Genomic DNA, 144,179 nt, shown 5'->3' on the forward strand with positions numbered 1-144,179 from the left:
CCATTTTGAGAACTGTTGGTGGGAGGGCCAACCTACCTGGGGGACGCAACAATGGTCGTGCCTCTGACACTGAGTCTGGCCCTGTGGATCAGAAGGGTAGGGAACTGAAGGGGATGGTAGCTGGGGGGATATATAGGTGATTCTGTGGATGTGAAAATGAAACACAGATGGAAGTTTGTCTTCCATGTGCCAGGGACGTGATGATCCTAAACACATCCACAATATCCTGAAAAGGGAGGGTGAGCAGCCAGAAGTCTTGGCACATATTGGTATCAATGACACAGGAGGATAAAGGGAGGAGGTCCTGAAAACAGAACACAGATACTTAGGAAGGAAGCTGAGAAGCAGGACCTCAAGGGTAATAATCTCAGGGTTATTGCCTCTGTGACGCGACTGAGGATAGGAATAGAATCAGGTGGCAGATAAATGCACGGCTGAAGAGTTGGAGAAGCAGGCAGGGATTCAGATTTCTGCATCATTGGGACCCCTTCTGGGGCAGGTGTGCCTGTACAAAAAGGATAGTCTGCACTTGAATCAGAGGGAGAACAATATTCTTGTGGGCAGGTTTGCTAAAGCTGTTGAGAGTAGTTTAAACTAATCTGGCAGGGGGATGGGAACCAGTACGATAGAGCTGAGGATGAGCCAGCAGGTTTACAAGTAGATGATGGGTGTAACGTGAATGTAAGGAAGGACAAGCCAATGACTGGGTACAGCTGCAGAGAGAGTTAAATTGTACCACAGGGGCAAAATTCAAAAGGGCAAAGAATGTAGGACTGAAGATGCTGTATTTATATGCACATGGAATAAGGTGGATGAACTCGTGGTGCAATTAGAGATCGGTTGGTATGACGTTGTGGGCATCACTGAGTCGTGGCTGAAAAAAGAGCTTAATATCAAAGGATATACTTTGTATTGAAAGGACAGGCAGGAATGCATAGGTGGAATTACATCTTTACGAAGAGGTGAGATAGGGTCAGAAAATGTTGAATCTTTGTGGTTGGAGTTAAGAAACTGCAAGGGTGAAATAAAACTTTGTAGAAATCATAAAAAGGCCTCCAGATAGTAGCCAAGATGTGGGGTTGAGATTGAAAAGGAAACTGGAAAAGGCATGTAATAAAGGTAATGGCACAATTGTAATGGGGACTTTAATATGCAAGGGGATTGGGAAAATCCCCACTGGGAAATGTTGGATTGCGAGAGAGAGAATTTGTTGAATGCCTATCAGATGGCTTTTTAGAGCAGCTTGTGCTTGAGCTACTCGGGGAAAGGCTGTCTTAGATTGGGTGTTGTCAAATAATCCAGATCTTATTAGAGAGCTTAATGTAAAGGAACCTTTAGGAGGCAGTAGTCATGATGTGATTGAATTCATACTGAAATTTGAGGGAGAGAAGCATGAGTCACATGTATCAGTATTGCAATCGAATGAAGGGACCTACAGAGACATGAGAGAGGCACGTGCCCAGGTGGATTGGAGGGTGATACTGGTGGAGATGACAGCACAGCAGAGGTGGCTGAAGTTTCTGGAAATAGTTCACAAGGCGCAGGTTAGTTATGTCCCACAGAAGAAGTTGTTCTCAAATGGCAGGGGTAGGTAACCGTGGCTGACAAGGGAAGTTAAGGACTTCATAAAAGCCAAGGTAAGGGCATATAAGGTAGCAAAAGTGAGTGGGAAGTTGAATGATTGGGGAGCTTTTAAAATCGAAAAAAAGGCAACTAAAAAGCTATAAGAAGGGAAAAGATGAAATATGAGGGCAGACTTCCCAATAATATAAAGAAGTATACTAAAAGTTTTTCAGTTATATAAAGAGTAAAAGGGAGGTGAGAATTGATATTGGATCACTGGAAAATGATGCCAGTGAGGTAGTAATGGGGGTCAAAGAAATGGCAGATGAATTTAATGCAACACACACAAAATACTGGAGGAACTCAGCAGGCCAGGCAGTATCTATGGAAAAAAGTATAGCCGACGTTTCAGACCAAAACCCCTCAGATTTCCAGCATCTGCAGATTTTCTCTTGTTTGTAGGTGAACTTAATGGGAATTTTTCATCAGTGTTCACTATGGAAGACACTAGCAGTGTGTCAGAGGTCCGTGAGTGTCAGGGAGCAGGAGTGAACCCCATTGCTATTGCAAAGGGAAAAGTGCTAGGCAAACTCAGAAGTCTTAAGGTGGATAAGTCACCTGGATCAGATGGACTACATCCCAGTCTTTCAAGGATCTGGCATGGTCCCGGAGGACAGGAAGATTGCAAGTGTCACTGCACTCTTTAAAAATGGAAGAAGACAAGAGAAAGGAAATTATAGGCCATTTAGCCTAACCTCAGTGGTTGGGAAAGTGTTGAAGTCTATTATTAAGGATAATGTTTTGGGTACTTGAAGACCAATGATAAAATAAGTCAAAGTCAGCATGGTTTTTGTAAAAGAAAATCTTTCCTGACAAATTTGTTAGAGTTCTTTCAGGAAGTAACAAGCAGGGTGGGCAAAGGAGAGGCAGTGGATGTCATTTACTTAGATTCTCAGAAGGCATTTGAGAAGTGGCCACACATGAGGCTGCTTAACAAGATGATAACATGAGGAATTCTGCAGATGGTGGAAATTCAAGCAACACACATCAAAGTTGCTGGTGAACGCAGCAGGCCAGGCAGCATCTCTAGGAAGAGGTACAGTTGATGTTTCGGGCCGAGACCCATAAGACAAAGGAGCAGAAGTCGGCCATTCTGCCCATCGAGTCTGCTCCGCCATTTTATCATGAGCTGATCCATTCTCCCATTTAATCCCACTCCCCTGCCTTCTCACCATAACCTTTGATGCCCTGGCTACTCAGATACCTATCAATCTCTGCCTTTAATACGCCTAATGACTTGGCCTCCACTGCTGCCCGTGGCAACAAATTCCATAGATTCACCACCCTCTGACTAAAAAAATTTCTTCGCATTTCTGTTCTGAATGGGCGCCCTTCAATGCTTAAGTCATGCCCTCTTGTACTAGACTCCCCCATCATGGGAAACAACTTTGCCACATCGACTCTGTCCATGCCTTTCAACATTCGAAATGTTTCTATAAGGTCTCCCCTCATTCTTCTAAACTCCAAGGAATATAGTCCAAGAGCGGACAAACATTCCTCATATGTTAACCCTCTCATTCCCGGAATCATTCCAGTGAATCTTCTCTGTACCCTCTCCAACGTCAGCACATCCTTTCTTAGATAAGAAGACCAAAACTGCCCACAGTACTCCAAGGGAGGTCTCACCAGCACCTTATAGAGCCTCAACATCACATCCCCGCTCCTATACTCTATTCCTCTAAAATGAATGCCAACATTGCATTTGCCTTCTTCACTACCGACTCAACCTGGAGGTTAACCTTAAGGGTATCCTGTACGAGGACTTCCAAGTCCCGTTGCATCTCCGAACTTTGAATTCTTTCCCCATTTAAGTAATAGTCTGCCCGTTTATTTTTTCTGCCAAAGTGCATAACTGTACACTTTCCATCATTGTACTTCCTTTACCACTTCTTCCAATCTATCCAAGTCTCTCTGCAGACTCTCCGTTTCCTCAGCACTACCACCTATCTTCGTATCGTCAGCAAACTTAGCCACAAAGCCACCTATTCCATAATCCAAATCGTTGATGTACAATGTAAAAAGAAGCGGACCCAACATGGACCCCTGTGGAACACCACTGGTAACCAGCAGCCAACCAGAATAGGATCCCTTTATTCCCACTCTCTGTTTCCTGCCAATCAGCCAACGCTCTATCCACGTAATTCTGTAAAGCCTGTAATTCCATGGGCTCTTATCTTGTTTAGCAGCCTCATGTGTGGCACCTTGTCAAAGGCCTTCTGAAAATCCAAATATACAACATCCACTGCATCTCCCTTGTCTAGCCTCCTGGTAATTTCCTCAAAAAATTGTAATAGGTTTGTCAAGCAGAATTTTCCTTTAAGGAATCCATGCTGAGTTCTGCCTATCTTGTCATATGCCTCCAGGTACTCTGTAACCTCATCATTGACAATCGACTCCAACAACTTCCCAACCACTGATGTCAAGCTAACAGGTCTATAATTTCCTTTTTGCTTCCTTGCCCCCTTCTTAAATAGCGGAGTGACATTTGCAATCTTCCAGTCCTCCAGAACCATGCCAGAATCTATCGACTTTTGAAAGATCATCGCTAATGCCTCCGCAACCTCCACAGCTACTTCCTTCAGAACACAAGGGTGCATTCCATCTGGTCCGGGAGATTTACCTACCTTTAGACTATTCAGCTTCTGAGTACTTTCTCTGTCGTAATTGTGACTGCGCACACTTCTCTTCCCTGCCACCCTTGAGTGGCCGGTATACTGCTGATGTCTTCCTCAGTGAAGACTGATGCAAAATACTCATTCAGATCTTTTCAAATCTCTTACTAGCTCTTCTTTCAGTTAGTTCTGACGAAGGGTCTCGGCCCGAAACGTCGACTGTACCCCTTCCTAGAGATGATGCCTGGCCTGCTGCATTCACTAGCAACTTTGAGGTGTGTTGCTTTAACAAGATTTCCTACGGTGGGGGTATCCAGAACTAGAAGGCACAGTCTCAAAGTTGGGGGGGGGCGACCTTTTAAAGCATAGGTAAGGAAGAATTTTTTTAGCTGGAGAGTAGTGAATATGTGGAATTCTCTGCCATTGAGGCCAAGACTATGGTGGAAGTTGATCGTTTCCTGATTGGTCAGAACATCAAACGACATGGCAAGAAGACAGGTGGATGAGGTTGAGTGGGACAGGTATGATGGAATGGTGGAGCAGACTCGATGGGCTGAATGGCCTAATTCTGCTCCTATGTCTTTTAGTCTTCTGGTCTAATTATTGAAAAGACTGCACACAAAGAGTGACAAATAACCAATGTGTAAAAAAACACAAACTGCAAATACCAGAAAAAATGCTTAGAGCATGAGTTGTCATTCTGTGAACATGTGTATACGGAGCTTTGAAATCAGAGTCTCCCTTTTTGTAAATGAGTTTCCAGCCAAGGCTGACGAGCCTCATCTGTCTGAAACACACACACACACACACACACACACATGCACGCGGAATGCACTACCTGGTATGTTGGTCGAGGCATAACAATGTGGACCCAAGGGCTTGTTCCTGCATTGTACTTCCAGCAAATAGCATTCCATTCTATTTCCAGCATCTCTTGTGTTTAAGCTTTGATCACTCATTACTCTGTACTTCCCCCTCTTTACAGTCACCAGAAAACACACATGCTTGTCAGTAGCATAAGGTCCTCGAGGTTTCTTTCTTGTCAATCACCTGCTGAGTTATTGTAAATGCGGATGGAGATTTGAAATATTATTACTTTGAAGGGTGTTTCCACCTGGCTTGAAGTCAATGTATAACTACATGAGAACAAGGTGTGTCTTGCAATGTGCAGTATTAACACAATCTATTGTACAAGTGGAGCAATTAATCAGTCGTCTGGTTTGACAGGTTTACTTAATAAATGTCTGGAAGTCAGTAATGGCCCTAGACAAAATACAGCTGAAAACAAAACACGTGGAACTGCGACTCTGCCATTGATTCCTTCCGTATTTGTACAAGCAATCTTCTCAGGTGTGCTGAGTAAAATAGTGCACTGCATTTCCATGAAACTCGGGTTAATCTCCTTTTCGGCTGCTCTCGCTGTCAGTGCTCATCACAGCTCAGTTCGCTCCCATCATCGTGATATATGTGAACAAAGTATTTCATTGCCCTTCGACGTTCATTCGTTACGTCCCATGTCATATGACACAGGCAACCATGGCCTTTCCAGGACCATGATTGTTCTTGGCAAATTTTTCTACAGAGACGGTTTGCCATTGCCTTCTTCTGAGCAGTGTCTTTTCAAGATGAGTGACCCCAGCCATTATCAGTACTTTTCAGAGATTGTCTGCCTGGTGTCAGTGGTCGCATAACCAGGACTTGTGATATGCATCAGCTGTTCATACGACCATCACCACCTGCTCCCATGGCTTTACATGACCCTGACTGGGGGGCTAAGCAGGTGCTACTCCTTGCCCAAGGGTGACCTGCAGGCTAGCGGAGAGAAGGCGCACCTTACACCTCCTATATCTTCACCGCGACACCCATACATGTATGTGAGAATGAAGCAAACTACGTGTGAAATATACAGGAGATAAAGATTAAAGATGAACGTGATGTGTCACATATGTATTGAAACATCAAACCATACAGTGAAATGCGTCATTTGCGGCAATGGCCAACACCGTCTGAGGATGTTCTGGGGGCAACCTGCTCCTGTTGCCACACTTCCGGCACCAATATTGCATGCTGACAATTTACTAACCCTAACCCAATCTTTGGAATGTGGGAGAAAACTGGAGATAACTTGCTCTTTCTTTCTGCCAAGTTAAACGACTTGGTCTACAAAATCCAATGCGAGGACTGCAGCAAATATTACATCAGCCCAACCGGCAGAAAACTATCCACAAGGATGCCTGAACATCAGCTGGCTGTAAACCAGCCTGACCAGCTCTCCCTAGTCTCTACTCGTGAAGATCGAGAGAGGCACAAGTTTGACTGGGCATCGGTGAAAGTCATGGTGCAAGCAAGTAAGTGGGATGCGAGGGAATTCCTAGAAGTGTGGTTTTCCGTGAACGATTCTGTAAAGAGACATGTAGGCCCTGATCTTGTTTCCAGCATGTGGGAAAAATTCCAGACCACAACACGTGAAGTTCGCCACGGAACCAACCAGCAAACATGAGGAAATCTGCAGATGCCGGAAATTCAAGCAACACACACAAAATGCTGGTGGGAAGCACAGTCGACATTTCAGGCCGAGACCTTTGTCCTGACGAAGGGTCTCGGCCTGAAACGTCGACTGTGCTTCTTCCTATGGATGCTGCCTGGCCTGCTGCGTTCCACCAGCATTTTGTGTGTGTTGCGTAACCAACCAGCAAAGAGACTTTCTCCCCACATCACAATTCCGAAATGGCGACCAATCAGCTGATTGGTAAGTGTATACAGGCCAGGCCCTCAGAGGACACATGACAATCAACAGTGCACCGATGATATCTCCTTGCACGGTGATGAAACACTTGCAAGCAAATTGTCAAATTCGGAGAACAACTTACCTTAACCACAGTTTGGTTTCTCTATTGCCTTTGTTCAACCATCATCCTGTAACTCAAAACTAACCTGTTTTTTTTCATTTTCCTGTTCAGATGAAAGTTCTCTGACCTGAAACCAGAACTATATTTTCCTTTCCACGATGTTGCTTGATGCCCGGAACATTTTCTGTTTCTTTTTCAAATTTCCAGCATATGCAATTTTTTTTGATTTTTCACCTCCCGTGATACAGTCAGGCAGCTCCAACTTCTGACATCTGTGGCAGCAGGCGCAATTCGCAAACATACCCTCACCAGTCTCTGCAGGAACCAACAGAATCAGAGAGTTATCCTTGATCACAGGACATAGTCTTGTGTAGTCAGTATTGTTAGGAGTGTATGAATTAGGATCTACATTCACAGATCCCTCAAGGTTGCTGCAAGGTTGTTAGGTGGTATGATTTGTTGGCCTTCATTAGTCAGGAGACTGAGTTCAAGAGCTGTGTGGTGGAGGTGGATTCAATTGTAATATTTAAGAGAAGTTTGGATAGGGACTTGGATGAGAAGAGTATGGTGAGCTATGGCCCTGGGGTCCTGATGGATGAGACTAAGCAAAGGATCTCAGGTTGGGATGAACTAGATGGGCTGAAGGGCATGTCTCTGTTCTCTATGACTCTATGAATTCAAAACTATGAATAGAAACATGTTATTCCATTATCACTGCCTTTTTGTGTGCTGGGAGGGGTGGTTATTGACCTTTTTTATGCCATGCACCAATACCATTAAGCAAGAGGTCCTTGGAGCCCATGTTGGGAACCCCTGTTTTAGAGCCCTTCAATGGTACTAAATCATCCAAGGTTTAGACAATAGACAATAGACAATAAGTGCAGGAGTAGGCCATTCAGCCCTTCAAACCAGCACCTCCATTCACTGTGATCATGGTGGATCATCCACAATCAATATCCAGTTCCTGCCTTATCCCCATAACCTTTGATTCCGCTATCTTTAAGAGCTCTATCCATCTCTTTCTTGAAAGCATCCAGAGACTTGGCCTCCACAGCCTTCTGGGGCAGAGCATTCCATCTATCCACCACCCTCTCTCTCTCTGGGTGAAAAAGTTCTTCCTGATAGTTTAGTTGCTATGGAGACCCTGCCACAACTCACGAGAGCTCCAGGCTCCAAAGGCCAAATCAGATGTGTGAGGGGTTTGATAACCATCAAACTTTGTGACTGCTTGAGTTAAGTATGTGGTTGGGGAATGTGTGGGATGCTTTTATAGACAGCAGCCTGTGTCCAGTCAATCCAGTCATTTATATGCTAGTAGCAAAATAAAATTTCTGTTTTACTCTGCATCATTATCATCATCATCATTATGTGCCGTGTCGTATGATGTGGGCGATCATTGTCCTGACCATGATTGTTCTTGGCAAATTTTTTTACAGAAGTGCTTTGCCATTGCCTTTTTCTGGGCAGTGCCTGTACAAGACTGGTGACCCCGCAGCCATTATCAATACTCTTCAGAGATTGTCTGTCTGGCGTCAGTGGTCACATAACCAGGTCTTGTGATATGCACCGGCTGTTCATATGACCATCCACCACCTGCTCCCATGGCTTCACCTGACCCTGACTGGGGGCTAAGCAGGTGCTACACCTTGGCCAAGGGTGACCTATTGGCTAGTGGAGGGAAGAAGCGCCTTTACACCTTCTTTGGTAGAGGCATATCTCCACCCTGCTACCCATTGTTCTGTATACATGGAATATTTGCACTGTGGCCACTTTATTAGGTACAGCTGTACACCTGCTCATTAATGCAAATATTTAATCAGCCAATCATGTGACAGCAACTTAATACATAAAGAAAGCATATATAGTCAACAGATTCAGTTGTTGTTCAGACCAAATGTCAGATTGGGGAAGAAATGTGTTCTCAGTGACTTTGACCGTGGAATGATTGTTGGTGCCAGATGGGGTGGTTTGAGTATCACAGAAACTGCTGGGATTTTTGTGCACAACAGCTTCTAGAGTTTATAGATAATAGTGTGAAAAACAAAAAAATCCAGTGAGTGGAAGTTCTGTGTGCAAAAATGCCTTGTTAAAGAGAGGTCAGAGGAGGTTGGCCAAATTGGTTCAAGCTGACACGAAGGTGACAGTAATTCAAATAGCCACATATTAAGTGGTGTGCAGAAGGGAATCTCTGAACGCACAACACATTGAATCTTGAGGTGGAGGGGCTAAAGCAGCAGAAGACCACACTGGGTTCCACCTCTGTACTCAACAGCATGGCCAACAAGTGTGTATATTCCTTTAATGTAGTTATGGATGATTGTGGGCAAGATGAGGGAGCACATACTAGTCCTCACAGAGGGATCAGAAGTGGAGAGAGTATCAGATGAGCTTAACACCTTTCATGCTTGCTTTGAAAGGGTGAATAAAACCACATCTATGTGAATCCCTGCAGCATCTGGGGACCCTGTGAACTCTGTCTCACAGGTCAATGTCAGAGCACCTTTCAAGAGGGTGAACCCATGCAAAAATGTCAGCCCTGATGGTGTACCAGGCCGGGCTCTGAATACCGGTGCCAACCAACTGGCGGGAAAGCTCAAGGACATCTTCAATCTCTCACTGCTGCAGCCGGAGGTTCCCAGCTGCTTCAAAAGGGTGAAGGAGAGGGTGATCATTTCATATGGGAAATTGAGGAGATGATAGATAGGAGTGACAGGGAGGTGGTCATCCCTGAACTGCACGGGGCAGGGACCTGCATGACCATCAGGAGAGGGAAAGGAAATGGGCAGACAGTGGCCACTCCCCTCAACAATAAGTATACCGCTTTGGATACTGTTGTGTACTTGGCATCGACCTATCGGGAGGGGGGATCGACCTTCCAAGAGGGAGGTGCTGCACCGACCGGGTCTCTGGCACTGACACTGGCGCCGTGGCTCAGAAAGGAAGCGGGGAGTAAAGGACAGCAGTAGCAATAGTGGATTGTATTGTAAGAGGAGTAGACACAAGATTCTGTGGATATAATAGAGCCTCTCCAATGGGATGTTGCCTCCCAGGTGCCAGGGTTAGAGATGTCTCAGATCAGGTTCATGGCATTCTGGGGTGGGATAATGAGCAGGGAGAAGTCTTGGTGTAATTGGCACCAATGACATAGGTAGACAAGGTGAGGAGGTCCTGAAGAGAGATAGAAAGCTGAGAAACAGGACCTCCTGGGTAGTAATCTCTGGATTGCTGCCTGTGCCACGTGCTACTGAGGGTAAGAATAGGGTGATTTGGCAGGTGAATGCGTGGCTGAAGAACTGGTGCAGGGGGCAGGCGTTCAGATTTGTGGATCATTGGGATCTCTTCTGGGGTAGGTAAGACCTATACAAAAGGGATGGGTTACTCCTGAACCCAACGGGGTCCAATATCCTTGTGGGCAGGTTGGCTAGAGTTGTTTGGGTGGATTTAAACTAATTTGGCAGGGTGATGGGAACTGGGGTGATAATGCTGAAGATGAGGCAGTTGGTTAACAAACAGAGACAGTGTGTAGTAAGACTGCTAGCAAGGAGAGGCTGATGACAGGGCAAAACTGCAGTCAACAGGATGAGTTGCAACAAAAGAGCTGGACAAAATTGAAAAGGGTGAAAACAGGGCTGAAGGTGTCATACTTGAATGCATGTAGTATGTGGTATAAGGTAGATGAACTTGTAGCACAGCTACAGATTGGCATGTATGATGTTGTTGTCATCACTGAATCACAACTGAAAGAAGATTAATGTCTAAGGATACACATTGTATTGAAAGGACAGGCAGGAAGACAGAGAGGGTGGCATTGCTCCGTTGGTAAAAAATGAAATCAAATCATTAGAAAGAGGTGACATAGAGTTAGAAGGTGTTGAATGATTGTTGATAGACTAAGGAACTGTAAGGGTAAAAAGGCCCTGATGGAGAACGATGCTGGACAGGTAGTAATGGGGGACAAGGAAATAGTGGATGAAATGAATAAGTATTTTGTATCAATCTTCACTGCGGAAGACACTTCAGTAAGGTGGAACTTAGGGAGCATGAAATGTGTGAAGTTACCATTTCTAGGGAGATGTTTCTTGGTAAAATGAAAGGTCTGAAGGTAGATAAGTCACCTAGGCCAAATGGTGTTTACCCCAGGATTCTGAAGAGGTGGCTGAAGAGATTGTGGAGGCATTAGTACTGATCTTTCAAGAATTACTCCTCTTCAAGGAGGGAATGAGGCAGAAGAAAGGAAATTATAGGCCAGTTAGTCTGACCTCAGTGGTGGGAAGATGTTGGAGTTGATTGTTAAGGATAAATTAGGCCGTACTCATCATGATTTCCTCAAGGGAAAATCTTGCCTGAGAAATCTGCTGGAATTCTTTGGAGAAATAACAAGCAGGATAGACAAAGGAGAATCGGTTGATGTTGTGACTTGGATTTTCAGAAGGCCTTTGACAAGGCACCGTACATGATCAAGCTATGAGTCCTTGTATTACAGGAAAGATTCTAACATGGATAAAACAGTGACTGATTGACAGGAGGCAAAGAGAGGGAATAAACGGAGCCATTTCTGATTGGCTGCTGCTGACGAGTGGTGTTCACAGGGTTTTGTATTGGGACTGATACTTTTTATGTTATATGCCAATGATCTGGATGATGCAATTGACTCAGTGGGGCAAATACCCTAATTCTCCTTCTATTTCTTATGGTCTTATGGAATACAGAATTGAAGTTGTTCTAGTAGAATGCATGCCTGCATGTATTAGAACACAAGATAGATGGTCTTGTACACAGTTAGAGATTCATGGGCATGATGATGTGGGCATCACTGAGTCTTGACTGAAAGAAAATCATAGTTGGGAGCATAATGTCCAAGGATTCATATTGTATCAAAAGGACAGACAGGTAAGCCAAGGGGGTGGGGTGGCTCTGTTGGTAAAAAATGAAATCAAATCCTTAGAAAGAAGTGGCATAGGGTTGGAAAATGTAGAATCCTTGTGGGCAGAGTCAACAAACTGCAAGGGTAAAAAGACCCTGATGGGAGTTATATGCAGGCCTTCAAACAGAAGCCAGGATGTGGAATACAAGTTAGAATGGGGAATAGAAAATGCTTGTAAAAAAGACTATGCCATGATAGCCATGGGGGTTTTTGATATGCAGATAGTTTGGGAAAATCCAAATGAGACAGGGAAGTTATGGTAGGGTACAGGAGCCGTGGTGTACAAAGGCTGTTGTGAATCTCATCAAGAAGAAAAGAAGAGCTTACGAAAGGTTCAAAAAACAAGCAAATTATAGAGATCTAGAAGATTATAAGGCTGGCAGGAAAGAGTTTAAGAACGAAATTAGGAGAACCAGAAGGGGCCATAAGAAGGACTTGGTGAGCAGGATTAAGGAAAACCCCAAGGCATTCTACAAGTATGTGAACAGCAAGAGGATAAGACGTGAGAGAATAGGACCAATCAAGTGTGACAGTGGAAAAGTGTGTATGGAACCGGAGGAGATAGCAGAGGTACTTAATGAGTACTTTGCTTCAGTATTCACTATGGAAAAGGATCTTGGCGATTGTAGGGATGACTTGAGCATATAGGTATTAAGGAAGAGGACGTGCTGGAGCTTTTGAAAAGCATCAAGCTGGATAAGTCACCGGGACCGGATGAGATGCCGCTGTGGGAGGTGAGGGAGGAGATTGCTGAGCCTCTGGCAATGATCTTTGCATCATCAATGGGGACGGGAGAGGTTCTGGAGGATTGGAGGGTTGCGGATGTTGTTTCATTATTCAAGAAAGGGAGTAGGGATAGCCCAGGAAATTATAGACCAGCGAGTCTTACTTCAGTTGTTGGTAAGTTGATAGAAAAGATCCTGAGAGGCAGGATTTATGAACATTTGGAGAGACATAATATGATTAGGAATAGTCAACATGGCTTTGTGAAAGGCAGGTCATGCCTAACGAGCCTGATTGAATTTTTTGAGGATGTGACTAAACACATTGATGAAGGTAGAGCAGTAGAGGTAGTGTATATGGATTTCAGCAAAGCATTTGACAAGGTACTCCATGCAGGGCTTATTGAGAAAGTAAGGAGGTATGGGATCCAAGGGGACATTGCTTTGTGGATCCAGAACTGGCTTGCCCACAGAAGGCAAAAAGTGGTTGTAGATGGGTCATATTCTGCACGGAGGTCAGTCACCAGTGGTGTGCCTCAGGGATCCATTCTGGGACCCCTGCTCTTCGTGATTTTTATAAATGACCTGGATGAAGAAGTGGAGGGAAGGGTTAGTGAAGTTGCTGATGACACAAAGGTTGGAGGTGTTGTGGATAGTGTCAGAGGGCTGTCAGAGGTTACAGCGGGACATTCATAGGATGCAAAACTGGGCTGAGAAGTGGCAGATGGAGTTCAACCCAGATAAGTGTGTGGTTTGGTAGGTCAAATATGATGGTAGAATATAGTATTAATGATTAGACTCTTGGCAGTGTGGAGGATCAGAGGGATCTTGGGGTCCGAGTCCATAGGACACTCAAAGCTGCTGCGCAGGTTGACTCTGTGGTTAAGAAAGCAAACAGTGCATTGGCCTTCATCAATCGTGGGATTAAGTTTAAGAGCCAAGCAGTAATGTTGCAGCTATATAGGACACGGGTCAGACCCCACTTGGAGTACTGTGCTCAGTTCTGGAAGGATGTGGAAACCATAGAAAGGGTGAAGAGGAGATTTACAAGGATGTTGCTTGGATTGGGGAGCATGCCTTATGAGAATAGGTTGAGTGAACTTGGCCTTTTTCCATTGGAGCGACAAAGGATGAGAGGTGACCTGATAGAGGTGTATAAGATGATGAGAGGCATTGATTGCGTGGATAGTCAGAGGCTTTTCCCCAGGGCTGAAATGGCTAGCATGAGAGGGCAGAGGTTTAAGGTGCTTGGAAGCAGGTACAGAGGAGATGTCAGGGGTAAGTTTTTTACGCAGAGAGTGGTGAGTGTGTGGAATGGGCTGCCGACGACAGAAATGGAGGCGGATACAATAGGGTCTTTTAAGAGACCCCTGGACAGGTGCATGGAGCTCAGAAAAATAGAGTGCTACAGGTAACCCCAGGTAATTTCTAAGGTAAGCACGTGTTCAGCACAGCTTTGTGGGCCGAAGGGCCTGTATTGTGCTGTAGGGTTTCTATGTTTCTATGTTTCTAAAATCAGGTTGGTGTTGGATCCTAAGAGACAGAATTTGTAGAATGCCTAGGAGATGGCTTTTTAGAGCAACTCATGGTTGAGCCCATGAGGGGATCAGCTATTCTGCATTGGGTGCTGTGTAATCAACCAGATTTGATTGGGGAGCTTAATGTAAAGGAACCTTTCGGGGCCAGTGATCATAATATGATAGAATTCACCCTGCAATTTGAGAGGGATATCTAAAGTCTAATATGTCAGCATTACAATGGAGGAAAGGGAACTACAGAGGCATGAGAGAGGACCTGGCCAACATTGATTACAAAGGGACACAAGAACAGATGATGGCAGAATAGCAATGGCTGGAGTTTCTGGGAGAAATTTAGAGGGTGCAGAATAGACACATCCCAATAAAGAATCATTCTAAAGGCAAGATGACACATCTGTGGCTGACCAGTCAAAAACAACATAAAAACAAAAGAGGGAGCAATTAATACAGCAAAAATGAGTGGAAAGTTAGAGGATTGCGAAGCTTTTAAAAACCAACAGAAGGCAACTAAAAAGCCATAAGGTGAGAGAACATGAATTTCCAGCCCTGCTGAAGGGTCTCGGCCTGAAACATCGACTGTATTCTTTTCCATAGATGTTGCCTGGCCTGCTGAGCTCTTCCAGCATTTTGTGTGTGTTGCATTTGCAGATTTTCTCTTATATATGAAGGTAAGGTAGCCAATAATATGAAAGAGGATATCAAAAGTTTTTCCTGATATATAAAGAGTGAAAGAGAGTTGAGTGTAGGTATTGGACTGCTGGAAAATGATGCTGGAGAGGTAGTACTGGGGGACAAGGACATGGTGGATGAACTAAATAGGTATGTTGCGTCCATGGAAGACCCCAGCAGCGTGCTGGAGGTTTAAGATTGTCAGGGGGTAGGAATGAATGTAATTGCTGTTACTAGGTAGAAGGTGCTTAGGAAGCTGGGCGGCAGTGTTAGCTGTGAGGAGGATGCTAAGAGGATGCAGGGTGACTTGGATAGGTTGGGTGAGTGGGCAAATTCGTGGCAGATTCAATTTAATGTGGATAATTGTGAAGTTATCCACTTTGGTGGCAAAAACAGGAAAACAGATTATTATCTGAATGGTGGCCGATTAGGAAAAGGGGAGGTGCAACGAGACCTGGGTGTCATTATACACCAGTCATTGAAAGTGGGCATGCAGGTACAGCAGGCGGTGAAAAAGGCGAATGGTATGCTGGCATTTATAGCGAGAGGATTCGAGTACAGGAGCAGGGAGGTACTACTGCAGTTGTACAAGGCCTTGGTGAGACCACACCTGGAGTATTGTGTGCAGTTTTGGTCCCCTAATCAGAGGAAAGACATCCTTGCCATAGAGAGAGTACAAAGAAGGTTCACCAGATTGATTCCTGGGATGGCAGGACTTTCATATGATGAAAGACTGGATCGGCTAGGCTTATACTCGTTGGAATTTAGAAGATTGAGGGGGGATCTGATTGAAACGTATAAAATCCTAAAGGGATTGGACAGGTTAGATGCAGGAAGATTGCTCCCGATGTTGGGGAAGTCCAGAACGAGGGGTCGCAGTTTGAGGATAAAGGGGAAGCCTTTTAGGACCGAGATTAGGAAAAACTTCTTCACACAGAGAGTGGTGAATCTGTGGAATTCTCTGCCACAGGAAACAGTTGAGGCCAGTTCATTAGCTATATTTAAGAGGGAGTTAGATATGGCCCTTGTGGCTAAAGGGATCAAGGGGTATGGAAGGAAGGCTGGTACAGGGTTCTGAGTTGGATGATCAGCCATGATCATACTGAATGGCGGTGCAGGCTCGAAGGGCCGAATGGCCTACTCCTGCACCTATTTTCTACGCTTCTATGTTTCTATGAAGCTGAAAGGTCTGAACATAGATAAGTCACCTGGATCAGATGAACTACACCCCAGGGTTTTGAAAGGGGTAGCTGAAGAGATAGTGAAGCATTAATTATGATCTTTCAAGAATCATTAGATTCTGGCACGTTTCCAGAAGACTGTTTCCAAATGTAACTCCACTTTTCAAGTGAGAGAGGCAGAAGCAACAAAATTAAGGTAGCCGGACTTCAATGGTTGGGAAGATGTTGAAGTCGATTGTTAAGGAGGTCTCATGGTACTTGAGGAACATGCTAAAAGTTCAAAGTTCAAAGTACATTATTATACAACCCTGAGATTCGTCTCCTTAAGGCAGCCACAAAACAAAGAAGCCCAAAGAAAACATCAAAAAAGACTGTCAAACAGCCAAAGTGCGGAGAAAAAAAAGCAAACATGTAAACAATAAATGCAAGCTAATACTGTCTTGAAATGAAGTCCACAGAGAATCCATCCTCAGACTCTTAGTTCAGCGCAGAATGGTGTAACGAACTGAACTATCCCTTGCCTTGGGCGCTGTCACTCTGACCTTTTCAATCTGGCTCAGCACTTAAATCGTCCAAACATCAGGTTCAGTCACTTCGATGTGCTCAGAGGCCTGGATACCGCTACCTTTATTTGGCCTGCAACCAACCTTTCTGATTTGGCCTAGCACTTAAACTGGTCAAACCTCGGGTCTTCCTCACCTTCGACAATGGGCCTGCTGCCTAACCTCAGCTGGGTTCCGGCACATCAAACTGCCTCTGTCCAAAGGGAAGTTACAGACCATCGCCTGCAAGGGTTGCTTACCAGGAAAAGAGTGATGAACAGAGTATTTAGTTGTTTTGTTTGTTTCATTGGCCACCAGCCAGAAGTCGCTGTGATTCACCAGCGACATCTTAAGCCGGAAAATAGGCGAAAGTCAGCATGGTTTCCTGAAGGGAAAATCTTGCCTGACAAATCTTGAGGAAATAACAAGCAGGATAAACAAAGGTAGGTGTTGTGTATTTGGATTTCAGGAAGCTTTTGACAAGGAGCCACACATGAGGCTGCTTAGCAAGTTAAGAGCCCATGGTATTACAGGAAATATACTAGCATGGATAGATGATTGGCTGATTGATAGGAGGCAAAGAGTGTGAATAAATGGAGCCTTTTCTGGTTGGGTACCGGTGACTAGTGATACCCCACAAGGGATGGAGTTGGCACTGGTTCTTTTTACGTTACATTCCAATGATTTGTACTCCACCTTTTTTTCTCCAGTCCTGATGAAGGGTCCAGGCACGAGATGTTAACTGTGCTCTTTTCCATCGATGCTGTTTGGCCTGCTGAGCTCCTCCAGCATTTTGTGTCTGTTGCTTGGATGAATGAATTGTTGGCTTTGACCAAGTTTGGTGATGATACGAAGGTAGGGAGAGGGGCAATTAGAGTTAAGGAAGCAGGAAGGCTGCAGAAGAACTGAGACAGATTAGAAGAATGGTTCAATGGTTCAATTTAATATCAGAGAATGTATACAGTATACAACTTGACATCCTTACTCTTCACAGACATCCACGAAACAGAAGGAAAAAAAACCCAAAGAATGAATGACAGGAAACGTTAGAACCCCAAAGCCCCCCCTCCCCTTCCCAAACACAAGCAGCAGCAAAAGTATCAAACCCCCCCGCTCCAGAAAAAGCATCACCCATTACCCAGCATGCACCATGCAAGCAATAACAAAACCCCCAGAGACCAGAGTTCATCAAAAACTGTTGTCCATCCCAACACTTTGGCTTCTCAAACTTTCTCTCACTAACAAGAGAGAAAGAAAGATATCGCTCCTGTAACAGATGAGAGGGAAGGCAGTCGCCACAGTAGGTCTACAGCAGATGCAATCTCACTGGCTCTTCACTGGACAATAGTAACATTTACGCCAGGTTGGCGTCTATTGACATCAGCTGAGCACTCATTCAACATAATCATACTCTCAGTTCTAACCAACAAGCTCCAAATCCTGGCGGGAGGACAAGATGGTGGCGCGACGCAGTGCGCGCAGCTTCTCCGGTGAAATGATACCGTATTTGTTAAATAGGGGCTGCGCACAATCCTGATTTGATGGAGATGGATGTGAGAAGCACGGAGGAACATCTGGAGAAACTTCTGAAATGCCCGGTTTGCTGCCGCTGCTACTGTGCGATCGAGAATCTCCCAAGGGGAAGGCCCCAAATCCTCGGCTTTGCCTGTTGCTGGTGGCTGGGGCCGAGGTCGAAGCGATCGGCAGAGATGGTGCTTGGTGCTCGGTGTTGGAGGGCTGGTCGGAGGCTCAAAGTTTTCGGACGACTCAGAGTCGGACTGTGGTCGGGTGCTTCCAGGATGCTGCATTGGCAAGTTTGTGGCGCTGGAAGCTCATGGCAGGGAGAGTTTTCTTCCTTCTCCCATCTGCATGAGATGTTGGGACTTTCGAGAGACTTTGAGACTTTTTTTTACTGTGCCCATGGCCTGTAATTCATCAAGTTATGGTATTGCTCGCACTGTTGTAACTATATGTTATAATTGTGTGGTTTTTGTCAGTTTTTTGGCCTATCTTGTGTTTCTGTGATATCACACTGGAGGAACATTGTATCATTTCTTAATGTATGCATTACTAAATGACAATAAAAGAGGACTGCATGTCCTCATAATCTAATCTAAACCTGGGTCTCTCTATATCCCTCTGCAACTGGATCCTTGACTTCCTCATTGGGAGACCTCAGTCTGTGCGGATTGGAAATATCATCTCCTCTTCGCTGACAATCAGCACTGCCACACCTCAAAGATGCACACTTAGCCTACTGCTCTGATCTTTTTACACCCACATTGTCTGGCTAGGCACAACTCAAATACCACCTGCAAATTTGCCAATGACACAACTATTGTTCTCAGAATTTCAGATGGTGATGAGGAGGCATATTGGAGCCAGATAAATCAGCTGGTTGAGTGGTGCCACGTCAACAGCCTTGCCTCAGTGTCAGACAGACCAAGGAATTGATGGTGGACTTCTGGAAGGGTAAGCCAAGGGAACACACAATAGTCCTCACTGAGGGATCAGAAGTGGAAAGAGTGAGCAGTTTCAAGCTTCTAGATGTCAACGTCTCTGAGGACCCCAGCATATTGATATAATTATAAAGAAATTACAAAGAAAGCACAACAGCAGCTGCATTTCATTAGAGTTTGAGGAGAATTAGTATGTCACCAAAGACACTCGCAACTACAGATGTACTGTGGAGAGCATTCCAACTGGTTGCAGAGGGGCCACTGCACAGGATTGGATAAAACTGCAGAAAGTTGTAAACTCAATCAGCTCCATCATGGACACGAGGCTTCCCAGGATTCAGGATCCCTTCAAAAAGTGATGCCTTAAAAAGTTGGTATCCATCATTAAGGACCCCATCACCCAGGACATGCCCTCTTCTCATTGCTACCATCAGAAAGGAGGTACAGGAGCCTTTATACATGCAGTCAATTTCAGGAACAGCTTCTTTTCCTCTGCTATCAGATTATCTGAATGGACAACGAACACATGAACACTGCCACAGTATATTTTTCTCTCTTCGTTGGCACTACTTATTCAATTAATTTTTATAATATATACTTCTCATTGTAGTTTATAGTTTTAGTATGTATTGCAATGCCATAAAACAACAAATTTCACAACGTGTGTCAGTGAGATTAAACCTGATTCTGACTCCAGCACGTTAAGTGCAGTTATGAAGAAAGCATGGCAACACCTCTACTTTATTAGAAGCTTTTGAAAATTTGGCATGCCGCTTAAAACTGGGTGCCATGGTTACGAGGCGGTTAGCGCGACACTATTACTGCACGGTGCATCTGGAGTTCAGAGTTAAATTCTGACGCTGTTCCTTAAGGAGTCTCTCTACATCCTCCCCATGGAATGCAAAGGGATTCTCCAGGTCCTCTGGTTTCCTCCCACAGTCCAAAGATGTAGTGGGTAGGTTAATTGTAAATTGTCCCCTGATTAGTTTAGGGCTATTTGGGTTTGTAGCGGGTTGCAAGGCTGAAAGGGCCAGAAGGGTAACTCCACAAAATAAAATGAAAGAAATGAAAAACGTTGACAAACTTCTATAGATGTGTGATGGAGTGTATATTGACTGTTTTTACCATAGCCTGGTATGGAAACACTGATGCCCTTGTACAGGAAAGCCTACAAAAGTACTGGATGTGGTCCAGTCCATCACGGGTAAAGCCCTCCCCACCACGGGGCACATCTACATGAAAGTATCATGTAGACTGTAGCCGTCACAGGAAAGCGTCAGGGACCCCCACCATCCAGACCAAGCTCTCTTCTCACTGTTACCATCATGAAAGAGGTACAGGAGCCTCAGGACTCAAACCAGCAGGTTCAGGAACAGTTATTACCTCTCAACCATCAAGCTCCTGAGTTAATATCCAGAGAAGATAACCTCACTCACATTCTCTCACCCTATCACTGAACTGGAATCACTTTCAGGAACTCTTCATCTCATAATCTTCATATTTATTGCCTATTTATTTATTATTATCATTATTATTTCTTTTTTTCCCTCTTTTTTATTTGCAGAGTGTGCTGTTTTTTATTTGCACGTTGGTCGTTATCCATTTTGTTGGGTACGGTCTTTCATTGATTCTATTGCATTTCTTGTATTTACTGTGAATGCCTGCAAAAAAATGAATCTTAGGGTTGTACATGGTGATATATATAATAAAATTACTTTGAACTTTGAAGAGTTGATGTAAATCCTATCCTCCTGCGACACTGGAACCTTCCCAGCTTGCTTGTTGCTCAGATCAGTCCACAGGTGATGCCAGAGGGTGGTGGTGTGGAGAAAAGTCTCCACCAAGGGAAGGGAGGTGTAAGGCACTCCTTTCCTCCACAAGCCTGCCAGTCTCACTTGGTCAAGGTGTAGCGCCTGCTTAGCCTTCTGATCCGGGTCAGATGAAACCATGGGAGCAGGTGGTGGATGGTCGTACGAGTAGCTGATGCATATCACAACTCCTGGTTATGCGACCACTGACGTCAGGCAGACAACCTCTGAAGAGTATTGATCATGGTTGGGGTCACCCATCTTGTAAAGACACTGCCCAGAAGAAGGCAATGGCAAATCACTTCTGTAGAACAATTTGCCAAGAACAATTGTGGTCATGGAAAGCCGATGATCGCCAATGTCATATGACACAACACATTTAGGACAGAGTTGAGGAGGAACTTTTTCTCCCAGAGAGTTGTGGAGGTGTGGAATGCTTCAGAAGGCAGTGGAGGCCAATTCTCTGGATGCTTTCAAAAAGGAGCTAGATAGGTATCTTATGGATAGGGGAGTCAAGGGTTATGGGGACAAGGCAGGAACCGGGTATTGATAGTAGACGATTAGCCATGATCTCAGAATGGCGGTGCAGGCTCGAAGGGCCGAATGGTCCACTTCTGCACCTATTGTCTATTGTCTATTACGAATATATGATGATGCTATTTCTTCTACGCTTCACTCTGTCCTGACCCACTGGGACAATGGTCCCTCACACACCAGAATGCTGTTCATGGACTCCATACCAATATCTAATATGATCATCCCTCAGAAGCTGGTGGGCAAACTGTCTTCATTGTGTCTCAACTCCTCTCTCTGTAACTGGATCCTGGACTTCTTGAAAGGCCAAGATCAGTCCGTGCTGGCAGGAACATCTCTAGCTTCGTCACGCTGAGTGCTGGTGCCCTTCAGGGCTGTGTGCTCAGTCCGCTGTTGTTCATGCTGCTGTTGCATGACTGCATTGCTGGATCCAGTACAAGCCGAACCATCAGGTTCTCTGCTGACACAAGGGTGGCTGGCCTCATCGCCAACAACGATGACACTGTGTATAAAAAGGACGTAGAACAGCTGGGTAGGACTGTGTGAATACAACAACTTGAGTGTCAAAGTGAATAAGACCAAAGAGATGATTGTGGACTTTAGGAAGATGCAGGCTGACCACTCCTCACCACACATAAGTGGCTCCTCTAGGAGACAGTTAGAAGCACCAAGTTTCTGGGACTGCACATAACTGATGATCTCATGTGGTCCTTCTTTGGTCGAGAAAGCATACCAGCACCTCCTGAGGTGATTGAGGTGAGCGAGGCACCCCACCACTCCCAATCTACCAACTTTTACAGGAGCACCGCCAGCGCCAAGGGTATCCTGACCAGCTGCACCACCATCTGCTATGAAAATTGTAAGGCATCACAAGACCTTAAAAAGCATTGTGAGGACTGCTGAGAGGATAATAAGAGTCTCTCTTCCACCCATCAGAGATATTTACCCAGTGCGCTGCATACGCAGGGCCCTTAGCATTGTTAATGTTCTCTCTCGTCCATCCAACAATCCCTTTGAACCCCTACCATCAGGCAGGAGGTACCATAGCATTAGGACAAGAACTGTTCGGGTGGGAAACTGCTTCTTCCCCAGGTCGTAGGATGACTGAACTCCCTGCCACCACCCAGATCTCCTCACATATAAAGCGGCAATAGCTTTATGCTGTTTGCTTCTTAACTTGTCTCATAAATGCACCTTATTATGTGTCAATTTATTTGTGGTGATATTACCTTCTGTGTTGTGTGTGTGAGTTGTGTTGTGCACCTTGGTCCAGAGGAACATTATTTTGTTTGGATGTTGAATGACAATAAACTGCACTTGAACTTGAGTGCAATGTGATTGTGTGTGGACTGACCGAATAACAAATTAGAGCGTAGAGCATAGAAAACCACAGCACAGTACAGGCTCTTTGTCTCACGATGTTGTGCCGGCCTTTTAACCAATTCTAAGATCAATCTAACCCTTCCCTCCTGCAGAGCCCTCCATTTTTCTATCATCCATGTGCACATCTTAAGAATTTCTTCAATGTCTCTAAGGTATCTGCCTGTGTGACCACCCCTAGTAGGACATTCCACACACTTACCATTCTTTGTGTAAAAAAGCCTACCTCTGACATCCCACTATGCTTTCCACCTGTTATTGATAACGTGGCCAAGTGGTTAAGGCGTTCGTCTAGTGATCTGAAGGTCGCTAGTTCGAACCTCAGCTGTGGCAGCGTGTTTGTGTCCTTGAGCAAGGCACTTAATCGCACATTGATCTAGTTTGTGCGAGGAGTGGCGCCCCACACAGACTTCCAATCTGCGCCCTATAAGGCATAAAATGCCCGACGCAGGCCTCTCATGGTCTGAGTCAACGTTCTCTCCTCCCTCCCCCCTCCCCTCCCATTGTAAAATTATGCCCCTCAGGCACTCAGAGCACAGTACGTCCATTCTAGGTACTAGTCCAGTAAATCTGTTCCCAACTGACTCCAACACATTAACGAGGAGGCCCTCTGTTCATCAGGGTCAGTCGTGAATGTTACATCCGAGCTGTCTACATGATACTCAAGCCAGGGCTGTATGTTACAGAGAGCAAGCTGTTGCCCAAGCAGCAAGGCAGCAGAGGTTTGAGGTCAGAGTTTTCCTTCTCCTAGATGAGCTACCGACCACAGCTGATGACCCCCATCTGCCCGAAGCGATTGGTTTGAAGGCACCAGTAATCCACCTTTGCCCCTTCTTTTGTCAGTAGAGACAGTTCTGCCAGGCTTAGCCACACGTGAAGGCCAGGATTTGGACTTGATTGTCAAAGACTGTTTGAGGTGCACACCACTGGGTGCACTTGATAGGTAGCGGGAGCTTATCCCCACTGCCACCCCTGGCTATGACAACCGTTAGGAACCAACACATTAACGTCCTTCCTTAAATAAGAATGCCAGTACTCTAGGTGATGGTGTAAATGTGGGCTCTCCAATGTCCTATCTAGCTGAAACATAGCCTTTTTTGGTGGAGTTTCCATAGCAATAAACTATAATATTCTTCTAGCTATTTTTAATTTTAGAGATACAGCATGGTGTCAGGCCCTTCTGGCCCAATGAGCCCACACTCCCAATTACCCCATGTGACCAATTAACCCACTAACTTATCCCTCTGTAGAACGTGGGAGGAGGAAGCCCACACGTTCACAGGGAGAATGTGCCATCTCCTTGTTGACAGCAACGGAACTGAAGCTGGGCCACTGGTGCTGTAATGGCAGTGTTGCCCCTCTTTTTGATGCAGGTTTGCTCTACCTGCATACTTGCCTATTGTGAAGCATTCACTGTCACATCCAGATCCCTCTTGTATCTTTTGCCTATTGCCGGGGCCAGGGTCGAAGCGCTCGGCAGAGATGGTGCTCGGTGCTTGGTGTTGGAGGCTGCTCGGAGGTTCGAAGTTTTCGGACGGACCCAAGAGTTGGCTGTGGTCGGGTGCTTCCAGGGTGCTGCATCGGCAAGTTTGCGGCACTGGAAGCTCATGGCAGGAAGAGTATTTTTTCTTCCTTCTACCGTCTGCGTGAGATGATGGGGCTTTCGAGAGACGTTGAGACTTTTTTTTACTGTGCCCGTGGTCTGTTCTTCATCAAATTATGGTATTGCTTTGCACTGTTGTAACTATATGTTATAATTATGTGGTTTTTGTCAGTTTTTTGGTCGGTTTCTCTTGTGTTTCTATGATATCATTCTGGAGGAACATTGTATTATTTCTTAAAGCATGCATTACTAAATAACAATAAAAGAGGACTGCATGTCCTCATAATCTAATCTAATCTCCAAGTGCTCACCATTTGGAGAGCTCACCATTTTTCTTGACGAAGTGGATGTTTTCACTTTTTTTCCATGTGATACTCCATGTCAGATCTTTGTCCATTCACTTAACCCTCAGTCCATAATTCACAGTCAGAGAACCAAAGTCTAAAGCTCACAGGATCATGTCTAAAGAGGACTGGTAAAATTAAACCAATTACTACAAAAGCCTTCACCCACCACATGTTTATCAGTTTACAACCATCTAAGGTTTTATCTGAGAAAGAACAAGGAGCCCCATGGTAGCGTAGTGCTTAGTGTGTTGGTATCACAGTTCACGACCTCAGAGTTCACAGTTCAATTATAAGAAGTTTGTATGTCATTTCTGTGAACGTGTGGGTTTCCTCTGGGTGCTCTGGTTTCCTCCCACATTCCAAAGACTTACTGGCTAGTAGGCTAATTGTCCTGTGATTAAGCTGGTGTTAAGTAGCTCCACACTGTATCTCTAACTAAAATAAGTAAATAACAATGCAGTACTATTTTAGGCACCCACACCCACGCTCTATGTATGTGCCAAAGATGCCTGCACAGTACTGTATGTTGGTTAAAATAGGAAACTGGTTGGGAAACAGAAATAAGAGCTTTAGCTTTGTATTAACTCAGTAGTATTAAGTGTTATTTGGTAACTGGAAAGACATGGTATACAGTATTGTGCAGAAGGAGCCTCAGCTTCCTGTCAGATTGTCGGCAGGTGGTAAGAGTGGGCTTCCTCACCTCTGTCCCTCAACACAGGAGCCCCTCAGGGCTGTATGCTAAGCCCCCTCCTTTACTCTCTGTATACCCATGACTATGTTGCTACCCACAGCTCCGATCTGCTAATTAAATTTGCTGACGATACTATGTTGATTGGCCTTATCTCAAAATAATAACGAGGCAGCCTACAGAGAAGAAATCATCACCCTGACTTCTTCTCTGTAGGGGTCAAGAAAACAACCTCTTCCTCAATGTTGCCAAAACAAAGGAGCTGGTTGTGGACTACAAGAGGAATGGAGACAGGCTAGCTCCTATTGGCAACCATGGATCTGGGGTTGAGAGGGTGAACAGCTTTAAGTTCCTCGGCATCCACATCACTGAGGATCTCACGTGGTCTGTACATACTGGTTGTGTGGTGAAAAAAGCACAACAGCACCTCTTTCACCTCAGAGGGGTGAAGAAGTTTGGCATGTGCTCTGATATTCTAACGACTTTCTACAGGGGCACAATTGAGAGCATCCTGACTGGCTGCATCACTGCCTGGTATGGGAACTGTACTTCCCTCAATCGCAGGACTCTGCAGGGAGTGGTGCGGACAGCCCAGCACATCTGTAGATGTGAACTGCCCGCTATTCAGGACATGTAAAGAGACAGGTGTGTAAAAAGGGCCTCAAGGATCTGAGTCACCCCAATCACAAACTGTTCCAGCTGCTACCATCTGGGAAACGGTACCGCAGCATAAAAGCCAGGACCAACAGGCTCCAGAACAATTTCTTCCACCAGGCCATCAGACTGATTAATTCATGTTGATACAATTGTATGTTTTTCTATGCTATATTGTCTGTCCTGTCGTATATACTATTTATTACAAATTAATATAAATTGCACATTGCACATTTCGATGGAGACGTAACGTAAAGATTTTTACTTCTCATGTATGTGAAGGATGTAAGAAATAAAGTCAATTCTATTCAATTCAATTCAAAAAGGCAACATCCATTATTAAGGACCCCTACCACCCAGGACATACCCTCTTCTCATTATTACCATCAGGAAGGAGGTACAGAAGCCTGGAGGCACACACCTATTGATTCAGGAACAGCTTCTTCCTCTCTGCCATCTGATTTCTGAAAGGACATTGAATCCATGAACACTACCTCACTACTTTTTATTTCTGTTTTTTTTGCACTATTTACTTAATTTAACTGCACTATATACAATGAAAATTATTATTACTATTAGGACAGTGAAAAACCTGGATAGTATAGCATCATGCCACAAGATGTAATGGCAGTAAATATTTCTTGAGCCAAATTAATGTTGAAGTTAATGTAAGAGTCTCTCTAAAGGTAAACAAATTATTTGACACATTCTTCTAATTAGATAATTCTTGTGCAAGGATGCCATAACCAACAAAGGTCCTAATTTGAGTTGAGTTTTATTAAACCATAACTTGCAATACATACAAAGTAATTTACAATTTATATGTTGAAGTTTTAGTTCCTGAGGTATTTAAATACTCATAACCTTGAAGAAGTAAAATTAAAAGTAAATCAATATCAGTAGATCATTTGATTCACAAGGGTGGTATGGAACAGTTGAAATATCCATATATATATATGGATATAATTTCTGAGTTGCTATTTTGGTCAGAATATTACACATTTGTTCTAATTTGTCCAGTATGAAGACAATTATTAATAATTGTACAAACTTATTGTATAAGAATATACATCAGACTTAAATTTACAAAATGAAAAGACTTTAATATTTGTATAGGTATAAAAATATTTAGACACGAACATATAAAAATCTTTCTTTATATAATTCACATACAAAATACCTAACATATTAACATAAAAGTAAAAGTTGATACTTAGGCAGGTGTCATAAATTGTGCGTGTTTTTAGTATCTGTCTACCATGGATAATGCTTTTTTTTGTTCCTCTCTACACCTCGTGGCACATCAGATGGCAACTTTACTGTTTCTTTAGCATTTGTCTGTTTTTTATGAGGCTGAGTTGTTTGATACACATCCCAGCACAGATGGAAAAGGTGCAGGGAGCCGGCCAGATTCGAACCCAGGACTGCTTGCCTCAAAGTCTGGTGCGGATGCCACTACACCACCAGCTGGCTAATGCCGGCTAATTACCGTGGATAATGTACTCTTGCATTATATGACCATAAGACATAGGAGCAGAATTAGGCCATTGGCCCATCGAGTCTACTCTGCACTGGTAATGAACGAAACATTTAGAATACAAGACTGAGAATTTTCTCTCACTGAACTATAATTAACAAGAGAGAAGTTGTTAGGTTAATTGGGGCTTCTCGGAGTGATGATGACCTTGTTCAAAGTGTTTGCTCTGTAAGATTTGCTTACAGAATGAGTTTGTTTTGACAGAGAAGTAAAGATTGAGAATCAGAAATGATTCACTTTATGCTGCTCCTAAGGTAACAAATGGCATACTAATGAGGTAAGGGAAGTTTCTAAGAGTGACATGATATTCTGTCACAAGTTACGGGTGATGGAAACCATGGTTTACTTTTTTCCCTGCCTGAGTAAAATGGAAAATATTTTACCTCTTGAGTTGCTACAACAATGGAAAATATTAAAGAGATAAAGAAATTAATTTTATTTGTCAAGTGTACATCAAAACATATTTTGAAATATGTCATTTGCATCAAATCAAATTAACGAGGATTGCGTCGGGTCACCTGCAAGTGTCCAAGAATCATGGAAAAGAACAGCGCAGAAGAAGACCCTTCAGCCCATCTAGTCCATGCTGAACCATCTAAACTGCCCACTCTCATCGACCTGCACTGGGACCATAGCCCTCTGTACCCCTACTGCCCATGTACCTATCCAAACTTTCCCTAAACCTTGAAATCGAGCTCACATTCACCACCTGAGCTGGCAGCTCGTTCAATCCCCTCACAACCTCTCTGAGTGAAGAAGTTTCCCTTCAAGTTCCCCTTAAGTTTTTCATCTTTCACACTCAACCCATGACCTCTGGTTGTAGTCCCACCCAACCTCAGTGGAAAAGGCCTGCTTGCATTTACCCTACCTATACTCCTCTTAATTTTGTATACCTCTACCAAATCTCCTCTCAATCTTCTATGTTCCAAGTGTCGCCACGCTTCTGACACCAGCGTAACATGCCCACGACTAATTAACCTTAACTTGTATGTAGACACCAGGAAACTTGCAGATGCTGGAAATTCAAGCAACACACACGAAAAATGTTGGTGAACACAGCAGGCCAAGCAGCATCTATAGGAAGAGGTACAGTCGACTTTCAGTCAGTCCTGACAAAGGGCCCCGGCCCGAAACGTCGACTGTACCCCTTCCTATAGATGTTGCCTGGCCTGCTGCGTTCACCAGCATTTTTTGTGTGTGTTGCTTGTGTTAACCTGTATGTGTTTGGTATGTGGGAGGAAACAGGAGCACCCAGAGGAAACCCATGTGGTCATGGAGAGAATGTGCAAACTCTTTACAGACAGCAGCAGGAATTGAACCCCAATCTTACAGCTGGTGTCATATTAGTGTTACACTATCTTCTGGCCCCAGTCTGCCCAGCTTTACCTACTATATTGTAATAGAGGTGTACAGACTCAGGGGGCTGGTCCAGCTTGCTGTTCTGCGCGGTTTACACATTTCTGCACTGAACTAAGGCTGTGGTCTGCAGCTAACTGGCCATAACTCACTTTCATGAACTTTAAGCAACACACATCAAAGTTGCTGGTGAACGCATTAGGCCAGGCAGCATCTCTAGGAAGAGGTACAGTCGACGTTTCCGGCCGAGACCCTTCGTCATGAACTTTAGTTCTGAATGCTATTTGCTTACTTCCATTGTTTGCACGATTTGTATCTTTTTCTGCACAATTGGGGTATATGATGGCCTCTTTTTTTAATGGTTTCTACTGGGTTCCATTGCATTTTGGTTGCCGGTAATGAGATGAATCTCAAGTTCGTATATAGTATACACACACTGATAATAAATATACTTTGAACTTTGAACTTTTGGAAATAGAAGGAAATGAATGTGTTTTTGTCCTACCGCTAAGGTCCAATTCATTGTTCCCAAAAGGCGAGGCACAGAAGTAATAAAGTGCATTTGCAGTGGTCAAAAGGGAAATGACCACAATATAATCCCCACTTCTAGATGAGTAGCCCTCAATACAAAGTGAGTATTTTGAGAAGAAATTCATTTCATCATTTAAACATTTATATACTGGAAAATCTCTTTCTTAGAATCCAGTTTCTTCCATTGTTATCTTTGAAAGAAATAGTACTTATTTTTGAATTTACTATTAGGTTTTGTGAGCTGTTATTTTTGAGGGACAAAGGGGGATGAAAGGTAGGTGAAGATTTTGAGGAAATCTTATTGTTTGAAATATTTTTTGCAGTTTTCACGGAGTAGTCGTAGAGGTTTTTCAAGAATGAACTCCTGGTGTTATTTTCTTTCTTAAACAAAATAATGTAACACTTGGGGAAAAATTGGCAGCACAATATCCCATAGGTTGAAGATAGAATCGTAACCACTTCCACTGCTGGGAGAAACTGACCTTTAGTGGTGACATAGACGGGTACAAAAGTGATCCATGAAATGAAGTATATTAACATGCTGAATGTAATAAACTTGGCCTCATTATAATTTTCTGGTAGTTTTCTACCTTTAAAGGCAAATATAAAGCAAATCAGTGCCAGAAATGCTATGTACCCCAACATAACTGCAAATGCTACATTAGAACCCTCGTTACATTCCAACAAAATTTCTGTGGGGTGTCTGTTAACATCCCAGTGAACCAGTGGACCATTAAAAATTAACCACATTGCACAAATAATAACCTGAAGTCCTGTACAGAAACTTACAATGAGCCATGGATTGTAGAGATTTTTCAAATAATTTTGATTGGCCGGGTTAAAGTTAAATGCTATTAGTATTGCAAGTGACTTTGTCAGAGCGCATGAAACAGAGAGAGTGAAACTGATGCCAAATAAACACTGCCTGATTTTGCAGATGACATTGTTGGGTCTTCCAAGATAAAAGCAAACACTTGCAAAACTGAGCATCAAAGAGAAAAGCATTATGAACGATAGGTGACCGCCATTGGACCTAACAGCTGGCGTGTCAATATTCTTGATGAAGATAACAGCTATTACAAAGATTAAAACTATTCCCAGCGCTGAAAATACCAGCAATACTATAGAAAATGCATTCCTCCACTCAAGAAATACAATGGATTTTTTGTTACACGAGGCACTTCCCGATGGAGCCCACTCATCTTCTTGGCATTGAAAGCACTCCTGTGCATCTGAAATGAAGGTTAAAAAAAAAGATACAATTTAATATATTAAATTATTTGGTTATATATACCTATAGTGCAGGGGTTCCCAACCTGGGGTCTATGGACCCCTCGGTTAATGGTAGGGGTCCATGGTATAAAAAAGGTTGAGAACCCCTGTTTTAGTGGGAAAAAATATCAATACAGCCCATCCAAAAGATTTACTGATGAATGAACACATGCCATGCCACAGTAACGTAGCTATTACTGAGACACTATTACAGCTCGGGCCATTCCGGAGGTCAGAGTTCAATTCTGGCACCGTCTGTGAGGTGTTTGTACGTTCTCCCCTTGAACCATGTGAGTTTCCTCTGGGTGCTCTGGTGTCCTCCCACGGTCCAAAGGTGTACCAGTTAGGAGGTTAATTGTCCTGTGTTGAGGTTAGGGTTAAACAGGTGGATTGCTGGATGGTGCAGCTTGTTGGGCCAAAGCTGTCTGTCTAAATACGTAAGTAAGAGATTCTGCAGATGCCAGGAATCTAGGATAACACACATAGACAAAATCATGGAGGAACTCAGCAGATCAGGCACCAGTTTCATCAGGGTCACAGCCCAAAACATTGACCGATATTCCCCCTCATGGAGGCTGTCTGACCTGCAGAGTCCTCCAGCATTTTATGTGTGGTATTGATGAATGAACTTGCCAAGTGAACAACTGAGTAACTCATTATTGATAAAGATAGCAATTAGAAAGTCAGCACGTAGTGGCCATTTTATTATGGACACCTGTACATTAATGCAAATATCTAATCAGCAAATCACGTGGCAGCAATGCATAAAAGCATACAGCCATGGTCAAGAGGTTCAGTTGTTGTTCAGACAACAACTTCCCCATCAGAATGGGGAAGAAGTGTGATCTAAGTGACTTTGAACATGTAATGATTGTTGGTGCCAGATGGGGTGGTTTGAATATCTCAGATTTGCTGACCTCCCAGGATTTTCACACACAACAGCGTCAAGAGTTCACAGAGAATGGTGTGCACCATTTTGTTAGTTAGGAATTGGCTATAAATCAATTGATTCCACTGCATTCCTTATTAAAAAGGGAGTTATTCAAAAATATTGCTACTATGCTTGGATTTTTGTACTTTGGAATCCAATTAAAGAGACTAGGAGAGAGGAGGTTAGTTCACAACAGGGGGATGGGAACCAGTGCAGAGAGACAGAGGGGTGTAAAATGAGGGTAGAAGCAAAAAGTAGTAAGGTGAAAAGTAAAAGTGGCAGGCCGACAAATCCAGGGCAAAAATCAAAAAGGGCCACTTTTCAACATAATTGTATAAGGGCTCAGAGTGTTGTAAAAGCGAGCCTGAAGGCTTTGTGTGTCAATGCAAGAAGCATTCGTAACAAGGTGGATGAATTAAAAGTGCAAATTGTTATTAATGAATATGATGTAGTTGGGATCACAGAGACATGGCTCCAGGGTGACCAAGGATGGGAGCTCAACATTCAGGGATATTCAATATTCAGGAGGGACAGATATGAAAGAAAAGGAGGTGGGGTAGCATTGCTGGTTAGAGAGGAGATTAATGCAATAGAAAGGAAGGATATTAGCCGGGAAGATGTGGAATCGATATGGGTAGAGCTGCATAACACTAAGGGGCAGAAAATGCTGGTGGGAGTTGTGTACAGGCCACCTAACAGTAGTAGTGAGGTTGGGGATGGTATTAAACAGGAAATTAGAAATGCGTGCAATAAAGGAACAGCAGTTATAATGGGTGACTTCAATCTACATATAGACTGGGTGAACCAAATTGGTAAGGGTGCTGAGGAAGAGGATTTCTTGGAATGTATGCGGGATGGTTTTTTGAACCAACATGTCGAGGAACCAACTAGAGAGCAGGCTATTCTGGACTGGGTATTGAGCAATGAGGAAGGGTTAATTAGCAATCTTGTCGTGAGAGGCCCCTTGGGTAAGAGTGACCATAATATGGTGGAATTCTTCATTAAGATGGAGAGTGACATAGTTAATTCAGAAACAAAGGTTCTGAACTTAAAGAAGAGTAACTTTGAAGGTATGAGACGTGAATTAGCTAAGATAGACTGGCAAATGACACTAAAAGGGTTGGCGGTGGATATGCAATGGCAAGCATTTAAAGATCGCATGGATGAACTACAACAATTGTTCATCCCAGTTTGGCAAAAGAATAAATCAGGGAAGGTAGTGCACCCGTGGCTGACAAGGGAAATTAGGGATAGTATCAATTCCAAAGAAGAAGCATACAAATTAGCCAGAAAAAGTGGCTCACCTGAGGACTGGGAGAAATTCAGAGTCCAGCAGATGAGGACAAAGGGCTTAATTAGGAAGGGGAAAAAAGATTATGAGAGAAAACTGGCAGGGAACATAAAAACTGACTGTAAAAGCTTTTATAGATATGTAAAAAGGAAAAGACTGGTAAAGACAAATGTAGGTCCCCTACAGACAGAAACAGGTGAATTGATTATGGGGAGCAAGGACATGGCAGACCAATTGAATAATTACTTTGGTTCTGTCTTCACTAAGGAGGACACAAATAATCTTCCAGAAATAGTAGGGGACAGAGGGTCCAGTGAGATGGAGGAACTGAGGGAAATAAATGTTAGTAGGGAAGTGGTGTTAGGTAAATTGAAGGGATTGAAGGCAGATAAATCCCTAGGGCCAGATGGTCTGCATCCCAGAGTGCTTAAGGAAGTAGCCCAAGAAATAGTGGATGCATTAGTGATAATTTTTCAAAACTCGTTAGATTCTGGACTAGTTCCTGAGGATTGGAGGGTGGCTAATGTAACCCCACTTTTTAAAAAAGGAGAGAGAGAGAAACTGGGGAATTATAGACCTGTTAGCCTAACATCGGTGGTGGGGAAAATGCTAGAGTCAGTTATCAAAAATGTGATAACAGAACATTTGGAAAGCGGTGAAACTCATCGGACAAAGTCAGCATGGATTTGTGAAAGGAAAATCATGTCTGACGAATCTCATAGAATTTTTTGAGGATGTAACTAGTAGAGTGGATAGGGGAGAACCAGTGGATGTGGTATATTTGGATTTTCAAAAGGCTTTTGACAAAGTCCCACACAGGAGATTAGTGTGCAAACTTAAAGCACACGGTATTGGGGGTAAGGTATTGATGTGGATAGAGAATTGGTTGGCAGACAGGAAGCAAAGATTGGGAATAAACGGGACCTTTTCAGAATGGCAGGCAGTGACTAGTGGGGTACCGCAAGGCTCAGTGCTGGGACCCCAGATGTTTACAATATATATTAATGACTTAGATGAGGGAATTAAATGCAGCATCTCCAAGATTGCGGATGACACGATGCTGGGCGGCAGTGTTAGCTGTGAGGAGGATGCTAAGAGGATGCAGGGTGACTTGGATAGGTTAGGTGAGTGGGCAAATTCATGGCAGATGCAATTTAATGTGGATAAATGTGAAGTTATCCACTTTGGTGGCAAAAACAGGAAAACAGATTATTATTTGAATGGTGGCCGATTAGGAAAAGGGGAGGTGCAACGAGACCTGGATGTCATTATACACCAGTCATTGAAAGTGGGCATGCAGGTACAGCAGGCGGTGAAAAAGGTGAATGGTATGCTGGCATTTATAGCGAGAGGATTCGAGTACAGGAGCAGGGAGGTGCTACTGCAGTTGTACAAGGCCTTGGTGAGACCATACCTGGAGTATTGTGTGCAGTTTTGGTCCCCTAATCTGAGGAAAGACATCCTTGCCATAGAGGGAGTACAAAGAAGGTTCACCAGATTGATTCCTGGGATGGCAGGACTTTCATATGATGAAAGACTGGATCGACTAGGCTTATACTCATTGGAATTTAAAAGATTGAGGGGGGATCTTATTGAAACATATAAAATCCTAAAGGGATTGGACAGACTAGATGCAGGAAGATTGTTCCCGATGTTGGGGAAGTCCAGAACGAGGGGTCAGAGTTTGTGGATAAAAGGGAAGCCTTTTAGGACCGAGATGAGGAAAAACTTCTTCACACAGAGAGTGGTGAATCTGTGGAATTTTCTGCCACAGGAAACAGTTGAGGCCAGTTCATTTGCTATATTTAAGGGGGAGTTAGATATGGCCCTTGTGGATAAAGGGATCAGGGGGTATGAAGGGAAGGCTGGTACAGGGTTCTGAGTTGGATGATCAGCCATTATCATACTGAATGGTGGTGCAGGCTCGAAGGGCTGAATGGCCTACTCCTGCACCTATTTTCTATGTTTCTATGTTTACAAATATGAGAGGTAAGTATTTCAAAGGGATCTGGGAGGTAGGTTTTTAATATTCAGAGAGTATTTGATATATAGAGCGCATTGCAAGGGAATGTGGCGGAATCAGATTCAACAGTTAGGCTTAAGAAAGTTTTAGACAGAGACTTAAATCGGCAAGGCTCAGAGCAGGGGGTGCCAACCCTTTGTTATGCCAAGGACCAATGTCATCAAGCAAGGGGTTCGTGGACTTCAGGTTGGGAATCCTTGGTGTAGAGGAATATCGCCTTAGAGCATCAGAGGGGAGACCCGATAGAGGTGTTTAAGATGATGAAAGAAATAGAAGGAGTAGACTGCCAGAATCTTTTCTCCAGAGGAGAAATATCAGGCATCAAAGGAAATACTTTTAAGTTGGGGAGGTAGGTTTAAAGGTAACAAGAGGTGCTTTATGCAGAGAGCGGGAATGGGTCACTGGGGTAGCAGTAGAATCAGCCAGTTTGGTGAAGTTAAAGTGGCTTTTGGATAGGCACATAAATATGAAGGGAATGATTAGAATATGGATGATAGACAGGGTAAGGACATTTCATATAAATTGATATCAAGATTGGCACAGCAACTTGGGACAAATGGCACAGTCCCAGTGTGGGCAAATGGGATTATATATTTTATTTTATTTAACAATACATACAATGTGGAACAGAGCCTTCCAGCCCAGTGAGCTGAGCCTCCCATCAACCCACTTATTTAACACTAGCCTAATCATGGGACAATTTACAATGGCCAATTAACTTACTAAACGTCATGTCTTGGACTGTGGGAGGAATCCAGGGGAAACCCATGCGGCCATGGGGAGAAGGTACAAACATTTTACAGGTGGCTCTGGAATTGAACTTTGAACTCCGACCCCCTGAGCTGTAACAGCCTCGTGCTAACAGCAACGCTAGCACGATGCCTCTGATTAGTGTAGGTGGGCTGTGTGAGGTGGGCCAAAGGCCTCATTTCTGTACTGTACCATTTTGCTATTCTATGGTAAAGAGTGCGGCTATACAAATGGACAACACAGACAAATAATTTACAGGTAATTTTGTATGTTCCTTACCAGTTGTATTGGAGTATGTATTGTCACTGCAGTTTTTACAGTTGTAACAGCACGTGTGTTGGCTTTCAGAAGACAGTCTTAGCTGCCCAGGCTGGCAGGGGCTCGAACATATTGATTTCACATTCTTTAAAACAAAAATTGAAACATCTGTTTAGAAATTTCAAAAAATATGTTCTCTATCTGTTCCAACAACTAGGGGTGATATGTTCTCAGGGTAATATATACTAGTAATATAAAACAAAGAAAAGCATTGCGAAGAAGGCACACCATCAACTCTAATTTAATTAGGGTTTTGAGGAGTTTGGTATGTCACCAAAGACTCTGGCAAATTTCTACAGATGTATTGTGACTGGGTGGGGGGCAATGCACAGGGTCGAAATAAGCTGCCGAAAGTTGTAAATTCAGCCAGCTCCATCCTGGGCACTAGTCTCCCCAGCACTGAGGACATCTTCGAAAGGCAATGTGTCAAAATCAGGGCAAAAACCATCCAGGATGTTCTCTCTTCTTATTACTGCCATCAGAGAGGAGGTACAGGAGCCTGAAGACACATACTCAACATATTAGGAAATGCTTCTTCCCCTCTGCTTTCAGATTCCTGAATGGACAATAAAGCCATGAACATTTCCTTACTATTTTTGGCCTTTTTCTGCACTACGTATATATCGAGTGATGGATAGAGATAGAGATACACACTGTATATGTATGTATAGATATTTCAGATTCAGAATCAGATTTAGTATCACCGGCACATGTTGTGAAATTTGATGTTTGCAGCAGCAATACATTGCAAGACATAATAAAAAGTACTATAAATTACAATAAAATTATGTAACTAGTGCAAAGAGAAAGCAAAAAAGAGAAAAGACGCGAGGTAGTGATCATGTTGTGGTTCATTATTCAGTCAGCTGGAGGGGAAAAAGATCCTCCTAATATGTTGAGTGTGGGTCTTCAGGCTCCAGTGTCTCCTCCCTGATAGTAGCAATGGGAAGAGGGCACGTCCTGCGTGACGGGTTCCTTACTGATGGATGCCGCCTTTTGAAGATGTCCTGGATGCTGGGGAGGGCAGTGGAATCACTTCAGAGTTAAAATGAGTGATGTTATCCACGCCAGTTCAGGTGCTTGGTAACTTGCTTTTATCAAAGAAATCATATACAAGTTCAGGATCACATCTTTTCGATCAAAATTACCATGATATTCTTCGCATTATTTATGTACATCAAAGTTCAAAGTACATTTATCATCAGAGCAAATGACTGTGAAATTTGGTGTGTGATTTGTATTTAGTTCCACTTTCTGATATCTTTCAGGAAGAATATTAGAGAAGGGGAGACTCGTATAGACCATACCCTGCTCTGGCATTCAATAAGATCAAACCTGGTCTTTTACCACAGCTCTAATCCCAAGGGAACCTTAATAGCTAAAGATCTATCAATCACTGTCTTCAATATAGTGTGAACTGAGCAGGCTTCTGCAGCTCTCCTGGGCAGAGAATTCCAAACGTTCAACACCATCTGGAGAAGAAATTTCCATTCGTTTCATAGAGACATAGAAACATAGAAAATAGGTGCAGGAGTAGGCCATTCGGCCCTTCGAGCCTGTGCTGCCATTCATTATGATCATGGCTGATCATCCAACTCAGAACCCTGCACCAGCCTTCCCTCCATACCCCCTGACCCCCGTAGCCACAAGGACCATATCTAACTCCCTCTTAAATATAGCCAATGAACTGGCCTCAACTGTTTCCTGTGGCAGAGAATTCCACAGATTCACCACTCTCTGTGTGAAGAAGTTTTTCCTAATCTCGGTCCTAAAAGGCTTCCCCTCTATCCTCAAACTGTGACCCCTCGTTCTGGACTTCCCCAACATCAGGAACAATCTTCCTGCATCTAGCCTGTCCAATCCCTTTAGGATCTTATACGTTTCAATCAGATCCCCCCTCAATCTTCTAAATTCCAACGAGTATAAGCCCGGTTCATCCAGTCTTTCTTCATATAAAAGTCCTGCCATCCCAGGAATCAATCTGGTGAACCTTCTCTGTACTCCCTCTATGGCAAGGATGTCTTTCCTCAGATTAGGGGACCAAAACTGCACACAATACTCCAGGTGTGGTCTCCAGGTTTCGGTCCTGAATGGCTTCATTTGAGACTTTGAGCCCAGCCAGTGGAAACCAAGACTCAGAAAATTAATTTTTACCTAATTTATGAAAAAAATTGACTGCCACACCCGAATTAAATTATAAAACTGGTTTACACACACACACACACACACACACAGCATCTATATATAATAATCAAACTTCTCCATGTTACCATGCTTGAAAGATTCAAGGAAATTAAAATCACTGCAAGTTTCCCTCGAAAATACTGCTGAGTTGTGGTGGTTCATGGCATCTAGCAAATTGCATTAAAAATGCACAATCTACCCGAAGGTCCAACCCAACAGTTTCATGTCATAGATGTCTAGATTATGTCTGATTCGTTAAAATGTTGGGAGCATACAAATATGGATAGGAAGCAACAGTTCAGGAATTGGCCCTCTGAGATTTCTCCAGCATGTAATAGGATCATGGCTGATCTGGTTCTAACCAAAATTCAATTTCCCTTCCAACCCCAAGTAATCTTTCATCCCGTGCATACCAAGCATATACACTCATTGGCCACAATATTTGGTACTTCCTGTACCTATTAAAGTGTCCACCAAGTGTATGTTCATGGTCTTCTGCTGCTGTAGCCCATCCACTTCAAGGTTCAACGTGTTGTGCATTCAGAAGTGCTCTTCCGCACACAACTGTTGTAATGCAAGTTTATTTGAGTTACTGTCACCTTCCTGTTAGTTTGAACCAGTCTGGCCATTCTCCTCCGACCTCTTGAATTAACAAGAGCTGATACTCACTAGACTTTTATTTTTGTTTCTCGCACCCATTCCCTGTAAACTCTAGAGACTGTTGTGTGTGAAAATCCCAGGAGATCAGCAGTTTCTGAAATACTCAGATCACCCCATCTGGCACCCACTATTATTCCACAGTCAAAATCATTTAGATCACATTTCTTCCCCATTTTGATGTTTGGTCTATATATGACAACTGAACATCCTGACAATATCTGTATGTTTTTATGCAATGAGTTGCTGCCACATGATTGGCTGAATTGAAAGATAAAGATGCCCAGCCAGTGGCCACCTTATTAGGTACACCTGTACACTTGTTCATTCTCCCTTTCCACTGCCCTCTAGGGAAGCTCAAGGAACTGATGTTTGGTAGCTAACTTTTCAAAAGAATTCCAAATAGATTTGTCAAACAGTTTCTATTCATGAAACTGTGCTTTCTCTAACTATTGTAATTTTCTGACTTTTGTCAAGAAGCAAAGAGCCTATGGTCTCCTGATCCCCGTTATTTGTGACAGAAAATGCAAAGGGAGATGGATTAAAGAGACCATTCATTAGAGAGTAAAGAAGATCGAAATTATTTCAGTTAATGTTTTCAGAAGAGGGTATGGTGTACAATAAAATCTAATGTTAGGAAGATAAATTATAAGACAATGGGATTATAAATTTTAGGTACAGAATTAGGCCATTCGGCCCATTGAGTCTGATCCACCATTCAATCATGGCTGATCAGCTGTGCATCTGGTATCATCTACATTTCTAGGATATGAGATTCAAAGTTGGATGGAAGATTAAATGAGGGAGTGTCAGGAGATTAAGGCCTTTGCTGATGTCAAGGTCATCAAGGTAGAGAGAAGGAAATGGATAAGGAATTTATTCATGGGAAAATATATAGTAGTGGATATCATGCTAAAGGCAAGTTTAAGGGTTAAGAGATCATAAGATAAGATATGGGAACAGAATTAGGCCATTTGTCCCATTGAGTCTGCTCCACCATTCCATCATTAGAAACATAGAAACACAGAAAACATACAGCACAATACAGGCCCTTTGGCCCACAAAGCTGTGCCGAACATGTCCTTATCTTAGAAATTACCTAGGCTTGACCCACAGCCCCCTATTTTTCTAAGCTCCATGTACCTATCCAGGAGTCTCTTAAAAGACCCTATCGTTTCCGCCTCCACCGCCACTGCTGGCAGCCCATTCCACACACTCACCGCTCTCTGTGTAAAAAACTTACCCCTGACATCACCTCTGTACCTACTTCCAAGTACCTTAAAACTATGCCCTTTCGAGCTAGCCATTTCAGCCCTGGGAAAAAGCCCCTGACTATCCACATGATCAGTGCCTCTCATTATCTTGTACGCCTCTATCAGGTCACCTCTCATCCTCTGCAACACTACCTCTTGTCTCTTAAACTCAATCCCAAGACTGATGAAGGCCAATGTACCGTATGCCTTCTTAACCATAGAGACAACCTGCACAGTAGCTTTGAGTGTCCTATGGACTCGGACCCCAAGATCCCTCTGATCCTCCACACTGCCAAGAGTCTTGCCATTAGTGCTATATTCTGCCGTTATATTTGGCCTACCAAAATGAACCACCTCACACTTATCTGGGTTGAACTCCATCTGCCACTTCTCAACCCAGTTCTGCATCCTATCAATGTCTCGCTGAAACCTCTGACAGCCCTCTACACTATCCACAACACCCCCAACCTTTGTGTAATCAGCAAATTTACTAACCCATCCCTCCACTTCCTCATCCAGGTCATTTATAAAAATCACAAAGGCACACCACTGGTCACCGACCTCCATGCAGAATATGACCCGTCTACAACCACCCTTTGCCTTCTGTGGGCAAACAAGTTCTGGATCCACAAAGCAATGTCCCCTTGGACCCCATGCCTCCTTACTTTCTCAATAAGCCTTGCACGGGGTACCTCATCAAATGCTTTGCTGAAATCCATATACACTACATCTACTGCTCTACCTTCATCAATGTGTTTAGTCACATCCTCAGAAAATTCAATCAGGCTCGTAAAGCATGACCTGCCTTCGACAAAGCCATGCTGACGATTGCTAATCATAGTATGCCTCTCCAAATGTTCATAAATTCTGCCTCTCAGGATCTTCTCCATCAACTTACCAACCACTGAAGTAAGACTTAATGGTCTATAATTTTCTGGGCTATCTTTACTCCCTTTCTTGAATAAGGGAACAGCATCCGCAACCCTCCAATCCTTTGGAACCTCTCCCGTCCTCATTGATGATGCAAAGTTCATCGTCAGAGGCTCAGCAATCTCCTCCCTCGCCTCCCACAGTAGCCTGGGGTACATCCCATCTGGTCCTGGTGACTTCTCCAACTTGATGCTTTCCAAAAGCTCCAGCATATCCTCCTCCTTAATATCTATATGCTCAAGCTTTTCAGTCTGAATCATTGTTGAATCATTTCTCTCTCAGCCCCAGTTTCCTGCCATATCCCTGTATCTCTTCATGTGCTGAATCTATTAACCTCTACCTTAAATATTCTCAATAACCTGGCCTCCACAGCCACTTGTGGCAACAAATTACACAGATTCACCACTCTCTGGCTAAAGAAATTCCTTCTTATCTTCATTCCAAAAGGACACACCTCTATTTTAAGCCTGTGTCCTCTGGTCTTAGACTCTCCCACCATAGGAAATATCCCCTCCACCTCCACTCTATTGAAACCTTCTAATATTCGAAAGCTTTCTAAGATTTTCCCCTTAATTCTTTGGAATTCAAGTGAGTAAATCCCAGAGCCATCAAATGCTCCTCATATGATAAGCCTTTCAATCCTAGAATAATTTTGATATTTTAGAAGCAATTTAGGAAATAAATTTTATTGAGGAGAGCAGAGGAAGAGAATTACTGGTGGTGGATGGTGTCGCAGTAGTCTATGTTGGGTAGGATGTGTCATTTGAATGCCTGTCTCCAGACGGCTGATATGAAGACTCCCTTCCAAGCTTTGCCTTGGAGAGGGATTGCCAGATGCCCAAAAGCTTACTTGAATAAGTGCATCACCCCTTCTGATGCCTGGCGGTCTCAGGCCTATGCTCATCCAGAGTGGAAAAGAAAGGCGTGGAACAGGATTAAGAACTTTGAGGCCATGCATTGGTTGAAATAGAGGCCTCATACTCACAGAAGCAGTGCAAAACTTCATGAACTACATACCAGCCTGTGCCCTCAGTCACCTCCTTCCCCAACTACAGAAGAGCCTCTCCCCATTTTGGCCTCAATCGCCACCTGATAATCTGCAAAATCAGATCAGCAGCAAGTCATCCTCAACCCCACGGGGCTGTCAAACAGCAGAAGGGGTGGAAGACAATAAGAAAGATATTTTTGTTTGGTCAATTAATGGTCATGGGAGATGACAAAATTAAGGAATTTGCCTGAATCAAGATGGCACCAGTGAACTACAGCAACTTTCTGTGGGCCACGTACAAAACTTCTGAAATACCTCTTTTGAATTACTCTCACTGCTATCTGCAGCTTGTAATTTGTCTTTTGTAGACTGGCTGTCCGCCTCGCTGGTGCAGTCTTCCATTGATTCTAATATGGCTATTGGACTTATTGAGTATGCCTGCAAGAAAATGAACCTCAGGATTGTAGATGGTGACACATATGTACTTTGAAAATAAATATACTTGGAACTTTGGGCAGTTTATAGAAAGGGCAATGTTTAGAGAGAACCCGACAGTGATTATGGTGTGGCTGGTCCACAGAGTGTGCAATAGGAATTGAGATATTCTTCCAATCCAAAAACCTTGGAAAACTTCGATGGATGTGTTGAGGAGAGTGTGTTGACTGGCTGTATTATGGTCTGGTATGGGAACACCAATGCCTTTGAATGGAAAATCCTACAAAAGGTAGTGGATTTGGCACAGCACATAATGAGTAAAGCCCTGGCAACTACTGAGCACATCTACATGAAATGCTATTGTAGGAACACAGCATCTATCGAGGATCCTCACCACACAGGCCATGCTGTTTTCTCGCTGCTGCCATGAGGTAGAAGGTGCAAGAACCTCAGGACTCACACAGCCTGGTTCAAGAACAGTTATTACCCGTAACACCATAAGACATAGGAACAGAATTAGGCCATCTGGCCCATTGAGTCTGCTCTGCCATTCAATCATGACTGATCCTTTTTTTTCTCCTCCTCAAGCCCAGTTCCTGGCCTTCTCCCTGTAACCTTCGATGCCATGTCCATTCAAGAACTTATCAATCTCTGCCTTAAATACATCCAATGATCTGGACTCCACAGCTGCACGTGGAAACAATTTCCACAAATTCACCACCCTCCGGCTAAAGAAATTCTTCTGTAAATATGTTTTGAAAGGGCGCCCCTCTATCCTGAGGCTGTGCCCTCTTGTCCTCGACTCTCCCACCACGGGAAACATCCTTTCCACATCTACTCTGTCTAGGCCTTTCAACATTCGAAAGATTTCAATCAGATCCCCACTCATCCTTCAGAATTCCAGTGAGTTCAGACCCAGAGCAATCAAACGTTCCTCGTATGAAAACCCTTTCATTCCTGGATAACCCCTCAACCATCAGGGTCTTGAACAAAAGAGGATAATTACACTCATCTATTGTCAGAATCAGAATCACGTTTAACATCACTGGCATATATCGTGAAATTCGTTAACTTAGCAGCAGCAATTCGATGAAATACATGATAATATGAAAATATAAGTAAGTAAATCAATTGCAGTAAATATATAAATATAAATATATATATATATATATATATATGATAATTAAATTAAAAATAGTGCAAAAACAGTAATAGTAATAAAAATGATGTTCCACAACCAATGATCTCACTTTAAGGACTCTTTTATCTTGTTATTTTGAGCACTCATTATTTATTGCTATTTATTTAGATTTGTATTTGCACGGTTTGTTGATTTCTATGCTCTTGCTCTTTTATTGATCCTATTTACAGTTACTATTCTATGGATTTGCTGAGTATGCCCACAGGAAAAAGAATCTCAGAGCTGTATGTGGAAGCATGCAGGTACTGTAATAATAAATTTTACTTTGAATTTTGAACTTGGTTGACATGTATGTTTGCTTAACAGCTACATGCAGATTAGGTATACATTTGTACCTGTAGTTATGAGAGTATATATTAAAATTGGGTATTATATTAAAAGCGTGTGGCCAAGTGGTTAAGGCATTCGTCTAGTGATTTGAAGGTTGCTAGTTCAAGCCTTGGCTGAGGCATTGTGTTGTGTCCTTGAGCGAGGCACTTAACCACACATTGCTCTGTGACGACATCGGTGCCAAGCTGTATGGGTCCTAATGCCCCTCCCTCGGACAACATCGGTGGCGTGGAGAGCGGAGACTTGCAGCATGGGCAACTGCTGGTCTTCCATACAACCTTGCCTAGGCCTGCGCCCAGGAAACCTTCCAAGGCGCAAATCCATGGTCTCATGAGACTAACGGATGCCTATATAGTATATAATGTATAACTATAATGTATAAACTATAATGTATAAACTATATAAAATTACCTTTAAAAGATTGAACCGTGGATTCTTAATTATAAATTTATTCTTCTGGATATCATACTCTGCAACTGCGTTATTAAATTCCATCTTTCCATTGATTGATTTCCACATGAGGATATCATACCCAGAGATAAAATCTCCCGAAGTATTAAAATAGATTCTATAGCCGTCTTCAGTTATATTCACTTTCTTCAATGTGTCCAGTAGCTGTAGGAAAATTCAAAGCATGCAATGTATATCTTTTGTTAAGGGAATATTGCCTTGGTAATATTGTCTCGTAATAATTGGAATATTGTCTTCACCATTTACACCTCGGACTTCAACTACTGCACAGAGTCTTGTTGTCTTCAGAAGTTTTCTGATGACTCTGCCATAGTTGGATGCATCAGCAAGGGATATGAGGCTGAGTACAGGGCTACAGTAGGAAACTTTGTCACATGATGTGAGCAGAATTATCTGCAGTTCAATGTGAAAAAGACTAAGGAGCTGGTGGTAGACCTGAGGAGAGCTAAGGTACCGGCGACCCCTGTTTCCATCCAGGGGGTCAGTGTGGACATGGTGCAGGATTACAAATACCTGGGGATACAAGTTGACAATAAACTGGACTGGTCAAAGAACACGGAGGCTGTCTACAAGAAGGGTCAGCATTGTCTCTATTTCCTGAGGAGACTGAGGTCCTTTAACATCTGTCGGATGATGCTGAGGATGTTCTATGAGTCTGTGGTGGACAGTGCTATCATGTTTGCTGTTGTGTGCTGGGGCAGCAGGCTGAGGGTAGCAGACACCAACAGAATCAACAAACTCATTCGTAAGGTCAGTGATGCTGTGGGGATGGAACTGGACTCTCTGACGGTGGTGTCTGAAAAGAGGATGCTGGCCAAGTTGCATGCCATCTTGGACAATGTCTCCCATCCACTACATAATGTACTGGGTGGGCACAGGAGTACATTCAGTCAGAGACTCATTCCACTGAGATGCAGCACTGAGTGTCATAGGAAGTCATTCCTGCCTGTGGCCATCAAACTTTACAACTCCTCCCTTGGAGGGTCAGACACCCTGAGCCAATAGGCTGGTCCTGGACTTATTTCCTGGCATAATTTACATATTACTATTTAATTATTTATGGTTTTATTACTATTTAATTATTTATGGTGCAACTGTAACGAAAACCAATTTTCCTCGAGATCAATAAAGTATGACTATGACTATAACATGAATCAACATCAAATTATTGCTCTAATATTGTACAATAGAAGTTATGAAAAAGAAACCCTATATCTAATAAATTGCTGGTCAACATGGTAGTGTAGTTGTTAGTGCATCTCTTTATAGCGCAAGCGACTGGGGATCAATTCCCATCGCTGTCTGTAGGTTCATTCTTGCTTATTTCTGCCAAGTGTCATAGAAAAGTACAGCATGAAACCAGGCTCCTTGGCCCATCTAGTCCATACCATCTCACTTAAACTGCCTACTCCCATTAACCTACACCAGGATCATAGCCCTCCACACACCTACCATCCATGTATCTATCCAAACTTCTCTTAAATGTTGAAATCGAGCTCGCAAGCACCACTTGCACTGGCAGCTCGTTCCACACTCTCGCCACCCTCTGAGTGTCCGACCCAGCCTCAGAGGAAAAAGCCTGCTTACGTTGACCCCATCTATACCCCTCATAATTCTGTATATTCTGTCAAATTTCCTCTCAATCTTCAATGTTCCAAGGAACAAAGTCCTAACCTAGTAATCTTTCTGTAAAACTCAGGTCTTCCAGACCCGGCAACAGCCTTGTAAATTTTCCCCGTACTCTTTCAACCTTATTGACATCTGTCCTGTAGGCAGGTGGCCAAAACTGCACCCAATACTCCAAGTGCTCTGGTTTCCTTGCACATTCTAAGGATGTACAGCTTCGTAGGTGAATTGGTCACAGGGGTGTCATTGGGTGTTGTGGACACTTTGCGCCAGAAGGGCCTGTAACTGTGCTCTAAATTTAAGAAAAAATAATTAAAAATAAACAAAGATTAACAAACAACCACAGTATGAAAGAAATCAAATTGTGCAAATGAAAAAAACACTGAGTTGGAAATAGTCCTTGAGAGTGAATTTGCAGGTTGTAGAATGTGTCAGAATGTTAATGAATGGTAATGCTGGGAAATAATTGTTGACTATGAGACTATACAACATATGAGCAGAGTTAGGCCTTTGGCTCATTGAGTCTGCTCTGTCAATTCATCATGGCTGATCCATTTCCCTCTCAGCCCTAATGTCCTGCCTTCTCCTCGTTTCCTTTTATGCCCTGACTAATTAAAAATATATCAATCTCTGCCTTAAATATACCCAATGATGGCCTCCACAGCTGCTTGTGGAAACAAATTCCATAGATTCACCACTTTCTGGCTAAGGAATTTCCTCCTCATCTCCATTCTAAAAGAATGCTCCTCTATTCTGAGGCTATATCTTAGGCTTCCCCACCATAGAAAACATCCTTTCCACACCCACTCTTTTGAGGCCATTCACCATTCGATAGGTTTCAATGAGGTCACCTCTTATTCTTCCGAATTCCGGTGAGTAGAGGCCCAGAGCCACCAACGCTCTTCATATGACAAGCCTTGCAATCCCAGAATCAATTTTGTGAACCTCCTTTGAACCCTCTCCAATGTTGTAAGTAAATGCTTTGAGAGGCTGGTTAAAGACTACATCTGCAGCATGCTACCACCCGCAATGGACTCCCTGCAATTTGACGACTGATGGAACCGGTCTATGCCATAGGCACAGCACAACACATCATCCTCACTCACCTGGAGAAGAGAGATTCATACCTTAGAATGCCGTTCCTGGACTACAGGTCAGCATTCCACACCATAACTCCCTCCAGACTTGACAGGAAGCTCAGAGACCTCGGCCTGCACCCCACCTTGTGTAGCTGGATCCTAGACTTCCTAACGGATCGCTGACAGGTGGTAAGGATGGGCTCACTCACCTCTGCCCCTCAACACAGGTGCCCCCCCAGGGTTGTATCCTGAGTCCCCTCTTCTACTCCGTTTACACCCACGATTGTGCTGCCACACACAGCTCCAATCTGCTGATCAAATTCACAGATGACATGACTTTGATTGGCCTTATTTCTAGGAGTGATGAGACAGCCTACAGAGGAGTTTGACACCCTGACACAGTGGTGCCAGGATAACAACTGCTCCCTCAATGTCCAAAAAACAAAAGAGCTGGTTGTGGATTACAGGAGGAATAGAGACAGGCTCGTCCCAATCAACATCAAACGGACTGCAACTGAGAGGGTGAGCAGTTTCAAGTTCCTCGGTAGACACAACACCGAAGATCTCACCTGGAGTATACACACTGTCTGTGTGGCAAAAAAAGCACAACAGCGTCTCTGCCACCTCAGGCGACTGAAGAAGTTCGGCATGAGCCCCTACATCCTCAAGACCTTCTACATTGAGAGCATCCTGTCTGGCTGTATCAGCGCCTGGTACAGGACCTACACCAACTTTGAATGCTGGGCATTTCAGAGAGTGGTACAGACAGCCCAGCGCATCTCTGGGTGTGAACTTCTCTCCATTGAGGACATTTACAGCAGCAGTTACAGAAAGAAGGCCTGGAAGACCATCGGGGACACCAGTCACCCCAACCATAAGCTGTTTCAGCTGCTTCCGTCTGGCAAACGGTATTGTGGCATTTAAGCTTGGACCAACAGGCTACGGGACAGCTTCTTACTACAAGCCTTTAGACTTATAAATTCACATGCCTGTACATTGTGGTGGAGTTATAACGCAAAGATTTATATTCCCCCACGTTGTGGGATGGATGTAAGATTTAAATAAATAAATATATAATGTAAATGAGGGGCCAAAATCTGCTCACAATACTCCAGGTGAGTCCTCACCAGTGCCTTATAAAGCCTTAACCTTACATCCTAGTTCTCTCGTAATGAATGCTAGCGTCACATTTACTTAGAAGAGAGGACCAAAGCTCATGGTTTTGTTAAAGGTGATCTCATTTACAATAACAACATTCAAGATTCAAGATTCATTTATTATCAAAGAATGTATAAATTATACAACCTTGAGGTTTGCTTGCTCACAGGTAGCCCCAAAGCAAGAAATCGGAAAGAACCCAATTAGATAGATAGATAGACATACTTTAGTGATCCCGAGGGAAATTGGGTTTCGTTACAGTTGCACCAACCAAGGATAGAGTATAAATGTAGCAATATAAAACCATAAATAATTAAATGATAATATGTAAATTATGCCAGATGGAAATAAGTCCAGGACCAGCCTATTGGCTCAGGGTGTCTGACCCTCCAAGGGAGGAGTTGTAAAGTTTGATGGCCACAGGCAGAAATGACTTCCTATGACGCTCTGTGTTGCATCTCGGTGGAATGAGTCTCTGGCTGAATGTACTCCTGTGCCCACCCAGTACATTATGTAGTGGATTAAAGAATAAAAATAAAAATAAAGGACCAACCCTTGATGCCAATAAAAAAAATAAATTATGCAAACAATTGAAGAGGACAACAGCACTCTGAACCAAAATTGAGTCCTCAGATCCAAATCCCGGAGTAGGCTGAAGGTATTGATTATCAGTTCATCATATTAGCATCATATTAAGTGTCTGCATCAATTATACAATTAGTCTGTGAGAAGCGGTGTTGACCTACAAGACTTACCTCCCAAGGTGCAAAATCTAATGACCGTTGGCAAATCTCTTCATTGCATTGTAGGAGAGTGTGGAGTGCGTGTGCAAGAGCAACCACTGACCACTGTATACTTGAAGTAACACCTGGTTCGATGTTTTTCAGTAGGAAGTCATTTTGCTGGGATTGCAATTTCGTATCATTGGTGACAGCATCATAATTCTGAAATCTCTCATCTGCAATACATGTATCTATATCTTTACTTAGATCATCTTTACAAGAGTTGTAAAGCATGTAATAATTCTTTAAAAAGGAGTTTGGATGTGTCAAACTAAGTGACAAATTTTTCACGTAGTTTTCAAACTTTGAGATATTCCCTTTTTGAAATGCAAATCCCACGATATCCCCAATGTTATGAACTGTTTCCAGGCGAATGATGTTATTGTTACTCGACCAGGTGTCACTGGCAATCCAGACTTTGCTCAGGTTGTGAACACCTAAGATTTCGAATAGCTCGGTGACATGAGACGCTCTAGCAAACATAATGATGACGCTCGCCCGTGTCTTGTTGATGATGGTGTTTGCTACTTCTTTTATCCTGGAAGTCGTTACCTGATCTGACGAGTAAAATGGAATGACCTCACGGAAAGCAATGCATATGCCCAGTCTCTCCGCCTCAGAAATGAAGTCGTCTATCCCTGAACGGCTGTAGTCATCGTCGCTTGCAATCGTTCCCACCCAGTTCCAATCAAAGGTGTGAACCAAATTGGCTATGGCTTTACTCTGAAAGCTGTCACTTGGGATGGTTCTCAGGAATGCAGGGAATCGAGTCTTATCGCTCAGAATTTTAGCCGAAGCCGAGTAGCTGATCTGTAAAAGATTCAGACGGTCAAAAGCAAAGCCTCACTTTGAAGTCCAAGTTTATTTATTTATTGAGATACAGCATGGAATAGGCTCTTTCCAACCCTTCGAACCACACTGTCCAGCAGTCCTCCAATTCACGGGACAATTTACAATGACCAATTTACCCACCAACCAGTAGGTCTTTGGACTGTGCGAGGAAAGTAGAGCACCCAGAGGAAACCCACATGGTCACGTGGAGAACATGCAAACTCCTTATTGGCATCAGTGGGACAGTAAAATGTTGTGCTAACTACTACCCTCCCGTACCACGGTATATCTATATTCCAGATAAAGGAATGTGATTAAATTAAAACCGGCCTCTTACATACCAAGTTAGAATATGTTATATTAGGGAATAAAGAAATGAATAAATAAATAAAGATGTGTCTTTAGCTTCACGGAAGAATAAGAATCGGGTTTATTCTTATTCTCAGTCCGAAAAGAGAACAGTTTATTCCCTCATAGACACTGCTTGGTTGTGGAATTCCTCCAGCATGTTGTGTATGTTGCTCTGGTTATTTTGATAACTTCTAGCGTGTTTGTTTAAAATTGTCTTTTACCCACGACTTTGTGGTATATCTTGTCTTCAACTTAATTGATCGTCTTGTACGGGTGTTAGGTGATGTTCCCTCTAACTTGTAATGACTATGTGCGCAAAAATCTTGAGCTGGGGCAATTTTTTTACCCCGTGATAACAATGTGCAGTACTAAATAATTTCTTCAATAAAAACAGTATAAATAAGCCAGTTCTAAAATCTGCAGACAAATCATTGCAAACGCTACGTTGTCAACACCGTCTGCATCAGAAACTGGAAAAGGCAATGTGATTGTGTACGATCGTGAAATATACTTAACTTGCCAGCGAGGTAGATGGTGATAACCATTCATGTGTAGTTTGAATTGCTTTGTGTGCTACCAGCAAAAGAGTGCACTCACACTCGCACACCTTACAGGGAACGTTGGTACCAGAGTGGAGATACATTTCCACCAAAGGAGGTGTAAAGTGCCCCTTCCTTCCACTGGCCTGCAGGTCACCCATAAGACCATAAGACAAAGGAGCAGAAGTCGGCCATTCGGCCCATCGAGTCTGCTCCGCCATTTTATCATGAGCTGATCCATTCTCCCATTTAGTCCCACTCCCCCACCTTCTCACCATAACCTTTGATGCCCTGGCTACTCAGATACCTATCAATCTCTGCCTTAAATACACCCAATGACTTGGCCTCCACTGCCGCCCGTGTCAACAAATTGCATAGATTCACCGCCCTCTACCCTTGGGCAAGGTGTAGCATCTGCTCAGTACCCCTCCCCCCATCCAGGGTCACATGAAGCCATGGGAGCAGGTGGTGGGTGCCCTGGTTATGCGACCACTGATCCAAGCAGACAGATTGACAATGGCTGGGGTCACCCATCGTGTAAAGACACTGACCTGAAGAAAGCAATAGCAAACCACTTCAGTAGAAAAGTTTACCAAGAGCAGTCTTGGTCATGGAAAGATCAGGATTGTCTCCATCATACAATACGGCACATAATGATGACGATCTGGAATGTGTTGTTTTGCAGCTGCAGCAGCACAGAGAGATAAAATCACTTGTAAAGGCTTCTCTGTAATGTTTCACTGCTGATGTAACGGTTTCTCTGTAGCAGCAATATTTGGGTTATGGCTAGGAGATAACAGGGTTTGGTATGCAGGGATTAGCCAATGAGGAAATGTTGTTCTTTCTTGTACATCTGGGAGCCGGGTTTTCGCAGTTCTTTGTCGAGGAGGGATGAAGAGGGAAGGCACGTGTGGAGAGATCTGGTAGACCACCAGACATAGTGGACATCTGAGGGTCCAAAGGTTGGCGACGTTCGGAGGAGATCGATGGTGGAAGAATGACTACTGAGTGAGCTCCAACTGGGACTTTGACTTTGACTTGGGCCCTTTTTTTATTTCTAACCCTATATTCAGATTAAGGTTCATAAAGTCTATCATTTAATTGCATATGGTGTACTGTCTGACATTTTGTGTTGTGGGTTTGTAACTGGGGGTACATTACACAGCATCCACACAAACGTGTTTACCCAGTTTGGCGGGGTCGAAGGCTGATTCCCCTAGACGAACGCGAGCTGGGAGAGCCTGAGGGTTACACACTAAAGGCATCAAAAATTAAATAATAAAAAAAAGGAGTAATGAGGTAGCGTTCATGGGTTCATGGACTATGGAGAACACTGATAGCAGAAGGGAAGAAGCTCTTGAAAATGGCAATGTACTATATAGCACTCACTCAGTAAAATTCTTAGGCACATATATATATATATATATAGCAGCTAGGGTGCCTCAGGCTTCTATATATATAGTGAGCCACACTGGCTATACGTGCCTAAGACTTTTGCAGTGTGCTTTTGTAATTTCATGTATTGCACCATCCTGCTGATGTAAAAAAAACACAAATTTCGTGGCATATGTGAGTGGTGATGAACCTATTCTGATACGGGTCTCTGTTGAGGACTGAGAGTGGGAAGGGAGCAGGGAGAGGGGACTAAATTATTTATTTTTATTGAGTTGCAGTGTAGAGAATGACCTTCGAACCATGCGCCCAGCAACTCCCCCAATTCCATCCTAGCCTAATCGCGGGACAATTTACAATGGCTAATTCACCTACCAACCGGTACATCTTTGGACTGTGGGGGGGAAAGCGGAGCATCCGGAGAAAACGCACGCGGTCACGGGGATAACGTACAAACTCTTTACAGTCAGCGGCGGGAAATTGAACCTGGGTAGCTGGTACTGTAAACGTTGTGCTACCCTGTACACGACCATGAAAAAGGAAAGGGAGAGGGGAGGAGCGGAAAGCACCAGAGAGGCAGTCTGTAATGATCAATAAAACAATTGCTTTGAATCAAATTACCTTGCCTGGTGTTTCAAGGCTGGGTGTGTCATATGACGTAGAGTACTATGCAAAAGCTTTAGCTACCCTAGCTATATTTTTTAATATATTTGTTTACAATATATATTAATGACTTAGATGAGGGAATTAAATGCAGCATCTCCAAGTTTGCGGATGACACGAAGCTGGGTGGCAGTGTTAGCTGTGAGGAGGATGCTAAGAGGATACAGGGTGACTTGGATAGGTTGGGTGAGTGGGCAAATTCATGGCAGATGCAATTTAATGTGGATAAATGTGAGGTTATCCACTTTGGTGGCAAAAACAGGAAAACAGATTATTATCTGAATGGTGGCCGATTAGGAAAAGGGGAGGTGCAACGAGACCTGGGTGTCATTATACACCAGTCATTGAAAGTGGGCATGCAGCTCCAGCAGGCGGTGAAAAAGGCGAATGGTATGCTGGCATTCATAGCAAGAGGATTCGAGTACAGGAGCAGAGAGGTACTACTGCAGTTGTACAAGGCCTTGGTGAGACCACGCCTGGAGTATTGTGTGCAGTTTTGGTCCCCTAATCTGAGGAAAGACATCCTTGCCATAGAGGGAGTACAAAGAAGGTTCATCAGATTTATTCCTTGGATGGCAGGACTTTCATATGATGAAAGACTGGATCGACTAGGCTTATATTCGTTGGAATTTAGAAGATTGAGGGGGGATCTTATTGAAATGTATAAAATCCTAAAGGGATTGGACAGGCTAGATGCAGGAAGATTGTTCCCAATGTTGGGGAAGTCCAGAACGAGGGGTCACAATTTGTGGATAAAGGGGAAGCCTTTTAGGACCGAGATGAGGAAAAACTTCTTCACACAGAGAGTGGTGAATCTGTGGAATCCTCTGCCACAGGATACGGTTGAGGCCAGTTCATTGGCTATATTTAAGAGGGAGTTAGATATGGCCCTTGTGGCTAAAGGGATCAGGGGGTATGGAGAGAAGGCTGGTACAGGGTTCTGAGTTGGATGATCAGCTATGATCATAGTGAATGGTGGTGCAGGCTCGAAGGGCTGAATGGCCTACTCCTGCACCTATTTTCTATGCTTCTATATATATGTGCCTAAGACTTTTGCACCGTACTGTAGCTCTAGAATTTATTCACCTATTCATTTATCCTCTTTCTAATTTTAATTTTGTTTGATTCTAAACATGCATAATCTAGTAAAATTTGAGCTATGTGCCACTCTGTACCTTACAGATGTAAACAGAACCATCAAAGATTGTAGCAACATACACAAAATACTGGAGGAACTCAAGAGTGTCAGTCGACATCTGTAAAAGGAATAAACAGTCGATGTTTTGGGCCAAGACTCATCAGTGTGACTGGAAAGGAAAGGGGAAGAAGCCGGAATTAAAGGGTGAGAGGACGAGAAGGAGTACAAGCTGGAAGGCGATAGGTAATGCCAACTGGGTGGGGGAAGGAAGGATGAAGTGAGAAGCTGGGAAGTTATAGGAGGAAAAGGTGACCGGCTGAAGAGGATGGAATCTGATGGGAGAGGAGAGTGGACTATGGGACAAAGGGAGGAAGGATGGGCACCAAGGGGAGGGGGTAGGCAGGCGAGGAGAAGAGGTAAGAGGGGAGACAGGGTGGGGAATGGAAGAGGAGGGGTGCGGGAGGGGATCAGCTGTTGTGTTCATTATTGAGGGATAGCGTAGGGCTAGTGCCTGGCCTGCTGAGTTCCTCGAGCATTTTGTGTGAATTGTTTGGATTTCCAGCATCTGCAAATTCTCTCTTGTTTGTGATTTCACCACCCAAATCTGTATCTCTAGCAGGCTTCTACACAGTCCACAACACCACTGATAATGGTTCGTCAAAGGGGGAAATTTTTTTTACCAGAATGAGGAATTGATATTCATGCCATCATGTTGGAAGCTACCCAAATGGAATATAAAGTGCTGCAGGTTGCCAGCCTGCAGGATAATCAACTGACCTCATCCCCCCTTCTCCACCCATTTGGCTTCTCGTATCATCTTCGAGCTTGTATTCCCCACTCTTCCCCCCTTTCCTTTCCAGTCCTGATGAAGGGCCTGGGCCTGAAGTATTGACTGCTTATCACCCTCTAGAAATGCTGCCGGACTTGTTGAGTTCCTCCAGCACTTTGATGTGTTTCTCTGAATTTCCAACAGCAGCAGAATCTCTTGTATTTCATGATCAGCAAGACCATATGAGCTCAGAGCAGGAGCGAAAAATAAATATTTTATAGGTAACTGTAAACTGTCACACTCTGATGATTTCATTACCTGGGGCATAAGGTTTATGTTCAGTAATCGTGCCACTGAAATGCTAACTTCTGACGTAGCAGCTCCTATAACTGCCTTAACTGCTGGCAGGTAATCTGTATAATTGCAGTGAACTTCAACGCAGTTATCGGAATAGTTGGCTTTAGAAAGAAACTGCAGGACTGCCCTCAGTGCCATCGTGGGTTCCGTACAGGTGTCATATATTTGGTATCCCAGTTTGATTCCAGGTAACAGAGTCGAATTGTTTATCATCTCGATGGAGTGGACCATGGCAAGAATTTTTACCAGACCTCGCACGTCAAACCTGAATATCAAGGAGGAAAGTGAAGAGAAATAAAAGTTACTAACTTATGCAGAAGGCATACATTAATAGCAGTATAATCACTGTTCCCTCTGACTGTGCAGGTGCGCAGCCGCACAGTAACTGAAATGCTCCCACGCACGTAGCCTTTGTTGCTGTGCAGCTGGAATTCTCTTTTATATATAATGTCAATATAATTTTGAAATTATGTTAATATAATTTCAAAGCAGGATAGACCAAGGTTGATGTTCTGTAATTGGATTTTCAGAAGGCCTTTGACAAGGTGCCGCACATGAGGCTGCTTGACAAGATTGGAGCCCATGGTATTACAGGAAAGATTCTAGCATAGGTAAAGCAGTGGCTGATTGGCAGGAGGCAAAGAGTGGGAACAAAGGGAGCCTTTTCTGGTTGGCTGCCGATGTCTAGTGGTCTTCTACAGGGTTCTGTGTTGAGACCGCTTCTTTTTATGTTATATGTCAATGATTCAGATAATGGAATTGATGGCTTTGTTACAAAGTTTGCGGATGATATGAAGATAGGTAGAGAGGCAGGTAGTTTTGAGGAAGTAAAGAGGCTACAGAAGGTCTTAGACAGATTAAGAGAATGGGCAAAGAAGTGACAGATGAAATGCAGTGTCAGGAACTGTATGGTCATGCAATTTAGTAAAAGAAATAAAAGGGTAGATTATTTTCTAAATTGAGATAAAGTTCAAAAACCTGAGGTGCAAAGGGACTTGGGAATCTTTGTGCAGGATTCCCTAAAAGTTAATTTGCAAGTTGAGTCTATGGTGAGGAAGGCAAATGAGATGTTAGCATTCATTTCAAGGGGACTAGAATATAAAAGCAAAGGTGTCATGTTGAAACTTTACAAAGCACTGGTGAGGATTCACTTGGAGTATTGTGAGCAGGTTTGGGCCCCTTATAATAGAAAGGATGTGCTGAAACTGGAGAGGTTTCAAAGGAGGTTCATGAAAATGATTCCAGGATTGAATGACTTGTATATGGAAATGTTTGCTAGCTCTGGGCCTGTATTCTCAGAAGAATGAGGGGTGACCTCATTGAAACCTATCAAATGGTGAAAGGCCTTGACAGAGTGGATGTGGAGAGAATGTTTCCTGTGGTGGGAGACTCTAAGACCAGAGGACACAACCTCAGAATAGAGAGACATTCTATGAGATGAGGAGAAATTTCTTTAGCCAAGAAGTGGTGAATCTGTGGAACTTGTTGCCATAGGCAGCATTGTAGGCCAAGTCTTTATGTATACTTAAGGCAGAGTTTGACAGATTCTTGATTGGTCATGGTATGAAGGGATACGGGGAGTACGCAGGAGAATGGGGGTGAGAGGAAATTGGATCAGCCATAATAAAATGGTGGAGCAGACCGAATGGGCCAAATGGTTTATTTCTGCTCCTATACTGCATCTTATGGTCTTAGAAATTTGAAATCTATGTTAATATAATTGCAAAATACCCATTAATTATGTATTAATGAATAAATCCACAAATTTTAAAATAATAAATGTTTACCTTTACTTTGAAACCTTTTATAGCTTCAACATTATATTGTCAGTGTTTCAAGTTACATTACTGTTATAAATTGTAACAATAAACACAGAATGGAAGTTGGTAGTTCATTGTTAATGAACTACTAGCTCGCTGAATGTCAATGCCAACTAGTCAAAACATTTTATTTTTACCATTGTGCCTGTTAGTTGTCTTGACCATCTGAAATTGTATACTTGTCTTCTAAGTTGTGGTTTGTGTTTGTCTGAAGTGCATATTACAAAAAAAATTAAAATGTAAACAACAGGAATTCTGCAGAATCTGGAAATTCAAGCAACACACATCAAAGTTGCTGGTGAACGCAGCAGGCCAGGCAGCATCTCTAGGAAGAGGTACAGTCGACGTTTCAGGCCGAGACCCTTTGTCAGCACACATTAAAATACAATACAGTTTACAGGCTATGTAAAACTTTCATGATAAGAGCAATGGTTGGTCTGTTCAGCTGTAAAACGTAAAGTATCTGTTCAGCTGTAAAACGTTGATTATAATCCTTGTACTGTGGATGACACGGTAGTGTACAATGCCTACAACCTGAATTCAATTCCACCCATGCCTGTAAGGAGTTTGTATGTTCTCCCTGTGATGGGATGGATTTCCTTCCACATTGTAAAGACATACAGGATGGTAAGTTGGGGCTAGATGTATGCCAACACTTACAGCTCCCCCCAGCGCAATTCTTGAACTGTATTGGTCGTTGAAGCAAACGACACCTTTCACTGTATGTTTCAAAGTTCGAAGTTCAAAGTAAATTTATTATCAAAGTAAATATATCACACCAAGTACTACCCTGGGATACATTTTCTTGCGAGCATTCTTAGTAGCATAAAGAAGTGTAATAGAATCAATGGAAAACAACACACAAAGACTGACAAATTGTGAAAATCCAAAAAGAAACAAGTAATAACTATGAGTAGATAAATAACACTAAATTGTTATTAAAGTAGTAAATCAATGACACTACATCAATGTTTTGATGTTCATGTGAAAAATAACTTTTGATCTTTTTGTTATTTCTATTTTTATTCTGATCATGAAAGCTACTTGGCCAGGATGATTATTATTCTGATCAACACAAAGAGCTTCTAATTGTGCATTATCTTAAATTATTTATATTTTTAATGCTTTCTGCCTGTTCTTCTTGTCTTGTTTGTGTTGCGGAAACTGTTAGAGCCTGTGATGTGTAGTTTGGAAGTTCATCGAATGGTCTGTGTGCCTGGAGAACTGCTTCGTGGAGCTCAGAGATGTGGGCCCGAAAAGGACCAAGAACACGGGCTGACTCATGGAAAAGACCAGAGGCGGGACGTGGGGTCATGAACGACTCCATGTCAAAGCAGCGAGGAAGGTTGAAACATTGAGGTGAATGCGGAGGAGATCAGTGATTGCTCACAACAGAGGCCACTGGGTTGGCAGCGTTCTGACTGGTCAGCGATTGCTCCCCAAGGAGCCCACCGAGGTGAATGCGGAGGGGGTCAGCGACCGTACCCAATGCAGGCCAGATGGTCACCGATCGCTCCCCAAGGAGTCCACCGAGGTGTGAGTTTTGAGTCGCGGAAGGACTGTTCAGTGTCCTGAGATTTATGTGATTGGACTGTACTTTATATTGGTCTCCTTCAGCTTTTTGACGTTTTCTTTCTTGTGACCAATTTGCGGGTGGGTGATCTATTCATTCTTGGTATGTGTTGGGGATGGGGGGGGGCGACGGTTTTTCTCATAGTTCTTTTTTGTGAGTGGGGGGTAGGGGATTGTTATTGTCACTTCTTTCTGCGGGGGATGGGTTGGGGACTTGTTGCTATTGTCGCTGTTTTTTTCTTGCGGGGGGGTGGAGGTTTTGATGCTATTTTTGCTGTTTTTTCTGTGGGGGTGGGGTAGTAGGGGATTTTGGGGTTCACGAGTTATGTTTCTTTTTTTGATGTGGGGGCAGAGTTGATGTATTTTCTTTCTGTATCTCATGGCTATCTGGAGAAGACAGATATCAGGGTTGTATTGTACATGCATGCCTTAACAATAAAATGAACCTTCAAACCTTTGTTGAGTGTTCTAGTGGGCGAGTCTAGGATCAGAGAGCCAAGCCTCAGATTACAAGGATATCCGTTTAGAACGGAGATGTGGAGGAATTTCTTTAGTCAAAGTGTGATGGATCTGTGGAATTCTGTGCCACAGACAGCTGTGGAGGCTAAGACATCGGGTATATTTAAAGCTGAGGTTGATAGGTTTTTGATAAGTCGAACGTTCCAGGGAGAAGGCATGAGAACGGGGTTAAGAGGATGGAATGGCAGAGCAGACTCAATGTCGTAATTCTGCTCCTGTGTCTTATGGTTTAATTGTGGATTGACCAAAGATAGTGAATCACTCAGCCCAGTGCCCGCTGTCTTAACTGTGTTGGATCCACTGCTACAAACTACAGGGTGCCTACTAGGCAAGGACAGTGTGGCTGAAGGCTCCAGTGTTCATTGAGTAACCTAGGTGAGCAGAATGAAAACCAGATTAAAGTTAGCATCATTTATCCCATTTACATTGAAACACTGAGCAAAATGCGCTGCTTGCATCAAAAGCCAACGTAGTCTGAGGATGTGCTGGGTGCCTCCTGCAAGTGTCACCATATGCCTGGTGCCAACTTGGCGCTGTGTACAACTTACTAACCTTAAACCGCAGGTCTTTTGGGTTACGAGAGGAAACCAGAGGAGCGGGAGGTCACCCACTTGGGGAGAACAGACATATACCTTACCGACAGTGGCAGGAATTGCACCCTGATCACTGGCGCCGTGAACATTACACTAGCTGTTACTCTACCGGGCTGCCCCACAGGTGATGGGTGGTCGTATGAACAGCCAGTGCATATCACAAGTCCTGGTTATGTGACCACTGACACCAGGCAGACAATCTCTGAAGAGTATTGATAATGGCTGGGGTCACCCGACTTGTAAAGACACTGCCCAGAAGAAGGCAATGGCAAACCACTCCTGTACAGAAATTTTTCAAGGACAATCACAGTCATGGAAAGACCATGATCACCCACTTTATACGACACAGCACATAATGGTGATGACAGCTTTTCGTTGTTTGATTTCAACACTGACCTGCTCTAAGGCATTCTGCATGACCCAGGTGCCTCTGATCAGCTGTTTAGCTACTTAAATGTTAGAGTTATTTTGTTGGCCCATAGCTCTGCCAGGTATTGTTTCTCTCTCAGTCTTTAGTACCTGTCATTGCCAGTATGTGTGACTGGTTCTACTGGTTTGTCAATCTCGTCTCTAATTTAATTCCTGGTTTCACACTCGAGGGCAAACACAGTATATCTCTCATCAACCCCCCTCTCTTGATGTTCTTCCTCCTTTCCATTGTCCCATGGTCCACCGTCCTCTCCTACCTTCTTCAACTCTTTACCTTTTCCACTTATCACCTCTCAGCTTCCAACTTCATTGCCCCCCCCATCCCACCCACCTTTCCCTTCACCTGTCAACTTGCCACGTGTGGTCCTTTCCCTCCCCTTACCTTCTTACTCTGGCTTCCTCATTCTTCCTTTCCTATCCTGATGAAGAGTCTTGGCCTGAAACGTCAACTCTTTATTCCCTTCCACGGATGCTGCCTGACCTGCTGAGTTCCTCCAGCATTTTGTGTGCTGCTAGTCATTTCTTTGCTCCCTCTGGACCTTATGCTGGCTCCAGCTCTTTAGTTCTCAGCCTTATAATCACCGCCCAGATCCAAAAGGTGATCACTAATGAAGATAATCACCTTTCAAAGTAGGATGGCACGATAGCGTAGTGGTTAGCACAATGCTTTACAGAACAGGCAACCCGGGTTCAATTCCCAACGCTGCCTGCAAGGAGTTTGCACGTTCTTCTTGTCAGTGTCAGTTTCCTCCTGGTGCTTCAGTTTTCTCCCACAGTCCAAAGACATAGCGGTTGGGTTGGCAGGTTAATTGGTCATTGTAAATTGTTCTGTGATTAGGCTAGGATTAACCCAGGGGATTGCTGGGTGGCATGGCTCGAAGGGCTTCTTCCATGCTGTTTCTCAATAAATAAAAAGAAATAAATCTTTTCGTCGCAAGCCATCTTCTCTAACCCCTATTGTCTGTATCCTCTGCGTTCAGCTTCAAAAGAAGCGGGACTCGATACAAATGTTACTAACTCTAGCATTGATCAGCCTTGTCCACACCCTCCAATGAACCAGCGTAGACTCACGGAATCACTGAAAAGTGCAGCACTGAAAGTGGCCCTTCGCCCATTTAGACCCTGCTGAACCATTTACACTGCCTGCTCTCATCGACCTGCATCCGGACCATAGCTCTGCGAGCCCCTGCCATCCATGTACCTTTTCTTAAATATTGAAATAGAGTTTGCATGCATCACCTGCACTGGCAGCTCGCTCCACACTCTCATGACCCTCTAAGTGAAGAATGTTCCCCTTAAACTTCACAACTTTCACTCTTAACCTCTAGTTGTTGTCTCACCCAACCTCAGTGGAAGAAGCCTGTTTGCATTTACCCTGTATATATACCCCTCATATGTTGTATACCTCTACTAGATCTCTATCAAAATATGTTCTGACTCCTCACACTCCAGTCTTCCATCTTTCCTTGCCTGAATCACTCAACTTGATTCTCTCTCTGACATGGTACCTAGCAGCCCTTTTCATTAAGACAGCAGGATTAGCATTATTTGTCACATTTATAATAAACACCCATCGATGACCAATGCAGGAGAAGGATGGCATTTTTCCAGTGCCAACATAGCATGCCCACAACTTACTGACCCGTAGGTCTTTGGAAACTGAAGAAAACCCATGCTGTTATGGGGAAACATACAAACAGTGACAGGAATCGTACCCTGGCCGTTGGCACTGTAAAGCATTATGGTACCACGCCACTCCTATGAAAGTCACTGATGACATAGTATGTGGTGACGACAAAGATTATTCAATTCTCTAAACCTTTGATGGGACTAGTTTCTTTCTTCCCCTTCCTGCTGTCAAGTTCCATGAGACCACATTTGGAATATTGTGTTCATTTCTGGTTGTTTCATTGTATTTATTGAGATACAGCACAAAATAGGCTGAGTGATCTAGGGCTTTTCTCTTGGGAGCAAAGGAGACGCGAGGCAACTTGATAAAGGTGTATAATATTATGTGAGGTGTGGGCACGTGTCCAAGTGGTTAAGGCTTTGGACTAGCGACCTGAAGGTCGTGAGTTTGAGCCCCAGTCGAGGCAATGTGTTGCATCCTTGAGCAAGGCACTTAATCACACATTGCTCTGCTGTATGGGTCCTCATGCCCTTCCCTTGGACAACACTGGTGTCGTGGAGAGGGGAGACTTGCAGCTGGTCTTCCATACAACCTGGCCCAGGCCTGCGCCCTGGAGAGTGAAGACTTTCCAGGCGCAGATCCATGGTCTCGCAAGACTAACGGATGCCCAAAGGTAGGGTGGACAACCTGTGCCCTTCTCCCAGGGTGGAAGATGGCAGTGGACACCTTTTTAAGGTGAGTGGAGGAATATTTAGGGGACATATCAGAGGCAGATCTTTTACACAGAGAGTGGTAAGCACATGGAAAGTGCTGTCAGCGTGGTGGCAGAAGCAGATACATTAGGGACATTTAAGAGACTCTTAGATAGGCACATGGATGTAAGAAAAATTGAGGCCTCTTGGGGCGGGGGTTAGATTGATCATGAAGGTTTGTATCAGCTGGCAGTCTCATACCCCAGCAAAATAGGACCAGACTAAGCCTGTCCTGGCAGCAAAGTCAGCTCCGTCAAACTGAACAGATGAGATCTACCGTGAGATTCAATAGGCGGTACTGTCATGCTCCGTGGAGAGCGAAGGTTATGACAAGGTGTCATGGTCATCTACTGCAAACAAGGAAGACCCCAGTCTGTGACACTTGTTCGTACCACTGGACCTGGACTTCTGAGGTTGAGAGTGGAACTGCCCCAGTGCAACGGCTTTTCCACTTTAAAAACTCTCCCACACAGGTTTCCCGTCATCGTCAGACACGATGGACAACCAGCAGGTTTATACAGGTTGGCACAGTATTGTGGGCTGAATACTCTGTTCCGTGCTATGTTCTATATTCCTCCAGACATCCTGATCCTATTTTTGTCTAATCATTGATAATCAGCGAATGCTTTCATTGTCTTTCTCATTTCTCACTGCAAGCTGTAACTATCTTGGAAATGTTTTCCTACTGCCTAGAAGATTCCACACTAAACTCAAAAGGAGATTTCAAGTTTATCTGATATAGGTATCTTCGGGTACCCTCACTATGGAGAGATTATAATCTTCAACGACTACGTTACTTCCCTGTCTAGTCTCTACGGCAAGGTCTAGCTGTTAATATCTAATATCTGAGTAGAGGGGTTTCCCTCCATACCAAGCAGGAGATGTTTCTAGCTAACAAAGTCAATTAGACACAAATTATTTTTTTCTTAAGTGGCTGGTGGTGTAGTGGCATTTGCACCAGACTTCGAGGCGAGTGGACCTGGGTTTGAGTCCAGCCGGCTCCCTGAGCACTTTCCACTCGTGCTGGGTTGAGCATCAAGCTGGCAACTCCACCTCGTAAAAACAGACAAGTGCTAAAGAAAGGGCAAGGTTGTCACCCAAAGAGCCATGAGGCAGGAAGAGGAACAATTTTATTTTTAATTATATATGCTTAGCTTAGACAAATAATCCTGAACACACATTTAAAGAAGATTTTTCAACCTTCATTATTAAAAAAGAGGATTTCTGATTTATAAAGATTTCAGAATTACAAAAGATTTGTAAACTACTGTCACCCGGTCTTCCTATCATTCTCCTTGTCATTCCTAAAAATCTCCAACGCTTTCTAACATTTATGCTGTTGCTACTAGTTGACATTATCTGCATGTGATGGTCTTCAGATACCTTTGCTGGGATAAAGTAATTCACACAGATGACTTAAAGGGTTTTTGAGACAGCGACCTCAGACACTTATGATTAATGCAGTAAGGGCTGATTCTCTGAGTACACAAATATACCAACTATTGATTGATCAACTATACCTGTGACCATGTTTGATGTGCTAAGCAACAACATCAGTCTGGTCTGCAAGCTTCCTTTAACTCAGTCACAACGGCACAAATAACTTAGCCAGTGTTGTCTGGTTTGATGCAGGCCAAATAACATATCCCTGCTATCTTACGTTGATTAGATATTGGCCTACAAAACCTCACTGTTTACTTGTTTGGAACAAGGGGCTGAGAAAGGAATGTTTGTTAAACGTTTAACTTAGTCACAAACAAATCTGACTCTTTGGAAATGTCATGCTGCTGTGCCAGAAAGCTAAGGCTGGCAATAACCATCTTGAGCCCTGGAAAGTGAATATCTATTACAGTTCTCAACACTTCCTTCTGTCTAAGTTGTTGGTCTAGTTCTCAGATATCAGACAAGCAGATATTTCTTGACACTAAATATTGGCAAGACCAGAACCATTACATTCAACCCAGATGACAAACACCACTACCTGTTCATTGGCCTTCTATTTCTCCCAAGGTCATCATCTGGAGCTTAATTAAAATTATTATTAATGGTAAAATTATTTTCCAGCCCTATAGCCAGATGACCACTTTCCACTTTATTGTCAAGATTAAAGTTTATTGGTCAGCTGTACATTGAAACATCCAGTGCAATGCATTATTTGTATTAACAACCAACACACCCAAGGGTGTGCCTCGAGGTAGCCCACAAGTGTGGCTACACATTCTGTCACCAATATAGCATACCAGCAACGCTCGGCAGAATGAGTCAGAGCACAATAAGCAACAAACTACAACAGCATAAGCAAGCCCTGTTCCTCCCCCCCCCCCACTCACGCTCATACACAATCCTTTAACACAAGTCAGGTCTCCAACCACCAGCCTTGGGCCTGTGACACCAGGTCTTGACTTCCCCAGCAGACTCACAGGGATTCACTGCTGAACTTTAGGCCTGTCACCTACAAAGCATGCCTACAATCTCCAATGTACAACAGTGAGTGAGTGAGCAAGTGAGGCCCTCTGTCGGTCTTGGTCAACCATGGATGTTGGATCTAGCTGTCATACGCAAGCCTGGGCAGTACAATTATGGAGATCAAGCTGCTGCCCAAGTAGCAAGCTCCCCCTATCCACACATCTGATGAACCCAAAGGAACGGCAGAGACTGATGGTTTGGCACCGGTAGTGTTACAGGAGTTGCCAGTCAGTGTTGAACTCAATGTAGGACTGCCTTAGGGACTTCAGCTCCGGATCTTTCCTTGGGAGTTACTCCTGAAGCCTTCCCCATGAGTGTGTATAGCCACCAGGCAGTGGAGGTTTGAGATCAGAGTTTTCCTCCTCCTCAGTGAGCTGGCAGCCACGGCTGAAGAGCCCCATCTGCCCGAAATGACTGGTTTTAAGTTGCCAGTAACCTGCCTTTGCCCATTCTGCTGTCAGTAGAAATGGTTCTGCTGGGCTTAGTATCTAAGCCACACGTGAAGACTAGGAGCGGACTTGGTTGTCAGAGGCTATTTGAGATGCACGTCACTGAAAGCATTTAATAGGTAGTGGGAGCTTATTCCCACTACCTGCCCCTGGTTATAACAACCTTAACGAACCACAGAACAATGCAAGCAGCAACAACAAAACCAGAACAAAACGACAGATCAAAAGCAAATCAAACCCCTTTACCACCCCTCACACACACAGATAATTCTCCAATATCAGAAAAACAAACCCCTTTACCACCCCTCACACACACAGACAGGCCTGTAACCCCAGGACAGGACAGGGAAATAATTTCCGAGCCAAGCAGAGCACTTCCATATCATAATGTTCCTATCAAACAGTCTCAGCAAATGAAATAAATTACTCTGATGCACAAAAAAACCCCAAGCACAATGGCCTTAAACATTCTAATGAAGCAAGAAGAAACAATGGATGGGGTTGAGTAGAGCACCAAAAGAACATTTCAGTCATAACATGCCACCTCTGCAAGCTTCCTGAGTCAGAGCTGATACGGGGTGTGCTGGAGGCAATCATAGTAAAAGATGCAGCCTCCAGAATTCAATACAATCACGGCTGCTTATCTCCCTCAGAACTATATTCCCAGATTCTTCTGTCATCTATTCATACCTCTTGTCCTATGAAAAGACCAGAATATAAAAGCCGGGATGTAATGCTGAGGCTTTATAAAGTATTGGTCAGATACACTTGACGTGTTGTGAGCAGTTTTGGACCTTGTAGGTTCTTGGTGAGTAAGGGCTTCAGAAGTTATGGGAGAAGACAGGAGAGTGCAATTGAGAGGGAAAGTAAATCAGCCGTGATTGAATGACAGAGATGAGACTCCGTGGGACTATGTTCTAATCCTGCTCCATTCTCTTTGGTCTTAATGCCTTATGCTCATATTGATCCCGGGTATATTGTCTCAGGTTAATTATTTTCTTCCTCGTTTTCAAAGCCTTCATTCATTACGTTCCGTGTCGTATGACGTGGGTGATCATGGTTTTCCATGACCATGATTGTTCTTGGCAAATTTTTCTACAGAATTGGTCTGCCATTGCCTTCTTCTTGACAGTGTCTTTACAAGACGGGAGACCCCAGTCATTATCAGTATTCTTTAGAGATTGTCTGCCTGGTGTCAGTGGTCGCATAAGCAGGACTTGTGATGTGCACCAGCTGCTCATACAAGCATCCACCACCTGCTCCCGTGGCTTCATGTGACCCCGATCGGGGAGCTACACAGGTGCTACGCCTTGTTCAAGGGTGACCTGCAAGCTAGCAGAGGGAAGGAGCACCTTACACTTCCTCTGGTAGAGACATATCTCCATCCTGCCACCAAGCCGGTATTAATGTCATTCACCCCTCATTCACAAAAGTAAGCCACAGGGTTTCAAAGGAGCATTCTCAACCAAATGTTAATTTAGTACCAAAGAAGACATAACAGGACAGATGATCAATAACTTCATGGAAAAATATGGCTTTATATGGATCTTCAGACTGGAGTGAAATGGTAAATCAGTAATATGGATCTTCAGACTGGAGTGAAATGGTAAATCAGTAATGTTCAGGGTGGGTGGTATTCTGTAGCTGAGCTTCCGGTCAATAAACAATGGAGGTGCCAGTAACGTACTGAAGAAAACTGGGGCGCAGAGGAGCTCAGAGTTCGAAGAACCCACAGAGCTGTGAGATTGGAGATGACCACAGAAATCTATTGAGAAGGGTCCATTGAAGGATTTGAGGACAAACATGAGTATTTTAAAAATTCCCCTCCCCCTCCCCTTCCTTCTATTCCCCTCACTGTCCTCTTAACTTCTTCTTGTCTGCCTATCACCTCCCCCTGGTCTCCTCCTCCTTCTCTCCTCTCCGATCTGATTCTTTTTTCTCCAGCCCTTGACCTTTCCCATCCGCGTTGGCTTCTCCTGTCACCTTCTAGCTGTTCTCCTTCCCCTGTCCCCCTCCTTTTCACTCTGGCGTTTTCTCCGTTCCTTTCCAGTCCTGAGACAGGGTCTCGGCCCGAAACGTGACTCTTTCATGCTGCCTGACCTGTTGCGTTCCTCCAGCATTTTGTGTGTGTGTTGCTTTGGATTTCTAGCATTTGCTGTTTCTCACGTTTCTAAGTATTTTGACAGTAGCAATGACAGAATTAACTTTAAAGATGGTACAGTCAGGAAAAGCACCACATCCAAATCTTTTACGCTTAAGCATCTCTGAAATGGCTTCAAAAGCCACTTCATTTCATCAAACTAACAAACAATAACCTGTAGGCAAAGCTTAGGGATAGTTATCCTTAGCTTTTATACTGCAGGTTTAATATCACTGAAATATGTCATGAACAACAAATTTCATGACGTATGTCAGTAATTTCCCGGACCCAACATATCAATGCAACTGCAAAGAAGGTATGACAGTGGTGGCATTTCATTAGAGTTTGAGGAAATTTGATATGTCACCAAAGACTCTCACAAATTACTACAGGGGTACCGTGGAGAGCATTTTAACTAACTGCATCATCGACTGGTATGGGAGGCCCACTGCACAGGATAGAAATAAGCTGCAGAGAGTTGTAAAATCAGTGGCTCCATCATGAGCACTAGCCTCCGTAGTATCCAGGAGAGCGACGCCTCGAAAAGGTGGACCCCCACCATCCAGGTCATGCCTTGTTCTCACTGTTACCATCAGGAAGGAGGTACAGGGGCCTAAAGGCACACACTCAGCGATTCAGGAACAGCTTCTTCCCCTTCACCATCCAAAATTCTGAATGAACCCATCAACACCACCTCACTATTTTTGTACTACTTATTGAATTTAACTATTTATATACTTACTGTAACTCACGTTTTTTATTCTATTATCTTGTATTACATTGTACTGCTGCTGTGAGGACATCGAATTTCATAACATATGTCGATGATATTAAACCTGATTCTAAATCTCTATGGTAAGTCATGCATAGGCCTGCAGACGCATTACTGAAGGATGTACCTTTGCTGCTAATTAAAAGATTTGGATCAGATCCTGGGAAGGCTGTACCGAAGGAGGTGTAAGGTGCTCCTTCCCTCCGCTGGCCTGCAGGTCACCCTTGGGCAAGGTGTAGCACCTGCTTAGCCCCTCCACCCCGATCAGGGTCATGTGAACCCATGGGAGCGGGCGATGGGTGGTTGTATGAACAGCTGGGGCGTATCTCAGAGTCCTGGTTATATGCCAGGCAGACAATCTCTGAAGAGTATTGACAATGGCCGGTGGGGGTGGGGGGGGGCGGTCACCTGTCTTGTAAAGACACTGCCCAGAAGGAACCAATGGCAGACCAGTTCTGAAGAAAAAATTGCCTACAACAATCATGGCCAAAGACTATGATCATCTATGCCATATGATACGGCTCATAATGATGATGTCATACGGTATGGCACATAATGATGATGAAGAGGATCACAGCTAATATGCTCCCCATGTAACTGTGTCATCAGCGGAAGACTCTAAATATCTATGAGCGTTAAAGGAATCTTTGCAGCTTTGATCTGAATTTTGTAATCTTATGAACTGCCCAATGCATTCCTGGCACCAGCCTACCTCCCATCAAGGAGATATGTACAGAAAGGTGTCAGAAAAGGGGAATTAACATCATGAAGGATCCCAGCTACCCTGCTTATGGACTGTTCGTCCCACTCCCATCAGGGAGGAGGTTACGTGGCATCCATGCCAGGACCACCAGACTCAAAAACAGTTACTTTCCAAAAGTAGTACGACATCTCCACCCACTAAGCAAGCATGCAAGTACAGCAGGCCGTGAAGAAAGCTAATGGCATGCTGGCCTTCATAACAAGGGGAATTGAGTATAAGAGCAGAGAGGTCCTTCTGCAGCTGTACAGGGCCCTGGTGAGACCACACCTGGAGTACTGTGTGCAGTTTTGGTCTCCAAATTTGAGGAAGGACATTCTTGCTATTGAGGGAGTGCAGCGTAGGTTCACAAGGTTAATTCCCGGGATGGCGGGACTGTCATATGTCGAAAGATTGGAGCGACTGGGCTTGTATACTCTGGAATTTAGAAGGCTGAGAGGGGATCTTATTGAAACATATAAGATTATTAAGGGATTGGACACGCTGGTGGCAGGAAGCATGTTCCCGCTGATGGGTGAGTCCAGAACCAGAGGCCACAGTTTAAGAATAAGGGGTAGGCCACTTAGAACAGAGCTGAGGAAAAACTTTTTCCCCCAGAGAGTGGTGGATATATGGAATGCTCTGCCCCAGAAGGCTGTGGAGGCCAAGTCCCTGGATGCTTTCAAAAAAGAGATGGATAGAGCACTTAAAGATAGCAGAATCAAAGGTTATGGGGATAAGGCAGGAAATGGATACTGATTGTGGATGATCAGCCATGATCACAGTGAATGGCAGTGCTGGCTCGAAGGGCCGAATGGCCTACTCCTGCACCTGTTGTCTATTGTCTATAACTCACTCCTCCACACCCCAGACTACCACTACTTTATCAATTCCTGTCAGAGTCACCTTATATACAGGCTCTCCTGTGCCTAGTATCACTTTATGGGCATACAATTAATCTAAGTATATAAGCTGTCTTATGTATTTATATTTATTGTAGTTTTTTTATTATTGTGTGCTTTACCTTATTGCATTTTCTTTTTGTGCTACATCAGATCTGCAGTAACAACTATTTAGAACATAAGAACACAAGAAATAGGAGCAGGAGTAGACCACCCGGCCCATCGAGCCTGCCCCACCATTCGATAAGATCATCGTTCTCTTTCACACATGTGTACTAGAAATGACATTAAACAATCTTGAGCAGCACACACAAAATGCTGGAGGAACTCAGCAGGTCAGGCAACATCTATGGAAAAGAGTAAACAGTTGACGTTTCGGGCCAAGACCCTTAATCCGTGTGAGTTGCTGTGGATTTCCTGCATCTGCAGATTTTCTCATGATTGTTAAACAATCGTGAATTTATTTCTATCATAAAGAGTTGAGTTGAGTTGAGAGTTAAAGGGCAAAAGCTTAGGGGTAACATGAGGGGGAACTTCTTTACTCAGAGAGTGGTAGCTGTGTGGAACGAGCTTCCAGCAGAAGTGGTTGAGGCAGGTTCAATGTTGTCATTTAAAGTTAAATTTGACAGCTACATGGACAGGAAAGGAATGGAGGGTTATGGGCTGAGTGCAGGTCAGTGGGACTAGGTGAGAGTAAGAGTTCGGCACGGACTAGAAGGGCCAAGATGGCCTGTTTCCGTGCTGTAATTGTTATATGGTCATATGGTTATAAAGACAGAATTATTTCCTTGACTTAACGCATTAAATAATCAAAATTTAGTTTGTATTACTAACTCTAAAAGAGATGATAGAATTGAACTAAATTACTTGTGTTACAGAATATACTACCATGGTTAAACAATATCACCTCTTCCCTCTTCACTATAAGAAAAAAAAGTAAGGTAGAAAATAAATTTGTATCACTTGTCTTACTTTATGCCATTTATTAATTCATGAATTACTTTTCAAATTTAAACTGATGGCTTCATATGCCCTACATACTTTAGTTAACCTAAAATGCCTTTGATAATGTTTTAAATCAGTTACTCACTCTTTGCAAGTTTGACCCTCTGGTTTTTTGCTATCCAGTGCATTTGCAGTCTTCACATGCACTGGGAAGAGACCTCCAATCATGATATCACCTGGAGACAAAACATGGTAAGATTCATGCATAGCTTTGCAGGTTCTTGGAGCTTTGTTCAATGAGGCATACACCACAAACAAGGCGAGAATTAGAAGTGCCATTATGGGAAATTTTGCCATTTCCTTTCTAATTGGAGTGGTTAGCTCAGGTAGTGATTACCTATACAGAGTTCACAAGTTCCTGGTATCTCACGGTTACATAGAAAACCACGTCGTAAATATTTAACCACACCTTATTTAAATCTGTTTTAGCTTCTCCTGTTGGTGCAGTAGGTGATTTCCTGGATTGCGGAAACATTATCGGTGTCAATCAAACAAACTCTGTGGATTCGCATTATGCAGGCATTAAATTATGATTTTATATTATGTTTCACTCGGTTATTCTTAAGCTGATAAATAGTCAACATTAAATGAGGAACAAATTCTCCATAAGTGGACAGGACCACAAAGGCATTAAGTGAATCGTGAAGCCATGGAAAAAGCTGCACAGGGTTCTAAACTCAGCCGGTTCCATCAGGTCTTTTTCTTTCCAGTTCCCATCAGATAGTCGTGAGAGTGTGGATTGAGCTGTCGGCACAAGTCGTGAATGCAAGCTCAATCGCAAAATTTAAGAGAAGTTTGGATTGGTAGGAGAATGGAGGGCAATGTTCCTGGTGAAGGTTGATGGGAGTAGGCAGGTTAAATGGCTCAGCATGGACTAGATGGGCCGAAGGGTTTGTTTCTGTGCAGTACTTTTCTATGACTTCCTCGCTGTATGGCACTATCCTCCCCAGCATCAAGGACAACTTCAAAAGGCGATGCCTCAAAAAGGTGGCGTCCACCATTAAGAAATACCCCAAGTCAGGACATGCCCTCTTCTCATTGCCACTATCAAGGAGGAAGTACAAGAACCTAAAGACACACCCTCAACATTTTAGGAATAGGCTCTTCCTCTCCAGCATCAGTTTTCTAAACAGATAATGAATCCATGAGTGCTACCTCACAATTTTTACACTACTTATTCAATTTATATATTACTTATTGTGGTTTATAGTTTTTTATGTATTGCACTGTATTTCTTGGGTGTTTAGCTCCCAATGAAGCACGGGCCATTGATGACCTCCCATCTCCATTGCCCAGAGTCGATGGTCTGGTTGGAGTACATCAATGTTTCTGTAATCCATTTTATCCATTGTACAGAGAATTGGCCTGTACGGCTTCACCAGAGCCCTGTTGGCCAGCCTTACCTGCTTTCACCTCTCACCATGGGGACGTAGAGTTAGACTTTGAGAAGCACTGCTGCTGCAAAAATAAACAACAAATTTCACAACATATGTCAGAGGTAATAAAGCCAATTCTGATTCTGGACTATTGGGGTCTTATTAGCAGAGAAAACTCAACTGGCACTTGCCAATAAGAAGAGGGATGGGTTGGGGAGAAGCTGAGGGTTTGGAGTTGGCACTGAGGCAGATGTGGGGGAAAGTTTGCTGAGAAATCGGGGTTCTCACTTGGATGGGGATGAGGAGTGAGGTAAGTACAGAGTGTGCCATTTTGGGAGGAGGTTATGTGGCTAATGCAATTCTTGGCTACTTTGATAATGTTTAAATGAGATGTTATCACTAGTGGTGAAATATAATACTCAGCAAAACTCAGATTCAGGAGGGGGAAGATGCCAGATTAAAAAGGTGGGGTGAGGGGAAAGAGAGAGTTCATATATCCTGGGAGTGACCCATTGAACCTGTATGATCAACAACCACCTTGGTGAAGGGTCTTGGTCCGAAATGTCAGCTCTTTATTCCTCTGCATGGATGCTGCCTGAACTGCTAAGTTCCTCCAGCGTTTTCTGTGTGTTGTTCTGGATTTCAGCATCTGCAGAATCACCTGTTCCTGATTCACAACCACCCTCACGCGTTACTCCCACACAGACTGCAGGTGGAGTGGATTATCCTCACAGATCTTGGAGCTGGTTTCAACCTCAGAAAACTGGAGTAAAGATCACAAGATGGCAAGAACCAGGAGACATCAGCATCGCTCAGTAACCTGAGGAATTAAATTGATTTATTCTGGCTGGTATTAAAGCACCTTCCATTGTTAGCTTCATTACTCAATAAAGTAAAATCTTACGTTTTATTAACTAAAAAATAAAATGATATTAAATGACTCCAAAGTTAATCTTGTGGGTACCTATTCCATTAGACCTAGGAACAGAATGCGACCTTTCAGACCTTGAAGACTGCTTCGCCATTCCATCATGGCTGATTTATTATCCCTCTCAACCTCATTCTCCTACATTCTCCCTGTAACCTTTGACCCTCTTACTAATCAAGAACCTATCAACCTCCACTTTAAATATACACATTGACTTGGCCTCCACAGCTGTCTGTGGCACAGAATTCTACCGATTCACCACGCTCTGGCTAAAGAAATTCCTCCTCATCTCCATTGTAAATGGACGTCCCACTATCAGAAACATCCTCTGCGTATCCACTCCATCTAGGCCTTTCAAGAAATTCGCACTCGGAGGAGCAAGTAGGCCAACCACCCACTTCAGATGGTGGGTACCCATGGTTTTTTGGTTGGGGCCGTGGACGAGTGGTCAGCGACTTGGGCCGGCTCCCCCAACCGGACTTAGTCTGATGAGGAGGGTGTGAGGACACCCAGCAGGACTAGAAAAAACTAGACCTGACAAAGGGCAGATGAGCTCCTTGTGAGCCAACGGCCATCTTCCGTGGAAGAGATTAAAGCCTCACCACGTATCTACGAATCGTATGCTATGCTCCTCGTTAGAAGAGACATGATGAACTTGGGCGCTGCACCGTGAGCCTGGACCTGCCCAAGGCCTCCGCCTAAGGAAGGGCCGAGCTCAAAGAAGCGGCCACGGCTGGAGGCCGACACGGCCTCGGGCTCGAGTTCGGCGGCAGGCGGTGCCAAGGCGGCCAGCGAGAACAAACTGGAGGAGAGGCTGTACTCGGTGCTGTCGCAAGATCGAAGAAGATGGAAGTGCGTAGCCGCCAACCCCAGATTCGGGACGGCACCCACTGACTCACTGATCTCAGTTTAGATCAGGGTCCACGAACCCTGTGGTTAATGGTAAGGGTCTATGGCATTAAAAGGTTTGGGAACCCCTGGTTTAAATGGTGGGTACCACAGCCTATTTATTTATTTATTTGTTTGTTCGCTTTGCTTGCTTACTTTATTTATTTAGCGATAGAATATGGAACAGGCCCTCCCAGCCCCTCAAGCCAAGCTGCCAATGATCCCGCGATTTAACCGTGGCGTGATCACAGGACAGTTGCCAATGAGTAACTAACCTGCTCACTGGAATGTCTTTGGACAGTGGGAGGAAACCGGAACACCTGGAGGGAACCACACACACTTCACAGGGAGGACATACAAGCTCCTCACAGAAGATCGAACTCCGACGAAGTCCTGAGCTGCAACAGAACCACACACTAACTCCGATGCTACTGTGGCACCCCACGGGCTGGGTCTGTAAAGGAAAATCATTTAAAAATGTGTTATGTGCTCTTTCCTGTTCAGCTCGGGGTACTTACATATGTATTCACAAACAAAGCAGGCAACACAAGTGCTCAAGGATACGAGAAGACATTCTTATTAAAACTAGCAGAAGTGCAATACAGAAGGAAAATCTATCCTCGATAGCAATAAGGATAGCAGGACAAAAATCAAATCAATCTTATCATTCTCTAAATGAACTGATCTGTGAAATGATATTAGACTTTCACTCATCCACTCGCTGACAATGTGATCTAACTCTCTCGCTGTACTGTTCCTTGTCTTAGCATAAGCCACCAGCCGAGACCTAGTCTGGGACAAAATCTCTCTCCTTCCTTTTCGTACCCTTCAAAACCCTTTGCACTGGGACTTCATTATCTCCTCTTCTCCATAGATGCTGCCTGACCTGCTGAGCCCATCCAGAATTTTGTGTGTGTTGCTTCCTGAGAAAAACATGTTTTTCCCATCTTCCACAGCTATGGCTGTAGACTTGTACTTCCCTGACTTTATCCCAACATTCCTGTGGATTGGTTCTTTTGTAATTTCTCAGAACAGTCCTCCTCTGAACTAATGCCATTTTGTCTTACACACTAACATTTTATTTTAGCATATATCAAGGAGTAATCACATTTAACTCTTTCCTTACAGGATCACGGTGTGAGGTTGTATGATCTGAATGAGGCAGTGATGTGGGAATCTAACTGTCGACCGACAAAGACCATTTATCTCTGCTAACTCCCCCCACCCCAACATTTATACATTCGATTTACAAATGGACATTGAACCCATGAACACTACTTTTTTACTTCTGTTATTTTGCATTACGTATTTTAACTTAACTGTTTGATAGACACATGTATACTTAATGTAACTCCGTTTTTTTCTCTATATACTTTTGTGATGTATTTCATTGAACTGCTGCCATAAAGTTAACTAATTTCACGACGTATGCTAATGGTAATAAATCTGATTCTGATCCTGGTTAACTTTTGTCTTGATGCCTTGGGGAATTGACATGATCAAGACTGTTTCATTTTAATTCCCGAATGTAGAAATAGAGCAAGAAAGGAACGAAAATCCTCAATTTTCCACGTACGGCTTCGTCGTCATATTTTACCTTTCACTCACAACTGTAAGCATCTACACATGTCCTGAAATTCACACTTGAAAGCACTCCACAAGGCCAGATGATTTCAGAAGAGGGTGGTTGACTTCCTCAAATCTGGACCATTACAAATCACATCATCTCCCGTCTGGGAAGCCTCCAACCTGACAGCAAGAGCATCGATTTCTCCAACTTCCAGTAATTTCTCCCCCTCCTCCTTCTCCCTTTTTCCATTTTCCATTTTGGCTCCCCTCTTACCCCTTCTCTTCTCACTTGCTTATCACCTCCCTCTGTGCCTTTCTCCTTCCCTTTCTCCTATGGTCCACTCTCCTCTCCAACCAAATTCCTTCTTCTTCAGCCCTTTTCCTCATCCACCTATCTGCTCCCAGCTTCTTACTTCATCTCCTCTCCCCCTACCCACCTTCTTCCTCACCTGGTCTCACCTGCCACCTGCCAGCCTGTACTCCTATCCATCCCCACACCTTCTTCTTCTGACTTCTTCCCCCTTCCTTTCCAGTCCTGATGAAGGGTCTTGGCCCAAAACATCGACTGTCCATTCCCCCTTTAGATGCAGCCTGACCTTCTGAGTTTCTCCAGCATTTTGTGTGTGTTGCTGTGGATTTGGCATCTGTAGTACCTCTTGTGTTTATGTCCTGGCAGAGACATAGAAATTAGAAATCTACAGCACATCACAGGCCCTTCGGCCCACAATGTTGTGCTGACCATGTAACCTACTTTAAAGACAGCCTAGAATTTCCCTAGCGCATAGCCCTCTATTTTTCGAAGCTTCCTGTACCTACCTGAGGCTCTTAAAAGACCCTATTGTATCCGCTTACACCACCATTGCCAGCAGTGCATTCCACGCATCCACCACTCTCTGTGTGAAAAACTTCCCTCTGACATCTCCTCAGTACCTACTACCAAGCATCTGGTTAGCCCCCTGATGTTAGCCATTTCAGCCCTGGGAAAGATCCTCTGACTATCCACATGATCAATGCCCCTCATCATTTTATAATCCTCTATCAGGTCACATCTCATCCTCTGTACCTCCAAGGAGAAAAGGCTAATTTCATTCAACCTATTCTCATAAGATATGCCCGCTAATCCAGGCAACTTCCTTGTAAATCTCCTCTGCACTCTCTCTATAGTATCCACATCCTTCCTGTAGTGAGGCGACCAGAACTGAGCACAGTACTCCATGTGGGGTCTGACCAGAGTCCTATATAGCTGTAACATTATCTCACGGCTCTTGAACTCAATCTTACCGTTGATGAATGCCAACGCACCATACGCCTTCTTAACAACATAGTCAACCTGCGCAGCAGCTTTGAGTGTCCTATCGACATGGACCCCAAGATCCCTCTGATCCTCCACACAGCCAAGAGTCTTATCATTAGTATTCTTTTCTGTCTTCAGATTTGACCTACCAAAATGAACCACTTCACACTTATCTGGGTTGAAGTCCATCTGCCACTTGGGGAATGCCTTGGAGTTTTCCTTAATCCTGCTCACCAAGACCTTCTCACGGCCCCTTCTGGCTCTTCTAATTCCATTCTTAAGCTTCTTTCTAGCAACCTTGTAATTTTCTGGAGCTCTAATGATACCGAGTTTCTTGAACCTTTCATAAGCTTTTCTTTTCTACTTAACTAGATTTTTGACATCCTTTGTACACCATAGTTCTTTTAACCTATTATCCTTTCCCTGTCTCAATGGAACATACCTATGCAGAACTCCACGCAAATGTTCCCTGAACATTTGTCAGATTTCTGCCTGAGAACATCAGCTCCCAATTTATGCTCCAAAGTTCCTGCCTAATAGCATCATATTTCCCCCTGCCCCATTTAAATGTTTTCCCAAATTGTCTGCTCCTATCCCTCTCCAGCGCGATAGTGAAGGAGATAGAGTTATGGTCATTACCTCCAAAATGCTCTCCCACCAAGAGATCTGACATCTGACCAGGTTCATTTCCCAATACCAGATCAAGTACAGCCTCTCCTCTAGTTGGCTTACCTACATATTGTGTCAGGAAACCTTCCTAAACACACCTAACAAACTCCACCCCATCTAAACCCCTTGCTCTAAGGAGATGCCAGTCAATGTTAGGAAAGTTAAAATTATCCATCACAACAACCCTATTGTTATTGCACCGTTCCAGAATCTGCCTCCCTATCTGCTCCTCGATATCCCTGTTACTATTGAGGGTCTATAACAAATAGCCAGTAGAGTTATTGCCCCTTTCCTATTTCTGACATTGTTTCTGCTTGCTCTTGTCCCAGCAAATTTATCTCTACATACTTAGATTCTATGCTTCTCCCCCTGTCCAGTATCTCCCATCAACATCTGGGCCATCCCTTGTGCCTTCTAGTATTTTGACAACTTCTAATTTCCTAATCTTCATTGCCTCATCATTGCCATGGAGGTCCAGTCTTTATGCACCTCCATTCTCTATAATGAAGGGCTTTGGAGCCTCTGTTTCTTTCTAGTATAAAGACCCACCCATATCCCCATCATCAGTACTCTCTTCAGCCTTGTAGAATTTGTTCTTGCCCTTAGCAACTTCACTTTCTATTCTCGCAACTTATAAATGTCAAAGGTATAGCTTTGAACATGTGAATGGGCCTCAGCTTACACCGGACTTTTTGTCAACTATGTGGAACAAAACTTGTTCCAAAGAGATTCTGGTACCACTCCCTAGATCTTTCTCTGTGACATTGACGATTGCATTGACGTGACTTAAGGCACGAGGAGCTCACTGATTTTATCTCCTTCTATCCTGCCTCAAAGTCACTTGAACCATTTCTGACACTTTTCAAAGATCCAAAGATTCAAAGTCCATTTATTATCAGAGTTTGTATATAGTATACACCCTGAGTTTCATCTTCCCACAGGCAGTCACACAACAAAGAAACACCTTGGAACCTGTTCAGAGAAAAACATTGAACGTGCAAAACAAGAACAAATTGTGCAAAATGCCAAAAACAAACAAGCGAAAAACACAGAATATAAAACATCAAACTACAGAGTTTTGGAAACAGTCTAGGGATGTTCAGTTTAGTTCAATTCAGACCAATTTAACGCTGTGTTGTTCGTTGCCTGCAGGCTGCAGAGCCTCAATCAAAATCATGTAGAATAGCAATTAAAAAAGGAATAACCAGAAACCGGAAATACATATGATAAACTGCAGTCCTCGAAAAAGGAGTCGAATCCCCAAACCACACCAGCTTTCTGGGTCTCCCTGTCTACAGCTCAAGAAACAAGCTATCTATTAATACCTAATGTAAACCTATTGACTCCCACAGCTACCTCCTCCCACCTTAAAGGGACACCATCACTTTCTGTCACTTTCTGCACCCCCTGTTCTCAAGATAGGTCTTTCGAACCTGGGACATATGAAATTAAAATTCAAGGTAAATTTACTATCAAAGTATGTGTATGTCACCATATAGTTATCTGGAGATTCATTCTCTTGCTGGTGTTTCATAAAAGACCATAAGACTATTAGACATAGGAGCAGAATTAGGCCATTCAGCCCATCGAGTCTGCTCCACCGTTCATCATGACCGATCCCAGATTCCACTCAACCCCATACATCTGCCTTCTTGCCACATCCTTTGATGCCCTGACCGATCAGGAAACTATCAACTTCCATCTTAAATATACCCATGGACTTGGCTTCCACCACAGTCTGTGGCAGAGCATTCCACAGATTCACTACTCTCTGGCTAAAAAAATCCCCCCTTACCTCTGTGGTAAAAGGTCGCCCCTCAATTTTGAGGCTGTGCCCTCTAGTTCTGGATATCCCCCACCAAAGCAAACATCCCCTCTGCAAAAGGAAGAAAAAAAATACAAGACAATTTTATGAAAAATTACACATCAACAGACAAAGAATGACAACCAATGTGCAAAAGAAGATAAACTGTGCGAATAAAAAGTAATGCTTTTAACAAGAGTTGTAAAGAGTCCTTGAAGTGAGTCTGTAAGTCAAGGAATCAGTTCAGAGTCGTGGTGAATGAAGTTATCTGCATTAATTCAGGACCCTGACAGTTGTGGGGTATTAACTCCATGGGCCTGGTGGTGGGGGACCCAAGTCTTCTGTACCTCCTGTACAGAAGGAGGCCACGGCCCAGATGGTGGGGGTTCCTGATGAACATGCTCTCTCATAACAGAGCTCAACCTAAATGTATTCAATGATGGGGAGGTCTTTGTCTGTGATGGGCCGATTGCATCTAACACTTTCTGTCGCCTTTTCCACTCCTAGGCATTATCGTTCTTTACTTTTATTTATTTATTGAGATACAGTGTGGAATAGGCCCTCCTGACCCTTCGAGCTGTGTTGCCCAGCAACACCCGATTTAATCCGAGCCTAATCACGGGACAACTTACAAAGACCAATTAACCTACCAACCAGTATGTCTTTGGACTGTGGGAGGAAACCGGAGCACCCGGAGGAAACCCATGCGGTCACAGGTAGAACGTACAAACTCCTTACAGGCAGCAGTGGGAATCGAACCCAGGTCATTGGAACTGTAAAGTGTTGTGGTACCAAGCTGCCCTGGAATCGTGTTCCCATACCAGGTTGTTATGTAACCGGTTAGGATATTCTCCATTGTACATCTATGCACTCTCTTTTAAGGAAATGTGGCCTTCTGTTTACAATCTCTGATGGAGTTCTCACCAGCTTCTCTTTCATTTCCTGGGCATCTAGCCTCATCCTGTCTCCCACCAGATAGACAGCTCCCTTTGTCCTCATCATCCTCAATATCCAGCATATCATCCGTTTATCCCACCGCCTATTACATTGTCTCCTCTCCTTCCTTTTATGCTTTACACAGGATCATGCTCTCTCTGACTTCTTGGTACAATCATCACTCCTCAGCCAGTGCTTCCCAGCGCAAGTAGAGAAAGTGCAAAGCTTCTCTAAGTGCCACCTCCCTTGGCATCATCCAGAGATCTAAACATCCTTCCAAGTCAGGCTGGTATTCCTGTGCAGACTTTCCACTGCATTCGGGGTCCAGAGGACGGTGAGTCCAGAGGTAGAAGCCTGAAAATTGAAGACTGAAGGTGAAGGACTGACGGAGTCACAAGGACCCAAGTCACTGGAGTCAGGGGTCTTTGTGCATCCAGAAGTCAAATCCTAAAGGTCAAAACCATGATCGACAAGTCCTGGTGTGAAGTCCAAAGTAGGAGGACGGATGTCTGTGAGACTGGGCGCTCTGTCACAGTGAGTACTGACAATGACTGAACCTGGGTGTGGAAGGACAGCAGGCTTTGTCACAGTGAGGGCTTCTATAACTGGACTCAGATGCGGAGGAACGGTACACAGCCGTGCAGAGATGTAAAGAAGAAGTTAGACATAGGAATTCTAACAGAACATTGGCAGCACGACCAAGCAACTCCAAGAGACAAATCACTCTCCACAAACACAAGGTTTCTGTGACCAGTGCTAAGGAGGAGTCTGTATTAAATAATCACAGAATGCTGAGAACCTGTGTCAGTAAAAATAAACTTGATACGCTTAAACAGAAATCTCAAGGGCTTAATGACTCATTAAGACAACAATTAGGAGATACAGGTGCTTGAGAAGCCTGGAAGGCCAACCTATGGCTCACTCCAGAGACACACAGGGCTTATAGAAACATAGAAACACAGAAAACCTGCAGCACAATACAGGCCCTTTGGCCCACAAAGCTGTGCCGAACGTTCCTGTTCCTAACATCCATGCACAGAGACTCCGTAGACAATCCCTCCATGTCTTCCACCCTTTCTGCAGCCATGACCCTATCTCTGATCAACAGTGCCACGCCCCCACCTCTCTTGCCTCCCTCCCTGTCCTTTCTGAAACATCTAAAGCCTGGCACTCGAAGTAACCATTCCTGCCCCTGAGCCATCCACGTCTCTGTAATGAACACAACATCCTAGGTCCAAGTACTGTTACATGCTCAAGGAGATCTTTTTTTTTTGTGAGAATGATGTAATGGTCTTTTGGAGGTCACCTGATGTGACTTTCCTGCCGACGTGAGGTCACGTGATGACATGTGCCCCATGACTATATAAGGGTCGACTCAGGTGACGCAGTTGGATTTTTGAGTTTGTAGATTTCCGGGTAGAAAGTGTTGTGCCTCCGTTTCTGTTGAGTTTGTTTTTGTGACGCAGTTTCATTTTTAAAACGGAAGGTGCGTTCTCTTACAAGATATTGTATTATTGGACTGGAAATTTTTGCTAGATTGTGTTGATTTACTCAATTCCAACATTCGAAGGGAAAGTGAAGAATTCATCGAAGTGAAGGATCGAGAGAAGTCGGCATCGTTTGGCAGTTTAATAAAGGATCGACCTTATTGAGTCTTCGTTGGAGTAGTAGCTACCTGCATCGAGATAACTCTTGCCAGAAAGAGCAAAGAGTTCATGCAAAAAGGTGCTCTCTCTCTCTAAAGGAATTTAAAGTCAGTCGATTTAAACTGTTTATTTTTGGCATCGTGAATCCTGCAGACAGAACCAGCAGTAAAGATGCGTCTGTGAAGAAATCTTTCTCCAGAGAAGTCTCTCCCAGTTGAACGTGTAAATCTGTTGGACTTTTGAAGTTATCGCTTTAAGAACTATATCTGACTGTATCACTATAAGAACTGTTTTCGCATTTAACGCTTTAAGAACCAGAGCCGCGTGGAGTTGGTGAACAGCTGCATATCTGTTAACTTCCAGTTAAAGTTTTCCTTTGTTTTTTTCCCTTATCATTTATACGTGTTTAATAAATGTTTGGCTGTTTTTATATAACCTGTCTCGATTAATATTCATTGTTGCCGGTTACGTAACAGTACTGATCCACACTCTATGCTCTTCCGCTTTGTTCATAATGCTTCTTGTATTAAAATAGATACATCTCAAACCATTGGTCTGAGCGCATCCCTTCTCTGTCACCTGCCTATCCTCCCTCTCACACTGTCTCCAAGCTTTCTCTATTCATGATCTGACTGCCTCTTCCTCTGTCTCTTCAGTTTGGTTCCCACTCCACAGCAATCCTAGTTTAAACTCTCCCCAATAGCCTTAGCAAACCTCTCCGCCAGGAGATTGGTCCCCCTAGGATTCAAGTGCAACCCGTCCTTTTTGTACAAGTCACTCCTGCCCTAGAAGAGGTCCCAATGATCCAGAAATCTGAATCCCTGCCCCCTGCTCCAATCCCTCAGCCACGCATTTATTCTCCACCTCAGTCTATTCCTATACTCACTGTACGTGGCACAGGCAGTAATCCCGAGATTACTACCTTTGTGATCCTGCTTCTCAACTTCCTTCCTAGCTCCCTGCAGTCTGTTTTCAGGACCTCTTCCCTTTTCCTGCCTATGCCTATTTCCTGCTCGGAGTCTCCTGGACTTCCCACATCTGACACCGAGCACAGAACACCAGCCTCACACACGTACTTCCTGTCTGTAATCTACACAGATAAACTACCTCGCCTTGACCTGTTATCACCTAAGCCCCATTGAGCCAAAGCCTTCCTACTCTGTCTCTCTCTATTGTGTCGCCCACTGACTCCTTTTAAACTCTTCTCACTGTTCTCAGTGGCTGACATCCACGTGCTTGTGTAGTCGTGCCCCAATCAAATCACTGAAGAAATGACGGGAAGTTCAGAGATGGGTGATTGTTGGGCTGGAGGCTTGTTTTTATGTGTGACTGGGTGCAAGGGAGGCTTGTAGGACACTTCTTGCCATGTCTTGACAACAAGAAAATACCCAATTATACTTACTATAAAAACTATAAGATATGGGAGCAGAATTAGGCCATTTGGCCCATAGGGTCAGCTCTACCATTTCATTATGGCTGATCAATTTTCCTTCTCAGCTCCAATCTCCTGCCTTCTCCCCGTATTGCTTCACTCCCTGTCTAATCAAGAATCTATAAACCTCTGCCTTAATTATACCCAATGGCTTGGCCTCCACAGCTGGCTGTGGCAATGAATTCCACAGATTCCACACCACTCTCTGACAAAAGAACGTCCCTCTCATTTCCATTCTAAAAGGACGCCTCTCTATTCTGAAGCTGTCTCCTCTGGTCTGAGACTCCCCATCACAGGAAATATCCTCTCCACATCCACTCTGTCGAGGCCTTTCAACATTGGATTGGTTTCAATGAGTTCACCCCTTATTCTTCTGATTTCCAATGAGTAGAAGCCCAGAGCCATCAAACACTCCTCATATGGCAAACTATTCAATCCCAGAATCATTTTTGTGAACTTCCTTGGAACCTCTATCTCCTACTCACCCATGGCAATGTGTTATTTGACTCAATAACATTTGAAGTGGCATTTTATCAAATACAATCTGGAAATCTAAATAAGTACACATTGTTTCCCGTTTATGCACTCCACATAACTTCAAGAGACTGCAATTAATTGACCAAATGTAATTTCCTTTTCACAGAACTATGTTGATTTCATGTGATTACCTTAAATTTTTACTGAGTGCCTTGCGATTACAATTTTAATAATAGCTGCCAATATTTTCCCTGTAACAGATGTTGTTAAATCTCCCGTAGTTGCCTGTAACCTGTCTCTCTTCCCTTTTGAGTTAAGTTTGTTTAACTTGGAGAAGTATGAAGTGATTCACTTTGGAAGGTCAAATTTGACTGTAGAATACCGGGTTGCAGAAGCATTCCTGCACACGTCTGGAGCAGAGCTTGAAAAACCCGGTCTCCAAAACAGAGAGGTACTGTCTAGCGGAACGGTCATCCTCACAGTGACCTGAGCCAGAGTAGTAAGACTTTGGCTTAACAGGCTTCAGTAAGAACAGGCGGAGGTTAACTAAGTTTATTTCTTGTTTTTTTTCTTGCTTAACTCTTGAAGGAATAGGGTGTATGTCTGCAGGGCCAGTGTTCTGTTCTGGGTGTCAGATGTGGGATTTCCAGACCACTTCCAGCCTCCCCGATGGCCACATCTGCACCAGGTGCATCTAGATGCAGCTCCTCAGAGACTGTGGACTCTATAGTTGGGGGGACAGATAGACGATTCTGTGGATGCAAAAAAATACACGGATGGTAGTTTGCCTCCCAGGTACCAAGGTTTGCGATGTTTCTGTACACATCTACAATATCCTGAAAAGGGAGGGTGAGCAGTCAGAAGTCATGGTACATATTGGTACCAACGACATAGGTAGAAAAAGGGAAAAGGTCCTGAAAACAGAACACAGGGAGTTAGGAAGGAAGCTGAGAGGCAGGACCTCCAGGGTAGTAATCTCAGGATTACTGCCTCTGCCACATGACAGTGAGGATAGGAATGGAATGAGGTGGCAGGTAAATGCGTGGCTGAAGAATTGAAGCAGGGTGCAGGGATTCAGATTTCTGGATAATTAGCACCTCTTCTGGGGCAGGCAGGACCTGTACAAATAGGGAGGGTTTGCACTTGAATCTGATGGGAACCAATATCCTTACAGGCAGGTCTGATTGAGCTTTTGAGAGTGGTTTAAACAAATATAGCAGGGGGATGGGGACTAGTATGATAAAGTTGAGGATGAGCCAGCAGATTTACAAGTCGATGATGAGTGTAACATGAATGTCAGGAAGGACAAGCCAGTGACTGGGTACAAATGCAGACAGAGCAAAGAGTTAAATTGTACCACAGAGACAAGATTCAAAAGGGTGAAGAATGCAGGACTGAAGGCGTTAGAGTTAGATGCACGTAGCATTCAGAATAAGGTGGACGAACTTCGGGTGCATTTAGAGACTGGTCAGTACATCGTTGTGGGCATCAATGATTTGTGGCTGCAAGAAGGACATTGTTGGGAGCTTAATATCAAAGGATATACTTTGTATTGAAGGAACAGGCAGGAAGGCATATGCGATGGGGTGGGTCTGTTGGTAAGAGATGGAATTTCATCTTCAGAAAGAGTTGACATAGGGTCAGAGAATGTAGAATTTTTTGTGGCTGGAGTTAAGAAGCTACAAGGCTGAGAAACCATTACTTGAATCCTATATAGGCCTCTGAATAGTAGCCGAGATTTGGGGTTGAAAAGGCATGTAATAAGGGTAATGTCACAATTGTAATGGGGGATTTCAATGTGCAAGGGGATTTGGAAAATTAGGTTGGGGTATCGGATTACAAGAGAGGGAATTTGTTGAATATCTATGAGATAGTATTTTAGAGGATCTTATGCTTGTGCCTACTTGGGAAAGGCTATCTTAGATTGGGTGTTATGTTGTAATCCAGACTTTATTACAGAGCTTATGGTAAAGGAACCCTCAGGAGGCAGTGATCATCATATGATTGCATTCACTGCAATTTGAGAGGGAGAAACATAAGTCACATGTATCAGTACCGCAATGGAATAAAGGGAATTACAGAGGTATGAGAGAGGAGCTTGCCCAGGTGGATTGAAGGAGGATACTGGTAGGGATGACAGCAGAGCAGAGATGACTGAAGTTTCTAGGAATAGTTCATAAGGTGCAAGTTAGATGTGTCGCACAGAGGAAGTGTCTCAAATGGCAGGGGTAGGCAGTCGTGGTTGACAAGGGAAGTTAAGGAAAAGCATAAAAGCCAAATAAAAAGCATATAAGGTAGCAAAACAAAAAGCTATAAGAAGGGAAAAGATGAAATATGAGGGCAGACTAGCCAATAACATATAGCAGGATACCAACTGTTTTTTCAGTTATATAAAGAGTTTTTACTCTTTAGTGAGAATTGATATTGGACCACTGGAAAATGATTCTGCTGAGGGAGTAATAGGGGACGAAGAAATGGCAGAGGAACTTAATGGGTACTTTGCATCTGTCTTCACTGTGCAAAACACTAGCAGTGTGCCAGATGTCTGTGAGTATCAGGGAGCAGGAGTGAGTGCCATTGCTATTACAAGGGAAAAATTCTAGGCAAATTCAAAGTTCTTAAGGTGGATAAGTCGCCTGGACCATCTGGACTACATCCCAGAGTCCTGAGAGAGACTGCTGAAGAGATAATGGATACATTGGTCATGATCTTTCAAGAATTACTTGATTCTGTCATGGTCCCGGAGGCTTAAAAGATTGCACATGTCACTTCACTCTTTAAGAAGGGAGGAAGACAAACAAAAGGAAATTATAGGACATTTAGCCTAACCTCAGCTGTTGGGAAAGTGTGAGAGTCTATTATTAAGGATGTGGTTTCGGGGTACTTGGAAATTAATGATAAAATAACCCAGTCTCAAACAAGAGAAAATCTTCAGGTGCAGGTAACCAAAGCAATACACAAAAAAATGCTCGAGGAACTCAGCAGGCCAGGCAGCCTCCATAGATGATATACACCATCTGGTCCAGGTGACTTATATACCTTCCAACCTTTCAGTTTCCTAAGAACCTTCTCTCTAGCAATGGTAACTTCACACACTTCATGGCCCCTGACATCTGGAACTTCCACCATACTGATAGTGTCTTCCACAGTGAAGTTTGATGCAAAATACTTCTTCAGTTCATCTGCCATTTCCTTGTCCCCCAACTTCTACCTCTCCAGCATGGTTTTCCAGCAGTCCAATATCCACTCTCGCCTCTTTTACACTTTACGTATCTGAAGAAACTTTTGGTATTCTCGTTAATATTACTGGCTAGCTTACTTTGGTACTCCATTGGAAGGTGAAAAACAATGTGCCAACCACCTCAGTGGCCATTTCTTTTGTGAGGATTATCAGGACATAGACATTCTCATCTCATATAGTTAGCTCAATGCCAGACCCCTGGTGGAAGTCAGATCAAAACTGCAGAGGCAGGAGTGTTTGTTTGAGAGATACAGTGTGAAACAAGTCCTTCCATCCCAATAAGCTGCACCATTCAGCCTAATCACAGGACAATTTAAAATGACCAATTTACCAGAAAGTCTTTGGACTGTAGGAGGAAGCCAGAGCACCCAGAGGAAATTCATGCTGTTACGGGGAGAACTGACAGTGCCAACATTGAACTCCAAACTCCAATGTCACGAGATGTCGTAGATTTGTGCTCACCATTATACCACCATGGTGCCCTTGACTAATCGAAGTCTAAAACAGAAAATACTGGAAATATACACCAGGTCAGACTGCTTCTACAGGAAGAGGAACAGTTAAGGTTTCAGGTCAGAGGTCCCTCTGTAAGAAACTGGAACAGTTGATGTTTCAGGTTGGAGACCCTTTGTAAGAAACTGGAACAGTTAATGTTTCAGGTTGGAGACCCTTTGTAAGAAACTGGAACAGTTAACATTTCAGGTTGGAGACCCTTCGTAAGAAACCTGAAGTTTTTTAGTCCTGATGAAAATTGTCAGACCTGAAAACGCAGTCACTATTTCTGTCTGAATAGACAAGTGCTGATCTCTTCCAAAGTGTCTCACGTTTATGTGCTTTGCTTGCTCCCTTTCATTTCCCAATTTACAGTGACAGTTTACTTCACAAACACCTACCAAACCTTTTATTTAGATTTTGATTATTCTTAATTGAAGTTGGAACGATTTTCTGTATTTATTGATTATATTTCACTCTTCACAAACATTTCCATAAGATGTATTTCAGTTCTTAATAATTTTTAGTTTGCTATTATAAATGTCAGTTCTAACAACAGTACAGAGGTAAACATACTATCAAAGTGATCAAATAGTTCCTTGGTTACAGTAAACAATCCATATTAGGAACAGATTATAGAGGATAAAGATATTATTGTAATCAGAATATGTAGTCTAATTTGAAAGTCCTTTTCATATTCTATTCCAGATTTTTGAGTCATAGAGCACCGTAGTGCAGAGAAAGGCCTTTCAGCCCATCTAGTCTATGCCTACCAATGCACACAAAATCCTGGAACTCACCAGGTCAGGCAGCATCTGTGGAAATGAATAAAAAGTCAACATTTTGGGCCGACACCCTCATTCAGGACTCAATGCCAAACTGTAAAGGTGCCTGGTTCCATCTGTCCACACGTAGACTGGAATCCTCCATACCTATCCCATCAATATGCCTATCCAAACCTCTCTTAACTGTTTAAATTGACCCCAAATCTACTGCTTGTGCTGGCAGTTCTTTCCACACTCCCACCACCCTCCGAGTGAAGAATATTCTTCACAGGTTCCCCTTACTGGACACGCTGTTTTATGTTCCTATTTCCTTCTCAGCGACAATACATGATGTATCGAAGACATTCTTTGAAAAAATTGGAAACCAAAACAAAATACAAATGATTGAAATCTGAAATAAAAAAAACAGACATTTCTGCAAATACTCAGCAGGTCAGTCGGACTCTAGGAAATGAGCAGAAGAGTTAAAGATTTAGGTTGAAGACCTCAGAAGTAGGGAAAAGGGAAAACAAATTAGGTTTTAGTGCGTTTGCGTGTGGGTGTTTTGGGCAGATGGGGATCATAAGCTATAGTTGGCAGTTCATCTAGGAGAAAGAAAACTCTGATCTCAAACCTCCGTTTACTCATCTTCCCAGTATTACAACCCATGTTCTACATGTGTCAAAAGGGCAAAGTTATCGTAGTCATGGGAGATTTCGACAGGTAGGCTGATTGGGAAAATCTGCTTGGTAATGGATCTCAAGAGACTGAGCTTGTTGAATGCCTTAGTGATGGGCTTTTTAGAGCAGTTTGTCATTGAGCCGAAAGGGGATCAGCTATACTGGATTGAGTGTTATGCAATGAACTGGAGGTGATTAGAAAGAATAAGGTAAATGAACCCTTACTAGGCAATGATCACAATATGATTGAGTTCAACTTGAAATTTGATAGGGAGAAAGTAAAGTCTGATGTAGCAGTATTTCAGTGGAGTAAAGGAAATTACAGTGGTATGAGAGAGGAGTTGGCAAAATTAAACTGGAAGGAGATGCTGGCAGGGATGACAGCAGAGAGGCAATGGCGTGATTTTCTGGGGAAAAATGAGGAAGGTGTAGGATAGATGTATTCCAAAAACAAAGAAATACGCGAATGGCAAAACAGTAGAGCCGTGACTGAAAAGGGAAGTCAGAGCTCATGTAAAAGCAAAAGAGAGGGCATATAACAACACAAAAATTAGTGGGAAGATAGAGGATTGGGAAGTTTTTAAAAACCTACAGCGAGCAACTAGAAGAATCCTTAAGAGGGAAAAGATGAAATATGAAAGTAAGCTAGCAAACAATATCAAAATGGATAGTAAAGGCTTTTTCAAGTATGTAAAAAAAAAGAGAGATGAGATATAGTCTACTAGCAAATAAGGCCAGAGAAATAATAACTGGGGACAAGGAGATGGCAGATGAAATAAATGAATATGTAATTAATGTGGATAAATGTGAAGTTATCCACTTTGGTGGCAAAAATAGGAAAACAGATTATTATCTGAATGGTGGCCGATTAGGAAAAGGGGAGGTGCAACGAGACCTGGGTGTCATTATACACCAGTCATTGAAAGTGGGCATGCAGGTATAGCAGGCGGTGAAAAAGGCGAATGGTATGCTGGCATTTATAGCGAGAGGATTTGAGTACAGGAGCAGGGAGGTACTACTGCAGTTGTATAAGGTCTTGGTGAGACCACACCTGGAGTATTGTGTGCAGTTTTGGTCCCCTAATCTGAGGAAAGACATCCTTGCCATAGAGGGAGTACAAAGAAGGTTCACCAGATTGATTCCTGGGATGGCAGGACTTTCAGATGAAGAAAGACTGGATGAACTGGGCTTGTACTCGTTGGAATTTAGAAGATTGAGGGGGGATCTGATTGAAACGTATAAGATCCTAAAGGGATTGGACAGGCTAGATGCAGGAAGATTGTTCCCGATGTTGGGGAAGTCCAGAACGAGGGGCCACAGTTTGAGGATAGAGGGGAAGCCTTTTAGGACCGAGATTAGGAAAAACTTCTTCACACAGAGAGTGGTGAATCTGTGGAATTCTCTGCCACAGGAAACAGTTGAGGCCAGTTCATTGGCTATATTTAAGAGGGAGTTAGATATGGCCCTTGTGGCTACGGGGGTCAGGGGGTATGGAGGGAAGGCTGGGGCGGGGTTCTGAGTTGGATGATCAGCCATGATCATAATAAATGGCGGTGCAGGCTTGAAGGGCCGAATGGCCTACTCCTGCACCTATTTTCTATGTTTCTATGTTTCTAAACTTGGAAGCATCTGTTATGTGTCTGTTTTTAATTCTGCTTCTCACTCTGCCACTGAGTATGGACTCTCACGCAGCCAATTGTGTTACATGATGTTGTTGCTATGTCTCCTGCCCTCCTGATTGACAGACAGACCATTTACAACCATTCGTCATAAAATGGAGTCAATTACCAGACTGTCATCAGAGGTGGAAAGCTATTTCCTTTATCTATTTATTTATTGTTTATTAAGATGCAGCGTGGAATCGGACGTACCAGAAAGATAGGTTAGTAGGCAGAGGGGGTGGTGTGGCTCTGTGTAAGAAATAATATTAAATCATTAGAAAAGGATGACATAGGATTGGAAGGTGTAGAGTCTCTATGGGTTGAGTTAAGAAATGGCAAGGGTGAAAGGACCCTAATGGCAGTTGTAAACAGGCCTCCAAACAGCAGGTGGGATGTGGATTACAAATTACAGCAGGAGATAGAAAGGGGACGTCAGAAGGTCAGTGTCATGATAATCGTGGGGGATTCTAACATGAAAGTGGATTGGATTGGCCTGGACCTCAAGAGAGAGAATTTGTAGAATGTCTAAGGGATGGCTTTTCAGAACAGCCTGTTGTTGAGCCCACTAGGGGATTGGCTGTGCTGGATTGGGTGTTGAACAATGATCCGGAGGTGATAAGAGAGTTTAAGGTTAAGGAACCCTTAGGGAACAGTGATCACAATGATCGAGTTCACTTTGAAATTTGAGAAGGGGAAGCTAAATTCCAATGTGTCGGTATTTTAGCGGAATAAAGGAAATTACAATGGTAAGAGAGGGAAACTGGCCAAAGTTGACTGGAAAGAGACACTAGCAGGAAGGACAGCAAAGCAGCAATGGCTGGAGTTTCTGTGAAAAATGAGGGAAGTGCAAGACAGATATATTCCAAATAAGAAGGAATTTTTGAATGGAAGAAGGACACTACCATGGTTGACAAGTGAAGTCAGAGCCAAAGTAAAAGCAAAACAGAGGGTGTACAAGGAAGCCAAAGCTAGTGGGAAGATAGAGGCAACACACATCAAAGTTGCTGGTGAACGCAGCAGGCCAAGCAGCATCTGTAGGAAGAGGTGCAGTCGATGTTTCAGGACGAAGGGTCTCGGCCTGAAACGTCGACTGAACCTCTTCCTACAGATGCTGCTTGGCCTGCTGCGTTCACCAGCAACTTTGATGTGTGTTGCTTGAATTTCCAGCATCTGCAGAATTCCTGTTGTTTGCGGGAAGATAGAGGATTGGGAAGCTTTTAATAATTTGCAGAAGTAAACTAAGAAGGTCATTAGGAAGGAAAAGATGAATTATGAAAGGAAGCTGGTGACTAATATCAAAGAAGATACTAAAAGCTTTTTTAAGTACATAAAGGGTAAAAGAGAGTTGAGGGTAGATATAGGACCGATACAAAATGATGCTGGAGATATTGTAATGAGAGATGCAGAGATGGCAGAGGAACTGAATGCGTATTTTGCATCAGTCTTTACAGTGAAAGACATCTGCAGTATACCAGACATTCAAGTGTGTCAGGGAAGTGAAGTTTGTGCAGTGAAAATTACGACTGAAAAGATACTCAGGAAGGTTAATGGTCTGAGGGTGGATAAATCTCCTGGACCTGATGGAATGCACCTTCAGGTTCCAAAAGAAGTAACTAGAGAGATTGTGAGGAAGCATTAACAATGATCTTTCAAGAATCGCTAGATTCTGGCGTTGTACTGGATGATTGGAAAATTGCAAATATTACTCTGCTATTTAAGAAGGGTGAGAGGCAGCAGAAAGGAAACTATAGACCTGTTAGCCTGATGTCAGTGGTTGGGAAGTTGTTGGAATCGATTCATAGGGATGAGAATACAAGTTACCTGGAGGCACATGACAAGCCAGCATGGTTTCCTGAAAGGAAAATCCTGCCTGACTAACCTACTGCAATTCTTTGAGGAAATTACAAGCAGGGTAGACAAAGGAGATGTTGTAGATGTGGTGTACTTGGATTTTCAGAAGGTGCTACACATGAGGCTGCTTAGCAAGATTAGAGCCCATGGAATTACAGGGAAGTTACTAGCATGGGTGGAGCATTGGCTGATCAGCAAAAACAGAGACTGGGAATAAAGGGATCCTATTCTGGCTGGCTGCCAGTTACCAGTGGAGTTCCACAGGGGTCGATGTTTGGACTGCTGCTTTTTACAGTGTATGTCATAATGTGGACTGAGGGATTAATGGATTTGTGGCTAAATTTTCCAATGATACAAAGATAGGTGGAGGAACGGGTAGTGTTGAGGAAACAGAGAGCCTACAGAGAGACTTAGATAGTTTAGTGGAATGGGCAAAGAAGTGGCAAATGAAATACAATGTTGGGAAGTGTATGGTCATGCACTTTGGTGGAAGAAATAAATGGGAAGACTATTATTTAGATGGGGAGAGAATTCAAATGCAAAGGTGCAAAGGGACTTGGGAGTCCTTGTGCAGAATACCCTAAAGGTTAACCTCCAGGTTGAGTCAGTGGTGCAGAAGGCGAATGCGATGTTGTCATTAATTTCTAGAGGTTTAGAATATAAGAGCAGGGATGTGATGTTGAGGCTCTATAAGGCACTTGTGAGACCACACTTGGAGTATTTTGTGCAGTTTTGGGCTCCTTATTTTAGAAAGGATATACTGACATTGGAGAAGGTTCACAGAAGATTCACAAGAATGATTCCAGGAATGAAAGGGTTACCTTGTGAGGAATGTCTGGCAGCTCTTGGGCTGTATTCCCTGGAGTTCAGGAGAGTGAGGGGGGATCTCATAGAAACATTCCAAATGTTAATAGGCCTAAACAGATTAGATATGGAAAAGTTATTTCCCATGGTAGGGGAGTCTAGGACAAGAAGACATGACTTCAGGATTGAAGGACATCCATTTAAAACAGAGATGCGGAGAAGTTACTTTAGCCGGTGGGTAGTAAATCTGTGGAACTTGTTGCCATGAGCAGCTGTGGAAGCCAAGTCATTGGGTGTATCTAAGACAGAGATAGATAGGTTCTTGATTAGCCTGGGCATCAAAGGGTATGGGGAGAAGGCAGGGGAGTGGGGATGACTGGAAGAATTGGATCAGCCCATGATTGAATGGCAGAGCAGACTCGATGGGCCGAATGGCCTACTTCTACTCCTATATCTTATGGTCTTATGGTACCGGAACCTCAAGCGGTTCCACCCAGCAATGACCAATTTAATCCGAACCTAGTCACAGGACAATTTTACAATGACCAATTAACCCACCAGTAGGTACGTCTCTGGACTGAGGGAGGAAACCAGAGCACCCAAAGGAAACACAGCGTCACGGGGAGAACGTACAAACTCCTTACAGGCAGCAGTGGGAATTGAACCCAGGTCATCTGTACTGTAAAGCGTTGTGCTAACCACTACACTACCGTGCGTATATATCAAGAAGTTAGCATAGTTTTATTTTATAAGAGTAAGCATATCTCTAGCCAGCACAGCTCTGATAGCCTAGATGAAGGGTCACAACTCTAAACATTGACCATCCATTTTTTTGGTTTGGAGGCCCCAGTATGCAGGAGGGTGCAGAGAATTACAGATCTTGATTCTGATTCTCCATTCATGCTGCCTGATCACTAACTTCTTCCAGCATTTTGCAATAAGTATCACCATGATCCCCACCAGGTATGGCAATATTGTTAACTCCTCACTTCTGCTTACAGCTCCAGACCTGCCCCTGATCGAACTGGGCAGTGACAAGCCAAGGAAAGAGGGTAAGTTCACACACCAACACACATCAAGGTTGCTGGTGAACGCAGCAGGCCAGGCAGCATCTCTAGGAAGAGGTACAGTCGACGTTTCAGGCCGAGACCCTTTGTCAGGACTAACTGAAGGAAGAGTTAGTAACAGATTTGAAAGTGGGAGGGAGAGGGGGAGATCCAAAATGATAGGAGAAGACAGGAGGGGGAGGGATGGAGCCAAGAGCTGGACAGGTGATAGGCAAAAGGGATATGAGAGGATCATGGGACAAGAGGCCCAGGGAGAAGGAAAAGTGGGGGGGGAACCCAGAGGATGGGCAAGGGGTATAGTCAGAGGGACAGAGGGAGAAAAAGGAGAGTGAGAGAAAGAATGCGTGTATAAAAATAAATAACGGATGGGGTACGAGGGGGAGGTGGGGTATTAGCGGAAGTTAGAGAAGTCAATGTTCATGCCATCAGGTTGGAGGCTACCCAGATGGAATATAAGGTGTTCACACACATCACACACACTTCCCCACTCATACTTATACATTCAGTGTACAGGAGGTACCTAATAAAGAGGCCACTGAGTGTATGTTCGTGGTTTTCTGCTATGGTAGCACATTCACTACAAGGTTTTATCTGTTGTGCATTTAGAGATGCTCTTCTGCACACTAGTGTTAGAATGCATGGTTATTTGAGTTACTGTGACCTTCTTGTCAGCTTGAACCAGTCTGGCCATTCTCTGACCTCCCATTAACAAGGCGTTTTCACCCACGGAACTGCTGCTCACTAAATATTTTCCCTCTGTTCTCTGTGAACTCTCGAGCAGGGGGCTCCCAACCTGCGATCCATGGACCTCCTTGGTTAATGGTAAATGTCCATGGCATACAAAAAATGTTTTCAATCCCCTGCTCTGGAGTGTAGACTGTTAAATGTGAAAATCGAAGGATATCAACAGTCTGAGATACTCAAACCACCCCATCTGGCACCAACAATCATTCCACGGTGAAAGTCAGCCGAATCGTATTTCTTCACCATTCTGATGTTTGGTCTGAATAGCAACTGAATCTCTTGACCTGGGAAATTAGAAAAAGAGAAGCCAAAATCTGATGCGTCGGTATTTCAGTGGAGTAAAGGAAATTACAGTGGCATGAGAGAGGAACTGGCCAAAGTTGACTGGAAAGGGACACTGGCGGGAAAGACAGCAGAGCAGCAGTGGCTGGAGATTATGCGAGAAATGAGGAATGTGCAAGACAGGTATATTCCAAAAAAGAAGAAATTTTCGAGTGGAAAAAGGATGCAACCATGGTTGACAAGAGAAGTCAAAGCCAAAGTTAAAGCAAAGGAGAGGGCATACAAGGAAGCAAAAATTAGTGGGAAGACAGAAGATTGGGAAGTTTTAAAACCTTACAAAAGGAAACCAAGAAGGTCATTAAGAGAGAAAAGATTAACTATGAAAGGAAGCTAGCAAATAATTTCAAAGAGGATACTAAAAGCTTTTTCAAGTATATAAAGAGTAAAAGACAGGTGAGAGTAGATATAGGACCGATAGAAAATGATGCTGGAGAAATCGTAATGGGAGATAAGGAGATGGCAGAGGAATTGAACAAGTATTTTGCATCAGTCTTCACTGAGGAAGACAGCAGGATACCGGACACTCAAGGGTGGCAGGGAAGAGAAGTGTGCACAGCCACAATTACGACAGAGAAAGTACTCAGGAAGCTGAATAGGCTAAAGGTCGATAAATCTCCTGGACTAGATGGAATGCACCTGCGTGTTCTGAAGGAAGTAGCTGTGGAGATTGTGGCGGCATTAGCGATGATCTTTCAAAAGTCGATAGATTCTGTCATGGTTCCGGAAGACTGGAAGATTGCAAATGTCACTCCGCTATTTAAGAAGGGGGCAAGGAAACAAAAAGGAAGTTATAGACCTGTTAGCTTGACATCGGTGGTTGGGAAGTTGTTGGAGTCGATTGTCAAGGATGAGGTTACAGAGTACCTGGAGGCATATAACAAGATAGGCAGAACTCAGCATGGATTCCTTAAAGGAAAATCCTGCCTGACAAACCTATTATAATTTTTTGAGGAAATTACCAGTAGGCTAGACAAGGAAGATGCAGTGGATGTTATATATTTGGATTTTCAGAAGGCTTTTGACAAGGTGCCACACATGAGGCTGCTAAACAAGATAAGAGCCCATGGAATTACAGGAAAATTACATACGTGGATAGAGCGTTGGCTGATTGGCAGGAAACAGAGAGTGGGAATAAAGGGATCCTATTCTGGTTGGCTGCCGGTTACCAGTGGTGTTCCACAGGGATCAGTGTTGGGGCCGCTTCTTTTTACATTGTACATCAACGATTTGGATTATGGAATAGATGGCTTTGTGGCTATTTTTGCTGATGATATGAAGATAGGTGAAGGGGCTGGTAGTGCTGAAGAAACGGAGAGTCTGCAGAGAGACTTGGATAGATTGGAAGAATGGGCAGAGAAATGGCAAATGAAGTACAATGTTGGAAAGTGTATGGTTATACACTTTGGCAGAAAAAATAAACGGGTAGACTATGATTTAAATGGGGAAAGAATTCAAAGTTCTGAGATGCAACGGGACTTGGGAGTCCTCGTACAGGATACCCTTAAAGTTAACCTCCAGGTTGAGTCAGTAGTGAAGAAGGTGAATGCAATGTTGGCATTCATTTCTAGAGGAATAGAGTATAGGAGCAGGGATGTGATGTTGAGGCTCTATAAGGTGCTGGTGAGACCTCACTTGGAGTACTGTGGGCAGTTTTGGTCTCCTTATTTAAGAAAGGATGTGCTGACGTTGGAGAGGGTACAGAGAAGATTCACGAGAATGATTCCGGGAATGAGAGGGTTAACATATGAGGAATGTTTGTCCGCTCTTGGACTGTATTCCTTGGAGTTTAGAAGAATGAGGGGAGATCTCATAGAAACATTTCGAATGTTAAAAAGCATGGACAGAGTGGATGTGGCAAAGTTGTTTCCCATGATGGGGGAGTCTAGTACGAGGGGGCATGACTTAAGGATTGAAGGGCGCCCTTTCAGAACAGAAATGCGAAAAAATTTTTTTAGTCAGAGCGTGGTGAATCTATGGAATTTGTTGCCACGGGCAGCAGTGGAGGCCAAGTCATTGGATGTATTTAAGGCAGAGATTGATAGGTATCTCAGTAGCCAGGGTATCAAAGGTTATGGCGAGAAGGCGGGGGAGTGGAACTAAATAGGAGAATGGATCAGCTCATGATAAAATGGCGGAGCAGACTCGATGGGCCGAATGGCCGACTTCTGCTCCTTTGTCTTATGGTCTTATGTCTGTATGCTTTTGTGCATTGTTGCCACATGATTGGCTGGTTAGATATTTGCATTAATTAACAAGCAGGTGTACAGGTGTACCTAATGAAGTGGCCACTGCGTGTATCTATCTATTCCATCCTTGCCACAGGGAAAGTGTTGACAAGACAGTGAACAGGAAGTTTTATTCCTATCTGACTTGTTTCTTTCCCACAAAAGTAACTGCATTGTTTTCCTTGGCCATGTGCGTACAAATTCTTGGTTCTCATGTTTCAATCAATTGACAAAGAAAGGCTCTTACAATGTGTAGGTAAAAACCAGATGGCTTACCTCAGTATACAAATTTAGCTGATAAGTCATCCAGAAAAGTAGTCAGCCAAGTTGTCACCTTGCTCTCAGTAGATGTCCCTGTCACGGCATCCACTGAGGGCCGACTCAGAAGTCCGGAAGTCGAGGTTTGTTGGCCAGACCTCTGGGTCTATGGATCTGTAAATCTGCTGAGATAGTTGAGCTCAGATCAGCGTCAGAATCAGGTTTGATATCACCAGCAGATGTCGTGAAATTTGTTGTCTTTCCAGCACCAGTACAATGCAATACATAATAAGTTGCGTGAACTTGGTCTTTTCACCTTGGAGACCTGATAGAGGTGTATAAGATGATGAGAGGCATTGATCGTGTGGATAGCCAGAGGCTTTTTCCCAGGGCTGAAATGGCTAGCACGTGGGGGGCATAGTTTTAAGGTGCTAAGAAATAGGTACCGAGGAAATGTCAGGGTTACGTTTTTCACACGGAGTTGTGAGTGTGTGGAATGGGCTGCTGGCGACGGTGGTGGAGGCAGATACAATGGGGTCTTTAAAGACACTCTTAGATAGGTACATGGCGCTTACATAAAATAGTAAATTAAATAAGTTGTGTAAAAATAAAAATAAAAAAGTAGTGAGGTAGTGTTCATGGGTTCAAAGTTCATTCAAAAATCAGATGACAGAAAGGAAGAAGCTGTTCCTGAATCATTGAGTTTGTGCCGTCAGGCTCCTGTACCTCCTCTCTGATTCTATCATTGAGAAGAGAGCACGTTCTTTGAGATGGGGGTCCTTAATGCTGCCTTTTTGAGGTATCACTGCTTGAAGATGGCCTGGATGCTATGGAGCTAATGCTCATGACTAAGATGACTAAGGTTACAATGTCTTCACGGCAGTGTCCAAATCAGAGTCCACTGGAGACTGAAGGCTGAAGAATACGGATTATCTTGGGGTAGAGGACCATGTTCATGCGTGGGTTGGAGGGAGAAACGGGACTGGTTGTGTTCTGTGTTGTTCTGCCAAGCATTGTGGGCAAGCTATGTTGGCGCCAGAATGTGTGCTGACACCTGCAGGCTGCCCCCTGTGCACCCGTGAGTGTGTTGGTCATTAACACAAACAACACATTTCACTGCTTTTTTGATCTGCAGTACATGTGATTTGAATCTTGAATTCTGAATCTATTTATCCCAGTGTTTCATGTTCAGAGTCATATGCTCAATAGAACTTGTGGCTGTGCCAAACCAGAGCAGAAGTCTCGTGCATTGGCATGATGGAGAGGCACAAGTAACGCTCCTGCTCTGTGCTCGTCAACACCCATTAGGTGGTATCCGCAGATGGGCGGGGGCAGAAATTTGAACACGTGGTGTTAACTACAGATCACAAACAAGAGAAATCTGGAAATCAAAGTAATACAAAGTGAGTGAGTGAGGCCTCCATCAGTTAGGGCTGGCCATGGACAAAAACACAAGAAATAGGAGCAGGAGTCGGCCATCTGGCCCGTCGAGCCTGCTCCGCCATTCAATAAGATTTTGGCTGATCTGGCCATAGACTCATCTCCGTCTACCTACCTTTCCCCCGTAAATCTGTCCAAACTTGCCTTAAGCATACTTACTGAGGTAGTCTCCACTGCTTCATCGGGCAGAGAATTCCACAGGTTCACCACGGTCTGGGAAAAGCAGTTCCTCCTCATCTCCATCCTAAATCTACTCCCCTGAATCTTGAGGCTATATCCTCTAGTTCTAGACCTACCTATCAGTGGAAACAACTTTCCTGCCTCTAACTTATCTATCCCATTCATAATTTTATATGTTTCTATAAGATCTCCTCTTATTCTTCTGAATTCTAGCAAGTACAGTCCCGGGCGACTTAATCTTTCCTCATAGTCTAACCCCTTCATCTCTGGAATCTCTGGATGTTGCGTCCTGGCTGTCTAGATGCACAAACCAGGGCAGTACAATGCGGAGAGCAAGTTGTTGCCCATGTAGTAGACTCCCCCTCTCCGTGCATCTGATGAACCCAAATGAATGGCAGAGACTGATACAGTTTAGATACATAGTTAGGAGCTTTATTTATCCCAAAGGAAATTACAGTGTCACAATAGCATTACAAGTAGCATTACAATATAAATATTAGAAGAAGTAGAAAGAGTAAAAAATAAGTTACCTCAAACAGTCTAACAGGAGGGGGTCATCACTTCCCTCGCTATAGGTTGACTCATTATAGAGCCTAATGGCCGAAGGTAAGAATGACCTCATATAGTGCTCTTTGGAGCAGTGCAGATGGATTAGTCTATTACTAAATGTTCCTCTGTTCAGCCAAGGTGGCATGCAGAGGGTGGGAAATGTTGTTCAGGATTGCCAGGATTTTCCACAGGGTCCTTTGTTTGACCACAGCCTCCAGTGTGTCCAGTTTAACAGAGCCAGCCTTTCTAATCAGTCTATTGCAACTATGGCATCTCTCGTGTTGCTGCCATTTCCCCATCACACCACCACGTAGAAGATTGTTACTGGTAGAACATGTGAAGGAGAGGCCTGCCTACTCCAAAGGATTTCAGTGCCCGCAGGAAGTAGTGACTGTGGCCCTTCTTGTACACAGCCTCTGTGTTGTTGCTCCATTCAAGTCTGTAGTCCTCACCACACCCATGTCCTCACCATCAATAGTAACAATGAGCAATGTAGGTTTAATTTTCCTAAAGCCCAACACCATCTCCTTTGTCTTACTGATGTTGAGCTGCAGATGATTCAGCTTGCATTATTTGACCAAGTCTTTCACCAGGGTCCTGTATTCATCCTCCTGTCCTCCCTTTATACACCGTGCAGACGACATGACTCAGTGTTATATCTGAACTCTGAGGTGTACAGGGTAAATAGGAAGGGAGCCAATACAGTCCCCCGTGCAGCCCCAGTGCTGCTTAGAGCCATGTCTGACACCAGCAGAGTCAGTCAGCATTGAAATCAACATAGGGACAACAATCCTGGATCTTTCCTTGGGGTTGACTCCCAAAGCCTTCCCCATCCGTGGGTATAGCTGCAAGGCAGCAGAAGTTTGAGATCAGGGTTTTGCTTATCCTGGATAAGTCACCAACCACAGCTAATGGGTCCCATCTGCCCGAAGCAACTAGTTTTAAGGCACCAATAAACCGCTTTTACCCCTTCTCCTGTCAGTAGAAACAGTTCTGCTGGGCTTAGTAGCTAAGGCACATGTGAAGGTCAGGAGCTGGACTTAGCTGTCCCAGGCTATTTGAGGTACTTGCATTGGGAGCACTTAGTAGATAGTGGGACCTTATCTCCATTACCAACCCCAGCCATGACAACCTTAAAGAACCGTAATACAAAGTAATCAAAGTGAAAGTAATCAAACTCAAAATAATTACAGTGTGTATTAATTACAGATCACTGTTCTGTTTCCAACTTACACTTCCTCCAGACTGATTGATTCTCCCCTTCACGTGCCTAATAACTACTCCTGTAATCCTGCATGATTGTTTACTGTTATTTAGTCTTTCCTGTCTCACACAGCTGTGACCTTGGACAGCTAGAGACTTTTCACCAGGGCAGAAATGGCTAATACCAGGGGGCATAATTTTGAGGTGACTGGACGAAAATGTAGGGAGGATGTCAGGGGTAGATTTTTACACAGGTGTGTGGAACGTCTTGTGAAAGGCAGTGGTAGAGGTATTAGGGGTATTTAAGAAACTCTTAGAAAGGCAGAAGAAGGGAAACTCCGATCTTAAATCTCCGCTACCTTTTGGTCATACCCATTTATGCGGAAGGCTTTGCGAGTAAACTCCGAAGGAAAATTCCGGAGCTGAAGTCCCTAAGGCAGTCCTACATTGAGTTCAACAATGACCGGCAACTCCTGCAGTGCCGCTGGTACCAAACTGTATCCATCTCTGCTGTTCCTTCGTGTTCATCAGATGCGTGGAGAGGGGGCAGCCTAACTCAGGGACAACAGCTTGTTCCCCGTACCGTACTGCCCAGGCTCGTGAATCTAGACAGCCGGGACATAAGATCCATGGTTGAGCATGACCAACAGAGGCCTCACTTACACAGATAGACAAATAGATGAAAGTAAGTGGAGGGCTACGTAGGAGGGAAGGGTTAGATTGATCTGAGAGTGGGTTAACAAGGTCGGCACAATGTTCCCTCTAATTTTCAGTAGTCAGTGTGCACAAACATATGTTGTGCAAATTGTTTTCCTGTGACAGAAGTATGTGCGCACTGAATGCACACATGGGACAGTTTATGTAGGTTTACAAACTATTTGACATAAAACTGCACAAAATAACAACAAAATAACATACATATTTAAGTCATACACACAAAAAGTGCTGGTGAACACAGCAGGCCAGGCAGCATCTCTAGGAAGAGGTACAGTTGATGTTTCGGGCCAAGACCCTTTGTTAGGACTAACTGAAGGAAGAGCTAGTAAGAGATTTGAAAGTGGGAGGGGGAGGGGGAGATCTGAAATGATAGGAGAAGACAGGAGGGGGAGGGATGGAGCCAAGAGCTGGAAAGTTGATTGGCAAAAGGGATATGAGGCTGGAGAAGGGAGAGGATCATGGGACGGGAGGCCTAGAGAGAAAGAAAGGGGAGGGGGGAAGCCCAGAGGATGGGCAAGGAGTATAGTGAGAGGAACAGAGGGAGAAAATAAGAGAGAAAAAAAGGGGAAAGAAAAAAATCATAATAATGATAATTAATAAATAAATAAATAAACAAACAAACAAACAAATAAATAACTAAATAATGGATGGGGTACGAAGGGGAGGAGGGGCATTAACGGAAGTTAGAGAAGTCAATGTTCATGCCACCAGGTTGGAGATACTTAATTTTTATCATATTTAAGTCACTCAGTTATTTTTTCTCTCTCCTGTCTTTGGCATTTACCCATTCTTTGTAAACTCCATCTCGACTAATAGAACTTCCATCCAATTGATAACTTTTGATTCTCATTAACATATCCAAATGACATTCACCTAAACGGTTTCTCAGCTTGCTTTTGAGTTGATCCATTAGGCTAAAACCTCGCTCACAGTCCGCACTAGATGCAAGAAAGGTTCCCCCAATGTGCATCAACTGTGCAAGGTTACAAAACTGTTCATTGTGAAGTACAAATGCCACCATTTCAGCACAGTTTGAAATCAGTTTGGATTTAATTTTTTCTTGCACGGAAAATTTGAAATCATTAAACTGTCTAACTAATACAGTACTTTCAGCTAGAAAATCATGATATTTTAGACATAAGGCATTAACGTGTTCATCGCCAAATGTGAAGTCACAATCTGCAATTGCGGAGAAATCAAAAGCTGACCATTCTTGTACCTCAACTTTGATCTCCTCTGGGTTTGATTGTTTTCACTCTCGCTCATCTTCACTCAACTGTAACATGCGTAGCACTCCTGTAACAGGTAATGATGGGTTCTGTTGCCTGAGCTTTTGTACACCATCCAAATGTGATTTACTTGCCAAATGACGCTTCAAAAAGCCAAGTTTCCAAATATCATCCCACTTCTTTCCGCTAGCAAATGCTCCAGCAACTTTCGCATCACGACAATACAAACAGATAACTCCAGTTTCCGAATCATACATAAATATTTCTCGTAGCTGAACGTTCATGACCTCATGAGCTTTCAGTGTAGCAGTTTCTACTATTTTGTTAAGTCACTCAACTTTAATCAAATTTGCAGTTCTTTTGCACTTCACACCCTTCGCTTCTTTTGAATTCGACATAGTGAATCAATATTTTTTCCAATAAAAACTTAATAAGCTATCTATTTGAAACAGATCTTTGTAAACTTTACAATACGAACACTGTCTGCCAAAGATGGCTGCCGCCGTGATGCAGCTGTACAAACTGGAACAGGATAGGTGAGGTGACGTAAATTAGTGACGTGCATTGTGGTATTTGAAAAACCGACTAACTAGTTAACAGAAACAGTTAGCTAAAAAATTATTTTCAGTAAGTATAATTATTAACTACTACATTATTTTAGGTACTAAACTTTTGTGCACACGTTAATTTCCTTTGTGCACTGGTTGAAAAATGTGTGTGTGCGTGCACACGTGCACAGCTTAGAGGAAACTATGGTTATGGACCTGTAATTATTTTAATATTTTAATTTAGAGGTACAACAACACAGTGACAGGCCCTTCTGGCCCAATGATCCATACCGGCCATGTCACCAATTAACATACTAACCCGTGCTGTATGTCTTTGGAATGTGGGAGGAAATCAGAGCACCCAGAGGAAACCCATGCAGTCACAGGGAAAAGGTACAAACTCCTTACAGAAAGTAGTGGGAAATGAATCCGGGACACTGCAACGGTAAAACTTTACACTAGCTGCTATGCTACTGTGCGGCCCAGTAATGTTCTATGTTGTACAGTATGTTCCATGAACTCAGTCTTTCTACCTGCACCACAGTTGTCTGTAACTGTTGAACTTTTATCTGCATTGTTATTGTTTTACTTTGTTCTACCTCACTGCACAGTATCATAATTTGCTCTGTATGAACCCTTCGCCCTCTTTGTACATGTGACAATAATAAGCCAATATCAATACTGATACCAATCATATCCTATCAATTCTTCCCTGTTTTTTAAGTAGTTTTCCACTTTATTTTAAGTTTATCCAGTTCTGATGAGAGGTCAGTTTCCTGCAATGTTAAATCTGTTGCTCTCTCTACAGGTCGTGCCAAATCCCTCCAGCATTTTCAGTTTGCATTACTGGTCATTGGGTCTCAGGGTTGGTTGCAAATTAAAAGATTGAGAGTTACTTCATTATTGTAGATAGATAGATGGATAGATACTTAATTGATTCCAAAGGAAATTACAGTGTCACAGCAGCACAGATACACAGATGTTAGAAGAGAAGTAAGAAAGAATGAAAAATAAGTTGCCTCAAACAGGTAACTAACAGGAGGGGGTCATCACTTCCCTGGCTATAGTTTGACTCACTATAGAGCCTAATGGCTGAGGGTAAGAATGACCTCATATAGTGGACCTTGGAGCAGCACAGTTGTTTTAGTTTATCACTATAAGTGCTCCTTTGTTCAGCCAAGGTGGCATGCCGAGGGTGAGAAACATTGTCCAGAACTGCCAGGATATTCTGGAGGGTCCTTTGTTCTCCCACAGCCTCCAGTGTGTACAGTTTGATTCCTTTAACAGAGCCAGTCTTTCTAGTCAGTTTATTAGACCATGAAATTATAAGACGTAGGAGCAGAATTAGGCCATTCAGCCCATTGAGCCTGCTCTGCCATTTCATCATGGTTGATCCCAATCAACCTTCTCGCTGTATTCTTTGATGTTCTGACCAATCAGGTAGTTATAAGCTTCTGCATTATATACACCCACGGACTTAGACTCCACCGCAGTCTGTGGCAGAGAATTCCACAGATTCACTACACTCTGGCTAAAAGAAATTCCTCCTTACCTTTATTCTAAAATGTTGCTCCTTAAATTTGAGGCTATGCCCTCTGGTTCTATTGTAAGAAACATCCTCTCCCAATCCACATCCACCCTGTGAGTTTGCCTATCACCTTTTCCTTTGTAATAGCCCCATGACTCCCTGCTCCCCGGCACTCATGGACTTCTGGCACACTGCTGGCATCCTCCACAGTGAAGACAGGTGCAAAGTACCCATTCAGTTCATCTGCCATTTCTTTGTTCCCCATTACTACCTCATCAGCATCAATTTCCAATGTCAACTCTCACCTCCCTTTTACTCTATATAATTGGAAAAAAAAACTTTTGGTGACCTGCTTATTGGCTAGTTTTCACTCATATTTCATCTCTTCTCTTCTTATAGCTTTTTTTTGTTGGATTTTAGAAGTTGCCGAATCATCCAACTCCCCACTCACTTATGCTACCTTATATGCCCTTTCCTTGGCTTTTATGCAGTCCTTAACTTCACCTGTCAGCTACGGTTGCCTACCACTACCATTTGAGAACAACTTCTACTGTGGGACATAACTGTTCTGCGTCTTGTGAGCTATTCCCAGGAATTTCAGCCATCTTTGCTCAGAGGTGGAGAGGACGTTTCCTAAGGTGGGGAAGCCTAAGACCAGAGGACATAGTCTCAGAACACAGGGCTGTCCATTTAGAACAGAGGGTATTGAATCTGTGGAATTCATTGTCATAGGCAGCACTGGGGGTGAGGTCACTTGGTATACTTAAGGTAGAGATTGCTAGGTTCTTGATTAGTGAGGGCACGAAGGGTTATGGGGAGAAGGCAGGAGATTGGGGCTGAGAGGGAAAATGGATCAGTCATGATGAAATGGAGGCACAGACTCAATGGGCCAAATGGCCTAATTCTGCTCCTATATCTTATGGTCTTATGGTAATACTCTACTCTGAATTCCGTTACCGTTTTACCTTCACTGTTTTATTCTTCAATTTATCTCACACAGAGGGTACATTGTTAGGTACCTCCTGTATACTTACTCGTTAAGGCAAATATCTTATCAGCAATCATGTGGCAGCAGACATGGCCAAGAGGTTCAATTGTTGTTCAAACCAAACGTTAGAATGGGGAAGAAATGTGATCTAAGTGACTTTGACTGTGGAATGATTCATAGTGCCAGATGGGGTGATTTGAGTATCTCATAAACGGCTGATCTCCTAGGATTTTCATGCACAACAGTCTCTAGAGTTTACAGATTGGTGAGAAAAATGAAAAAAAAAGAAATCCAGTGAGCTGGTGTTCTGAGTGCGAAAATGCTTTGTTAATGAGAGAGGTCAGAGGAGAAAGGCCAGACTGGTTCAAGCTGATAGTAACTCAAGTGACCGTGCTTTACAACAGCGGTGTGCAGAAGAGCATTTCTGAACACTCAACGTGCTGGACCATCAGGTGGATGGGCTACAGCAGCAGATCACTATGAACACATACCCCTGAGTATGTGTGTGTGCGTGACAAACATTGTTATAATCATTGTGTGCGCACCATGTGGATGTGGGCGAACATGGTCTTATCCATGACCATGACTATTCTTGGCAAATACTTCTACGGAAGTCGTTTGACAATAATAAATCAATTACCAATTCCAATTTGTGTTTCACTTCAACCTTTTGTGGAAAGTCTTGTTGTTTGTGTTGTGCAAGTTTTTAAAAATCCCCTTTTATTTTAGTCGTGATTTCCTTAAAGCAGTCTTGTGATGCAGGACGCTGCTGGCAATCTTTGATTAGCTCCTACCTGTTTAATTGTTCAGTCATTCTTACTGGGTAGCAGCACATAATTGGGAGAAAATCAAAACAACAACAGAATTGCTGGGATTCTAAAATTTAAAACAGTGCTGTCCAAGTCGTAAGAGAAATGAAACTAACGTTTTGTCAAAACTGGGAAGAAGACAAAAGAAGCTTTCTCAACACACACTGGGTACACGGCAAGAGGCAGCATCTATGGAGGGGAATACATGTACGGAATCAGAGTCAGAATCAGGTTTATTATCACCGGCATGTGTTGTGAGATTTGTTAACTTAGTGGCAGCAGTTCAATGCAATATATGATAAATGTAGAAAAAAATGAATTACAGTAAGTATATGCATATTAAATAATTAAACTAGAAACAGTGGTGCAAAAATAGAAGTAATAGAAAAAGTGAGGTAGTGTTAATGAGTTCCGCATCTCCTCCATTTCCCGCACTTCGGCCCTCACCCCATCCTCCCGCCACCACAGCAGGGACAGAGTTCCCCTTGTCCTCACCTACCACCCCACCAGCCTCCGGATCCGGCACATTATCCTCTACAACTTCCGCCACCTTCAACAGGACCCCACCACTAAGCAAATCTTTCCCTCTCCACCCCTCCCCGCTTTCCGCAGGGATCGATCCCTCCCCACGGATCTCCCCCCCAGCACTTATCCCTGTAAGTGTAAGTGCTACACCTGTCCCTACACCTCCTCTCTTGCCACCATTCAGGGCCCCAAACAGTCCTTCCAGGTGAGGCAACACTTCACTTGTGAGTCTGTTGGGATCATCTATTGTACTGGGTGCTCCTGGTGCGGCCGCCTCTACATCGGTGAAACCCGATGCAGATTGGGGGACCGCTTTGTCAAGCACCTCCGCTCCGTCCGCCACAACAGACAGGATCTCCCGATAGCCACCCACTTCAACTCTGCTTGCCATTCCCATTCAGATATGTCCATACATGGCCTCCTCTACTGCCATGATGAGGCTAAACTCAGGCTGGAGGAGCTACACCTCATATACCGTCTGGGTACTCTCCAGCCCCTTGGTATGAACATAGAATTCTCCAACTTCTGGTAATTCCCTCCCCCTCCCTTCCTCTATCCCTATTTCACTCTGCACCCTCCCCCAGCTGCCTATCATCTCCCTCATGGTTCCACCTCCTTCTACTACCCATTGTGTTTTCCCCTATTCCTTCTTCACCTTTCCTGCCTATCACCTCCCTGCTTCCCCTCCTGCACCCCTTTATCTTTCCCCTTACTGGTTTTTCACCTGGAACCTACCAGCCTTCTCCTTCCCACCCTCCCCCGACCTTCTTTATAGGGCCTCTGCCCCTTCCCTCTACAGTCCTGACAAAGGGTTCCGGCCCGAAACATCGACTGATCATTTCCAAGGATGCTGCCTGACCTGCTGAGTTCCTCCAGCATGTTGTGAGTGTTAATGGGTTCAATGTCCATTTAGAAATCAGATGACAAGGGGAAGGAGCTGTTCCTGAATCACTGAGTGTGTGCCTTCAGGCTCCCGTACGTCTTTCCCAATGGTAACACTGAGAAAAGGGCATGTTCTGGGTGGTGAGGATCTTTATGATGGGTGGCACCATCCTAAGGCACTGCTCCTCGAAGGTGTCTTGAATACTACAGAGGCTGGTACCCATGATGGAGCTGACTAATTTTACATTTTCCTACAGCTTATTTTGATCTTATGCAGCAGCCCCCACGCCCTCCCCCCCAATACCAGATGGTGATGCAGCCTGTCAGAATGCTCTCAACGGAACCTTTATAGAAGTTTTCAAGTGTTTCAGTTGACAAACCAAATCTCCATGACTCCGAATGAAATATAGCCGCTGTCCTGCCTTCTCTGTAGCTGCATCAATGTGTTGCATCCAGGCTAGGTCCTCAGAGATACTGACACACAGGAACTTGAAGCTGCTCACTCTCTCCACTCCTGATCCTTCTATGAGGATTGGTAGATGCAACACAGAGCGTCATAGGAAGTCATTCCTGCCTGTGGCCATCAAACTTTACAACTCCTCCCTTGGAGGGTCAGACACCCTGAGCCAATAGTCTGGTCCTGGACTTATTTCCTGGCATAATTTACATATTACTATTTAATTATTTATGGTGCAACTGTAATGAAAACCAATTTCCCCCGGGATCAATAAAGTATGACTATGATTATATATGTGTTCCTTCGTCTTACCCCTTCCTGAAGTCCACAATCAGCTCTTTGGTCTTGCTGACTTTGAGTGCAAGGTTGTTGCTGTGACGCCACTTAACTAGCTGGTATATCTCACTCCTGTACGCCCTCTTGTCACCATCTGAAATTCTGCCAACAATGGTTGTATCATCAGCAGGTTTATGGATGGTATTGGAGCTATGCCTAGCCACACAGACGGGGGTGTAGAGGGAGTAGAGCAGTAGGCTAAGCACACATCCCTGTGGAGCACCAGTGTTGATTGTCAGCAAGATGGAGATGTTATCACCAATCCACACAGATCGTGGTCTTCTGGTTAGGAAGTCAAGGATCCAGTTGCAGGGGGAGGTACAGAGGCCCAGGTTCTGCCGATTTTTGATTAGGACTGTTGGAATAATGGTGTTAAATGTTGAGCTATACTCAATAAAGAGCATCCTGACACAGGTGTTTGTACCGTCCAGGTGATCCAACGTTGTGTGTGGAGAGCCATTGAGATTGCTTCTGCCATTGACCTATTGTGCCAATAGGCAAGCTGCAGTGGATCCAGGTCCTTGCTGAGGCAGGAGTTGATTCCAGGCAGGACCAACCGCTCAAAGCATTTCATCACTCTAGATGTGAGTGAGACTGGACAGCAGACATTGAGGCAGCTCACGCTGCTTTTCTTGGGCATTGGGATAACTGTTGCCCCTTTGAAGCAGGTGGGACCTTCCAATTGTAGCAGCGAGAAATTGAAAGTATCTTTAAACACCCCTGCCAGCTGGTTGGCACAGGCTTTCAGAGCCTTACCAGGTATTCTGTTGGTCCCTGCTGAGTTTTGAGGTTTAACCATCCTGAAAGACTGCCTGAGGTCGGCCTCTGAGATAGAGATCACAGGGTCGGATGCTGCAGGGATCCTCTTAGAAACATAGAAAATAGGTGCAGGAGTAGGCCATTCGGCCCTTCGAGTCTGCACTGCCATTCAGTATGATCATGGCTGATCATCCAACTCAGAACCCTGTACCAGCCTTCCCTCCATACCCCCTGATCCCTTTAGCCACAAGGGCCATATCTAACTCCCGCTTAAATATAGCCAATGAACTGGCCTCAACTGTTTCCTGTGGCAGAGAATTCCACAGATTCACCACTCTCTGTGTGAAGAAGTTTTTCCTAATCTCGGTCCTAAAAGGCTTCCCCTTTATCCTCAAACTGTGACCCCTCGTTCTGGACTTCCCCAACATCGGGAACAATCTTCCTGCATCTAGCCTGTCCAATCCCTTTAGGATTTTATACATTTCTATAAGATCCCCCCTCAATCTTCTAAATTCCAATGAGTATAAGCCTAGTTGATCCAGTCTTTCATCATATGAAAGTCCTGCCATCCCAGGAATCAATCTGATGAACCTTCTCTGCACTCCCTCTATGGCAAGAATGTCTTTCCTCAGATTAGGGGACCAAAACTACACACAATACTCCAGGCGTGGTCTCACCAAGGCCTTGTACAACTGCAGTAGTACCTCCCTGCTCCTGTACTCAAATCCTCTCGCTATAAATGCCAGCATACCATTCGCCTTTTTCACCGCCTGCTGTACCTGCATGCCCACTTTCAATGACTGGTGTATATTGACACCCAGGTCTCGTTGCACCTCCCCTTTTCCTAATCGGCCACCATTCAGATAATAATCTGTTTTCCTGTTTTTGCCACCAAAGTGGATAACTTCACATTTATCCACATTAAATTGCATCTTCCATGAATTTGCCCACTCACCTAACCTATCCAAGTCACCCTGCATCCTCTTAGCGTCCTCCTCACAGCTAACACTGCCGCCCAGCTTCGTGTCATCCGCAAACTTGGAGATGCTGCATTTAATTCCCTCTCTTAAGTCATTAATAAATATTGTAAACAACTGGGGTCCCAGCACTGAGCCTTGCGGTACCCCACTAGTCACTGCCTGCCATTCTGAAAAGGTCCCGTTTATTCCCACTCTTTGCTTCCTGTCTGCCAACCAATTCTCCATCCACATCAATACCTTACCCCCAATACCATGTGCTTTAAGTTTGCACACTAATCTCCTGTGTGGGACCTTGTCAAAAGCCTTTTGAAAATCCAAATATACCACATCCACTGGTTCTCCCCTATCCACTCTACTAGTTACATCCTCAAAAAATTCTATGAGATTCGTCAGACATGATTTTCCTTTCACAAATCCATGCTGACTTTGTCCGATGATTTCACCGCTTTCCAAATGTGCTGTTATCACATCCTTGATAACTGACTCCAGCAGTTTCCCCACCACCGACGTTAGGCTAACCGGTCTATAATTCCCCGGTTTCTCTCTCCCTCCTTTTTTAAAAAGTGGGGTTACATTAGCCACCCTCCAATCCTCAGGAACTAGTCCAGAATCTAATGAGTTTTGAAAAATTATCACTAATGCATCCACTATTTCTTGGGCTACTTCCTTAAGCATCCTGGGATGCAGACCATCTGGCCCTGGGGATTTATCTGCCTTTAATCCCTTCAATTTACCTAACACCACTTCCCTACTAACATGTATTTCCCTCAGTTTCTCCATCTCACTGGACCCTCTGTCCCCCACTATTGAGTGTGGTCTGGCTCTCCCTTTCAAAGTGAGCAGAAAGGTCGTTGAGCTCGTCTGGTAGTGAAGTGTCACTGCCATTGATGATGTTGAGTTTTGCTTTGTAGAAAGTAATGTCTTGCAAACCCTGCCAGGGTTGATGTGCATCTGATGTCCTGGGTGATTGGGGTCCTTAGTAATGGATGCCACCATTCTGAGGCACCATTCCCTACAGGTGTCTTGAACGCTTCAGTTGGAAACCCTTCATCAGGACTGGAAACGGAGGCAGTAGATGCCAGAGTAAGAAGGTGGGGGGAGGGGGGAAGGGGAGCGGTACAGTCTGGCAGGTTATGAGTGAGTCCAGGTGGGGAAGGTGGGGGGAGGGGGGATGAAAGGGAATGAAATGAGAAGATGGGAGGTGTTACTGGAAAGAGTAAAGAGCTGAAGAAGAAGGAATCTAATAGGAGAGGGCAGAGAGCTATGGATTAAAGGGAAGGAGATGGGAAATTAGAGGGAGGTGACGGGCAAGTCACGTGGGCAAGGGGGTGGGAAGGAAGAGAAGGGGTGAGATGACCACCAGAATGAGGTGAAAAAACGTAGAAGGGACTATATCAGAGACACCATCACTCCCCACCACACTTTGCAGCTTATCGAGATTCCTTTGTCTCCCACATTGATTCTAGACACACCTATCTCAGGGAAAAACAGCTCTGTACTCACTAATTTGCCAGTTAAGGATTTTTCATGCTTTTATAATTCTTGACCAACTGCCACCCCATTTTTGTCTTGAACCATTTCCTTCCCCTTCTATTTTAAAACTTGGTAATCTCTTGGTAAATATAGAGAACTTTACTCCCTAAAATGTAGAAGACTGGGGGGAGATTTGATGAAGTATACAACATTATGAGGGTATTGATAGGGTAAATGCAAGCTGGCTTTTTCCACAGAGGTTGGGTGGAGACTACATCTAGAGGTGGTACACTTTGGAAGGATAAACTCCAAGGCAGAGTACAAAGTAAATGGCAGGATACTTGGTAGTGTGGAGGAGCAGAGGGATCTGGGGGTACATGTCCACAGATCCCTGAAAGTTGCCTCACAGGTGGATAGGGTAGTTAAGAAAGCCTATGGGGTGTTAGCTTTCATAAGTCGAGAGATAGAGTTAAGAGTCGCGATGTAATGATGCAGCTCTGTAAAACTCTGGTGAGGTCACACTTGGAGTACTGTGTCCAGTTCTGGTCACCTCACTATAGGAAGGATGTGGAAGCATTAGAAAGGGTACAGAGGAGATTACCAGGATGCTGCCTGGTTTAGAGAGTATGGATTATGATCAGAGATTAAGGGAGCTAGGGCTTTACTCTTTGGAGAGAAGGAGGATGAGAGGAGACATGATAGAGGTGTACAAGATAATAATAGATAGAGTGCATTGCCAGTGCCTCTTCCCCAGGGCACCACTGTTCAGTACAAGAGGACATGGCTTTAAGGTAAGGGGTGGGAAGTTCAAGGGGGATATTAGAGGAAGGTTTTTTACTCAGGGAGTGGTTGGTGCGTGGAATGCACTGCCTGAGTCAGTGTTGGAGGCAGATACACTCATGAAATTTAAGAGGCAGGTATATGGAGGGATTTAAGGTGGGGGTTTATATGGGAGGCAGGATTTAAGGGTCGGCACAACATTGTGGGCCGAAGGGCCTGTACTGTGCTGTACTATTCTATGTTCTAGGTCGTGGATTAGGGTGAAAGGTGAACACTTAAGGGGAACATGAGGGGAAACTTCTTCACTCAAGTTGGTGAGAGTGTGGAACGAGCTGCCAGCGTAAGTGGTGGGTGAGAGCTCGATTTCAACGTTTAAGAGAAGTTTGGGTAGGTACATGGTTGGTAGTGGTATGGAGGGCTACGGTCTGGGTATAGATTGATAGATAGGAGTAGACAGTTTAAATGGTTTGGCCTGAGCTAGATGGGCTGAAGAGCCTGTTTCTGTGCTGTACTTTTCTATGACTCTATAATTCTTATCTTTGCCACTTGAAAGAATGCTCACAAACCTGAAACGTTAAGTCTGTGTAGCTCTCCACAGTTATGCACTGGCCTGCCGAGTAATCCTATTTTTAATTAAGGACTTACAAAATTCTACTCCTATAAAAAGAACTTGGGTGTAGTAAATGTCAACATTCCTTTATCTTGCAATAAAGAGATGGGAGGAGAGAGAGAGAGAGACAGAGAGAGAGAGAGAGAGAGAGAGAGAGAGAGAGAGAGAGAGACAGACAGACAGAGACAGACAGAGACAGACAGAGACAGACAGAGAGAGAGAGACCGCACATGCGCAGCCCTCCGGTGAAAAATGATATCATATCCGTTAAATAGGGGCCGTGAACAATTCTGATTTGATGGAGACACACGTGAAAGCACAGAGGAACATCTGGAGAAATTTCTGAAATGCCAGTTCGCTGCTGTTGTTACTGCGTGGTCGGGAATCTTCTGGAGGGAAGGCCTTAAAATGCCCGGCTTTGCCTGCTGTTGGCGACCGAGATTGGGGTCGAATTGTTCGGACAGAGATGGTGCTCAGTACTTGGTGTTGGAGAGCTGATCGAAGGGTCAAAGTTTTCGGATGACTCAGGTGCGGACTCTGGTCGGACAGGGCAGGGAGAGTTTTTCTTCCTTCTCCCGTCTGCGTGAGGTGTGGGACATTTGAGAGACTTTGAACTTTTTACTGTGCTCATGGACATCTTCAGCAAGTTATGGTATTGTTGCACTGTTGTAACTATATGTTATAATTATGTGGTTTTGTTAGTTTTGGTCTGTCCTGTGTTTTGTGATATCACACCGGAGGAAATATTGTATCATTTCTTAATGTATGCATTACTAAATGACAATAAAAGAGGACTGCGTGTCTTCATAATCCAATCTTTCATGATAATATTCACTCTTACAGCTCAGCCTTTCAATGCCTTAATATCTAATAAACTCATTGCTATGTGCTTGGGCTTTCTCACAGGAAACAAAAATGCGGATGAATTTTACAAGGATGTTGCCTGGACTGGAGCACTTGAGTTATAAGGAAAGATTGAATCTGTTTGGACTTTATTCCTTGGAACTTAGAAGACTGAGAGGAGATTTGATGAAGTGTACAAAATTCTGAGGGGTATAGGTAGGGTAAATGCAAGCAAGCTTTTTCCACTGAGGTTGGATGGGACTATGACTAGGGGTCATGGATTAAGGTGAAAGGTGAAAAGTTTAAGGGGTACATGAAGGGAAAGTTCTCTTCCACTCAGAGGGGTGTGAAAGTGCAGAATGAGCTGCCAGCACAAGTGGTGCATACGAACTTGATTTCAAAGTTCAAGAGAAGTTTGCATAGGTACATGGATGGTAGAGATATGGGGGGCTATGGTCTGGTGCAGGTTGATGGGAGTAGGAGTTTAAATGGTTTGGCATGGACTAGATGGGCCAAAACCTGTTTTTGTGCTGTATTTTTCTCTGACTCCATGAAATCTCATTTAGTTAGAATGGGTCAGAACTTTCCATTGTGTTGTTCTTATGATAATAAACTGATTGGACCGGAATTATCATATGCACAGATGTAATAAAATGTATACTTCTTCTATTCCAAATGCAGAGGCAACTTGATCTTCAGGTTTGCTGCTGACACCACTATTGCTGACTGGATCAACAGGATTCAAGATTTCAGATTGTTTCATATGATGGTGTAACTGACAATGAAATAATAGTTACAGCAATAAACGTGAGACAGAATGAGATTGTAATTTTTGCGGCATGTCCTGGGTACGACTCTAAACTGCAACCGGTGATGAAAATCTGATTGGGGACTTTCAGAGCTTTGGGGAAGTGGAGTTACCCTTTAGTCATTCATTGCTCCCAGGGATGCTCTGACCCGGAACAGAAGAACCTGAAAGGGTTCCTGCTCAGAATACAAGCGAAAGCCAACGGCAGATCCGGCAGGTTCAGTAACTGAACTTATGACAGAGAATGCAGATGAGCTAGGACCTCAAATGTCAACGGCTATAGTACAGGCGGATGAACATTTGGGAAGAGAAATGGCGATTTCTTTAGTTTACCCAACAGTAGGCAATAGCAAACCACCGTTGCTATTTGCTAAGAAAACCATGGTCAAACTCACAAAATGTATCACACAACAACAGTGTCAAGAGGATCTTCTAGACAATTCTGAAGCTGTTTCGCTTGGTAGGGTCGATCCTGGGCAACCGTCATCAAGCTACTGCTCTTAAAATTCAAGTAACAAAAAAGAAAATTATTGCCAGTTGGAGTGTAAGAACCCTATACCAAGCAGGAAGATTGGACAATGTGATAAATGAAATGGAAAGACTAAAGATTAACATCATGGGAATTAACAAAGTTCGTTGGATAGGTGCTGGAACATGTCAGAATAGAAATAAAACACTAATTTATTCTTGTGGAACATCCCATACTAATGGAGCAGGAATTCTTATGGATGAAAACACGGCAAAAATTGTTTTAGGACATTGGGCAATATCAGAAAGAGTGCTCTTTGTTAGATTCAGAGGACAACCATTTGATTTAGCAATTATACAGGTATATGCACCAACAACAGATGGAACAAATGAAGATATAGATAAATTCTATGAAGAGCTTGAACAAGCAAAGAATGGATGCAAATCTCAAGATATTGTTATTGTCATGGGAGATCTAAATGCTAAAGTAGGACAAGGTGCTGATGGAAATACCATAGGAAAATTTGGTCTAGGGGAAAGAAATGAAAGAAGTGAGAAATGGGTAGAATGGAGCAAGATGAATAATCAGGTCATTATGAATACCTACTTTAAAAACCATTCCAGACACTTGTGGACCTGGAAAAGTCCAGGTGATAACACCAGAAATCAAATTGACTTTATTACTGTAAACCAAAGATTTCGAAACTCAGTGACTCAATGCAAAACATATCCAGGTGCAGACTGTAATAGTGACCATAACCAAGTAAAACTTAAAAAACTAAAGAAGCAAAAACCTGAACAATCCCTTGATTACTTGCAATTAGTTAAAAAAGAAAACTTAAGACAAAAATTTACAATTGAAGTAAGGAATGGATTTCAATGTCTAGATATAGAATCTGTTGAAAGTGTTAGCAATCATGTAGAAATGAAATTTAACTCTCTAAAGGATGCCTTGGTAGAATCAGCAAAGTCAGTGATTCCTAAAAAAGAAAAAAGCACAAAGAATAAAATGGATGACAGATGAAATCAAAAATCTAATGGAAGAAAGGAGACGGAAGAAAGCAAATCCTATAGAATACAAGTTCTTAGATAAAAAAAGTTAAAAGCTTATGTCAAAAAGCCAAAGAAGAATGGTTAAACTAGGAATGTGAGCAAGTTGAAAGAATCCCTATTACTGATCCAAAAAGGTTACATCAACAAATCAAAAATATCACTGGTAAAAAGCTCCTCTGTTCTTCAGGTGGATGTTTGAAAGCAAAGGATGTTACCATTATCATGGAAAAAGATGAGATTATGAACAGATGGACTGAGCAGGAATTGTTTGAAGACGATCGAGTTGAAAAACCAGAAATTAAGAAAAACAGTGAAGGTCCAAGTATTTTAAAATCTGTAATGTTTGTAATAGAACATAGAATAGTACAGCACAGTACAGGCCCTTCAGCCCACAATGTTGTGCCGACCCTCAAACCCTGCCTCCCATATAAGCCCCCACCTTAAATTCCTCCATATACCTGTCTAGTAGTCTCTTAAACTTCATGAGTGTATCTGCCTCCACCACTGACACAGGCAGTGCATTCCACGCACCACCCACTCTTTGAGTAAAAAACCTTCCTCTAATATTCCCCTTGAACTTCCCACCCTTTACCTTAAAGCCATGTCCTCTTGTATTGAGCAGTGGTGCCCTGGGGAAGAGGCGCTGGCTATCCACTCTATCTATTCCTCTTATTATCTTGTACACCTCTGTCATGTTTCCTCTCATCCTCCTTCTTTCCAAGGAGTAAAGCCCTAGCTCCCTTAATCTCTGATCATAATGCATACTTTCTAAACCAGGCAGCATCCTGGTAAATCTCCTCTGTACCCTTTCCAATGCTTCCACATCCTTCCTATAGTGAGGTGACCAGAACTGGACACAGTACTCCAAGTGTGGCCTAACCAGAGTTTTATAGAGCTGCATCATTACCTCACGACTCTTAAACTCTATCCCTCGACTTATGAAAGCTAACAACCCATAAGCTTTCTTAACTACCCTATCCACCTGTGAGACAACTTTCAGGGATCTGTGGACATGTACCCTGAGATCCCTCTGCTCCCCCACACTACCAAGTATCCTGCCATTTACTTTGCACTCTACCTTGGGGTTTGTCTTTCCAAAGTGTACCACCTCACACTTCTCCGGGTTGAAGTCCATCTGCCACTTCTCAGCCCACTTCTGTATCCTATCAATGTCTCACTGCAATCTTTGACAATCCTCTACACTACCTACAACACCACCAACCTTTGTGTCATCTGCAAACTTGCCAACCCACCCTTCTACCCCCACATCCAGGTCGTGAAAAGTAGAGGTCCCAGAACAGATCCTTGAGGGACACCACTAGTCACAATCCTCCAATCTGAATGTACTCCCTCCACCACCACCCTCTGCCTTCTGCAGGCAAGCCAATTCTGAATCCACCTGGCCAAAATTCCCTGGATCCCATGCCTTCTAACTTTCTGAATAAGCAATAAATATTGATCTGCGATAAATAAGATGAAGAAAGGAAAGGCAGCAGGTCCTGATGAATTAGTAATAAAACAAATTATCGCCCTTGAAGTTATGGAATTGAAAAACTTACTGATTTAATCAATGACATTTATGAGACTGGAATAATACCAGAAGAGATGAAAAAATCAGTACTTATCAATCTTCCTAAGGAACCTGGAGCAATAGAATGTGAATTACATAGGGCCATAAGTTTAATGGGTCATATCACCAAGATACTTCTAAGAATTTTGGTGACAAGAGCTAAAACTAAGATACAAGCTGCAATAGGCAAAGAATGTGGTTTTGTGAAAGACAAGGGTAGAAGAAACGCAATATTGATGTTAAGGATACTATCAGAACAAGCTACTCAAGTGCAAAAAGATTTGTTTGTTTGTTTTCACTTTATCAAAAGCATTACAGGGATATTACAGGAAACTTGATCTAGATTTGAAAGATCTCCGCCTGATCAGAAATCTGTGCTGGGAACAAACTGCCACTGTAAGAATAGATGGAGAAATGAGTCAGTTTACGAAAATCAAGAGAGGCGTTAGACAAGGGTGTGTTTTCTCTCCTGATTTATTTAATGTGTATAATGAAGCAATAGTACAAAAAATAAGAGACGTCTTGGGAATCAAAGTTGGCGGTGAAAACATCAATAATTTCAGATATGCAGATGACACTGTGTTAATTGCAAGTACAGAGGAAGAACTACAAAACTTAATTGATATAGTTGTTGAAGAAAGTGCAAAAGTGGGTCTATCTATCAATTGCAAAAAACAGACTGTATGGTGATATACAAAAAGAAGGAGAATCCTATCTGCAGGCTGAGAATAAACAGGGAAGACATAAAACAAGTACAGAACTTTTGCTACTTAGGAAGCTGGGTGACATCAGTTGGCAGGTGCGACATGGACATCAAAAGAAGAATAGGGATGGCAAAAGACACCTTTACGAGAATGAAGAGTATACTGACCAACACTAAACTAGGCATGACAACCCGTCTCAGAGTACTGAAATGTTACGTTTATCCAGTTATGTTATATGGCTCAGAATGTTGGACAATATCTAGTAACATGAGGAAACGAATTGAAGCAGCAGAGATGTGGTTTTTGAGGAGGATGTAAAGAATATCATGGACGAAACGAATATCTAACGATGTCATGAACAGAGCAAACACAAAAAGAGAAATAATGTATGAGATCATGAAAATGCAACATAACTTCATTGGACATGTGATTAGGAAAGAGGAGTTAGAATGCATGGTAATTATGGGAAAGATTGAAGGGAAGAAAGCAAGAGGAAGACAAAGACAAATGATGGTGGAGACAGCAGCCAGAGAACTGGAAATGAATACCAATGAATTGATTCACTTGACCCGAAACAGGAGTGTGTGGGCCATGGCAGTCAAAGCTCAAACTGGGCATGGCACCTGATGATAATGATAATCTTTGCGGCATGGTGTTAGAGCAACAACTTACTGTTAATGTCTGCAAGACGAAAAGAGCTGCTTGTTAACCTGAAGATACAGAGGGTAGGGTTGGAGTCAAAAGGAAACTGCCCCCATCAACAGAGCTGCTGTGGTGATGGTCGACAGATTCAATCTGCAAGGCATCCATATCAAAGTGAAAATCAAAGTACATTTATTATCAAAGCATACAACTTCGAGATTTGTCTCTTTGTAGGCAGCCACAAAACAAAGAAATCCAATAGAACCCATCAGATACAAGGCCGTCAAACACAGAACATGCAAAAATCAAAACACAAATCCTGCAAACAGCAAACTCAAGCAAGCAAATGATGTTTATGAAAGTGAGTCCACAGCCATGAAGTCAGTCATCACTGCAGCCAATGAAGGAGCGCATTAGTTTCAGGCCACAGCCCCAGCTCAGTGCAGAGACAAGTCAAACCTTGAGGAGCAGTGAGCTGAACAGCACGTCCACCTCCTCTGGGGCCGGCACCCTGAACCTTTCAATCTGACCCAGTTTTTTAAATTGTCCAAACCTCGGACTGTTCCTCACACTTGGACCTGGGCCCTGGCACACCAATAGGATCTAAGGCCTGGGCTCTGTTGCCTTGATTTTCTCTATCCCTGACCTTTCCAATTTGGCCCAGCGCTTAAATCAATCAAACCTCGGTTCTTTCCTTGCATTTGGATCTGCCGCCACCACTTTGCTTCAACTCTGCTCTCCTCAGCTCGATTCTGCTGCATCAAACCGCCTCCATGTCGACACCAGCAATGACCAAACATTGGTTCATTCCCCACTATCGCTGGCTCCGTCTCCTGGTCCCTCCACACTGATGCAGTGATTAAGAAATACATCAGTATACGTAGTTTCAAAGTACACTTATTATCAAAGGGTTATGTAGAATACAGCTCTGAGATTGGTCTTCCACAAAACAAAGAAAACCATGGGACCCTTTCAAAGAAATATATCAAACCCCCATCACTATAGGCAAAAGAAATCATGCCAAAAGGTCACAAAAAATGAGTGAAGAGCACAGAATATAAAGCACAAAATCAAAGGAGTCCATACTCAGTTCAACTCAGTGTTCATTATCTGCAGGTCTCCCTGATCCGAAGTCACCCAAAATAACAACAAAAAAATGAAGCAACAGAAACAGAAACACAACACAACGTGAACCATAGCGTCAAACCCACACAAACCGCGTTGATTATTTCTTAGGTGTCTGAGGAGATTTGCTCTGTCTCTCCTTCTCTTTAATGTCTACGGTGGGTGCTATAAAAATATATTGACAGGTTATATCTCAGTCAGGTATGGTAACAGCTTTGCTTTGGGCTGTTAGAACCAGCAGACAGAGGCAAACACTGCCCAGTCTGTCACAGGCTCAATGCATCCTCCTATCCAGACACCTTCACTGCATTAGGAAGGCCCATGGTGACATTAAGAATTCCTGCAACCTTGGCAATTCACTTTTCTCTCTCCTACCTTGAAGATCATCATCATTATGTTGCTGTGTTGTACAATGTAGGTGATCATGGTCTTGACCATGATTATCCTTGGCAATTTTTTTATACAGAAGTAGTTTACCATTGCATTCTTCTGGGCAGAGTCTTTACAAGTCAGGTGACCCCCAGCCATTATCAATATTCTTCAGAGATTGTCTGCCTGGCATCAGTGGTCGCATAACCAGGACTTGTGATATGCAGCGGCTGCTCATATGAACAGCTTATTATTGTCAGAAGGTCCAAGATATAGTGAAAAGCTTGTCTTGTAAACTGTCCTTACAGGATCCTCGATGCTATCCTTTAGCCTGGTGGTACATGCTTTTAGGCTTTTGTTACTTCGACGAGGAGAGGAGGAGGGAGGGGGAGAGAAGAGAAGAGAGAATGTCTGGTGTATGTAGGGTTTCTGATTATGTTGAGTGCTTTACTGAGGCAGTGTGAAGTAGAAGGGGGCTAGTTTCTGTGATGTGCTGAGCTGCTCTCTGCAGTTTCTTATGGTCGAACGTGGAGCAACTGCATACCAAGCTGTGATGCATCAGACAAGGTGTTTGATATGGTTCTCTGGAACAACACACTAGGGAGCTGAAGGAACTCAAATGAAAAATTGCTGTTTCAGGTCAAGACCCTTCATCAGGACTGGAAAGAAAGATGGGGATAGCTAGTCTACAAAGCTGGAGAGAATGGATGGAGCAAGATCTGGCAGGTGAGTTTGCTACTCTTTGATGGTCTGATCAAAAAGCTCCAAAACCTGGGTCTCTGTACCTCCCTCTGCAACTGGATCTTTGACTTCCTCACTGGAAGACCACAGTCCGTGTGGATCAGAAATAACTTACCCATCTCGCTGACAATCAACACTGGCGCAGCTCAAGAATGTGTGCTGAGCCCACTGCTCTACTCTCTCTACACCCATGACTGTGTGGCTAGGCACAGCTCAAATGCCATGCATGAATTTGCCGATGAGACAACTATTGTTGGCAGAATTTCAGATGGTGACGAGAGGGCATACAGGAGTGAGATATATCAGCTAGTTGAATGATGTCACAGCAACAAGCTTGCACTTAACGTCAGTAAAATCAAATCAAAGTTTAAATATCATTTAACCATATATGAATGCAGACAAATGAGACAGAATTTCTTCAGGGCCAAGGTGCAAAACATACTCAGCACATTCAAAATAGCAAGTAAATAACATAGTCATACCAAAAAAATATGTCTAGCCCAAGTTCCTGAGCAACAAGTCCCACAAATTGGCAGTACAGTTCCTGGCAGTGCACAGATGCACACAATCGAGTCTGTCATTCCAGCAGATGAACTCTGCAGGGCAGCACCCAACCAAACATGGGTGTATCACTACACCACCTCTGGCATCTCCTCCACTGCACTGCAGCAGCAGTCAAGCCCGCAGCTTGAGGCCTAGTCCCCGCTACGCGTGAGCCAATGCAGCCCCACCGTCTGTCTCGCCACCAAACAGGGGAAACAGACGTGCGACATCTTACATTATTAATATCCAACAGAGTCTTGTGATCGGAAGAGAAACATCCAAGACAATCATCCCAGGTTACACCGCACACTGCCTTCGTGCACCAACTCCAATCCATTTGATGCCTTCCCGTAGCAGGCAGCAACAAGGTCTGCACCAAGTCCAGCTCCTCTGCCAATGAGCTGCTCACTGATGGGGTAGACCTCTAATACTTGAAGTTCTTGGAGTCCAGCATTGTCTTGCTATCTTCAAAAAGACATTTAACGAAGTAAAAAAAAAATTTTGGTGGGTCCCGAAGAGGCTGCTGCATCCTGCATCTTCTGCGGAAGACACTAGCTGTATACCGGAGGTCTGTGAGTGTCAGGGAACAGGTGTGAGTGGTATTGCTATTACAAAGGAAAAAGTGCTAAGCAAACTCAAAGGTCTGACGGTGAGTAAGTCACCTGGACCATACGGACTATATCCCAGAGTCCTGAGAGAGGTTGCTGAAAAGATAACGGATGCATTGGTCATGGTCTTTCAAGATTCACTTGATTCTGGCATGGTCCAGGAGGACTGGATAATTACAAATGTCACTCCACTCTTTAAGAAGGGAGGAAGACAAAAGAAGACCATAAGACCATAAGACAAAGGAGCAGAAGTAGGCCATTTGGGCCATCGAGTCTGCTCTGCCATTTTATCATGAGCTGATCCATTTTATCCTATTTAGTCCCACTGCCCCGCCTTCTCACCATAAACTTTGATGCCCTGGCTACTCAGATACCTATCAATCTCTGCCTTAAATACACCCAATGACTTGGCCTCCACTGCTGCCCATGGCAACAAATTCCATAGATTCACCACCCTCTGACTAAAAAATTTTTTTCGCATTTCTGTTCTGAAAGGGCCCCCTTCAATCCTGAAGTCATGCCCTCTCGTACTAGACTCCCCCATCATGGGAAACAACTTTGCCACATCCACTCTGTCCATGCCTTTTAACATTCGAAATGTTTCTATGAGGTCTCCCCTCATTCTTCTAAACTCCAAGGAATACAGTCCAAGAGCGGACAAACGTTCCTCATATGTTAACCCTCTCATTCCCGGAATCATTCTCGTGAATCTTCTCTGTACCCTCTCCAACGTCAGCACATCCTTTCTTAAATAAGGAGACCAAGACTGCCCACAGTACTCCAAGTGAGGTCTCACCAGCGCCTTATAGAGCCTCAACATCACATCCCTGCTCCTATACTCTATTCCTCTAGAAATGAATGCCAACATTGCATTCGCCTTCTTCACCACCGACTCAACCTGGAGGTTAACTTTAAGGGAATCCTGTACGAGGACTCCCAAGTCCCGTTGCATCTCAGAACTTTGAATTCTTTCCCCATTTAAATAATAGTCTGCCCGTTTATTTTTTCTGCCAAAGTGCATAACCATACACTTTCCAACATTGTACTTCATTTGCCACTTCTCTGCCCATTCTTCCAATCTATCCAAGTCTCTCTGCAGACTCTCCGTTTCCTCAGTACTACCAGCCCCTTCACCTATCTTTGTATCGTCAGCAAACTTAGCCACAATGCCATCTATTCCATAATCCAAATCGTTGATATTCAATGTAAAAAGAAGCGGCCCCAACACCGACCCCTGTGGAACACCACTGGTAACCGGCAGCCAACCAGAATAGGATCCCTTTATTCCCACTCTCTGTTTCCTGCCAATCAACCAACGCTCTATCCATGTATGTAACTTTCCCGTAATTCCACGGGCTCTTATCTTGTTAAGTAGCCTCATGTGTGGCACCTTGTCAAAGGCCTTCTGAAAATCCAAATATACAACATCCACTGCATCTCCCTTGTCTAGCCTACTGGTAATTTCCTCAAAAAATTATAATAGGTTTGTCAGGCAGGATTTTCCTTTAAGGAATCCATGCTGAGTTCTGCCTATCTTGTCATATGCCTCCAGGTACTCTGTAACCTCATCCTTGACAATCGACTCCAACAACTTCCCAACCACCGATGTCAAGCTAACAGGTCTATAACTTCCTTTTTGCTTCCTTGCCCCCTTATTAAATAGCGGAGTGACATTTGCAATCTTCCAGTCTTCCGGAACCATGCCAGAATCTATCGACTTTTGAAAGATCATCGTTAATGCCTCCGCAATCTCCACATCTACTTCCTTCAGAACACGAGGGTGCATTCCATCTGGTCCAGGAGATTTATCGACCTTTAGCCTATTCAGCTTCCTGAGTACTTTCTCTGTCGTAATTGTGACTGCGCACACTTCTCTTCCCTGCCACCCTTGAGTGTCCGGTATCCTGCTGTCTTCCTCAGTGAAGACTGATGCAAAATACTTGTTCAGTTCCTCTGCCATCTCCTCATCTCCCATTACAAAAGAAAGGGAATTATAGGCCAGTTAACCTAACCTCAGTGGTTGGGAAAGTGTTGGAGTCTATTATTAAGGATGAATTTTGGGGGTACTTGGAGACTAATGATAAAATAAGTCAAAGTCAGCATGGTTTCTGTCAAGGGAAATCTCGCCTGACAAATCTGTTAGAGTTTTTTAAGGAGTAACAAGCAGGCTGGACAAAGGAGAGGCAGTGGCTATCACTTACTTGGATTTGCAGAAGGCATTTGATAAGCTGCCAGAAATCACACACTCAGCAATTCAGGAACAGCTTCTTCCCCTCTGCCATCTGATTCCTAAATGGACATTGAACCCTTGGACACTACCTCACCTACTATTTTTGCATGGTTTATTTACTTATTGCACTTCTTGTCACACTACTACATTTAGAACACACACAAAGCACTGGAAGAACTCAGCAGGCCAGGCAGCATTTATGGAAAAGAGCAAATAGTCAACGTTTCAGGCCAAGACCCTTCTTCAGGACTGGCCTTGTCCCAAAATGTCAACCGTTTACTCTTTCCCTTAGATGCTGCCCGCCTGTTGAGCATTTTGTGTGTGTTGCTTGGATTTCCAGCATCTGCAGATTTTCTTCTCTTTGTGCTACAGTGTAATTTACAGTTCTTATTATGAAGTATTGCAAAGTACTTCTGCAGCATCACAACAATTTCACAACATATGCCAGTGACAGTAAACCCGATTCCGACTCGGGTAACACAGAACAGTGCGTTCTGAAAGCCCGAAAAAGATCAAAATCTGTCAAGCTAAGATTCCCAGAACTGGTTTTTCACGTTTCCCATCACTGTGCGGAGACTGAAATAGAAATAGCTAGTGTTAAAAATATTTAAAAGGTCATGCATCAACAATGAAGAAAGAAACAGAGTTAATGTTTTCAGTTACAAACAAGAGAAAATCTGCAGATGCTGGAAATCTGAGCAACACACACAGAATGCTGGAGGAACTCCACAGGCCAGGTAACATCTATGGAAAAGAGTACAGTCAACGTTTCAGGCTGAGACCTTTCGGCAGGGCTGGAGGAAAAAACAACTGAGGAGTAGATTTAAAAGTTGGGGGGAGGGGAGAGAGAAACACCAGGTGATGGGTGAAACCTGGAGGGGGAGGGTTGCAATAAAGAGCTGGGAAGTCGATTGGTGAAAGAGACAGAAGGCCATGAAAGAAAGAAAAGGAGGAAGGAGCCCCAGAGAGAGGTGATGGGCGGGCAAGAAGATAAGGTGTGAGAGGGAAAGGGGATGGGAAATAGTGAAAGGGAGGCAGTAAGGGGCATTAGTGGAAGTTAGAGAAGTCAATGTTCATGCCATCAGGATGGAGGCTACCCAAACGGAATATGAGGTGTTGTTCCTCCAACCTAAGTGTGGCCTCATTACGACAGTGGAAGAGGCCATGGATGGACATATCAGAATGGGAATGGGAAGTGGAATTAAAATGAGTGGCCACTGGGAGATCCTGCCCAGGATAAAAATAAGCTACAAAGAGTTAGAAGCGATCTAAATTAATTACAAATATAAAACACAAAATAATTGATTGCATAAGTATTCACCCCCTTCAAGTCAGTATTGAAGAGATGCACCTTTGGCAGCATTTACAGTCTTGGGTCTGTGTGGATAGGTCTCTATCAGCTTTGCATGTCTGGAAACTGCATTTTTCCTCATCCTTCCTTACAAAACTGCTCAAACTGTCAGATTGCATGGGGATTGGGAGTAAACAGCCCTTTTCATGCCAGCCACAAATTCTGGACTCTGACCTGGCCACTCCAGCACATTAACTTTGTTATTTATAAGCCATTCTTGTATAGCTTTGGCTTTCTGCTTGGGGTCATTATCTCACTGGAAGACAAATCTCCTGAGTTACAGTTCTATTGCAGTCTGCACCAGGTTTTCCTCCAGGATTTCCCTGCATGTTGCTGAATTCATTTTACCCTCTACCTTCAAAGGCCTTCCAGGCCCTGCTGCAGTGAAGCATCCCCACAGCATGATGCAGCCACCACCATGCTTCACGGTAGGGATGGTGTGTTTCTGATTATATGTGGTGTTTGGCTTATGCCAAAGAATATGTTTAGTCTGATGGACAAAAAACTCAATTTTGCTTTCATCAGACCATAGAACCTTCTTTTATCTGACTTCAGTGTCTCCCACAAGCCTTCTGCCAAATTCTAATTGAGACTTCATGTGAATTTTCTTCAACAGTGGCTTTCTCTAAGCCACTCTCCCATAAAGCTGTGACTGGTGAAGCATGCAGGTAACAGTTGTCGTATGCGCGGTCTCTCCCATCTCAGCCACCAATGCTTGTAACTCTTCCAGAGTTGTCATAGGTCTCTTGGTGGCCTCCCTCACTAGTCCCCTTCTTGTACGGTCACTCTGTTTTTGAGAGTGGCAGATTTACAGCTGTGCCATATTCTTTCCATTTCTTGATGATTGACTTAACTGTACTTTAAGGGATATTCAGCAACTTGGAAATCCATCTCTTGACTTGTGCATTTTGCGGAGTTGCTTGGAGTATTTTTTGTCTTCATGGAGTAGTTTTTGCCAGGATACTGACTCACCAGGAGTTGGACCTTTCAGAAACGGGTGTATTTTTACTACAATCAGTTGAAACACCTTGACTGCACACAGGTGATCTCCATTTAACTAATGATGTGACTTCTAAAACCAATTGGCTGCACCAGTGATGATTTGGAGTGTCATATTGAAGGGGGCTGAATACTTATACAATCAATTATTTGGTGTTTTATATTTGTAATTAATTTAGTTCACTTTGTAGAGATCTGTTTTCACTTTGGTACGAGAGAGTATTTTTCTTTTGATCAGTGGCAAAAAAAGCCAAACTAAATCCATTGTGGTTCAATGTTGTAAACAATAAAAGACAAAAACTTCCAAAGGATTGAATACTTTTTACAGGCACTTTATATGCTTCCCACTGTTTTCCTGTTATTATGTATGGCATTGTACTGCTGCTGCAAAGGCAACAAATTTCACAGCATATGTCGGCGATATTAAACCTGATTCTGATTCTGACTGGGCTGTATCTACTACTTTTTGTAAAAAAGTAGAAACATAGAAAACCTACAGCACAACATGTCCCTACCTTAGAACTACCTAGGCTTAACCCATAGCCCTCTATTTCTCTAAGCTCCATGTAGCCATCCAGGAGTCTCTTAAAAGACCCTATCATTTCCGCCTCCACCACCGCCACCGGCAGCCCATTCCACGCACTCACCACTCTCTGCATAAAAAACTTACCCCTGACATCTCCTCTGTACATACTTCCAAGCACCTTAAAACTATGCCCTCTCATGCTAGCCATTTCAGCCCTGGGGAAAAGCCTCTGACTATCCACACGATCAATGCCTCTCATCATCTTGTACACCTCTATCAGGTCACCTCTCATCCTCTGTCACTCCAAGGAGAAAAGGCTGAGTTCACTCAACCTATTCTCATAAGGCATGCTCCCCAATCCAGGCAACATCCTTGTAAATCTCCTCTGCACCCTTTCTATGGTTTCCACGTCCCTCCTGTAGTGAGGCGACCAGAATTGAGCACAGTACTCCGCAAGTGGGGTCTGACCAGCGTCCTAGAAATATCCTGGAAATCATTTAAAAACTGAGTTCAAATTACAGGCGACACACTCAAAATGCTGGAGGAACTCAGCAGGCCAGGCAGATTCTATGGAGAAGAGTACAGTCGACGTTTCGGGCTGGGGAGCTTCCTCAGGACTGTACTGGAGAAGGGTCTCGGCCCGAAGCATCGACAGTTTACTCTTTTCCACAGATGCTGCCTGGCCTGCTGAGTTCCTTTAGCTCTGGATGTCCGGCATCTGCTGACTTCCTCGTGTTTGTAAAATTACAGGTGGACCGTTTTACCTCAGAACTGGCCACAAACAGATAGCACTGGGAATACTCAGCAGATCAAGTCTCTTCTGCGGAATTAGAAACAGAATTAACAATTCAGAGCCAAGGTGCAGTGTTCTTGATCCTGTTACAGTTCTCAGGGGAAGCCTTTCTTTCCCAGCTTTTTTTTTCGTGCGTGTGCGTGCCTGGCGGTGACCCATTCGCTCTCTGCACACTCTCTCGCCTTCCAAAATGCGGTATTCATGAACTAGTCAGCCTCTCAAATGACCTGTGGTGGCGGCAGCTGCTGCTCACGTTCCCCCACCCAAAGATGAAGTTCCTCTAGTTGAACCCAGTTACTGCACCTGTTGACATCCAGGATATGGGAATCATCCCGGAGATCCCAGATGGTACAGGATGTGCATTCCACGGGCCTGAAGTTCACCAGCATAACCCTATTTATTAGATTAACTCCACTAACAGATAAAAGTATCCAAATGACAATTAGATTACTTCTTGTTTCACGTACCCTGAAGTAAGTTATTTTATTTCCTCAGCTCTCTTGATCAAACCCAAAACTCTGTTCCACACTTCTTTCACATGCACTATGGTTTTCTTTCCGATACTCTACAAACAACACAGCTTTTCTCTCTAAGTTCCTTTTAATAACTTTTTATCTGGTACCTCACCAAAGTAATTTTGAACTTCTAAATTACTAATAAGTGTATACACTGAGTGACCATATTGTTAGATAACTCCTGTACTTAATAAAGTGGTCACTGAGTGGGTGCTGGTGGATTTTTCATTGATTATAGACCATTCATTTCAAAGTTCAATGTGTTGTGCATTCAGAGATGCTCTCCTGCACACCACTGTGTGGCAATTTGAGTTACTGTCGCCTTCCTGTTAGTTTGAACTAATCTGGCAATTCTACTCTGAACTCTCTCATTAACAAGACGTTTTCACCCCCAAAAACACCACTAACTGGAATATTTTTGTATTTTTTGCACCATTCTCCGTAAACTCTACAGGCTGTTGTGTGAGAAAATCCCAGGAGGTCAGCAGTTTCCAAGATAATCAAACCACCCAGTCTGGCACCATCAATCCAAACTGCAGTCTGAGTCATTTAGATCACATTTCTTCCCTAATCTGATGCTGGTCTGAACAACAACTGAACCTCTTGACCATGACTGCGTGCTTTTATGCATTGGGTTGCTGCCACATGATTGGCTGATTAGATATTTGTATTCTTCTTCGGCTGTCCATCGATTTCGATGTTGACTGTGCTGAGAGCTTAGCCTCTGCAGGCACGTTTATGGGCCACAGGACCAGTATTGGATCAGCACTGTCCCCCACATCGGTTGCATTTGTGATTTGACTGGTCTAACACTGAATGTCTGCGTTCATGACCTGCTTCATATTTCTTCTGCCTTTTCTTCTCAATAGCTGGGATTGACTTCTTGACAAAGCAGTGCTAACTTCTTCTGTCCAAACTGTCTTTCTCCCAGGTGTTGACATTCATGTCGGTGTTCTTCATATGGCGCCTGAGCACATCTTTGTAGGGCAGCTTCTGTCCACCGTGCTTCCGCTTTCCTTCATGTAACTCACCAGAGAAAACAGCTTTGGGTAAATGATCATCGCTCATTCTTGTGACACGACCAGTCCAACGCAGCTGAGAAGCTGTAATGAACAATTCTACACTGACTATCCCAGCACGTTTGAGCACCTTCACATCTGGTACCCTCTCATGCCACTTGATTGTAATATTTGGCATAACTGCCCGTGTTGTGTCTTGGTCAATTTCTTGATGTGCTTCTGATACAATGTTATCGTCGTGGTTGAATAAAGCAGAGATGGTAAAAGAGCTGTGTATACACTTTGACCTTGGTTGCCATTTTAATGTCGTGGCGAGACCAAAGTCTCTTCTGCAAAGCACCAAAGACTTTTGTAGCTGATTGAATTCTCCTCGCAGTTTCCAGATCTGATGAGTTGGTGTTGGTCACAGCGCTTCCTAAGTATGTGAAAGAGTCAGAACATTTCAGCGCTACCCCATTGACCGATATGACTGATGGTTGGGTCTCACTGGGACTACACAGAGGAGGAGGCTGTACAGAAGTTCGGTTTTGGAGACATTGATTCTTAGGCCAAAAAGAGTGGCAGCAAACGAGAAGCGGTCTACAATTTCTTGAATCACATTAACATCAGTAGCAACCAGGGCTGACTCATCTGCATACAGAAGCTCTCTGACACATAACTTTCTTGATTTGGTTGAGACTTTGAGTCTTGACAGGTTGAACTTCTGAGCGAGTCCTGATGTACACACCTTTGTATTAATGAGGTGTACAGGTGTACCTAATAAAGTGGCCACTAAGTATACATAGTCATAGTCATAGTCATACTTTATTGATCCTGGGGGAAATTGGTTTTCATTACAGTTGCACCATAAATAATTAAATAGAAATATGTAAATTATGCCAGGAAATAAGTCCAGGACCAGCCTATTGGCTCAGGGTGTCTGACCCTTCAAGGGAGGAGTTGTAAAGTTTGATGGCCACAGGCAGGAATGACTTCCTATGATGCTCTGTGTTGCATCTCGGTGGAATGAGACTCTGGCTGAATGTACTCCTGTGCCCACCCAGTACATTATGTAGTGGATGGGAGACATTGTCCAAGATGGCATGCAACTTAGACAGCATCCTCTTTTCAGACACCACCGTGAGAGAGTCCAGTTCCATCCCCACAACATCACTGGCCTTACGAATGAGTTTGTTGATTCTGTTGGTGTCTGCTACCCTCAGCCTGCTGCCCCAGCAAACATGATCGCACTGGCCACCACAGACTTGTAGAACATCCTCAGCGTCGTCTAGAAGATGTTACAGGATCTCAGTCTCCTCAGGAAATAGAGACGGCTCTGATCCTTCTTATAGACAGCCTCAATGTTCTTTAACCAGTCCAGTTTATTGTCAATTCGTATCCCCAGGTATTTGTAATCCTCCACCATGTCCACCCTGACTCCCTGGATGGAAACAGGGGTCACCGGTACCTTAGCTCTCCTCAGGTCTACCACCAGCTCCTTAGTCTTTTTCACGTTAAGCTGCAGATAATTCTGCTCACACCATGTGAGAAAGTTTCCTACCATAGCCCTGTGCTCAGCCTCATCTCCCTTGCTGATGCATCCAACTATGGCAGAGTCATCAGAAAACTTCTGAAGATGACAAGACTCTGTGCAGTAGCTGAAGTCCGAGGTGTAAATGGTGAAGAGAAAGGGAGACAAGACAGTCCCCTGTGGAGCCCCAGTGCTGTTGATCACTCTGTCGGACACACAGTGTTGCAAGCACACGTACTGTGGTCTGCCAGTCAGGTAACCAAGAATCCATGACACCAGGGAAGCATCCACCTGCATCGCTGTCAGCTTCTCCCCCAGCTTATAATACTACCTGCTTACAATGAATTTGTTAAACATTTGCATTTGGTCTGTTTTGTTAAACATACAATGTGCTAGTAGCCATCCCATGCATTAATTTACCAAACTGGAGTACAATGCAATGCCCCACTATATTGTGTGTTCAGTAGAAGAATCTGCTGATGCCACTCTGCTGGTCGGGATTGACCATGGTCGTTCATCCCAGCTGTCTACATGATAGGCAAGCCTGGGCAGTGTGAGATGGAGAGCAAGCAGTTGCCAATGTAGCAGACGCTCCCACTCTGTGGAGCTGATGAATCCAAAGACAAAACAGAGACTGCACGGCTGGAGTTGCCAGTCAACGTTGAACTCCACGAAGAGCTATCCTAGGGACTCCAGTCCCGGATTTTTCACTCACGGTTTACTCCCAAGGACGTCCGTGTGAATTGGTATACAGGATTCCTCCGCCATCCGAAGGTAGAGAGTTCCTATGAAACGGTTTGTAAGCCGGAATGTCGTAAAGTGAAGAAGCAATTACCATTTATTTATATGGGAAAAATTTGTGTGTTCGCAGACCCAAAAATGATCTACCAGATCATGCCAAGTAACACATAAAACCTAAAATAACAGTAACATATAGTAAAAGCAGGAATGATATGATAAATACACAGCTTATATAAAGTAGAAATACTTTTCCACGATCATTGCCTGAACTGTTCTCTGTAGTGAAAATCTCACGCAAGCGCCGTCGGCAGAAACATGGCGCACGCACTCTCCAGTAACCTTTAAGCTATGAAGCTGCCAAATCATACCAAATAACACGTAAAAATACACAGCCAATATAAAGTAGAAATAATGTATGTCCAGTGTAGTATCACTTACTGGAATTGGGAAAGTGCGGAGCACACTGATAGTGGTGTGTTAGGCTGAGTCGTCGGAGTCTGGGGTGGTGCAGTGGCCCCCACCCTCTGGCAGCGACCTGATACATTGCCGCAAAGCATGCAGGGGTCCAGTGGTAGCCAGAAGACACACAGCACATCTTTAAGAAAAAAGCCGAAATAAACATGCTAATTAATTAGGTGCCGCCCGGCAAGTAATTGTCGGCCCAGATCAGTGCCGATTGCCGATTGCATCGCCTCTGATCTGGGCTGACAATTACGTGTCAGGCGGCACTTAATTAACTAGCATGTTTATTTCGGCTTTTTTCTTAAAGATGTGCTGTGTGTCTCCCGGCTACTGCTGCATTCTCCACGAATCGGTATCTGTCCGCGGCCTGGGTGTTGGGGTGTTGGGACACTGGGGTGTCATCTCATCGTCGTCTGTTTCCATTAGAGCAGGCAGCTCATCTTCTCCTATGACTGCCCGCCTCGATGTCGAAGGTTGAGGTTTGTCGTCTGCTGTGGCTGATGTGGAAGGCTTGCTTGACTGCTGAGCCTCGCGCATTTTTCTATCATACAGTTCTTTGTAAGCACTCAAACCATCCTGCAAATATCCCCTAAACCGATGTACCCTTTCAAAATTAAAGTTGTACTTTATCATTACTCATTCGGTTTCGATTGTTATCCTTTCCTCTTCCAATTGCATCAGCTCTTCATCTATCAGTTCTTGGTCATGGGATGCCAAAACCTCTTCAACATCATCTTCATCAGTTTCCACAAGCCAAACTCACTTAGTCCTTACTTCGTTCACCACGAGCGAAATGCTTCATTATGTCTAGTTTTACGCTAAGTGTAACACCCTTACGAACTCTTTCAGGCTTTTCCGACACCATAGAACTCATCTTGCAAATGGCTGCTCACAGGCACGTGTTTAAGCAATGCCGGCGAGAATGCCGTTCCGAATCCAGGGGAGAACGGCTGCTCGGCGCGCGGGCTGATTTTTTTTAAGCGCATGCTGATTTTTTTCGCGTGCTACTTTTTTCGTAACAGGGAAAACACCTTCTGTTAGCGAAAACAGGGTACTAATGTAGGTCCTTCATAACAGTGAGGTTTCGTAAAGCGAACGTTCGAAAAGCAGGGGACACCTGTAGCTGGAAGGCAGCAGAGGCTTAAGATCAGAGTTTTCCTTCTCCTAGAACTGCCAACCACAGCTGAGGAGTCCCATCTGCCCGAAGCAACTGGTTTTAAGTTGCTAGTAACCCCTTCTCCTGTCAGAAGAAACAGTTCGACTGGGTTTTGTAGCTAAGCTACTTGTGAAGGACAAGAGCTGGACTTGATTGTCAGAGGCTATTTGAGATGCACACCACTGGGAGCATTTAATAGGTCGTGAGAGCTTCTCCCTACTACCATCCCTGGCTCTAACAACCTTAAGGAACCTCTAAGAACCAGAATCAGATTTATGATCACTACATTACAATGTGAAATTTGTGGTTTGGTAGCAGCAGTACTGAGCAGTACATTAAAAATTGCTATAATTTACAACAAGGAATATAAAAAATAATAAATAGGGGAAAAGGAGAGCAAAAAACATTTAAAACAATATTTCATAGAGTAGAGGACCAATCTATTCCTCATAAAGGAAAAAAAATAGAAAATTAAGCATGCATGTGTTTCGTTGGAAAGGTGGCATTGGAATATGGCAACTGAGTAATAGACATGACAATGTTACAAGTCATGGCAGATATATTAAATCCATATTTTACAGCAGTGTTTACCAGGGTCACAGAGAAAGTGAAACTGGAATTTGTCAATGAGACAATTAATCATCACTATCATGAGTAGATTAAATGTAAGATATTCATTCATCAATATGTATCCTGTTGTATCACTTAAGTGATTATGATCTTTCCATGACCAGGATTGATCTTGACAATTTTTTCTACGGAAGTGGTTTGCCATTGCCTTCTTCTGGGCCGTGTCTTTACAAGATGGGTGACCCCAGCTGTTATCAATAGAGATTGTCTGGATGGGGACAGTGATCACATAACCAGGACTTGTGATATGCGCCAACTGCTCATATGACCATCCATCACGTGTTCCCATGGCTTTACGTGACCCTGATTAGGGGGCTAAGCAGGCTACACCTTGCCCAACGGTGACCTGTAGACTAGAGGAGGGAATGAGCTCCTTACTCCTCCTTTGGTAGAGACATATCTGCACCATGCCACCTGCGAGATAATTAAGAAGTTTATTTCAAATAAATGAAGGGGATCGATTAATTAATAATGAAACTCCCGTCCAGATGTATCAAATTCAGATTCAAATTTGTTTATTTTACATACATCAAAACATACGGTGATGTTACGAAGAAGAGAAAACGTGCAGATGCTGGAAATCCCAGCAACACACACACACACACACACACACACACGATGCTGGAGGAACTCAGCAGGTCAGGATGTGCTGGGAACAGCCCACAAGAGTCACCACACCAACCTAGCTTGCCATCTATGCGAGCATTGCATCTGATTCAGAATCTTAATCATATTTTTATGTTTTTTTAAAAGAAGATGTACCTCTAGTTGGTGGTGTCTTGTAATAATACTGCCAGAAGGTGTAGAATAATTTGCCAAGAACAATCATAGTTATGGAAAAACCATGATGGCCCACATCACACAACATGGCACATAACGAATGAATGATATCTCCAGGAGGTGATAGCAGAAACATGACTCCACCTAATTTTACTAATCACAAGAGAAAGATGTAGTGCTAGAGATCTGACAGATAGCTACAGTAATGTGTTGCCATACTTAGGAAGGGAAATATTCAGAGAATTATAGACCAATATCGTAGTGTCAGTGTCAGGAAAAATAATGGGATCCTACTCAAGGAGACAAGTGGTGGTGAGAGGGAGGGTTGGTGCAAGTGGCGGGGTGTGTGCTTTGAGCTTCTGGTGTTATTATCATTCTTCGAGGTTTCTTGTATTGTAGATGACCCTGAGGAGTAAGAATTTCAGGTTGTATACTGTATACACTCTCTGATATCAAATTGAACTATTGAAACATCTGAACAATAAATTAAAAGTATGAACGACAGCTAAACAGGCCACATCACCAAACTGATGAAAGCTTTTGATTGGGTGAATATGGAGAGAATATTTCCACTTGTGAAGAGGCTTGAATATGACAGTAGCCAAGAAATCTAACAGTGATTAGGATGAGACTCATTCTCATAAAAACTGGTGAGAACAAGGAACCTGTTGACCCAAAGAATGCCATATGTTAGTAATAGTTTTTAAAATAGCTTTTAGTGGTGGCACAGTAGTGTAGTGGTTAGAACAATGCTTTACAGTATCAGTGACCAGGGTTCAATTCCCACCGCTGCCTGTAAGGAGTTTGTACGTTCTCCCTGTGACCATGAGGATTTCCTCCGGGTGCTCCAGTTTCCTCCCACAGTCCAAAGACATATTGGTTAGCAGGTTAATAGGTCATTGTAAATTGTCTTGTGATTAGGCGAGGGTTAAGTTGGGGGATTGCTGGGCAGTATGGCTCGAAGGACCAGAAGGGCTTATTCTGTGTTGTATCTTAATAAACAATAAGTAAATAAAATAATAATAAAAAGATATATATGGGGGAGAAAGGAATATGGGATCTCAGGGTTTTATCTGTGTAGAAAGAGGTGGAGGCTTGAATCAAGTATAACTGTTGGGCCAAATGGTGTGTTTCTGTGTCTTAATATACTTACATGTATTAGGAATTTCCTGCGGTGTGTTGGCGTGACATGCGACAAAAATACAACAACATTCAAGAAGAAAGAAGTATATAAAAATAAAATTAGAGGTCAAAGTACAGATATGGAATAAGATGTGCATAAATACATAAATATGATAGTGTAATCAGCGTTATAAAATGACCCTGTTGTGGAAGGTCCTCCCAAGCCCAGCTGTGAAGGGAGAAGGGTTGCGCGTAGGGCTAGCAACCCCAGCCTATAAAATACCCAGAGCTACAGAAAGGCCAACTGAATCTCTAAAGAACTCATCCCTGGGACAGGAAGACCAATAGAATCTCCAAAGAACTCACCCCTGGGACAGGAAGGATCTTTCATGGGCCACACCTGAGGACAACCTGGAAGACTGGCCCAGGTCAGAGGACCCTGGAGAGCTGCTGATGGTAGCCTATGCCCCTGTATTATAAAAGTAGTTTAAAGTGTTTGCAGTGTAGTGCGGTGACTGAGGTGATAGATAGAGGGGGCTGGGGTCACTAACTAGAATGGTTATTCAGATTAAGATTGAAATAATATTTGTGCATCCATTTCTCTGCAAAACCCCAACAAATGTCCAAAGTCCATAACTGTGAAGATGTGTAGCCATGTATTTATAATCCAGGGCCACCTTGTCCTATTTGTTTTACAATGAAATGCAGTACTGTGTAAAAGTCTTGGGCACATCTATGTACTGTAGTTAGGGTGCCGAGGACTTTTTCACAGTACAGTATTTGTCAACATGAAGTGGCGAACGAGTTTGTAAATCTAGTGGAATCAAAGGATATTGAGAATGGTGAGGGTGGAGTGCCATGGGAGGGGTGAGGCACAGGTGGCTGAGAAAGAATGCCAGGGGTGGAGGGGTGGAACAGGGTGCAGGCACACCCAGCCCTGAGACGCCAGACTAGGTCTTTTGATTCCAAAGAATTGGTTTATTGATCATTACAGAATGTTTCTCTGGTGCTTCTCAATCCCTCCCTGTTTCCAACCATGACTCCCTTTGTAGCGGCAAAAACTAATCCAAACACAAATCAATTGCCGCTAGCCTGCGACCGTCTTACAGTTGTTATACTTGCCTGACATGCCCTCAGCTCCAATGAATTGATTGTTCCAAAGAGTTGCAAACGTGCCATCTTGAAGCGATCAGTAATCTTAAGTGGTCAGCAAAGAAATGACCTCCACTGGTCCCAAGATCCAGCCTGCCACGACATAGCAAGAAAACGTAACTTATTCTGTTCACTTTTACCATACCCCCACTGATGAGTCTAGTTACCGTAATAAATGTAATGAATGCACAAGACAGAATACAAAATAAACAGAGAACAGATACATGACTCCAATACCTCTCTCCCTGCTCTCTGTCCACAATAGAGACCCCTATCAGAATCAGGTTTATCATCACTCACATACAGCACAAAATTTGTTTGATTTTGCAGCCTCAGTAGAGTGCAATGCAAAAAATTACTACAGCACTGTGCATACATTTGAGCAACAGGAGATTTTTGTTTCAGCTGAGAAGAATAACATGAACTATTGAAGTTACAATTATGTAGCTGTTTCTTCAATCTGTCATCTGTGGCTTTGTTGGTTAATTGTACAGGGATTCGTTCTGGGAGAGCACAATGCTCGCTTTAATGGTGAAATAATTAATTCCAGACAAATCTGCCTTGTTACTGATTGCATTGTTCCAACCACTCTCCGCCGAGAATTTGGAACCTTGTCTGGCCAAGCCTTTACTATGCTAAAGATCATTTGGAATTGTCCTTAGAAGTACAGCAATCTCTTTCAGAATTGCAGCAGATAACAAGATAAGCCATCTGAAAATGTATTCAGAGTAGCTGAACCCATCCACACAGAGCAGCTGATTTGCAGCTCTCTCTGATTGTATGAATTATTATCATCAGTATCTTTAACCAATACATGGTACCAACAGAGAATTATGGCTTACAGTAAAACTGAGAAACTGCTATCCTTTTCCTTGGAAATCCTGATAGCTTGCATTTGGCTAAAGAGAGCCTTGTTTCCCATTCGCATTTTAAACTCACGAGGGCCCTGTTACCCTTGCTCTGATGAATATCACTGGCGCCTTGGTTTCAAATAAAATAAGTTTATTATCAAAGTATGTACTTAGTTTCTGCCTGTTACACCACTGACGTTTAGGGCAGCAGTGAAGGTCCTCCATCTCTGTCTTGTCCCTGGCCATCTTCTCTCGTGCGCCTCAGGTTTGGTTCAGGGTCCTCATTTCTACACTGCCGCACACAGCTATAGAAGGATTCTTGAGAGGGTGGAACGAGCTGTCAGGACAAGTGGTGCATGCACGCTTGATTTCAACGTTTAAGAGAAGTTTGGATAGGTACATGGATGGTAAGGGTACAGAGGGCTATGGTCCCGGTGCAGGTCAATGGGAGTAGGCAGATTAGATTGTTCTGCATCGACTAGATGGGCCAAAGGGCCTGTTTCTGTGCTGTACTTTTCTGTGACTCTGTTGCTGTTCCTGGAACAATTACTTTTTTTTGACCAGTCAGGGTTGTTAAGCCCTGAGCAGAACCCTTGAACATGGAGGACCGATGGACCACTCTTAGTCTGGCCTCTACCCCTTGACCTGTTTGGTATGGGTGACCCTACCAAGAGTCAAAGCATAAAGCCCTGACTCTAGCCAGAACAGCTCTTTGGGTCACTGAGGCACGCAAGCCTCCAAACTCAACGACAAGGTTGTGGTCCTCTATGTATATCTCACTATATATTATCTTGAGATTCATTTTCTTATGGGCATTCACAGTAGAACAAAATATAATAGAGTCATTGAAGAACTATGCTCAAGGACCGACAGCAACCAAAGTACAAAATTAAACTGTGCAAATACAAAAAAACAAATTAAAATAATAATAAAAAATAAGCAAATAAATAATACTGAGAACACAAGTTGTAGAGTCCTTGAATGTAATGAAAATAATCTTTCAAGCCTAATAAAATCCAAGTGGCAGCAAAGAATTAAAGCAATATAAATTCCCCACATCAGTTATCCAAAAAAAAAATAAAAACTGATAATCTGAGAGCTTGTATTTTGTTTAAAATAGTAATGAGGCACTGTGGTACCATTATTACGTTGCCAAGACCGTAGTTTGCTAACGGAATCCACACACCGAACTTTTTTTTTAGTTGAAAGTAGGTCCATTTGTATTTTATTTAGCAAGATTTGTTTTTGGAGATGTTATGAAATATCACTGGGAAATTTTTTGTTTTGCAGTAGCAGTACACCGCAATACAAAAAATATACATTACAATAAAAAATATATTTTTAAAAATTAAATCAAATAAATAGAGAGAGACAAGAGAAAAAAATATTTTGAGGCAGTGTTCATGGATTCATTGCCCATTGAGAAAACTGATGGTGGAAGGGAAGAAGCTGTCCCTGAAATATTGCGTGTGTGTCTTCAGGCTCCGGTACCTCCTCCCTGATGGTAGTAATGAGAAGATGACTTGTCCTGGGTGATGGGTGAGGTGAGTTTCAGTCATAGCAGAGGAAGAACCTGCATGGCCCAAGTTTGTAGTTTAGTTGATGCTTCACTCACACCACATGGGGGATAGGCTGTTTGCATACAGTAATATCTGGGATTTGGCAGACTGGGCTTCGCTTCCTCACCGTTTCGAATTTAACTAATACATTCTCTCCATCAATCCCACTTGTTTGCCTATGTCAAAATTCAATTCTGCTATTTACTCTTACATCTCCTGCCCATTACCTGGACAAAAGGCGATCTTACCTCACCTGTCATTGTCCACTGTCCTATAGCTTTAGCAGACTCAAATCTATGCTGTTTTGTGCTTCTGCATTTCATACCTTGTTTCTATCTCCTTCCTGACAAATATTTTGTCTTCAGCCCCTTGAACGCCTCTTGTGCTTATCCTAATCACTCCTGACTCAATAACCTCCAGATCTCTCAACTCCCTGAATTCTCCATTCCTCCAGCTCTGCTTTGATGCCTATCCCCCTTCCACTGTTCAATACCCAATGCTGCCATGCATTTTGTTTCCTGGGCCACATGCACTCAATGGGTACCTTATTATATAGCTCCTGTAGCTGAATGTATGTTCATGGTCTTGTAACTGTCTGTACCACCATCTGGAATGAGGGATGGTGGGGTGGGGTGGGGGGGTGCATGGCACGGGATCGAAATAAGCTGCAGAAAGTTATAAACTCTCAGCTCCATTACGAGGACTCGTCTCCCTAGCATCCAGGATATATTCAAGGAGCGATGCCTCAAAAAGGTGGCATCCATCATTAAGGACCCCCACTACCTAGGACATACTCTCCTCTCATTGCTACCATCAGGGAGGAGGTACAGGAGCCTGAAGACACACACTCAACAATTCAGGAACAGCTTCTTCCTCTCAGCCATCAGATTTCTGAATGGACAATGAACCCATGAAAGATACTGCCCAGAATAAGGTAATAACAAACCACTTCTGTAGAAAAAATTGGCAAGAGCAATCATGGTCATGGAAAGATCCTGATTATGTGCCACGTCATACAACTTGGGACATAATGATGATGATCTCAATAAACTTTGTGCAAAAATCTTTCCCTTGAAATCCCCTTAAGAACTCCTTTCTCTTACCTTGTGACAGAAATGTAAGGCAAGCAACAGAGCCTGCAATTCCCCAAGTATTTAAGATCAAAGAGGTGAACAGTAGCTGGTTTTGGAGCCAATTAGTAAAGTGAGAAATTAGATGTAATGTCTGGTGCAGCCTGATGTGCTCCACTGTGTAAAGAACTGAGCCTGAGGCTATGTGCCTGCTCCAGGCTTTGTGTCTACAGACGCACCTTTCGTTCTGAATGCTGTTTGTTTTATTGTTTGTATGATTTATGTTTTTCTGTCTTGCTGCGCATTGGGTGTATATTGGTCTTCTATTAATGGGTTCTTCTGGGTTTCTTGTTTTGTGGCTGCCTGTAAAGAGACGAATCTCAAAGTTGTATAATTTATACGTACTTTGATAATAAATGTACTTTAAACTTTGAATTTTGAAGACAGAACTTTGATGTCAGAGGTGAGATTCTTAACTAAGCTCCCTAGATCAAAATCAAGTGTTCACTGAACTTTGTTCTAAAAAATATAAAGTTCGAAATACATTTATTATCAAAGTATTTATAAATTGTACAACCTTGGGATTCTAATATGTCCATGGTGTCCTTCCATAAACATCATTTTTGTTCTGTGTTTTTCTTGCAGTGGACACATGAACAGAGACTTTGGCAAGTTTTAGAGATTTCTGCAGATGTTATCATTGGGTTCTTTTTCACCTCCTTCAGCATTGTGCTCTTGGTGTGATCTTTGCAGGATGCCCACTCCCAGAGAGAGTAGCAACAGTACTGAGTTTTCTGACTTTGTGTGTCTTTTTTATAGGACAGGGCACATCTACAACTCACACCTCCAATCTCATTTCATTGACTGGAACACTGGACTCCAAATAGCTTTTGTAGAAGGCATTACCCCAGAGGTTCACATATAAATACATAAGACCATAAAACATAGGAGCAGAATTAGGTCATTTGGCCCATCGAATCTGCTCTGACATTCAGTCATGGCTAATCCATTTTCCCTTCCTCAGCCTCACTCCCCGGACTTCTCCACATAACCATCGAAGCCGTGTCCAATCAAGAACCTATCAAGCTCTGTCATAAATACACCCAACAACCAGGCCTCCTCAGCTGTGTGTGGTAACAAATTCCACAAATTCACCACCCTCTGGCTAAAGAAATTTCTCCACATCTCTGTTTTAAACGGACACCATCTATCCTGAGGCTGTGCCCTTTTGCCCTAGGGAAACATCCTTTCCACATCTACTCTGTCTAGGCCTTTCAACATTTGAAAGGTTTCAATGAGATCCCCCCACTCATCCTTCTGAATTCCAGCGAGTACAGACCCAGAGCCATCAAACGTTCCTCGTATGACAAGCCTTTCATTCCTGGAATCGTCCTTGTGAACCACCTCTGGACCCTCGACAATGCCAGCACATCTTTTCTAAGATGAGGGGCCCGAAGCTGTTTACGATACTCAAGGCGAAGCCTCACCGGGGCCTTATAAAGCCTCAGCATCACATCCCTGCTCTTGTATTCCAGACCTTGAAATAAATGCTAACGTTGCATTTATCTTCCTCGCTGCCGACTCTACCTGCAAGTTAACCTTTAAGGTGTTCTGCACAAGAACTCCCAAATCCCTCTGCATCTCAAATTCCTGGATTCTCTCCCCACTTAGAAAATAGTCTGCATATTTATTTCTACTACCAAAGTGCATGACCATGCATTTTCCAACATTGTATTTCATTTACTGCTTTCTTGCCCATTCTCCTAATCTGTCTAAGTCCTTCTGCATCGTTCCTGTTTCCTCAACACTACCTGCCCCTCCACCAATCTTCATATCATCTGCAAACTTGGCAACAAAGCCATCTATTCCATTATCTAAATCATTTATATACAGCATAAAAAGAAGTGGTCCCAACACCGACACCTGCGGAACACCACTAGTCACTGACAGCCAACCAGAAAAGGATCCTTTTATTCCCACTCGCTGCCTCCTACCAATCAGCCAATGCTCTAACCATGTTAGTAACTTTCCTGT

At 43.5% G+C, this 144,179-nt stretch overlaps 2 protein-coding genes across 2 annotated transcripts; both read right to left on the reverse strand.

Moving 5' to 3' along the window:
- Nucleotides 1-21,773: 21,773 nt before the first annotated feature.
- LOC140211204 (G-protein coupled receptor family C group 6 member A-like) lies at nt 21,774-42,556 on the reverse strand. Its single transcript, XM_072280801.1, has 5 exons — nt 42,470-42,556; nt 36,104-36,227; nt 29,888-30,789; nt 28,054-28,064; nt 21,774-21,999 (listed from the first exon to the last, which is right to left on the reverse strand). The coding sequence occupies exons 1-5, from the start codon at nt 42,554-42,556 to the stop codon at nt 21,774-21,776; spliced, it is 1,350 nt and encodes a 449-aa protein (XP_072136902.1).
- Nucleotides 42,557-47,218: 4,662 nt separating this feature from the next.
- On the reverse strand, nt 47,219-60,613 carry LOC140211209 (G-protein coupled receptor family C group 6 member A-like). The gene is made up of 4 exons (XM_072280814.1): nt 60,600-60,613; nt 55,238-55,541; nt 49,210-50,046; nt 47,219-47,323 (listed from the first exon to the last, which is right to left on the reverse strand). Exons 1-4 carry the CDS (start codon nt 60,611-60,613, stop codon nt 47,219-47,221), a joined length of 1,260 nt encoding a protein of 419 aa, XP_072136915.1.
- Between the last annotated feature and the right edge of the window lie 83,566 nt (nt 60,614-144,179).

Source organism: Mobula birostris, chromosome 2 (assembly GCF_030028105.1).
Source record: "Mobula birostris isolate sMobBir1 chromosome 2, sMobBir1.hap1, whole genome shotgun sequence".
Lineage (NCBI taxonomy): Eukaryota > Metazoa > Chordata > Chondrichthyes > Myliobatiformes > Myliobatidae > Mobula > Mobula birostris.

Excerpts from the sequence above, each read along its gene's own strand:
- LOC140211204 (XM_072280801.1), bottom strand. The coding sequence starts at position 42,556 with ATGGAAGACTGCACCAGCGAGGCGGACAGCCAGTCTACAAAAGACAAA. Across the intron at positions 36,228-42,469 it reads GTGAGAGTAATTCAAAAGAG|AATGTGAAATCAATATGTTC; the intron begins GTATTTCAGAAG and ends TTTGTTTTAAAG. Across the intron at positions 30,790-36,103 it reads TACATACTCCAATACAACTG|ATGCACAGGAGTGCTTTCAA; the intron begins GTAAGGAACATA and ends CCTTCATTTCAG.
- LOC140211209 (XM_072280814.1), bottom strand. Across the intron at positions 50,047-55,237 it reads ACATAAACCTTATGCCCCAG|ATCAGCTACTCGGCTTCGGC; the intron begins GTAATGAAATCA and ends AATCTTTTACAG. Across the intron at positions 47,324-49,209 it reads TAGATTTTGCACCTTGGGAG|GTGAGTGAGGATGATGTGTT; the intron begins GTAAGTCTTGTA and ends TCTCTTCTCCAG.